The sequence below is a fragment of the Alligator mississippiensis genome, chromosome 4 (assembly GCF_030867095.1).
Source record: "Alligator mississippiensis isolate rAllMis1 chromosome 4, rAllMis1, whole genome shotgun sequence".
Classification (NCBI taxonomy): Eukaryota; Metazoa; Chordata; order Crocodylia; family Alligatoridae; genus Alligator; species Alligator mississippiensis.
In genome coordinates, this window is record NC_081827.1 from 37,737,914 (window position 1) to 37,882,092 (window position 144,179).

Genomic DNA, 144,179 nt, shown 5'->3' on the forward strand with positions numbered 1-144,179 from the left:
ATATTTAGAGTATATATTAGTTTTTATTTCTAATCTAAGTATTCTCCTTTGTGGTGTGAAGGTGTTAACCATATTCCTTTCATTCATCTGTACTACTTACTGTGTCAAAGAAGCAAATCCACTTAGTTTGAAATGATTTGTTACTAACAAAACTATGTTGGCTGTTAGTAATCCCTACTTCTTCCCCTAGGTGTTTACAATGATTTGTTTTTATAATTCACTGTACTAACTTCCCAAGTACTGAATTCAGGCTCATTAGTCAATAATTCTTCTTTTTATCTCTTTTTTAAAATAGGTATTGTCTTGGCCCATCTCCAGTCCTCTAGGACCTCTTTTGTCATTGATGACTGCAAATATTGCTGCTAGTAGCTCTGTGATTTCTTTGAACACTTCTTTCAGCACCTTGGGATGAATTTTATCAGGCTCTACTGAATTAAGTTAATTCAAATTTATCTAAAGCTTTCTGATGCAGCACGATCTGCAGCCTTTTGCTGCCTTTTCTTTTGTTGATTTTATTAGCTGTGCCATCACAAAATGTTTTGTGTGTGTGTTTGGGGAGACTGAGACAAACCAGTCATTGAGCAGTTTTACATCTTCTGGTAATAACTTTCTCTCACCACCGAGCAGTAGAGCTAAAGTTTTTCTGGTCTTTTCTTTTTGTATGACACAATTTTAGTACCCTTTTTTGTTCTCTTACCTTACCATTCCTTACCTGTTGCATCTCATTTTTTGCTTTGTCTTTCTTGATTTTGTTCCTAAATGTTCTTGCTATTCCTACCCGTATTTTCTTAGTCACTTGCCCTTCCTTCCATTATCTGTATGTTCTTTTCATTTTGAGGAGGCTAAGGGTACTCCTTGTGTAGCCACATCAGTTTTTTGCAGTGCTTCTTATATTTCCACTATTTTAGAATAGCTTTTCACTGAACTTTCAATACTCTATCCTTTAGGAACTATTATCTCCCTTGTTTCTTTTATCCTTTAAACTGTACATTCAGTGGCCTTACCCATAGTTTCTTTGATTTGCTGAAACCCACTGTTTTGATATCTAGTGTCCTTGTTTTGCTGTTCTGATTACTTCCTTTTCCTTAAAATTTTGAGTTCTATCACATCATGACCACATCCTCCCAAGTTTCTGATGCATTCACTGGAGGGGTCTCTGACTTCTATCCTCTTCTTTTTCAGCATAGTTGTCATGGAACTCCCAAGCCTATGGCCACAAGACTGCTATCTTCTGGTTGTTTCCCTTGAGGCATTCACACTGATAGTTCCCATGTAGTGAGCCTGAAAGAAGTTGCTGTGATTTCTGAATTTAGGGTATCGTTCTGGAAGCCACATGCTGCTATTTGCCTTCTTTATTCAGGCTTTCTTGCATCATCTCATGACTCCTGTCCAGGAATTTTTTATTTTCTCTGATACTACTTTAGATTGATAGTTGTACGTATAATCCTTGAATCCTGTTTTCCAGTAAGGTCACTAGCTTGCACTTGATATAGATAAAATCATCTTTGCCTTCAGAGAGGGCAAACATAACAAATCCTGAGAAGATCATGACAGCTCTTCATCTTTGATTCCTATTCTCTTTTGAAGGCTGTTGGGGAGAAGAAAGAATCACCTCCCACTGTCATCTGGTTCTCCTTCAAGCAAACTCAGTTAGTTTCTCCTCTGTTCATTGCATATATAGCTTCTGGGAAATGGTCTTTTGGGAAAAGTATCTTTCATACTTTTATTATTTACATTATGGTTCTTTTGCCTTGGGGGGGGGGGGGGAGGAGGAATGCGGGAGCAAGAGACCAAATGTACATAATTTTTAGTTATACTCAACTTTTGATAGTTCAGCCCATGGGCTCAACCTAGGCATCAGATATCTATATGTTATGCTAACTATATATTACACTAAATATATTCTGACTAAGGTAGAGAGGTGGAATGGCTGAGTTGAGGGCTAAGGTCCTAAGTGGAAAATAAAGAGATCACAGCCGAAGTCCAGTTTCCCCCTCACATGTCTACTAGGGCTGTGCGAAATGTCAACGGGTGTTTCATTTTGAAGCTGTTTTGATGCGTTTCGAGTTTGAAACAGTGAAATCTAAATGAAACAAAAGGCTTAGAAACAAAACAAGGGCACTTGAAACATTTCAAAAGTTTCTAAATGTTTTAAGTTTCAAAGCCAGGCTCGCTGCAGCTAAACAGAAACTAAGGAGGGGGAGGGGAAAGAGTGGGGAAGGACTGCTCTGATATTAACATCTAGCTCCCTGTTCAATTCCCCAGCTCTCTGATCATTTCCCCAGCTCTTCCTGGGGGGCATGGGCCCCCGCTTTGCACATGGGGTTTGAGCGGATCCGGGGGCCAGCATGGTGAAATGCAGGGTTTCAGCAGATCTGGGGGCCCATGCACCCTGAGGAGAGCTAGGGAAGTGATCAGATGGCTGGGGAATCGAAGTGGGAACTGGGGAGCAGTTGAACATTCCCCATCTCCTGAACATTCCTCCAGTTCCTGGTTGGATTCCCAGCTCCCTGATCTTTCCCCCAGCTTTTTGATTGCTTCTGCCAACTCTTCCCAGGGGGCTACCAGTGCCAGCTGCAACAGGAGGGCTGCAGGCTGGCTCTATGGAGCTCAGCCTGGTGGTGGGAGAACCAGTTGCTCGGAGCACAGCCCTGGCCAGTGGCTCTCCCCTTCCTCTCACCACCTCCTGCCACCAGGCTCAGCTCCATGGGGCAGGCAGGAGGTGGGGGAGAGCCAGGGCTGCACTCTGAGTGGCTTCACCAGCCCCACGGATCTCAGCCCAGCAGTGGGAGAGCCTGTGGCAGAACCCCTCCAAGTGCAGCCCTGGCTCCAAGTGCAGCCCTGGTGAGCAGAGCCCAGTGGCAGGAGACTCCACATCCCCACAGAGCTGAGCCTGGCGGTGCAAGGAGGCAGACAGCCAGTGGAAGAACCACTCTGAGTGCAGCCCTGGCTCCAAGTGCAACCCTGGCCAGTGGTTCTCCACTACCTCCTGACACTAGGCTGAGCTCCATGGAGCTGGCGGAGCCCTGGCTCTGAGCACAGCCCTGGTGAACACAACCTGGTGGTTGGAGGCTCCGCAGCCCCATGGAGCTCAGCCTAGTGGTGGGAAGTGGTGCAGAGCAAGTGGTGGAGCTGCACAGAGTACAGCCCAGGCCAGTGGCTTTCCCCTGCCTCCCACCACCAGGCTCAGCTTTGTGGGACTGGCAGAGATGCTTGGAGTGTAGCCTGATGGTGGGAGGCAGGGGGAGCCAGGTCTTCACTCCGAGCAGCTCCATCAGCCTCATGGAGCTCAGCCTGCCCTCCTAGCACTGCCATCAAGCACCAGGAAGAGCCCAGTGTCACCCCTGCTGCAGCCCTGAGAGCTGCAGATGCCACCTGCCTGCAGCCACTGGGCTGCATCATGCCCTGATCCTCCTGGCATGGTGCAGCCCAGGGACTGCAGGCAGGTTGCATCCACTGCTCCTGGGGCTGCAGCAGGGGCAGCCCCGGGTTCTCCCTGGTGCTCGGGCCAGGTCGCAGCGATGGAAGGTGGTCTGCTGCTGCCCCAACATTTGCTGTAGCCCCCCACACCTGCCTTTCTAGTGCTGCCACTGAGCGTGGGCCTCCTGAGGGGGGTGAGCCCCCAGATCTGCATATAGGATGCCAAGAGGTTGCCGCAACTGCCTGGGGCCAGTGGCAGCAGCAGTCTTCCTGGCGCTGGGTGTGGGCTACACTGAGCGCCAGTTCCAGGCAGCACCAACAGCCTCCTGTCATCCTGCACACAGATCTGGGGGCCCACACCCTTGGGAGGAGACCAGCACAGCCCTCCCGGGGGTGTGGGCCCCCAGATCTGTGCTCAGGATGACAGCAGGCTGCCGCTGCCAACAAGTCATACGAGTTTTGCTTTCAACTGTTTGAGGTAAAGTTTCACAAAAGCCCCTGCACCTATCTCCTTAAAACATGGCAGGATTCATGCTCTCAAAAGGGGTTGCTATTTCCACAATTTTAATCCAAATCAGGCAAGAAATCATAACGTTATAGGCATTTTCATGATTCCCCATTATAGCCTATGGGCGAAACGTCAAAATGCGTCAAAACGGCAAAATAGTTTTGATGAAACAAAATGGAACAGTGCTTTGAAATTAAATGAAATGATGAAATGAAACACTGTCCCTTTGAAATGGAAGTCAAAATGAAACTGCTGTTTCACACAGCGCTAATGTCTACACCCATACTACTCTTTCCTCAATACTACCTTTCCTACCCAAGTATGTAATCTGTTCCTCAAACTCTGTTCACTTCAGGTCATTAAAATTTGCATCCAGAGTCCCCCCTCAGTGGTTTTGAGAGGGTATACTCTAGATTTTAGGGAGCCCTTGACAGAGTTACTGGAGAACAATTTGAAGCAGTGTGTTTTTAAATGGAGCATGTAGGTAGAAGGTGGTAGCCAAATGGGCAGATAGGCACTAGGTGGGATTTTAAAACTACAATTGTCTTTTGATGGGAACAGGAAAAAAATATTTTAAAATGTAAGGCAGACAGGACAGTGTTAGTGGTTAGTATAAATGAGGTCAAAGAATTGTGGTGGCAGGTTGGGAAGTCAATGCACTCTGGTATCTGTGATAAGTTATAAATAGAGGAGTGTAAATAAAGAAATGAAGAGAAGAGAGGAAAATGAGGGTAATGATTGGTTCTCACAGAGGATTTATTATTATTATTGTTTCTGCCTTTGAAAAAAGGCAATGAGATCTTGAACAACAGTGAAGGAGTGAAAGAAGGGGAATCTTTTCAGAGAGAATCAAAAGTAGCAAATAGACTGTATGTGAATCAATGAAGCCTGAGAGAGAGTGCTATTTGGTAGAAATAAAGCCAGAGAACAACTGTTAGTAAGTCTGCATCTCCAGTAGCTTGAAGGGCAAGACTATTGGTAGTATTGGTCTCTCACTAGGAAGTATTGCTAGGACAGTTACTATGATAATGATAGGATGTAGGTACTTTGATAAGAAGGAGTACAGTGTAGAAAGTAAAACAAAAAGAATTAGCATATGGATCAAGAGAAGAACAGTACAGTAGAAGAAAACTGAGGGTGGAGTTATACCTTTTATAGATCTAACTAGAGAGAGAGTGAGTGTGTGTGTACGTGTAAGGAAGGGTAGACTCACACCTTATAAATATATACACACACAATATATTATATACAGCATGTGATGAAGCCTATGAAAGCTTGTGCTATATATAGCAAGATATATATTGAAGTCCCCCATGAGAACTAGGGCCAGTGGTCAGAAAACTTCTGCTAGCTGTTTGAAGAAAGCCTTACCCCACTTCATCGTCCTGGTCTGGTGGTCTATAGTAGACAACAAGTTGGGGGGGGGAGAACATGAAAGCACCCTCTCTCTCTCTGTCTCATTTTATAATACATATACAGGAAAAGCCTTGTTATCAAGCATGAGTGTGGTAAGCGGGGTGCCGGTTATATAAAAATTCTGGTTACCTGAGGGCAGGGGGTTTTCGGCCAGATGTGGAGTTGGGGGATAGAGGGGTGTGGCGGCGGCTGCATGCGGAGCGGGTGGGGGCATACAGAGCGGTGGTAGCACAGGGTGGTGGGTGGCAGTGGCAGCAAGCTTTCCCCACCACGTGCAAGCTTTCCCCACTATCCCCTTGGTGCGACCAGCTGGCTGGCCGGAAATTCCAGTTAATAGAGTGTTCCGGTTACTTAAATGCCGGTTAACGCACCTTTTACTGTAAAATAGAGCTTTCATATACAACTGGCTAAGCAGCAGCTCTGCAGAAAAAGACCTGGGAGTTACAGTGGACAATAAGCTGAATATGAGTCAACAGTGTGCCCTTGTTGCCAAGAAGGATAATGGCATACTGGGTTGCATTAGTAGAAGTGTTGCCAGCAGATTGAGAGAGATGATTTTTCCCCTCTATTCAGCACTAATGAGACCATATCTGGAGTACTGTGTCCAGTTTTGGGCCCCCCACTACAGAAAGGATGCAGACAAGCTGGAGAGAGTCCAGTGGAAGGCAACAAAAATTATGAGACCACATGACTTATGAGGAAAGGCTGAGGGAACTAGTTTTATTTAGTCTCAAGAAAAGAAGACTGAGCAGGGATTTAATAACAGGCTTCAGCTACCGGAAGGGCGGTTCCAAAGCAGATGGAGCTGGACTGTTCTCAGTAGTGGCAGATGACAGAACAAGGATCAATGGTCTCAAGTTGAAGCAAGGGAAGTTTAGGTTGGATATTAGAAAAACCTATTTAGGAAGGTAGTTAAGGTATGGAACAGGTTACCCAGAGACGTTGCGGAACCTCCACCCTTGGAGATTTTAAGACCTGGCTAGACAAAGCCTTGGCTTGGATGAAATAGTATGGGGATGGTTTTGGTTTGAGATGGGGGTTGGACTAGATGACCCCCTGAGGTCTCTTTCAACCCTAATTTTCTATGCTTCTATGACAATGCTTGCCTAGTTTTCTTCACTAGTACTCTCCTCAAATCAAATTGAATTCTCTTTGTCTTCACTCGTTGTATTTGTCACTTTTTCCATTACTGTTTTTAATTTGTAACAAGCAATTCTTGTGCAGAGACATTCTGCTAGGAAGACAGCTGGGCTATGCCAAACATTGTTCTACTAGCTCAGGCTAGAACTGTAAGAAATATTCCAGTCTGTGCCCTTTTATTTGGCAGTTTATTCGCAAAGCTGTTACTGGTGAAAGAACTTGTTTCAGAGTAACGCTGATTAACTCATACCATTTTTGAACTAGTAATTGTCTAAAAACATAGTTGTATTATATTCCTTCCTCTTGCCCCCCACAGTTGCTTGCAGCCCTCTAGGAATGTATACAGGTTTACATTAAATAAATAATAATGTTACTATGCATAATAACCATTGATTTAAGAGCCTGTTTAATAAACCATGAGATTTATAAACAACATACTCCCCCTTTCCAGAGTTTTGGGTCATGATTTCAAACTCCACACTCAGGATAGTGGGAATTTTGTCCTGAGTAAGGAATGAAGGACTCCTGTGGGATTTGCATAGGGTAGACTCAAAGCCAAAGCTATATGTATAACATACCCTCCTCCAAGCACACATTTTCATTCCATTTTTTTTTTTAATGGCAATATGTTTAAACTACAGCAATGTAGATTTAATTCAAACCTCAGGATAAACTTTATAAATTCAAGAGTAATAGGACAATGGAACAGGCTACCTGGAAGTTGTGGCATCTCTTTCATTGGGGATTTTTAAGAACAGAATGGGAGGGGTGGTTTAGCCATAGCACATGCTGCATCTGTGTAGGGGGTTGGATTATATGTCTCTCTATATCATTTCCAACCTAATGATTCTATGGCAGGGAAAATATAGATGATTTTGGTAGGATAACACTATTTTTCACAATGCATAAAAGACCATTTATAAGTTTTTGATTATCTTAATCCCTATTGATCTGGGATAATTACTTCTGACATTACTATTTCACTAAGAAAAAATGTCTTTATCTCAAAATGGTGAAATCCTTCAGATGAGTTCTTTTCTCCCATACTGGGAGAATTCAGGACTTCCCATGGCATATAATTTCTTTGGCTTACAATATCACTGGAACTCATCTGTAGTGATTCATTTTATGCTGTGAGACAAGTTCTCCACCTTCCTCTTCTTTTGCAGAAGTCAACCATGCCAACATAACAGTCACTTGTGAGGATGCAGAGAAAATAGTACTCTTTGAAAAGTAGCTAATTATAGTTAGTGGTAAATAGGGGTTAAGGTTAAGGGTTAAGGTTGCATACCTTTGAAATGGATTTATTAAACAGCTGTCATCAAAAGCATCTGTAATATTGTTGACTTTGATCTCATAGTTGTGCTTCTTTCTGCAACATTCTTTTTCTTCAGTCTGTGATGTTTTACATATAGATGGCCAATAACTTACACCAGCTATCACGGTGACAGTCACAATTAGAGCTGTGAAAATAATACCAGGATCTTTCCACAGGCATTAAAACTTTTAAATTAATTTGCTTTAGCCATATTAACTCCCCTTTGTGTTCCCTTTCTGAGACTCTTTGAGTGATAAAATTTGGTTGGCAGAAGTTAGTGGAAAGCAGACTTTGGCATTGCCTAGTTGTTCATGGAAACTGGATTTTAAATTGGTGGAAGTGTTGGCATGCTTAGCCAATCAGGGAACAGATTACTTGCTCAATAAAGGAAAAGAAGCAAAGAAAAATGATTTTTCGGATCACTTTAACTAAATAGCATAGTTAAAATTTTGGATATTTACAATCAATCCGCAGAACAAAATTATCTTAAAAGATACTTCAATGGTGTGTAAATCTGAAAAATCAAGACTGGCTCTGAAACATTCCATGAGCAACAAAAAAGGACCATATTCATCCAAAAAACAGTTGTTATTTTATGCACCACTCTAGTCATCACCAAAATGACAGAAGAGTACCGAAAACAAGTTGTCACCATTGCTTGCCCAATTTGATGATTTAAAAAGAGTTCCAATTTCCCCTGCAGCCTCTGGATGAAAACTGTAAGCTCTGAGGTGTAATTAGAGCATTCACAGGAAGAAAGCCAAGGTTAAGAAGAGCCAGAGCCAACAGTGAGGAGGTGGGAAAGCCAGAAACCAGGAGGGAAGAACTGGCAGGTCTGTTGGTCAGAAGAGTGCTCAGTGTTAGCAGCCAGGAGAAATGGCAGTGGCAAGACAGGACAGCTAGCAATGCCAGGAGTTAGTATTATTTCCAACGTACTCTGTAGGAATTTTTACTACATAGAAAGTACATTGTTCAAGACCTTATGCAACCTAAATAAGCCCCACGGCTGGAAGCTCTCAGAGGTTCTACAAGGTTCCTACACTGCGTAGTCTACAAAGCCTTTCTAATTTCAGAGAGGCAAATGCCCACCAAGCAGCAGCCTTAGAAATCTACATTTGGTATTACAAAGATTATGAAGTGTCAGGGTCCTGAGACTGCACCCAGTTCAGTAGCCAAAGCTCAAGAACTTGTATCATGTACCCTGACATGGTAAAACACTTAAAGTGTCTGAAAGGGACAAAGAATGGCTGATCCCCATAGGGAGAGAGCTAAGGATAAGAAGGCCCATCCCACAGAAAAGGCAATCATAAATAAAGAGCCCTTCTAACTGTTGCTGGAGGGATTCCCCCTCTCCCACTGGAAGTAGCAGAGAGCTCCTTAGCTTCCAGATAATGAAAACATTTTAAAACTGAAATCAATTCAGAGGATGTTTTTAAGATGAAGCTACAGATGTGGACCAAGGTTGCAAGATAGCCTCTGGGATCCAAAAGTTGGCATTCAATAAATCACTTGGCATAGTTTTAATGTTTTAAAAAGAAAGATGAAGGATTTGTAAAGTATTTTATGTCTGAAACACAATATTTTGAAGGCATGGCCCTGCTCCAGGGCAGCAAATGCAACCTACTTGTGTTCAGAATGGCTGGAAGATTATACATCCCCTCATCTGCCTTAAGGCAACCTGAGGCTGTATACTGTAAGAACATAAGAAGTGTTATACTGGGTCAAACCAGTGGTCCATCTAGCCCAGGGGTGGGCAAAATGCGTCCCAGGGGCCAGATACGGCCCTCCAGGCCATTCTATCAGGCCCGCAGGGTCCCTAAAGAATTTAGAAAATTAATATTTATCTGCCCTGGGCTGCTTGTTATGCAGCCCTTGACAGCTTGCCAAAACTCAGTAAGCGGCCCTCTGCCCAAAATAATTGCTCACCCCAGATCTAGCCCCATAACCATCTCTGACAGTGGCGGAAGTGCATACTGTATAAGGAGAACGTGTACATGGGATATATATTAACTGATCTATCCCCAGTTCATTACCTTTCCAAGCATCCATCATCTTTGGTTTGGAGATGCCAAAGGATACAACTCTGACTCTTCTGTTTAAGAGTAATTAATAAATCTATCATCATGCATTTGTCTAGTGTCTTTTTCAACTTAGCTATGCTATTTGACTCTACAGTCTCCTGTGGTAATGAGTTCCATGGTTTAACTATGTGCGGCATGAAATAAAATAATACTTTCTCATGTTAGTTTTAAATCTGTCTCCTGTTAATTTTAGTTGGTTCCCCCTAGTTCAAATATTCTGGGAATTAGTGAATAACAATTCCTTAGTCATTTTGTCCACACACTCATAATTTTATAGTCCTCTACCATATCCCCCTCAGGCTTCTTCTCAAACTGAAGAGTCCTAGCATTTTTAGTTTCACCTGGTATACCAGCTGCTCCATACCCCGATCATCATCTTGGTTGCAATTCTCGGTACCTTTTCTAATTCTACTACATCTTTTTTAGATTTGAAGACCATCTCATAGCTAACATTAAGTAGCTATTCTGCTTAAACCTCTCCTACCAAAATAAACTTTGCTTTTTGACTGCTTCAGTAGACTTCAGTTAAAGTTGGGTAGAGCATGAACTATTTTTGTTCTAGTTAAAAAGATAAGATGGAATCTTGTGTTGGAGTGTTGTGTTTTGATGGTATGGACATAGGCAGAGGGAGAAAATATTATTTGGAGGGGATGAGCACATGAATGCTTGTGGGCGTGCATGCACACCCCCTCAGGGGGTAATTCTGCGGACGGGAAGGGGTGGAGGGAGAGGGAAGGGGTGGGGGGCAAATTGTGGTCCCCATAGTGAGGGATGGAGTGGGGCAGGGGCAGGGGCTGGGGTGGGTCATGGGACAGAGCCAGGGCTTGTCCAGGGGCATGGGGGGTCCCACTCCCACTGCTATGCTCACCTCTGGGGAAGGCACAAGGGGGGCAGGTGCCTCCCCCCGCGGATTTGTGCACAGGGTGGAGGCAGGCTGCTGCTGCACGCTGGGCTCTGTGCCTCACTGATGCTGCTTTCGGAGCTGCGCAATATCATGTGCCTGCCATCCCCCAGTCTGTGCTGTGTCCCCTGCCTGCCTGACAGCAGGACACACATGGCATCATGCACTTCCCGCAGCAGTGGCAAAGGCAAAGGGGAACAGAGCCCCAGCTTTCAGTGGCAGCCCACCACTGCCCTGTATACAAATCCAGGGGGCATGTGCCCCACTATGCCTCCCCTGGGGTGCATGCAGCAGCGGGGACCGCCCCATGTCCCTGGATGAAGTGCCTGGAGCTCTGATAGTCCCATGACCCTCCCTGGAGCCCCACTCAGCCCAGCTCTTGCCCCTGCCCTTGCCTCTGCTCCATTCCCTCCCGCACTGTAGGGGGCCTCAATCTCCTCTCCCCCCATCCCCTTCACAGGATGAGATTTTCCTGCCATGCTGGGCAGTGATCCACATGCCGAGCTGTGAGTGTCTGAGTCTGTGCTCATCCTTCCTTCTCTGCTGCAGCATTCTGGAGCCCGTGTGTGGGCTGTCCTGTGGTCCTACCTGCTGCCCCGCATTTGGGGGGCTAAGTCCTGTCAGCTCTGGCCTTCTGCCACCTATGGGCATGGACTACATAATAATGCTGCCATTTAGTTAGTTTGATATGTGCTAGCACCCAAAGATACTCATTCAAGTTTGGGTTAGAGATGCAAATGTATCAGAAGATTTCACCACATGAAACCCCAGTCAAATCAAGGTTTGTGTGTGCTTTAAGCATGAGTAGTCTCCTCTAAGTCAATGGGATTACTTACATGCTTAAGGTTGTGTGTGTGTGTGTGTGTGTGTGTGTGTGTGTGAGAGAGAGAGAGAGAGAGAGAGAGAGAGAGTTCATAAGGCAAGCAGGTGTATATTCATCCCACACTGCCATGAGTATGCATTTGGATCTGAGCTGGATATTTAAATATTTCTGTAGCAGACAGAACATTAAAAGTTCAGAAAACAATGAGTGGTTAATTGGCTTAGGATACTGAGCAGTTTTTCTTTACATGATTGTTAGAGGCCACTGCTGTCACAACAGTCTAGTACAGGACAAGCAATTAGGATACCTAGGTACTATTTCTAGCTCTGCCACTTCTGTGCTGTGCATACCCCACCCACTTTGTGTGTCTTGTTTATTTAGACTATAAACTCTTCAGAATGGAGACGGCCTCTTGCTATGGGTGTATGAACAGCTTCTAACATATGAACCCCTGGTTTTGGTTGGGGTCTCAAGGTGTTAATGCAAATAATAAATAATTGTCCTCTGACATTTTCTTTCTTTTGTCAGTACAATGTTACTTATGCATTTCCTGAGTCAATACGGACACGTGGACAAGATGTGTTTGCTAGAAAAAACTCTAGTCTACAGTTTAAAAATTAGCAACTCTTGTATTAACTACAGGAGAGGCTTACTTAAACAGGAAGGGGAAAATGAAAGCAGTGGGGAAGAGGTAGAGAGAGGAACATATTTGTAAAAAGCATTTTTTTCTTATAACAGCTTCTCAGGGGGAGCTCATGTATTACACATCAATAATGCATGAAGCAGAAGAGGAAACAGTTTCCCCTCTTAAAATAAGGGGTCGTTCTGAGCCTAGAAAAGAGAATGGCAATGACAAACACTGATAGCTCCCATTTCTATGGAAGAAATTTTCAATCACTCCAAATATTTAGCAGCTAAAATTTAAAGAAAAATGCAAATATATTTTCACATTATAATAAACAAAGAAAATGATGCTTATACATAAAGGTAATTCATTTTTTAAATTGTATAAAATGAGGAGAGGCTAGTACACATTACTCCTTTGCTAACATAATTATGAGGTTGCATTATATAGCTGCTTTCAGAATATGGATTAAACTCTACTTATGAGTGAGTCATGTGTCTCCTACATCCTTTCAAAATGTTTCATTCCAGAAAGGCTTTGATTAATTATTTCCATGCTAGTATATAATAGCCTTTTCTGTTTTCTTAGAAGCCTAGATCTCTTTTACAGGAATATATTTTACACAAAACCTCTTTTGTTACAAACATTTCTTAAAGTAACAGAATCATAAAGCCATCAAAATAAGAGATGGGAACAGCTATTACTGTTAAGTAGGTCAAGTGCTCCATCCTATTGGACCCTACTGTACTGTTCCCTGTAACAGAGCATTCTGTATGATCTTCAGCCTGTGTTTAAGGGCTTGATTCAGTTCCTCCAGTGAGTGATATAAAACAATTAATGCTATGGCAAGTCAGGCTATAATATGTTCCCAAAATGCAGGATCTTTTACTGTTTGTTTCCCTGTTGTTCATTCCAATATTCTCTGTTCCTTCTGTCCTACAAATCCTCAAGTGATTCCTTTACCCTCAGACACACAGATTAATGTCATGTCCTTGCTACAATGTTTATTAGACAACTTTTTTTAACCTTCCTTCAAAAACAAGCACCATCAACCCCTCATAGTTGTATCCCTCACTCTCTGCATTGTCAAAAACTTTTTGATAATGTGTGGCCTGGATTGAAGCTGTAGGTGAAGTCACCCAAGAACTATACAGTAAGGACTGCTAAATTTTATCTGCTTCTCTAGATACCTGCATAAATAGAAAATAATGAAAACACTGTTTTTAGTGGCTTACCATTTCCAAAGTTCACTTTGACCACACAAGCAAAATTTTTTCAGGATATTGAAACCACACTGAACTCTGACTTAATGGCTGAATACTTTCATAAGTGGAGACTAGGGGTGTGGAAAACAGGCTGTAATTGATTCGGATTCAGATTCAGCCTGAATCAGGGACAGTGATTCAATTTATTGATTTGGATTAATGTCCTGATTCGATCTGGCCAAATCTGAAGATTTGATGCTGATTCAAAGAGTCAGGTCCACTGCTGAACATACGCCCCCCCCCCCCCCCCCCCCCCCCCGCAGCTTAGTGATCAACCATGGGGGGACCCCAGGTGCTCCCCCAGACCCAGGAGGCACCAGTCACCAAGTTGGGGGGCAGAGCAGGGGGGTCCCTCATGCACTTTTTGGCAGACCCAGAAGTAGACCGGAAGTGCTTCTGGTCCACTTCCGGGTCCACTGCCAAGTGCGCTGAGGACCCCCCCCCCAACACACACAGTCCTGTGGGATGCTCTATCTGCCCTACCATCTCAGCATTCACGAGCCGCCTGGTACCTTGAGGGATGTAGAAAAAACATTTAAAGCTGTGTCTATGTCTGAATCATTGAATCTTTCTCAACCTCTCCGAATTGATTCAGAGGGTTCCAATTTGATTCTGACAGATTAAAGGGTCTCCAGATTCAATTCGGATTTGGAGATTTGGCCATTGAATTGGGCTGCATCTCCAATGAATCGAATCAGTGACCGAAGCTTCACACAGCCCTAGTGGAGACTATGACTAAATCCAATCAAGTCCATCTTCTCCACATTCCACCTTGACAATCGCAAGGCACGTAGCACCCTCAGTGTCACCTTTTGTGGAGAAAAAGTGTGTCACAACCTGACTTCTACCTACCTTGGGGTGACCCTTGACCACTCCCTAACCTACCATTATCACCTCTGAAAGACTGCCGTGAAGCAAAGGCAGGAGTGAACATCATCTGAAAGCTCACCAGTACAAGGTGGGCTGCAAAAGCTGCTGTCCTCCACATTTCTGCCATAGCCCTAGTCTTCTTAACAGCTGAGTACTGTGCACCTGTCTGGGCCTGAAGCTGATGTATTAAAATCATCAACACACAACTCTACTTAGTAATGAGGACTATCTCCGGAACTTTGATATTAACTCCAGTGCAGTGGTTACCAGTACTTTCAAACATTACTTGTTCCTCTATTCAATGGGATGCAACAACATACAAAGAAATAATGCATATCAATAGTAATCTGGACGTTCCCAACCATAGAGACCCTGAAGATCTCCCAACTTGTTACGTGATGTCATGAAAACCTTTTTGGACATGAACCAAGCACCTCCTATACTACAATGCTGAAGAATCTTGCAGGAAAGCTTGGGCAGAAAACACTTTCCCAAATAAACACCTTGTTTCTGACCCAACAATGCAACAACAGGGTTTCAACCTTTCATGGAGCGTGTGGACAACCCTTAATAGGATATGCGCTGGACATGGTCGGTGTGGCCACTTGTTGTATGAGTGACTCCTAAAAACCTCACCTGGCTGCGACTATGGAAATGCTGACCAAACCATAGAACACATAATAATATCCTGCCTCAGGTACAAGTTTGAAGCTAACATCCTGGAGTTACACTCTCTTTCCATCAGGGCATTGGTTTGGTTGGGGAATTTGAAATTAAAACTGTGACGATAGTGCTTGATCCTAAAGTCATATGAAAGAAAGAAAGACAGTTACCAACATAAATTAGTAGGTAACCCTTTTATAATTATTGTTTAATCCTCTCTGTTCCTTTGGATCACTATACAAACTATACAGCTTTATCATGTTTTAAGATACAGTTTTTATAACAAGCTCTTCATTCATGAATTTACATTCCAGATCTTGATTTATGTTGCTGGTGATAATTAGTGTCCTAGGGGTAACTACCGTTGCTCAATTTGTAAGAGGTTAATTTAGGAGTAGCATGGGTTAGGGGTTTATAATAGAGAAGATGGTGGTTCAAATAAGATATAGATTAGCAGTAAGTGAAAACACACACACTATAAAATTGATGAGGGGTGACTTTAGATTATAATATTATTTTAAACACTCCATAAAAACATAATCATAATTAGTGACCGTATTAACAAAGGCCAGAATTTGTGGTATAATAAGGTAAGCTTTAAATTATTTCTTTTTTCTTAATGTTGGCAGCTGCTTGCAAATATTAAAAACAAACAAACAAACAAACAAACAAAAAATAAACCTCTATAACCAGACAACCTCTAAATAAAAACTCCCCTGCACTTTACTGGAAGCAGCAGCGCATTACTTCGACTCGGCTCTGCAGCGTCTGTGAAATATCAGGCACTTCAACAGGGCTTTTCCGTACTTTGCTAAAGTTGATTCAATCAATAAAAGTGCCCCAAAAAAAGCCCCACTAAAGCACCCCATCTTATAGACATTGGGCAAGCCAGGTCCAATTAAGGTTCTGCCTCTTCTGGGCATGTAGCCAAATATATACAAGTGGCTGAGCTGAATCCCTTTACCCATTCCCTTTACTTTGAACTTCAAGGATGTTTGAAGTTCTTAACCTTGTGACTTGCTCCAACTTTCCAGTGCTGTCAGTTCAGCATTTTTTACAAGGAATTAATCCATTTAAGCTTCCTAAATGTAAGTTAGTTGGCCTTTGATGGCATAGCTCATAATGGGAGTGCTGTGCAACCTATGACCTAGTATGACATATTGCAAGTTTAATTTTAAAAGATTTGACAGTTTGGTTAGAACTCCCACATGCACATACACTTTGGGCCAAGTGCTGAAGAGTGGCTAGGATGGGTTGGGCAAAATATGGCCTACGGACCGGATCTGGCCCATGGCAGGTCTTTGTCTGGTCTGCGGTGGATCCTTAGGTTCTGCCTGGCCCAGGAACCATCCAGCCATGGCATGTCCAGCCACTCCCTCGGCACACAGCATGGCTGGGGTGGCTCTGCAGCTGCCAGCCTTTATATACACAACAAAACACACAAAAATTGGGACAAAAATATTTTTTTAAATAAAATTAAAATATGCTAAAATAAAATTAAAATATGCTATTGTCACTGTTTATTTTTAGTATATAATTTGTTTTTTTCCAGTTCCAACATGGCAAACCCCCTTCCCAAAAGGAGTACTTCTGGGGGCAAGGGGAAGGACTTCTGGTGGCAAAGATCAGGGGTTAGCAGGCTGGACTTCTGGTCTCAGGATGGAAACAGGGGGCAGAGAACCTGTTAAGGGGTGGGGCTACCCTTGCAACCCTTGACAGCTTGCCAAAACTTGTTAAGCGGCCCTCCACCCAAAATAATTCCCATCCCTCGGCTAGGAGCAAGCTGTATACACACATATTCAATATTATGTTTTCTCTACAGACATACACAACAGCAGGCAGGAACTGAGCTAGTCATTTATACCTGTTCTTAGGAGTTTCTGGTAACTGTACTGGCCTTTTACAAAATGGATAGATTCAAAGAAAAATAGTCATTTTCAGATTATTTTGGTCTGTAGAACCAGTTGGTAGCCAAATGAATTATCAGCTATCGCTTAGGAAGGCATATATTTGCTGAAGGATGAACAGCAAGTAACTGTAGCACTGGACGCTGGCTACTAAGCCACAGATAAAAACCTAGTTTCACTATGATCATACGGGTAATACAGGTAGCTGGCTTGCACAAGGGAAAAATGGCTGATCCTAGCACTAGATCAGGTACTGCTACTAAAGGGATTTTACAGGTCTACTGATCTTGTGAGCTTCTTTCCTATTCTTTTCACTACAGTCAAGTGGCATGTAGCAGGAAGCTGCAGAATAAGGAACTTTTTATCCTCAATGTAAGGAATGACTCGTTTAGTTCCCAAAGCCAGGAAAGTTGGGGGGGGGGGGGGGTCAAATGGGTGTGTACTAGATTGGAGCCTTTTATACATTACAGATAGAAAATGTAGCTGCCCTTCTCTGCTACAATTGAAGCTCCCTTGGTAAAATAATCAATTCACCTGGTGATGGCTGCTGCAAAGTGCAGGTTTCTGCTAGGTGCCTTAATACAAGAAGCAATGTATTCTTAATGTAGATTTCCTCAATGTACTGCAGTATCTCACAAATCTGTCTCTGTAGAGATTTCCATTTTCAGCAGACAAACTGTTTTCTCCATACTTACATCAAAACTTCCCCCTCTCCCGCCCCCCTGATGCGCTCAAGCACATCAGGAGTGAAATGCAGACAGCTGAACTATTTAATAGGAAAGATGCATGGGACTTTTTTTTTCTTCATTACTCCCAGAATGTAGTGGTTCACTTCAGATCTCAAAATTATCTTTTGTTGTGTCTGAGTTAGATATTGAATTATCTAGAATGAGATGTTACACTACTCGTCTGACACTAGCATTTCCTAACATAGTTGAAATTTGAATTGTATATAGGATAAGACCCAACTATCAGTGTAGATGATTGCAGCGGTCTTATACATTCATCATAAACCAAATATACTCAATGTAAGGCTTTGGATCATTTGGAGTCAACATAGCTGACCTTATTTTATGGCTTTTTTTTTTTTAAATGTGACTGCAGATTAATACTTTTTTATGAGCACTACTGATAGAAAAGGTCAATGAATGAAGATAACTCTGTTGATAACAAATCTGACTCCCCGTGTTGAAAACCATAAATGAAAATGTATATTATTGTAGTCAATGCATAATGTAAGGCCTGTGACACAGTATATTTGGTTTATCACAATTTACTTTCTTTTTTTCCCTTTTTCTCCTGAGCACTTAAAAATTGGGATTGGTCACATCACAGAGAAACCGAAGGATATGCTTTTTTCTTCTTTTTTCCATTTTTCTTTTTGAAGGGCAATTTGTGATTTTATTTTTCCATGCTTTGAGTGGCTTTTAAAAATTGAGAAAAAATTATTTGAAAAGGTAATTCCATGTCATTGTTGAGTGTAATTGGGATTAAATTTTTGTGATGGCAAAAAGGTGATAGTGGTTTGAACAATAGGATTTACTGCTCATTTGCTTTTCTCTCCTAGGACTGCTCCTCTCCCCACTCTCTCCCCTATTTCTCTCTTTCTCTTTCCCCCCTCCCTTGCCTTTTGTAGTCTAATTTCTCTCTTCTTATACTCTGCTTTCTGCACATCTTTTTATAGGATCTGATGACATGAACTTGGGTTCACAGAAGCTTGCACTCTCTCATATATATCTTATTTAGTTAGCTTATGAAGGTGCATATCTACTCTGCCTTCTGACTGAACAATTGGAGTCACTGATTTTTAAGAACCCAAGATCAAACTCCCTATAGCAAGATCTAAAGATGTCTTGTAGCAGCTGTTTCCTGAGAATTAAGGTCTCTATGCAGGTTAAACCACTCTCCTTTATGTCTTTGTAGGATGGAAGTGAAAAGTATATTCTTCTCTTACTTTTAAAGTAACTCGCTGCATCCTTGAGTACTCAAGGAATTGGCAGCAGTACTTGTAAAGTCATTTGCTATTGTCTTTGAGAACTCATGGAAGTCAAGTTAGGCCCCAGAAGACTGGAAATGGAAAAGCCATTTTAAAAAGGAGAAGGCCCATAGATTAACAGACCCGTCAATCTAAGAAACAGTTTGTAAGCACCTAAAGGATTAAAAGAGGATAACTAACAGCCAACATGGATTTGTCAGGACCAAGTCATGCCTAACCAACCTGATTTCTTTCTATGACAAGGTGACAGATGCTTTGTGAATAGGGGGATAGCAATGGATGTGTGATACACCTCAACTTCGGTAAGGCATTTGATACTATCTTACATGTCAGTCACATAATTAAGCAAATTAAGAAATGGTCTAGATGAAACTCTTATGAGATGGGTGAATAAGTGGTTGATTCAGCTGACTGTTGCTTCCACCTGTGGCAGTACATTAGGTTAGTTCAAGAACACAGTCCCCCACATCTGCATCTCCTGAAAACCATGGATGCACTGCACCAGAGCCAGTTCAGGGGTTTGGCATGGTGCTGGGGCTGGGATTGACAGGCACTACAGTAGGGCCAGATGCAACTCCGGTGAGGTCCAGAGACTGGGACTGCCAGTCAGCTGACTGTGGGTCCTAGCCCTGGGACTGCAAATTGCTTTTATTATTTCCATGGAGCAACTGGATGACAGCACGACATCTGGAGATACTCCTGAAAAAGTTCTAACATTGCTATGATACAGTCACTCTTAGCTTGTGTTTTAGTGCTTGCATGTGTAGATGTTCATGGTTTAAGTGCAGTTACATCCAAGTGTAATGTGGAACATCTGTGTTTGCACAAAGTCTAGAAAGGCTCTAGCTGCTGAAGGGAGTACAACAGCCAGCAGAAGCCGCAGGATTGTCTACAGCAGCTGTTTGAAAAGACAGACACCATGACTGACACATCTCTGCCAGCAAAACTCCCAGTGTTGATGCTCTTCTGGCAGAAGATTTCGGCTTCTATTGTTCTGGGGAAATTGGTAGAAATAGTCATTTCAAAATGAAGAAGATCAGTTGTGCCAGGAAGTGTCATTGGGTGAAACCCATGTTGCCCATTGTCCTACCCATTGATCTTGCAGGAAAATGGGCAACATATTCCTCGCTTACAGAGATATGCTCTTGGAATCTTTGAGGGATATCTCTGTAAGTGGAGAAATCTTGGATGCTGGGGTACATCTTTGTAGGTGGGCAAGCCCCAGCTTTCCTCACTTATGTGTCCCAGAGTGTCTGCACCAGACCTCCAATCAGATGACACACTACATAGGAGTGTCAGAAGGTGCCCAGGGAATCAAAAAGGGGGGAACCCAGTCATCACATGCTCCAGAGGCTTCAGGGACCCAATCCTAAATGTCCCAGGAATGGGAACATTGGAAATGGTGCCTGTAGCTGATCTCTAATGACAGTCATCAGGGCTAATACCAGTATAAATAAGGCACTATACTTTAACTCTGACCCTTAGGGTGATGCTTCCTTGGAATCAATTGATATTCTCCTTTGTCTGCTGTGCCTTTGCTGTGTACTTGATTTACTGCAGAGATGACTAATTAGCTTCACAGAAAAGTCTCAGCATCTACACGTGTGGCTTTATTAGACCACAGTAACTAATAAATGCCATTGTAGGGTTGTACTTGTAAACATAAGTACTATTCTATGGTGGCAATATTTAGTGCACCGCAGTGCACATGTAGATGCTGATGGGGCTGGCTGGGGCACAAAAATGCTTCAGTGTGGGGGCTGCTTGCCAGCTAGCCCTGCACTGAAGCACCCTTGTGCCCCAGCCAGCCCCTCTGCAGCATGTTGAGCTGGGTCGGAGCAGCTCCAGGCTGGCAGGCTCCCCCCGGACCCTCTGCCAGCCAGAGCTGCTTCAGCCTGGTTCAACATGCTGTAGTCTTGCACACACCTGTAAACGTGGTACCAGGCAGCAACAAACTAGAGTGTGAACTGTGCCAGAGTTTATTGTATCACACTATTATCACGTGTAGACATGCCCATGTAGAACTTTAATAGTAAGGCAAGTTATCTGCTTACATTGTTAGCTGACAGAAATAACAATCATTTGGTTTGACAGAAAAGCTCTGACAGCTTATTAAGCAGTATGGAAGGGTGAAGAGTAGTGAAGAGGAGATAAACTAATTGCATGCTGCGCAGAACTTGAATAATTTTAATTAAATATTACACCCATTCAGTTAGGTTAGACACAACTTCAGGCAAGGACACTCATACCAAGTTAAGCTGGGCTTAAATTGGTTTTGCCTGGGTGTGCGGCAAGCTATGTTTAAAATAATGTTAGAGTATATACACACACAAGGCTATAGCACACCTATTAAAATTGTGCAGTTGCATAGAGGAGCCAAACCTATATGCTATGAGCTACATTAATACACACCTCTAATGGATTTATATTCAAATATACCCATTCATCAAAATATGATATGATGTCTCACTAAAGATAAGATTTAAGATTCCATGTATGCAATCTGGATGCAGGATCAGAGCAAGTCCCTCTCATACTGAGCTCAGTGTTGTCCATGTGTTCCCCAACATGGACTTAGGCAAGATTAGTGCCATAATTCCTCTACTCCTACAATGGAAAGTGGGATTGGTCAGTTGTAGAAGGGAGCAAACATGTAAGAAGCCCTAGATTCTGTGCTCCCCCTAACCAACTTTCACTAGGGTGGTAATCTTCCAAAAGTGTCTTCAGTATCTCTGAACTGTGGCAAGACCTTCTGGAACTATGTGAAAGGAAGAGCCCTTGTGTGTGTGTGGTAGGGTGTGTGTACCTAATTTCACTCTTAGATCTTCATATACCGTTTCCTTCCCTAACTCTATTACAAATAATGATCCATTATTTTTCTTTGGTGAAGTAGAATCCTGGCCTAGGGCCTAAATGAAAAGCATTTAGAGATGTAAAATGTAGAAATAATATAATTTATTTTGCATTACTGGGAAGTACTTTCCACTTCAAAGAATTTACATTGATTTTTAGAAATGAAACAGAGAGAGAACACCACCCATATGTAGCCAGCTTTGTTTCCCCACTGTACCAGCTTGCTTATGCTGAAAGTCCATGCAAACAGTCCAGTTGATTTTTAGCAGGGTCACTGGCACAGTAATGCATTACTCAGCTAGAACAAGACTGGCAAATTCTTACCTATATAATAAAATATCATGTGGAGAAAAGCAGGGTTTGGCCATGTGTATGTGTTATATCACTGTATATCAGAAGTTTATTACACAGCATACCTGAACCATTAATGGTCAATGCTTTATATTCACTGTAATTTATTTACTGGTAAAGGCTTATATGGCTGTCTGCACATGAGTGAATTTTACTCTGTTATTTTTCAGCTAAATTGTTTGTCAGCTGTAGTGTTGCCCACCCTAACTGCCTAAATGCCTGTTACCAATTCTTTAACCTTGAGCTCCTCTTCTGGCATCTAGAATCTCTAAAACGAGGAAATGCCCTGTTCCACAGGTAGCCAAATGAAGAGTATCATAGACACAGTACAATGAAGAATTGGAGGAGGGTAGTGTCTGATGGCCCTGTCTGGCTAGGCGGGTGATTGTTATTTGTTTGTTTTTGGGGGGTTTTGTATGGTTTTTCTTGTGATAGGCTCTAGAAGAAACTACCGAAAATGCAACTCACCAGCAAGAAGATTGCTGTGGGTTGTAGGTTTTGAGGCAGGGCAATAAGAAAAAAATAGCCCTAGGGTAGAGACTGTTTCTGATGTGGGGTAGGAAATTAAAATTCAGATGGGCCTGCTAGTAATTCTGACAGAGGTCACCCTGAGAAGCTGCAGGGTTCTGGCTATTAAAAGAATTTTTGAGAACAAGGAAGTTGCACTCTTGTAGTGGTAAATAGCATTGTATTCTGAATGCCATTTGCTGACCAGTCATAATTATGGGATATTTAACTGTCAGTTAACATACTTTTAAATGATTTCCTTGTTGAATAGCAGTAGCTGAAAGATGTACCTCTGTCATCTGTATTGTTGCAGTGGTAATGTTGGAGCTTAATACTAACAAGGTTGAAAATGTCAGTTTTCTTGCTTGTAGTAGAAATATTGTGAGGAAGTAATCTGTTTATAATGTTTTAAACCCATCTAAGTAATAAATATGCTTGTTATGACTCAGCTCATAAAAGACAGAATATTTTAATACAATAAAAGAATGCTGATGCCTTTTTCCAAATTTCTTGAGTAACGGTTTTAATGGCAGTAGGCCAGAGTGTTTCTGATTGCCCCTTGTCATCACCCCATCTGGTATAGGGAAAAACAGTGGCTTGGATTGTCAAATGAGTCTAAGAGTTAGGTGCACAAATCCCTTTTAATTTTAGCTGGTGGGGTCAGTTTTATTTAATTCAGACTCAGTCACACTTTTTGGCCCTGATCTTACAATGAGTTTGAAATACGCAAATCTCACTGCACAACTGAAGTTTAATATAGATTTTCACTTCTTCAAAGGCTGTTTTTGTTTACTAATTTCCTATGTCTATTACACACACTAAGCATTGGATTATTCATGGATAATAGCTTGCAAACATTTTTCCACAGGGGAGAGGATCCCCCACTCTAATTCATTCCCTTGTTTTGCAAAAGCTTTGTAAAAAAACAAGAACTAATGTTCTATTAATTCTAGTCTAACTTTTCTCAGGGAAAAAAATCAAGTAACAGAGGCCTTTTAATGTTTTTAACATGACAGCAGTTCATATGTGAAAATGAAAATATCAATTATCTGTTTAGATTTTTAGAATGCACCAAATTAAGTTTTCACTGCGTATTTATAATATGTGGTCACATTGCAACATTAAATAACCAGGAAAACACTTATCACTCTGCCTGTCTGTTTGAGGAGGTCTTCAATGCAGAGTGGGTTCTATCTTCTTCTATGTACCTTTTCATGATCTTCTTTTCCTTAGAAAAGAAGATAGTGCTTATGGCATGACTTATTGGGCCATGTTGTGGAGGGGTGAATTTAAAATTAAAAACCCTCTTGATGCTGACGTTCTGTAAGCAGGTGCCTCTTGATTAAGCTGGCAGAGTAGAAGGAAAATAAGAACTCAATAAGCTTGGTAGATTTCAAATGTCAGTTCCACCTGTGAGAGAGAAAGTCTTCTGGATGGCCAAGATACCAAACATGGAACAGATCCCTTCAAGAATTAAGAAGAATTGAGATGATATATTTATATTTCTGCAGATGGGTAGAGAGTTTTCAGGTCCAACCTATGTGGCATTAGAATGGTGTATCATCTTAATTCTCAATTCTTGCTGATACGGATGTGGTAGGAGAGGCTAAAATGCACCAAAGGTCCTATGGCAAAATTGGCATAAATAATTTCTTTGAGCACCTTGCCAGCCTTAATATTATTGCAGTGAAAATGCATGCTCATTTATGTAACACACTGGATAGAATTAAGAGTTTTATGAATTAGTGCCTTCTTGCAATTTGCTTACTATTAAAGGCAAAAGCAAACTTACTGACATGTTCTCTACCTGTGGTGAGAAGAAGAATGGTCTTGCAGTTGTCCCTATAATGAAGGAGTTATATGGGTTGATGACTAAAGGTAGAAGCTCACCCTAAGCTGAGGAAAAAGAGCAGCCTGTGCTGACTAACAAGTAAACTATTTCAAACCATACCTATCTTGGATTTTCTATGTAATGGGTATATACTGGAAAGTGATACTGAGGCTCTCCTGCTCACTGCCTTTCAACACTATATCCAGAGCATACAATAAATGTGTAAGTTGAAAAGTATGAAAAATGTACAACTATCTATCAACTAACTTGGACAAGAGTTATGAGAGGCTGGTACTAGAGGGGTCAAAGGATAATGAGGAGAATTGGTGGGATGTGATTACTCAGAGAAGAAGGGCCTCCAGAACTAAAGAGGAGCTAATTGAAGTCAGCAACTGCTTTCAAGAGCTCTGCAGTGGAACTGCTGAGGAAGAAGCAGAGGAGAGGACATCTGCAGGCATGAGGCAGAGGAGGTAGCAGCCTAGAGAGCAAGAAGTGTAAGGTCCCAAGGACAGGCACTGCACCAAGAAGGAAGAGAAGAGTGGTGGTGTTTGGTGACTCCCTTCTGTGGGGGACTTGAGTGCGTGTGTGGGGGGGAGAGGCACCAATTTGTTGTCCAGATTTGAGGGCCTGGGAGGTGTGCTGCCTGCCTGCCTGAAGCCTGAATTCAGAATGTCACAGAAAGTCTGTCAAAGCTCACTCATCTTTTTGACCACTACTGATTCCTATTTGTCTGTGTCGGCACCAACGATACTGTCAGGAATTACATCAATCAGATCAGAGGTGACTACAAGGCTCTAGGCGGAAGGATTAAGGAGCTTGGAGCACTAATGTTGTTCTCATCAACCCTTCCTGAGGAAGACAGGCAGACACCACTGTATCCTGGAAGTGAACACATGACTGATACAGTGGTGTTAATGTGAAAGCTTTGGCTTCTCTGACAACGGGCGGATGTTCTTTGGAGGAGGGCTGCTATCAAGAGATGGAATCCATCTGACAAGAATGGGGAAGAGAATTTTTAGGCATTGTCTTGCCAACATAGTAACGAGGGTTTTAAACTAGGTTTCATAGATTCATAGATTTGTAGATTCATAGATGTTAGGGTCGGAAGGGACCTCAATAGATCATCGAGTCCGACCCCCTGTATAAGCAGGAAAGAGTGCTGGGTCTAGATGACCCCAGCTAGATACTCATCTAACCTCCTCTTGAAGACCCCCAGGGTAGGGGAGAGCACCACCTCCCTTGGGAGCCCGTTCCAGACCTTGGCCACTCAAACTGTGAAGAAGTTCTTCCTAACGTCCAATCTAAATCTGCTCTCTGCTAGCTTGTGGCCATTGTTTCTTGTAACCCCCGGGGGCGCCTTGGTGAATAAATACGCACCAACTCCCTTCTGCGCCCCCGTGATGAACTTAAAGGCAGCCACAAGGTCGCCTCTCAACCTTCTCTTGCGGAGGCTGAAAAGGTCCAGTTTCTCTAGTCTCTCCTCGTAGGGCTTGGTCTGCAGGCCCTTGACCATACGAGTGGCCCTTCTCTGGACCCTCTCCAGGTTATCCGCATCCTTCTTGAAGTGTGGCGCCCAGAATTGCATGCAGTACTCCAACTGCGGTCTGACCAGCGCCCTATAGAAGGGAAGTATCACCTCCTTGGACCTATTCGTCATGCATCTGCTGATGCACGATAAAGTGCCATTGGCTTTTCTGATGGCTTCGTCACACTGCCGCCTCATGTTCATCTTGGAGTCCACTAGACTCCAAGATGAACATGAGGATCTTGGAACACAAGGGATCTTGGACTCCAAGATTCCTTTCCACCTCTGTGCCACCCAGCAGGTCATTCCCTAGGCTGTAGGTGTGCTGGACATTTTTCCTCCCTAGGTGCAGCACTTTGCATTTCTCCTTGTTGAACTGCATCCTGTTGTTTTCTGCCCACTTGTCCAACCTATCCAGGTCTGCCTGCAGCTGTTCCCTGCCCTCCGGCGTGTCCACTTCTCCCCATAGCTTTGTGTCATCTGCAGACTTGGACAGAGTACATTTCACTCCCTCGTCGAAGTCACTGATGAAGACATTAAAGAGTATCGGTCCAAGGACCGAGCCCTGCGGGACCCCACTGCCCACACCCTTCCAGGTCGAGACCGACCCATCCACCACAACTCTCTGGGTGCGACCCTCCAGCCAACCCCCCTCATGGGGGGTGGTGGTTAAAACCCTGCACCAACAGAACATACAGTCCAGAGGGGACAAGACTCAGAGATGCAACTCAACTCTGGATAAGGGCCAGATAGCTACAGGACTGCAAAAAGTGGCACAAAAAGTAAACAAGGAGGTAAAAATGTAGAATACATCTAATGCTTGTATACAAATGTGAGAAATATGGAGAATAAACAAGATGAGTTATAAACTGCAGCCTGGGAAAAGAACTATGATCTGATTGGCATTGCCAAGATCTGGTGGGACAGCTCTTGTGACTGGAATGTGACTATTGAGGGTTACACTGTGTTTCAGAAGGCCAGGGTTGAGAGAAAAGGTGGTAATGTTGCCTACTATGTAAAAGAAAAAATACACTTGTTCCTTGGTTCAGGAGGAAGAAGATGGCAAAGCAGAGTGCATTTGCATGAAGATGAAAGGTGAAAGATGTGGCACTGATATAACGGTGGGGATTTATTATAAGCCACCAAATCAGGAAGAGGATATGAATGAGGCACTCTTCAAGCTGGTGACAAATCTATCCAAAAGCTATGAGATGGTACTGATGGGAGAGTTCAATTTTCTGGACATCTGCTGGAAGAACAATACAGTCAAACATAAAATGCCAAGCCTGTTCCTATGTTATGTGGAGGACAATTTTCTGCTCCAGAAAGTGGAGGATACAATTAAGGGATCATCTGTCATGGATCTTGTCCTGATCAACAGGGAAGAACTGGTGGAGGATGTGAAGGTGATGGGTAACTCAGGAGGAAGTGCTGACGATATAATAGAATTCCAGATCCAGAGACAGGGAAAGCATGAGGTCAGCAAAATTAGGATGCTTGATTTAAAAAAGGTGGATTTCATCTGACTCAAGGAGCTAATAGGCATGATGTCAGGATAGATTGAAGGATAAAGGCACCCAGGAGGTCTTGGAGCTTCTAAGGGGCACAGTATTTGAAGCCCAACAAGAAACTATCACAACCATGAAACACAAGAAGAATGGTAAGAGTCCAATGTGGCTGCACAAGGAGCTTCTAAAATGCCTGAAATGCAAAGGAAAGCATACAATCAGTGGAAGAATGGGTAGATAACCAAGAACATGTACCAGGAGATAGCAAGAACCTGCAGGCACAAACTCAGGAAGGCAAAGGTAAAGAATGAGCTGTACCTGGCAAAGGAGGCTAAGGACAACAAGAAGAGGTTGTATAAGTATGTTGGCCAGCAAAAAAGGATCAAGGATGCAGTTTGTCCTCTCTTAACATGCCAAGGGGGACTACTAACTGAAGATACAATGTAGGTGGAGCCACTTAACAGCTACTTTACTTCAGTCTTCACAAAAAAATAGAAAAGCTGCCAGGCATTTAATAGGGATTATCTGGATAAGGAAGGGGCAAGCTGGGGGAGGTGATACCAAAAAAGATGGTCACAGAGCTTTTGCTCGGTCTGAATAAATTCAAATCAGCAGGGCTGGATGAGCTTCACCTCAGGGTCCTGAAGGACCTGGCCAATGAGATCTTGGAGCCCTTGGAAATGATTTTTAACAAGTCATGCGAGACTGGTCATGTACCAGAGGACTAGAAAGGGCCAATGTAGTGTCCCTTCTTAAAAAGGGCAAGGAGGAGGACTCGGAGAACTACTGACCAATTTACCTCACCTCAGTACCTGGGAATTTACTGGAGCATATCCTAAGGAAGACTAGTTACTAGCATCTGGAGGAGGAAAGGCTGATCACAAGCAGCCAGCCTGGATTTATGAAAAACAAACCATGTCAAACAAATCTGATCTCCTTTGACAAAATAACTACTTGGGTTGATGAAAGAAATTCTGTGGCTATAATGGCCACAAGGTGACTGAGAGTAGGTTCAGGCTAGACATCAGGAAGCACTACTTCACAGTCAGGGCAGCTAGGATCTGGAACCAGCTTCCAAGGGAAGTGGTGCTGGCTCCTACCTTAGGGGTCTTTAAAAGGAGGCTTGATAATTACCTAGCTGGGGTCATATGAGCTTAAACTTATGAGGGGTCATATAAGCCCAGTATTCATTCCTGCCCAGGGCAGGGGGTCCGACTTGATAATCTGCTTAGGTCCCTTCTGACCCTACATCTATGAACCGATGAAGATGAAGTTCAATGTGGACAAATGCAAGATGCTACACCGGGGATAGAATAACCAAAAACACAACTATAAAATGGGGGACACCTGACTGAATGGCAGCTCTAAGGAAAAGGACTTGGGAGTTTTGGTAGATTAGAGATACAATATGAGTTTGCAGTGTGATGTAGCTGTGCAAAAAGCCAGTGCAGTTTTGAGTTGCATCAATAGAAGCTTTAGGTGCAAGACATGGGAGGTGATAGTACCTCTCTACTCAGCACTGGTTAGGCCCTATCTGGAGTACTGCATGCAGTTCTGGACTCCACATTTTAAAAAGGACCTGGAGAAGTTAGAGAGGGTTTAGAGGCAGGCAGCAAAGATGATCAACAGCTTGAAAGGCAGAGAGAAGTGAGAAAAGAAAAGAGAAAACAACTTTTCTCTTTTGCTGCAGACAGGAGGATGTGGACCAATGGCTTGAAGTTGCAGCAAAGTAAATTTAAATTGGATATCTGGAAAATTGTCTTTACTGTGGGAATAGTGAGGCAGTGGACTAGACTGCCTAGGGAAGGTGTGGACTCTCCATCCCTAGAGATGTTCCCCCACTGGCTGGGAATGATCTAGGTGTAGCTACACTTATTTTCTTCCATGGGCATTTTCTATGCTTCTAGGCTTTTCTTGTTGCTTCACCCCAGTCCTCTTTTTTCTGCTATGTGTTGGGGTGTTTTTAAGCCTCCCCAGAGACATTGGGTATTATCTACAGCTAAGGCTGGGTGTGCTGATTTTCCTGTCTTGCTTCTCTGCTCAGGGTCAGACTGGTTGCTGTATTTGGGATCAGGAAGAAATTTTACCTCATGGTCAGACTGGTATGGACTGTGGGGGTTTTTGCCTTCCTCTGTAGTGGAGGGCAGTGGGGGACCTGGGACCTCTTGAGCATTTTGTAGAAGGAGGATATTGGCTGCTGAGGTTCCCCTGCTTTACCTGTGGCAGGTTAGGGTGTTAGGTTAGGTTTATGTTGTGTCAGGGTTGAGTGTAGTCTTATACAGAGTTTAGACTATGGTTATTTTGGATCATGTAGACAAGGATGATCCATCCTTAGGCAGGGGGTTGGACTGGATGACCTTGGAGGTCCCTTCCAGCCCTACTTCTCTATGCCTTTATGAATCTATGACTTTACATGGTGTCTAATTTGTTACATTATTTATTTAATAATGTAAAGCTCTCCACTTTCTCCCCCCTCCCCTCCTTCCCATGCACCCTGAAATGGTTTCATGTATAAAGCATGGACACACTTTGAGGTTTTTATGGCATGAGTGACTGGTGCCTCCCAAGACTTGGGGTGTGAGCAGGGACCACTCTCAGCTGCCACCAGCAGTGTCGGTGGTGTATGTGTGTGTGTGGGGGCCAATCGGGGACTGCCCAGAGACACCAGTCGTTGCCAATCTCAGGGGAGGCATGTGCCCCCGACGTTTCCCCCCTACATGTTGCCTATGGTTTATAGTATTATATAAGACTTACAGAAAAAGCATCTTTGAATACTACAATTTAAAAAAAGGGGGAAGTGGAAATGTGAAATAAAGAGAGTGGGAGGGAAAGACTACATAAAATGCCAATAATATCCATGTTAAAAACCTCCCTGAGTAGAGAAATGGTTGATGTGTTGAAGTGAGGTTGGATGAAATGAAAGAGTTATTGGGGGTGTTAGTTTCTGCTCTATCAAGAAATGAAACTCCTAAAGGTCAAATGGTATTTGAGCACAAATGTCTGTTAGGAAGTCCTAATTGCAGCCACGACTGCATATGAAAAATAAAAAGAGAATGTTTTTCAGCCCTTTCTGCCCACCACCAAATGCTAGTAAATTCTGCAAACACTGTGCTAATGTACATCAAATCAGCTGTGAGCTCCTGCGTAGATGCTCACGCTAAAGACACCTCCTGATCCTGGCATCAGTAATCTGAGCAGAAAACAGTATGTGATGGCTGTAGGTTTGGCAAGACCCCTTCTCTCTTCATCACAAAGACCACATTGAAACTCTCAAGACATGTCCTAGAATTCCCTTCCATAGTTCTATAAATAGAGGCCACAGAATGGCTAGTAAAGAGAATATTTACCCTATAGATATTGTGGGAGCCAGAATCAAAGTATTACTATTATATGTATCTCCTATGTCTCTCAGAATAGTAGCTTTTCAGACACACACATCTGAGCAGTCCAATGCCAGAATTCAACCCACAATTTAATATTGGGTCTAGTATACATAAGTCTAAAGGGAAAATGTAAATATTTCCAAGCTAATAAATATTTTAACACAGACCAAAGTTGCCACCTTCTTTGAGAGAGAATGTCAGTATGCCAGAGAAAAGAATTTTTCTGAACTTTGCAAAATTTTATTATTAGAGAAAACAAATGGCCTGAAAGAATTTACAGCCAATTGCTACAAAAATAATGTCCAAGCCTCACACAATATCTTTTACCCTGGATCTGTATTCACTGACTGACTGGCTTATACAAGAACTAGAAAAGTTGCTGTTATTTCTCTAAAGCATTGGCACAAGATGAGCTAAAGTGACATTAACATTCTTCTGAGACTTATAACAATAACCTCCCAAGGATCATTCTGTGATTGTCTCCAAACCTCAAACAATTAATCTGAAAAGTACTCTACTATTCTTTTTGGGTTTTTTACCCTTTTGTTTATGGCTTATTTGATTGATTTTAGTTTGACAGCTTTTTTTTTTTTTAATCTACAGCACTTGATTAAAAAGTAAAAGCCAAAATTTCAAAAATGTTTACATCTTGCATAACATGTGGAAACAAATCATAACTGTAAAATCACATAGATATATTCATATAATAAATACATGATGAACATTGACTCATTATCCTGACTCATACAATCTCATTTTATTAGATTCCCCAGAAGCTAGATGCCTTGAGTAAGCTAAAAGCTTCATTAAGCAAATAGAAAATGACTGTGTGAAACCCAAAGGCTCAAATCCAAGTCCCTTTCAGGCAAGTAAGTAACACTTAGGCAGCGAACTTCAGCCAGATAAATGCCATTTGTGCTACTTATGCAAATTTGGTAGATACCATATGATCAGAAGGGACCTACTCCAGCCAGTTATGCTGTATTGTGAACCTGCTCCTCCAAGAAGGTATATAATCACTATGGAAGTCTCTGAAATGTTAGTAAAAGAAAAATGAGGAGAAGGATGAGAGCACTTCTCCCATGGTTCAAGTGCTCCCTAACCCCAGGTTCTGGTTAGGTCTGTGTGAGTTGGAAGTGATCTGATCCGGCTTCAGATCTGGCTGCTTCAGATGCCAGGGATCCAATCTGGAGCTCCAGACCAGGTTTCTGCTTTGATCCGGCTGAAGTGGCTCTGAAGCCTTGGAGCCGCCTCGGAGATCCGGCCATAGGGTATAATGGGAAATCAGTTAAATATCTCTAACTTTGTTGTTTTTTGTCTGATGTGGATGAAACTTGCAGGGATGATAGCCTCTGCTGGGCGCATGATGTCTGCCAAGTTTCAAGAAGATCGGTGCAGGGGTTTAGGGGAAACTGTACTCCAAATTCTTGAAAGCAAAACTCATGTCATGTCTGTGTGTTACACCACAGGGGGCTGAAAACTGTAGGTATGCTACCCCTGGTGAAGCTACAAAGCCTGTCAAGTTTCAAGAAGATCAGTGCAGGGGTTTGGGGGGAACTGCACCTCAAGCTGTGGACAAGCAAAACTCATGACATGGGTGATACTGTGTGTGTTAAGGTGCAGCAGGGTGAAAACTGCAGGGGTGGTGGCCCCTGCTGCGGCCACAAAGCCTGCCAGCTGTCAAGGAGATCAGTACAGGGGGGTTCTGGGGCCCTGCACCTCTAGCTGCTGACAGACAAAACTTGTGCCATGGGTGCTTGTGCAACTGACTGTCTCTGTCTTGGGGCAGTTGATTGTCTGTATTGATTATTTCCTCTCTTTAGTCTCTGCTTTTGTAGGTGTTAATTGATGGTAATTAACTGGCTACATTAGCTAGCTACTGTGTATTGAGCTGGTCCCTGAGTGAATCTTGATTGATTACTGGTAACACAATAGCTTAGCGGCCAGACCTGCAGTAGTCTCCCCCACACCCCAAGACAGACACAGTTGCACAAGCACCCATGGCACAAGTTTTGTCTGTCAGCAGCTAGGGGTGCAGGGCCCCAGAATCCCCCTGCACCGATCTCTTCAACAGCTGGCAGGCTTCGTGGCCTCAGCAGGGGCTGCCACCCCTGCAGTTTTCACCCTGCTGTGCCTTAACACACACAGTATCACCCATGTCATGAGTTTTGCTTGTCCGCAGCTTGAAGTGCAGTTCCCCCCAAACCCCTGCACCGATCTTCTTGAAACTTGGCAGGCTTCGTGGCCTCACCAGGAGCTACTACTCCTGCACTTTTGACTCCACTGTGGTGTAATACATACACGTGACATGAGTTTTGCTTTCAAGAATTTGGGGTGCAGTTCCCCCCAAGCTCCTGGACCAATCTTCTTGAAACTTTGCAGAATTTGTGGCCTCATCAAGGGCCATCACCCCTACAGCTTTCACCCCCATGTGGTGTAATGCATACACATGACATCAGTTTTGCTTTCAGGAATTTGGGGTGCAGTTCCCCCTGAACCCCTGCACAGATCTCTTTGAAACTTGGCCAACTTCATGCTATCAGCAGAGGGTACAATCCCGGCAAGTTTCATCCAAATCAGACAAAAAACAAAGTTATAGATATTTCATTGTTTCCCCATTATACCCTATAGCCAATACCCAAAGTGGCCCTGAAGATTTTCTGAAGTGCTGCAGAAGCTCTGAACCACTTTGGAAAGCCTAAAGAAGCCAGCAGTTTGACCTGGACATGCTGCTTCAGATGCTGAAGTGTTTGAAGCTTCTCCAGATCCAAAGCTCTGTCCGAAGCCTTGCACAGCACTAGTTCTGGTCTCCTTCCCTGGTACAGGCAGAAGATGCTCAATCTACACGTCCAACTTCCCAGCAAAGTGTCCTAGTCACCAGGCTGCTATTAAACAATTATGAAAAAATAGAGAGTGAAATAGATATTACCAAGCATACCATATATCATCCCAGTTGAATTTGGCCCACTGGGAAGCCAAGAGGGGAAGAAATGTGGGGTCAAAAAGAGAGAAGGCCACAGCAAGTGTGGTTTAGTAAGATGGAGACTGCTACGGAAGAGAGTGGGACCATGGCACTGCTTCCTTCTCCTGTCCACTGATGTCTATCCATTCTATTCAATGGATATTCAATGCAAAACACAGATCTATCATGGGCCCATTCCCTGGGCCTAATGTCCTAACTATTGGGTTACGGGGCTAAAGGTGGGTGCATCACTCCTCTGTTTTATTTTTTGTGACTTATTTGGAGTAGGCTTGGAGTGCTGTAGTGAAGAAGGTCCATGAAATATGCAAGCAGCTAGGTTTTTCTGGTGATGTTTTATTGGACAAACTGCATAATTGGGAAATATGTTAGGAAAAACTTTTGGGTATGTTGGCAGAGGTCATCCTTTTTTTTTAACAGTCTGATGCGCATCCATGATTAAGTTTATCTCCTATCAATAAAATCCTCCATTTTAATGTTACAATTATTACCTTTTCTGGAGTGGCTTAACCTTTTTGTTGGTGAAGTGTGTTATTGCCTTTAGGTAGTTTACTAACTACAATCCCCTTATTCAATATTCTTTTTAGCAATGACCTGGCCATTCTGAATTCTGCTATCCAGGGAATTCAGCCTCGCTGGACTGGGAGGGAGTCAGATTTGTTTTCAAATACCCGGCATATTTGTGGTAGCTTTGTGTCTTCCTGTCCCAAGGATTGGGTGTTTTTTAATATCACCATAAAACCAAGAGGTTTATTGACAGTGGAAGTGAGGTGCACTACATAACTTGTCAAATCTTAAAAAGCAATCAAGTTTCTGCTTTCATTTCCCCTCATGTTTGATTTCTTTCTGCACTATTCAAAGGGGAATAGATTTGTGACAAAACAGTAAATTAAGCAAACTTGCAGATGTCAAACTTTTCTCTCTAGTTGAACTGAACTAAGAGGAGTATTCACAATAATCCCATTTATCTAATGCTTCTGCCTTTCATTCTATAATGTAATAAATAGCATTGTGGTGTCTTTGCAGAACGCAATTCACTTGAAAACAGCTGTCCATAGCATCTGACATTCTGTTACTCAATATAGATCTCACATCTTGATCTTAAACTGAGAATGACTGCTCTACCTAAAAGTCCTAGTCAGGGACTAGGCTGCATTGTGTTAGTTGCTCTGCAAACACTGAAAAAAACCAAACTTTAAAAACTGGTATTCTAGGGTAGGGCAGTCCAACTTGCGGCCCATGGGCCTCATGCAGCCCACAAGGGGTTAATTTGCAGCCCACTGGCTCTTACTTGGCTGCCTCTCCTCACACTGCTTCAGCTGCTGCCCAGGTCTTTGAGCTCACCTTCTCTTCTGCTTCCACTTCCTGCCAAGGTTGCTAAGTCTGCTTATAATAAGCAGAATTGGGCTTGTTGTTTTTTTTCAAAGTCACCTGAACTTTTTGAGTCACAGGCTGCAGTTTTTTGGGTTTGTTTTATTTGGAGGTCGCTTGTTTTATGCTTTTTTGTAATAGATGACTTTTAAAAAGTTATAGTCCAGGGGTGGGCAAAACAGTGGATCCAGCTGGCAGTCAAACTCCATTTCCCAGCAGCCCCTGCCCTTGTGGCTGGGGCTGGTTTCCATGGAAAGCCCAGCAGCAGCTGTGCTGTGACAGTGCAGGGTCGGGGTGTCTGTGCAGACTGACCCCAGCAGTGCTGGCAGGGTGTGTGGCAGGCCATGGAGCTGCTCTGCAGCTGGGCTGGGATCTTGTGGCAGTGACAGCGTGGTCTGGAGCTGGGGCAGAGCCACAATCTGCAGCCTGCACTCCCCTGCCTGAGGTATGCAAGCTGCGGATCATGGCTCTGCCCCAACTCCGGACCACGCTGTCACTGCCAGAATATTCCAGCCCAGCTGGAGCATCTCCATGCCCCGCCACATGCCCTGCCAGCAGGGGCAGCACTAGGAAGGGGCCTGTAGGGGCTATAATCACCCCAAAATTCCCCATATCCCCCTGCGGGCTGGGGGGTTGTTTTGGATTTGTTTGGGGCTTGAATTGTGTTGGACTTATTTTTGGGCTTGTTTTTAAAGGCAGTGCTGTTTTTTTTTGCTTGTGAGACTTGGCAACACTGCTTACTGCCCCTGAGGGAGCAGGAGTCTGCACAGACAGCATTGCAGTCTGTGCAGTTTGTGTGCTTATGGCCCTGCAGCCCACTTTGCAGGTGGTCCCTGTATGCTAAGAGTTTGGATACAACTGTTCTAGGTATGAAACAATGAACATTAGAGCCAAGTTTATTGTATAATATGTAATTAGCAGCATATTGTATAAGAACACGAGTTCCATATGGATCAGACAGGGAGTGTGTGCCTTAAAGGGAATACATTGAACCACGTATATCTAGAGCAGGGGTGGGCAAAATGCGGCCCTCAGGCCGGATGCGACCTGCCAGGCCATTCTATCTGACCCCTGGGGCCTGTAAAAAATTTTAGAAAATTAATATTTATCTGCCCCTGGCTGCCTGTCATGCGGCCATTGGTAGCTTGCTAAAACCCAGTAAGTGGCCTTCTGCCTGAAATAATTGCCCACCCCTGATCTAGAGTGATCTATCCCTGTCATACTGTCTGTGGAATCCACCAACCATCTAATCACAGTTATTTCCTTTTTCTGTTGTTAAGTACATCTTAAACATTTTCAAGAACATAAGGCAAAGTCCTTTTCAATGTATATTTCAGATGTAGTAAGTTAATATTGATTTAAATATAAACATAAAAAATAAGCAATGCTTAACTCTCACTGCTTTTAATCCTCAAAGAATTTTGCAAATATTGGCTTATTAATCCTTATAACACCCTTATGAAGCAGATAAGTATTAATATTTCAGTTCTACTGAAAGAGAAACTGACGTACACAGATCAGGAGCCTGTTCCTGCATCCACCGAAGCCAATGGGAGCAAATCATTGCCTAACACTACTGAATCAGAACTGATGAATTTCTAGCTTATAGTTCTGTACTCAGACCATTCAACAATACTGAAATTGTGGGTCTGAGGAAAGCTTCAAAGGAAGCATTTTATTAGTAATACTGAATGAACTTCCATGATAGATTTTGTTTTCAGCATTTACTCCTTTGATTTTCTTGAACAAAAGCCCATATTTTTGCATAGAGAAAATAGACTCAATTTTAATTTGTATGATATCTTCATTAATAATGATGTTTAAGTAAGACAACCATTACATGTCTGTATAGATCATTTAAAAAGAAACAAATTATAGGAGTTACACTGGAAGTTTTCCATTCAATAAGCAATATGGATTTTTAATGGATCTCTTAATTAGGCATTGCTATTAAAATGAAGAGTGAAATACATTAACATAAAGTGATGCTAAAGTAGGAACATAGTTTGATTAAATTCAGTGTCTTCACATTCACACATTGTCAGTAGAGCAAGCATTACAAAATGCCTCAAATGGGTTTTTCACAGCTTCAATTCCTTTTTTAGATCATTCAAAAAATTAGGCTGTCACACTGTATGCTGTACTGTGGAGTGGCAAATATTACTTCTGTGGTACAATATACAATGCAAGTATGCTTTAATCGCACAATATTATATCAGTGTGTACAAACACTTAATCAAAAATAATTAATGTGTGTGTGTGTATGTGCACACAGATGTGTGTACCACACACACAAACATTAAAAGAAATATGCTTTTGACTAGCTGAATAAATATAGCAGATAAAATCCTAACCCAACTGAAGTTAGGAGTTTGGACACTGAGTTCAATTAATTTACCATTTCACTAAAGCAGTCAATATTTGTCCATCTTTTTTCTTCCAGAATTCACCTGTCAGTAATACCAGAGCTCTGCTCACTGATTGTTGTAATGCTGCTTGTGGCTCAGTCCTGGAACTGAATGCACATGATAGACTTTTGCTGGCATGAAAATGCCACTATTACCAATGAAGGTTTTGAATGGATGTATCACAGGACTGTGAAAGATCAGAATCGTGTTTGTAAGTACATTGTCTCTGAACACTTATGCTAGGTACAGATATTCAAAAAGCCTAAGGTGCAATCTGTCTAAGTTATGCAGTTTTCTGTAAGCAGCATAGTTTAGACTGGTAGGCTAGGGACAAAGGTTCAAAAAACCTGAACTGATTCAAGACCTGAATTGATTCAAGATCCAGTCTTTGCAGATTGGTCTAATCTGGCTAGCCTAAATCAGTTTTGTAACCAGACAGACATCTCAGAAATACAGGCACATGCCTGCAGTAGCTCAGGCTAGAAGCCAGGGGGCACTAGAGCAGCCCTCCTTTCCTTCCATAGAGCTGAGCTGAGGGAAGAGTAGCCACACCAGGGCAGGATGCTCTGATTAGGGAGGGGTTCCCCCACTCTGGAAGAGCCCAGCAGGGAATGTTTATCACCCCTAACTCAATGTTTATCACCTCATTAAGAAAACAACAGAGGGACATTACCAGCTACCTGTTGATTCTGCCTTTGTTTCCTGTGCCACAGCTTGGAGGTAGCTAGCATGTGGTCTGCTATATAATGTTGAGAGGTGTCTGTGAGGGATGGGGAAAGCCTGCTTAAGAGAGAGTAGGAAGGGAATGGGGGGGGAGCAGGCAGATGCTGCTGTGCCTGCAAGTCTCTGCCGAAGCTGCAGCCAGGGAGCAGAGTGGAGGAGCCAGCCCTGCTATGGAGCAGAGAGCTCCACCCAGCCCAGAGAGTATGCCAGGATGCTGGGGGAGTCTGATTTAATGTAAACCAGCAAGGGGTCTGGGACAGACATTGCAAAAACCAGTGTGAGCCAAATCAGTTAAGTCTGATACTACATTCAACTAGGTTTATCTCAAACTGGTTTCAGCCATTCTCAAACTGGTTTATGTGCACTGAACATCTATTCTGTTACAGGTTTCAACCAGTTTCTGATCCCTTAAAATGGTTTATGTGTAATGTCTGTCCCTAGCCATTGTGAACAGAACATATATTTGCCTTTTGGTGGGGGTGGGAGAGGAGTGGACAAATCTTAGCCATTTTTAAACCAGTCTATGGGCACATCTATGTGTGATGCTATGTTGCCGTAGTGATGCATTATAGTGATGTAGTATCCACGGGTGCCTACACATGACCAGCAGCTACTTCACCGTAGTGGTACATTCCCCTTTATAGCACACCACTATGGCAAAGGAGCTGCTAAAAATAACCATGTGCCATATGTACGGTGTAGTACAGGTAGTTACCGTGTTATGCTTTAGTATGTCCAAAAGGTAATACTAAAGCATGGCACAGTAACAACATCACTATAGGGGAACATGTAGACTCCCCCAACAAAAAAATTCTGTTTTGTTATGGGTATAGACTGGTTTTGGATCATTTATACCAGGAAAAGTGTAATGTCTGTACCTGACCTCAGGGTTAAGAGGGAAGGGGAAGAGATGGGTAATGCTGAGACAAGTTGTACACTCTTGGTCTAAACTGTTCAAAGAGGGATAATAAGAACATTTAAAGTTCCAATGAAAAGGACTAAGCTAACTTCTGACTTCGGGATGGAAAGGCGCTTTCTCTCTGGGCAGGTAAGTCTAGAAGTGTAGATTTGCACCTTTCTCTGAAACATCTGCTCCTGGGCAGTGTTACAAAGAACTGACCGAGGTGGACCACTAATTTGATCTGGAATAGTAATTCCTACATTGTTACTTGAGTTTAGCATAGAAATGTTTATAAAGGCTTTCTGTGGGATTATCAATTCACTGGCATAAGTGGAAAAGAAAACAAATGTTGCTAAAGAAAAGAACTCCAGAGACTATTTCAAACCTCTTTTATTTGGGGGGGAAAAAACTTAAATATATTATGAGACAGATTATTAACTGCCATAAATCAGTGCAGCTGTTGATTTCAGCAGAATCATGCCAATTTGCTCCATGTGAGAATCCAGACTGTGCCTTAAATTGACTATAGGAACATCACCTGTACAAACAGACGATTGCTGGTAAAAATTCTTATCCCTTAAGAATAAATAGTTTACAAGTCTCAGAATACTGTATTGCCTTTAAAAAATATGCCTCCTATATATAACACAGGTTCTATGAGTAAGAACACTGCATTTAGTGAGTTGCATATAAACAGCAACATAACTAGTATAGGTTCATAAAATCTGTATAACTTCTGTGTTTTATTTCTGTACCTGCAAGTGCAGTTTGCAACTGCTCTTTGAAAATAATCAAGTTAATAAAGTACTCATCTTCACAGCCTGTCCTTATAGTCTGTGTCTAAATAACTCACCTTGTGTAAACGGATTTCATTTTATTGGCTTTATTTACCCTATCTATCCTTTGATGGATAGCCAGTGATCGCACTGCCACATTTCTGTACAACCTGTGAAAGAAAAGAGGGGCTTGGTTAAATGGGTACTTCACTGTATTACCAAATCACAATGGCAATGAAATAGGAAAATAGGAGGAATCTGTGTCTTCAGGTTATGTGCAAGTCATGTATCTAGCAACAATGGGGAGCAGTTTTCTGCTATCTTAGGAACATAGATCTAGTGTCCAGTCATTGATCCCAGTCTGTTACAATTTCCAGCAGCCACGATAAATGTTTTTCCAAAAAGGTCCATGACAATACCTACTTTAGCCCCTTTCATCCACCACAGTGACAAAGAACCCCAGAACATCTCCTGAAACACTTTAGATTTTTAGTTTAAAAAGAAAACCCCCAAACAACAACAAAAACCCAAATACAGTGGACCACAGGGGGAGAACAGGGGAAACAAAGGCCGTTTATAGATGTTACATTTTTCTAGGATTAATCCGAACTACAGCCGTCACTATGCACATGCGGACATCAATAGTCTGAATTAAAATTGGCTCAGGTCCAAATGAACTAATTCTTATTGAATGAAGATTAAAGGTAATACAGACTAGGGCAGTCCAAATTAGGCAATTTAAACTGTATTCATTAACATTATATACTGCCTTGCTTTTAGGAAAAACTGTCCTTAGGAATGCAGATAAACATTACAATTTAGGGTTTTGCAACAAAACAGAGGCAATCCCTCCTCCCTCCTCCCCCTCCCACAGCCTTTATAAATTCAGATGTGTCAACAACACCTCACAGTGACTAAACATCAGTATACTGACTAATAGGGCAATATGAAATTTCACTGGGTGTTTCATTTTAAAGCCGTTGCAATGCGTTTCAAACTTGAAACAGCAAAATCGAAATGAAACAAATGCCTTCGGAACAGCTTTGAAACATAACAAGGGAACTCAAAACATTTCAAAAGTTCTGCAACATTTCGAGTTTTGAAGCCAGGCTTCCTGGCTTCAGCACCGGCAGCATCCACCTCCTATCATCCAGCAGGCAGATTGGGGGCTCACCTGCACACCTGCAAGGGCTGCGGTGGCTATGCTGGACTTCTCTCAGGGCTGCGGGCCCCCAATCTGCTTGCCAGATGACAGACCGGCACTGGGTACACCTGCATCCAGCACTGGAACAATCGTTGCTGCCTCTGGACCCAGACAGCAGCACCCACATCCAGTCATCCGGCAGGCAGATCAGGGGCCCACACCCCTGGAAGGACTCTGGCACAGCCCCTACAGCCCTTCCGGGGGTGCGGGTGGGCCCCTGATCTGTGCACGGGATTACAGGAAGCAGATGCTGCCACCTGTGGCCAGTGGCAGCACCAATCTTCCCAGCACTGGGTGCAGGCTGCGCCCAGGACTGATCTGAAATCTGGCAGGCAGGTCAGGGGCCTGCACCCCTGGGAGGAGTCTGGCACAGCCCTTCCGGGGGTGCAGCTGAGCCCTTGATCTGCCTGCCGGATGACAGGAGGCAGGTGCTGCTGGTTGGGATTGGTGCCAGGAAGATCGGTGCTGCTGCTGGCCCCAGGCAGCAGCACCCACCTCCTGTAATCCCGTGCGCAGATCGGGGGCCTGCTGGCACCCCCAGGAGGGCTGCGGTGGCTATGCTGGAGTCGTCCCAGTGGTATGGGCCCCCAATTTGCCTGCTGGATGGCCCCAGGCAGGTTCTGCTGCCTGGGGCCAGTGGCAGCACTGATCTTGCTGGTGCTGGGTGTGGGCTGCACCCAGCACTGGTCTGTCATCTGGCAGGCAGCTTGGGGGCCTGCACCACTGGGAGGAGTCCGGAACAGCCGTCCCAGGGGTGCAGGTAAGCCCCTGATGTGCCTACCTGCCACATTTTATGATTCCCCATTATAACCTATGGGAGAAACAGCGAAACAGCATTGAAACAGCAAAACAGTTTTGACGAAATGAAACAGAACAGAGCTTTCAAAATTAAATGAAACTTGAAATGAAACACTGTTCCATTGAAATGTTGAAACAGAAGTTGAAAGGGAAAAGTGCTGTTTCACACAGCCCTACTAACTAAGCCCCCAGTTCTGCCCCAGCACATGGGCTACTGGGCTGTGAAGAAGGGGGCAAATCCCCTTGATCATCTATTAACCCTTAATTCAAATTGAAATTTGATTCAAACTGTGATGCAAATCAGTTAACATGGTTTAGAAAATGGTGGGCACATCTACAGATGGCCAGAGACCATTAATCAGTTGGGCTCAGGGAGCAGTGTGAGATACACAGTTGCAAGCCTATCATGCCCTCGCACCCCGAAACCCCCCAGTGACTCCCAGCAGCCCCAGAAGACCACTGACCCCCAGCACAGCTGGAGGTAAGTGGGGCCCGTGGTGGGAGGGGGCTAGCATAGCTCAGCTGCGGGGAGGTAGCTGAGAGGAGCTGAAGAGGGTCTCACCCTGCCCTGGCTCCTACTTGGCCCAGCCTTGTAGGGAGCCATGCGAGCAGAGCCTTGTGAACAGGACGCACAAACAGGCATGATTCTGGGCCTGTCACATGAGTTTAGCATGGGAGTTTGCACAGGAGGGTAAGCGGGAGGGCCTGAGGCCCTGCCAGTGAGCCCTAGGGAAGGTAGTCCCATTAGTAGCCGGACTCCCAGCAGCACAATGTGGATGGGCACATGCTGCACCCCAAGGGTCCCCTCAGAGTTTGCAACCTCTCCCTTTGGCACTTCAGAGGCCTCCACCCAGGCAGAACCCATGGTTCCAGGCTCCATGCAGACAGAGCCTTTGGCTTTTGGCTGTGGGGGCTGCCTGGCACTTTTCCAGGCACATGGGACTAGGAGCTTGACCACCTCCCCTTGTGAGGTTTGCTTCACTTTGGAGTCTATGGGGTGCCAGATACAGGAGGTCCAGGCTGCAGTCCAGAGACTGCGTGTCATCAGGGATGGCAAGCTGGAGACAGACTACTGCCAGGGCCTTCCACCCCTGCAGGCGGAGGGTAGACCAAGGTCACCTTCAAGGACAAGGGAGGACTCGGGGATCTCCCATACTGTCCAGCCAGGGGGTTGGACCAAGGTGGTCAATGGCCCCAAGGCCTGCTGCACCAAGATCCCTGCCCCTCTGGAGCTTTGCAACAGGTACAAACCTCTTGCAGCCCCAGTAGAGCCTGCAGAGCTGCCAGCTCCTGCAGGCAACGCAGGCTCATCCTTAGCTACCATCCCTGCTCTGCCTAAGGTCACTCGTAGAGCAGTCATCATGGGAGACTCCCTCCTGAGGGGGACTGAGGGTGCAAACTGCCACCCAGACCCCCTAGCCTGGGAGGTCTGCTGCTTCCTGACAGCCCGTATCTAGAATGTGGCCAAGAAGATCCCAAAACTCATCTAGCCCACTGACCACTACCCTATGCTCCTTATCCATGTGGGCACAAATGACATGACTCAGAGCAATCCCAGCTGGGTCATGAGATGCTACAGGGCTTTGGGAGCAGAGCTTAAAGGCTTGGGGGAACAGGTGGTGTTTTTCTCAATCCTCCTGGTTTCAGGCTATGGGCTGAGGAGGGAGAGGAGGATTGAGGTAGTCAACCAAAGACTGTGGCACTGGTGTCATCATGAAGGCTTGGGCTTCCACAATCACAGTCTGCTCTTTGGTGAGACAGGCAGTGGTCTGCTGGGAAGAGGCAGCCTCCATCTCAGTGCGCTGGGGAGGAGGCTCTTCTCAGCCAGACTGGCTGACCTGCTCGACCAGGCTTTAAACTAAGCCCACTGGGGGATGGGGGCACTGCTACCACTGCAAGCCCACTGGACAATTTTGCAAATCCAGCAGGCTAAGGCACTCAAGGGAACCCACCCCTACCCCAGCTCCAGAATGATCCATAGGGAAGGCAAGGTCCCCCAATGGGACACTTATGTGCCTGTACACAAATGCCAGGAGCTTGGAGAATAAACAGAAGGAACTGGTCCTCCCACTAAACAAGAATGATTATGATCTCATAGGGATAATGGAGACCTGGTGGGACTCCACCTAAGACTGAGCAACAGGTATAGATGGCTATACCTTGTACAGGAGAGATCGCGTAGAGAAAAGGGGCGGGGGGGGGAGCACAGCTCTCTCTGTCAAGCACGCTCCTGCTCCATGGTTGTCATGGGAGACTTCAACTACCCAGACATCTCATGTGAAGAGCACTTGGCCACATCCAAATGGTCGCAAAGCTTCCTCATGTGCATGGATGAGCTCTATCTGACTCAAGAAGTCTATGGACTAATGAGAGGCAAAGCAGTGCTTGACCTGCTACTGGCAATGAGGGATGACTTAATCAGTGACCTGACGATTGAAGGGAAGCTGGGAGACAGAGACCATGAGCTTGATCCCCTTCACCATTTGCTGTAAAGCTGGCAAGTCAGTCAGCAATGCAGAAGTCTTCGACTTCAGGAAAGCTGACTTTGACACGCTCAGGAGGCTTGTTGGTGAGGCCCTAAGGGATCACAACCCAAAGGGGAGGGGAGTTCAGGATGAGTTGCTCCTCAAGTGAGCGATCCTGGAAGCACAAGCAATGCCTATCCCATCTTGGAGGAAAGGCAGCAGCCCCCTTGGCTCTGCAGGGAACTAGTGGACCTCCTACATCTAAAAAGAAAGACCTATAAAGGATGGAAGACGGGATCCACCTCAAAGGAGGAGCATTCTGCACTGGTCCGAACCCATAGGGAGTGAACTAGGAAAGCCAAGACTGTGACTGAACTTCAACTGGCTATATGTATCAAGGACTATAAAAAGTCCTTTTTTAGATATGTGGGGAGCCGGAGGAAAAGCAAGGGTAATATTGAACCCCTGCTAAACCATATGGGACAACTGACAACTGATGCCCAGGAAAAAGCCAACCTGCTTAATGGGTAATTTGCATCAATTTTTCACCAGCCCTGCTCAATACAGGATGGGACGGCCCTGCTCAATACAGTATGGGATGGCCAGGTTGAAGGAGAATTGTTACCCTTCATGAATGTTGACTATATGAAGGAATACCTTGAGAGGCTGGACACCTTCAAGTCAGCCGGCCCAGGCAGTTTACACCCCAGGGTTTTTAAGGAGATGGCAAGCATCATAGCTCAGCCACTGGCATGGATCTTTGAGAACTTGTGGTGCTCAGGTGAAGTGCCCGAAGATTGGAAGAAGGCCAATGTGGTGCCTATCTTCAAGAAAGGGAGGAAAGTAGATCCAGGGAACTACAGGCCCATCAGCCTGACCTCTATCCCAGGGAAGATCTTGGAAAAAATTATCAAAGGAACCATTCTTGGCAAACTGACTGATGGCAACATCCTGAGGGATAGCCAGCATAGGTTTGTTGTGGGTAGGTCTTGCCTGACCAATCTCATCTCCTCCTATGACCAGGTGACATATCACCTGGACAATGGAAAAGAGATTAAAGTCATATATCTTGATTTAAAAAAAACCTTTCAATCTGGTATCCCATGATCATCTCATAGAAAAACTGGCCAACTGTGGCCTCGGCTATATCACAGTCCACTGGCTGGGGAATTGGCTCTGAGGTCGGAGCCAGAGAGTGGTAGTTGATGGAAGTCAGTCATCATGGGGCACCATGACCAGTGGGGTCCCCCAAGGCTCGGTCCTTGGGCTTATACTTTTTAACATTTTCATTAAGGATGTGGACGTTGGTGTCAGAAGCAAACTGGCAAAGTTCACCAATGACACTAAACTTTGGGGTAAAGCATCCTCACCCAAGGACAGGATGCTGATCCAGGCTGACCTTGACAGGCTCAGAAAATGGGCGGATGTAAACCTGATGCATTCAACACCGAAAAATGCAAGGTGTACTCCACCTTGGGAAGAAAAATCCACAGCATGCTTATAGGCTCAGCAGTGCTACACTTGCTAGCACCACAGCTGAAAGGGACTTGGGGGTCATGATTGACCACAAGATGCGTATGAGTCACCAATGTGATGTTGCAGCCAGTAAAGCAAGAAAAACTCTGGCTTGCATCCATAGATGCTTCTCTAGCAAATCCCAGGATGTCATCCTCCCACTGTACTCGGCCTTGCTGAGGCCACAGCTGGAGTACTGCATCCAATTCTGGGCTCCACAATTTAAAAAGGATGTGAAGAAGCTTGAGAGAGTCCAGAGGAAAGCCATGTGCATGATCAGAGGGTAGGAAAACAGGACTTATGATGAGAGGCTGAGACCTATGGGACTCTTCAGCTTGGAAAAGTACAGGCTCAGGGAGACCTGGTGGCTTCCTATAAGTATATAAGGGGGGGTGTACATCAGGATCTGGGGGAACGCCTGTTTACTAGAGTGCCCCAAGAGATGACAAGGTCGAACGGTCACAAACTCCTCCTAGACCATTTCAGGCTGGACATAAGAAAGAACTTATTTACTGTATGAGCCCACAAGGCCTGGAACAGACCGCCACCAGAAGTGGTTCAACCACCTACTCTGGACTGGACTCCTTTAAGAGACATTTGGAAGTTTATCTTGCTGGGATCCTTTGACCCCAGCTGACTTTGTGCCCCGGGGGGAAGAGAGCTGGACTTGATGATCTTCTGAGGTCCCTTCCAGCCCTAATGTCTATGAAATCTATGAAATATTGTGTTCTGCCATGATAATTTAGTCAATTTCCAGCTCAGGCATTGTGGTAATATTCCTGTGACCAGAAGATAAAGAAAAGAGAAAAAATATTAAACCTTTTAAGGTGCTGCTCTATAAGACTGGCTGAACTAGCTCACGTAGAGATGTCCTAAATAACTGAAAATAAAATCCTACTATAATCTCTCAATATGATAGGGTTCAAATTCTTCTCTCCTGACTTGGACAGAAAACTCCCACTCAAAACTACAGGAATTATTGTTGCGTAGAAAAGACAAGAATTTGGGAATGTGTATGAATTTTTGCTACAGAAAAATATTGAAAATTTAGAGAAGTTTTAGTCGCAACTCCGTCTCACAAAACAGACTAGAGTCAAGCATAGGCGTGTACAGAAACAAAGAAAATGGAATAAGAAAAGAATCCTATTATCTACTGCCTTTGTGGCTACTCTGGTGGTGGGAACTTGAATAAGAGTATCTAATGCCAGAAGAAACATAAAAAGAGACTGGACACCTGGAAAAAAAAAAAAGAGAGATTAATGAGCTAGAGCATGCATGACCTGATTTGAAGAGCAGCATCTGCAATCTGCAGCATCAAATCAGCAATGACATGAAAGGAAGGGTATATAAGGACACCCAGGTGAATACTGGAGCCTTCTGAAGCTGAGTGAAATAGCCAACCATAAGACTGTTCTTATGGAATAAGTCTTACTCAAAGACAGAACTTATCTCTATCAGGCAGTTGAAGATTTTTAATAGAATTTTCTAACTCGGCAAGATCTTGGGAAGCTTTCCAGGATTTCTCAAGGCCTCAAAAATTAGCAAATGCTCTGCTTTCTTAAAGTTGCATTGCATGGGTTCATCATACAATTATTATGAGCAGTAACAATGTGCAAATCACCAGTAATTGAGACTATAAAAGAATGCACTGGATTCCTGGCTTGCCCCATTGTATGCATCATACTTCCTTTAAAAAAAATATGTAAATACAGATAAATTTACCTCTTCTTTTTAGTGGACTAAAAGCAATAATTTTCAGAAGCAATAAAACATCTCTTCCTCCTCTCAGCCTCTCATTAGGCATTAAACTCAGTAGGACTTCTACCTGCTTACATCAAGGTTAGATTTGACCCATTGTCTCTATTTAAATCTATAGAACAATGTGACATGAATGCCAGATTGTAAAATTCATTCTCTGAATGGTAACTATTTATAGTAGCCATGTTGATATGGCTAAAATAGTCTAATAATAAAGCAGAAATAGTCTTTATTTTGAAATTGAAAGTTAAGGGCTATTTATATCATTATTTACTAGTACTGTAGATACTGTAGATCTTTACTTATACCTAGCTTCTGCTGATGGACTGCCAAAAGGGACCTGATTACAGTTCCCTCACCCTTATGCCTATTCTGTACTAGACTGTATAAGACTCCCAAATGACTTATTGAGCCAGTGGAGATGTCTTTGCACAAAACTTTCTATGGACATATTTGAAGGAGGAAAAATAACTTGATGGCCAATGAGTATGGAGAGAAACTCTTTGCAAAGATATATGTTTTGGATTGTACTCAAGATTGAATAATAAGTGCTTGGACTTGTATGGAAATTAACCTTTGCTATTTTTACCTCAACGGAGAGGGTCAATAGAAAGGATCAATTATGAGATAGAGAAGAGATATCAGAGGCAGACAAGACCAAACTGTACTCAGCATGCTGGTGCAAGCTCAACCGAGTTTTATGTGCAACTTGCTATTCCATATAATAGTCTGCTTAGAGAGCTATTTAATATTAGTCACTGCAGTTTATATTCACACTGGACTTAATCTAAAATAATTGTAGACAAAGCCCCAAGTCCTCTTCATAGCTTCTTAAAGAAGGTGTAAATGTAATTTAATAAACACCCACTTTATAATATCAATTACATCCACTTCCTGGTGTTTTTATACAGCCCTAGCGGTTTAAGAAGCCCTGGTATTGGGTCTGTTTTTTCTATAAATTACCCCAGCTGTTGTAGTTCATGTGTTCTAATCCCCAGCAATATAACACAAGAGTAGGTTCTTCCAATCTGTCCTGGCTTCATTTTAAAAATTGTTAACTAGTATTCTTTTCCAATGGAAGAGGACTTTGCTTGTAGGAATTTTAAGAAGGGGGTGGGCTGGAAAAATCCTTTGCACCTGCAGGTGCTCAAGATTTCTAACTGGGGATCCCTTTTCTAAAACTGCCTGCACAGTTATTACTAACTGTGTGTTACCATAGCAATATGAACTCTATCTGATATGAACGTTGTTCCCGACAATTACTATAGTTGATGAGCACAGTAATTATCATAGCTTCCTGAGGTGCACTTAAAATAGCAAAGACAAGGGAATGCATTCTTGGAATATGTAACACTGTCTTTACCGACTGCCCTGAAAAAATCTCTCAGTGGGAAAGTTCAGCTTGTCTCTTGTAGTTATGGATGAGATGGTTAAAATGTCTCAGAATAAAGGTTATATTGGGACAACATGCAACAGTAGGTTTAGAAGATACTCAGTTACTGCAGCACAGCATGATTTATATTATAGTTGGTTAAATCACCTTATGTTGGTAGTTCCACATTCTACCAGACATGACAGAACAGGCCCAGGAGCGATGTAATAGTGGAATGACATAAGTAGGAGTGATTCAACACTAAAGAAATCATTAGGTGCATTACAGTGACAGCTAGCAACAGTGCAGCTGTACAGGGGACAGGCTGTTAGTGTAGACAGGGCTCAGGTGTTTTTCATGGCATAATATTTAAAAATGTAGAGCACTGCCTGCACCATTGCTACCACTAAGGAATGGCACAATTGATGGCAGCTGGAATAAGAATGATAATTTTTCTAGTGCTGCGAGAGACTAAGAGTCAAATTCTCTGCTGATGTAATTGGTGCATGTGGGGGTGTAACAGGGAACCCTAGCCCTGTTACCAGAAAGCAGGCCGGTCCCTTTAAGACCAGAACTTTTTGGGCACAGCCTGCTGGCAGGGTAGGGGTTAAAAGCTGAGCCTGGCTGGCTAGTCAGGTGACCAGAAGGGGGCAGGCCAGAACTATAAAAACCCTGGGCTTGGCGGAAGTTGGGGGCAGCAGCCAAGGGGGAAGGAGTTTGTGCATAAGAGCTCCATAGAGAGGCGTGGTTGCCTGTCCAGCTGCTGTGGGAGGGGAACTCCTGATGACTCTTGAAGAAGCAGTGGTGTCCCCACAAGGAGGACCGTAACAGATGGAGGGAAGCAGAAGCACAGAGCCCTGGAAAAAATGTAAACTGGCATGCTGCCTTCTTTAATTTTTTTGTTTGCGGTTATAGCCCATGGACTTCCTGTTTATATTTTTGATTGATTGACCGGTGGTTTGTGGTTGAGGCTGTAGGGGAGGAGGAGGCCTCATTAGCACCTTGGGCACAGTCATAAAAGGCCAAAGGGCCTAGGGCACTAGTGTGTGCAGCTGTATAGGACCAGTAGCTCAGAGCTGGTTGTAGGACTTTTAAGCTGGGTCCCAGTGGGAAGATCTTGGCTAGTAGCCCAAGCTAAAAGAAAGGGCACCCTTGGGCAGTGGGAGCTCTGGGCCACTGCCCAGCCTGGAGCTTGCAGCGTTCTGGCTCCATCTCCAGCGTACGGGCCTCTGGGTCACAAAACCTGGGCTCCATATTAAAAGCAAAAGGAGGGCCACAGGCCCAGAGAGGATTAAGGAGGTAGAATCTCGGAGTCAAACCCTATCTGGTATGTTTAAACTGGTAGGCCTAGCTAGAGAAAGAAGGGGGGCAAGGCCCGTGGTAGCTGAGAACCCCAACACAGAAGTACAATAGGCAGTCTCCCACTTGTAAGAACATCTAAATAATATTTACATCAAGACGTGGCAGATGAGTAAAGGCAGGATACGAGATGAAAGATAGAAGTGAAACATTAAGGGATTTCAAGGGTGCCCCTCATAGGCCACAAAAAATACCGCTGTGAAGGCAACCTGCTACATGGGGAATGAACCATTAAAAACAATGGAAAAGCACCCATTTACATTAGCAGATAATTGAGCCTCAGTAATTTAAAGGTAAATCTATATGAGTCAATGCCTTGCACATTTTAAGGCATTGCTGAGGTGAGACATACTGCATCCACTCCATATGCTAGTTTCCAAACTGGAAATAGGGTAGCTATGTTAGGGCCCTTATACATTTGTAGGTAAAGGTGCAGTGAGTTTGTGAAGAGGTGAGAAAATCCCCTTTTGAGCCCACAGTCAAAGATGGAAGAAACTTACCTGCCTTGCTAGAGCCAGCAACAACAACAGATCTGCAGTGGCCCCAGGAACCCTGCTTTACTAGCAGCTGGTCTGTTTGGATTGGCTCTCCCCATGGCTGTGCTGGTATTTCTGGCCCACTGCCAACACTGGAAGGAGGGAAGGACAGATACAGGGAGGGAGCAGAACCCCTGGAGCATCAAGAGACCATATCAAAAACCCTGGGTGACAGGGAGAGGACTGACTCTCAGCCTGGGAGGTCAGAGGAGCTCTGTCAATCCAGAATGCTGCCACCAAGCCTGCAGTGGTGATAGCTGCAAGGAGAGCTGGTAGGAAGCCACACTGGGAGGTTGAGGTTGTCAGAGGAGAGCTAGCAACATACTGAACAAGGTCTTTTTGTTTTAGTGTCTATTTACTTTTGTTTTGGATGATGGGGAGCCTATTAGGCTGACTTCCAGCCACCCATAAAAAGGAAAAGCCAGCAATAGCCCTGTGTTGAAGAGATGCTGGTGGAAGAATCAGACCCCATTACTTGAATGGAACCAAATTTAATAAGGGCTGGTAAAAGGGCTTGTCCCTCATTGGGAACTAACGAATGCTGTAGAAGCATTGGGGACTGACACTGAGGCATCTAAGGCTGGTATAAATGCCCAAGTTTGTAGGTGAAATTGTCCAAGGATTCTCCTACATTTCTTTTTGCTTTCATTTATCTGATGGGGCTGGGCCTGGGGGGAAATAGTCTGCAGCACTCAGGACTACTTTTTCTGTTGCTGGAGGCTGCAGCCAGTGGTCATAATGGCCCTAGGGGCTGAGAGACATACCTGAGTTCCAGTTTCCTTGCTTTGTGTTGTTCTTCATTTCTTTCGTTTACCAGGTTTTGACAGAATGACCTTTGGGGCAAGCTTAGCTGCCATATCCTTGAGCCAAGCACAAGACAATTGCAGGCTAAAGGATCAAAGAAAAGAAGGAGAATGCCCACTGAGAGCCAAGGGCATAACTGATGCTTTAACAGCTGAGTGGCGCTTAGATGGGGTGTAGGGGAGGTAGGAGCCCCAAAGAAGAATCAGACGTGGTGCATCTGGGCCAACATGCAGCAGTTTAGGCCACATCCCAACAAATAAACATTCAACGACAAAACATGGCAGGTGAGAATTGGGTGGCCTTGCTTAGTGTTTGAATTGGGTAAGTCCATTTTCTCACAGCCCAGTCTGGCTGGGCGCAGAGCCACCAGGGCCCATTGCCCTATCCTGTACTGTGCCAACAGGAATCTAATGCATAATCCATGCAATCACACCTTCGGTCATGCTACATGTGCATGGAAGGGGGCATGATTGTGGGATGATGCATTAGATCCCATCATGCCTTATTCCTGGTGGAGGGAAAGCCTTATCCTGTAGGTAGGATCCCCCTCAGTTTTACAACCCCCCAAGGCTGAGTGACTGCAGCAGCCACAATTCCCCAACCCCAAAGGTTTTATGAACCTGAGGCTGAGCTGCCATAATCCCCCTAGTCCTGGCGCTTTCATGTTCCCCCAGGGCAGCCATGTCCCCCAGCTGCTGGGATCCAGAGTGACAACTGCTGGGGCTGAGGGTCCCCTCAGTCACAGGACTCCCAGCCGCATCTGGGTATGTTGCACCCTCCAGCTGGGATTTCCCTCAGCTAACAGGGCTCCCTGCTCCAGGGGAGACTCTGCTGCATATGCAAATTGAAACTCAATAGCAACCTGCTATAAAGTTAGTATGTGGTTTTGAGGCCTAACTTTATACCTGGTTAGAGCTTTTTATTGTATGATAGGTACTTTGAGCATGTAGCTAGTCTCCAAGTAATTGTGCAGTTAACCAGTTAATTTAGCGATTCCTGAAATGTGTAGAGTGAGCCTTAGTGTGACATTTTATGTGCAGCAGTAAGCTATGCTGAGAGATGGAGCTTATTAGCTTGTAATCAACTCCATACTAATGCAGCTACACAACTGATGGTGGAGAGGGTGCAGCATGACAACATTTCTCAGTACCACATAGAAATACCCCCCCACAGAAATAATCTGGGAGTCCACAAAATATCAAGAGGTAATCTGCTAAATATATGTGATTTAAAAATATATATATATTTAATTCATCAACTACAAATGAAGACCACTTCTAATCCTGTCAAAGAGAGTTTTATTTTTTTATTTAACTTTGTTTTAGTTGGATTTGTCCTTATTTTAAGTGAAAGTCTGTTCTCATAAAAGCTGTCAGTTACAGGTTTTGAAGTTGTCTGTCTTCTATTTGCCTACAAAACAAGGATAGCTCAGTTGGAAGCTGCACAATTTCTCCCTTTGTTGTCCCATCAATCAGCAACAAATTTAAAGATAAAGTTCCAGCTTGTAAATGAAAGGGGGGTATCAATGATAGGACATTGCGAAGGCATTTGGATGATTTGTTTTCAGAAATGATGGGGGGCAGCCTTCTTAATATTGTCACTTTAAAATAGCAGTGTCAACCAAATGTGCAAAGGCCAGGCAAGCTGGTTAAGAAGAAAAATTAGTGTTTAGAGGGGTGAATTGCAAGAACCACTGATTTAGCTGGTTATAATTGCTAAAACTTAAATTTCAAGACTCCATCTTCTAAACAGGAAAAGGTTTGTGGTACTGATCTCTAGCATCTAGTGTTTGGCAAGTAATTCTACTGATAAAAGTATTTTCCTATTAAGATTTCAAAACTAAACTAAAAACTGGATAACTGGGTTTTAAATCTAACAGTTAGCCAGTTCTTTCTAAGTTATATATATACTAGCCAATTGCTCATCAAGAATGATGGGGGCCATGGGGGAGGGGGCTGGGATGGAGTGCTGCTACCTAATGCCCCATTCTGCCACTGTTCTGCCTCTTGCAGGGAGCGGGGTGGGGGAGCCAAGGCCAGCAGTGCTCTGTCAGGTCCTTGGCACATCTTCAGAATTATGGTGATGCTTCCCCATGCTTGCAGCACTCTGATTGGCTGTTTCCATCAGCCAATCAGAGCACGAATAAAGTGTTATGGACAGACAGATGTAGGCTTATATATATTCCCTGTATTGAAGTAAAAGTGGTAAATCACAAGACAGTTTATCCAAAGAACAAATCAGTTCTGATCCCTCCACTGAGTGTAAACCAGCAATTAGTGGATATAAGAGAACAAAAGGAAACTGATTTTGTTAGACAACATTACAAATTGTTTTCTAGTAGCTATTTTTATGTGCAATACAGATTTTTCAAATTTAGTTAATTTTCAAATTAACAAATTAGTTTAACATCAAACACTTATCCATATTGATAGTATAAAAATATATTATGATGAGCTTGGGTGGCTGTATTTGGGGTTTGGCAAGAGCTAAAGTCATGCCTTCTTAGTGACAAAACCAGATCACAAAACCAGATCACAGCCAAAGATTATGTTTTCACTGCAAAAAGAGGTATAGGTTCTTTTGTACTGAGATGGCTATCTCAGGTTAGCCATCTCAATGTGACCTCGTTGTGGGGAAAAAGGCACAGTTAGATTTTACATCCAATGTAGGTAGTTTACCTCCAGTGTAGAAAGTAAAAGTCTAGCCTATACTGCCCACTCTTAGGGTCTGCCCCAACCAGAGTGAGATAGAAAATATATTTGAATTTTACATTGAGAAAGATATCTTAAATTAGTTATCTACAACATAAAATTACAGCTTTTTCCAGTAAAGATCAAGCCAGAGAAAAAGGAGAGAGGAGCACTGTGCAAAAGTGTGTCATTGGTCAGTCTCAGGCTCAAGTTTGGGTTAGATTAAGGACTGAAATAAGCACTGAGCCATGAAGCTTCTTACGGTGCATATATCTTGCATCATCAACACTGAGGAGACTGTTGAAGTGCTCAGAACCAGCTATGCAGTGCCCAGGAAAGCTCCGACTTGTAATTTAGTCAGTTTCCAACCAGGATGTTTTTGCACATATTTTTTGCTCTCCTTCCAAGATTCACTCAACATGTGAAAATTATAACAATAATGCTACATAAATGCATGTCAAATATAACAATAAGTAGCTCATTGGAGAATACAGTATACAGTCCCCTCTCATCTACTCACATACAATTATTTTTATAAGCAAGTAATTTTCAGGGATAGTACATGTATGAGAGATAAGAGTTTATTGCATAGTTTTGAGCACTGAACAAGAAAGAAATGACTGCAGGCCAGTGTGCTGTCTGATTTATAGATTTTTACCTAACATAAGCCATGACAAACATATCTCTTTTTCTACCTTACTCCAATCAACCTGCCTTTTCTGATCACCTGGTTCCAGAGATGTGGGATGGAAAATTTTCCAGTGCTTTATTTTTCCGTGCAAAATTTTCAATTTCTAAAAATTCATTGTTTCATAAAATTCATTACCAAAAATGAATGGATGTCAGTACAATATTAGGCAAGCTTGGCAGTTTCAAAGTTGTAATTAATGTTTTTCAGGTGATTATCCCTAGGAAGTGTGTGAGAGAGTACATGTATGTTTTATTGACTTGTAAACAGGAGGGTAAGTACACTCACATAATAATAATGCAAACCAAAAATCAAGTTATGAATTCACCTAATTGGCTGCATGAATGCCACGTGTCCCCGGAGGCTGGGGGAGCACATCAACAACCTGAAGGCAGCGGTGGCAGTGTTGGAGGCTGGGGCAATGCAGTGTGAGTGGGGAGCTCCTATAGGTGGCCACGGCGGTGTCAGCAGCAAAGGGGAGGGAAGGGGGTTGGCGAGCACTTCTGGCAGCTTCGGCAGTGGCCAGTAGTGATCAGGGACCACCTACAGATGCCGCTGGCGGTGTCAGCAGTGAGGCAGGGCGGGTGACAAGCAGCAACCAACTGCAGGTACTGCCAGCCGTGTGAGCAGCACTTTTTGCAGGGGGTGCGTGAGCACCTGCGTGCACCTCCTATGCGTCGCCAATGGTTGGTTGTGCAGTTCAAATCAAAACCAAAGCTAAAATTCTTATTTCATCTCATACTGCAAGTAAAAGCAAAACCAAAACTAAAACCGTGATTAATTTTTGTTTCACTTTCAGTTCAGGAAGCACACAAAGCAAAGTCTCATTTCGTTTCTTGGGTTGGGGAAGTTGGAAGTATTTACGCAAAAGCCGTTAGTTTTTTAGTGTTTTTGGTTTCAAGTAGTCATAATAATGCCTAATCAGAACCCACCCCAAAAAACTAATGTGTGGCATCATTATAGTGAAGTTTAAGCCACTGAAGGAAGGAAGTTGGTAGATGTAAATAATGTGGGCAGGAGTATGCTACCAATGCAACAAGAATGAATAAATATTTAATACCATGTAGAAACTGTCCTCAAAGAGTACAAGCCATATACAGAAAGCTAATACAATGAAGGGGTGGAACAACATCATCTGAGAAAAGTCTACTTCAGGAACCCTACGTAAGTAAACAAATTAATATGTTAAATGACACCCAGTATAAAGTAGCATCTATATTGTTTTAAAACATTATAATTTTAGAAGTTGTTAATGCGACACTGGACTATTATTTACAAATATTTTAAATAAATACATATCTTGCTTTTCTGCTTGCACTAAGCACCCAAAGTGGCTTAGGTTTAACAATATTTTTTTTAATTACATAATAGATAAATAGTTAACTATTTCAACCCAGCAGAGTGAGCTTAGTCCTTTGGCCGATGGCAGAGGCTAGGCTATACTTCCCTTTGGTTCTGCAGTCCCAGGGCAACTGAGCAGCAAGTTGAGCAGCAGAGTGTTCTTTCTGGCAGGAAGACGGGAAGCAAGCTCCCTTGTGTTTCTCCTTCTTCTGATGGATGAAGCCAGACTAAAATAGGGTAAAATAAAAATATTTCCCCCCTTTTGTTGCAGGAACTTGGTAGCTCAAGTGAAACAGTAGATTGCAAAAAATGGAAAACGAAAATGTTGAGCTGCCAGGTCTGGGGGAAGGAACAGCAGGATCCTTGCTTTCAAGATCACTGTCACCAGATATGCGATCCACCATTAGTAGCTGTTCAATACAGTCAAGCTTTGTGGATAAAATGTCAAAAGAAGATCCAGAAAAAGCAGATGAGACATTAGGTCAAGATATATTTGCAAGTGATACACTTCTTTTCATAACTGAAAATCAATACTGGAAGGAATATTACAAACTAATTCGCCCATCATATAAGTTACTGTCACATTATTGCTTATCGCATTCTCTCTTAGATAGAGAGTATGACAGAGTTCAAACAATGGCTATACAAAGGATTGGTCAAGCAGAATCACTGAGTCTGATGTCAGATGTATGGACCGATATACAAGGAAATCCTTTATTGAACATTATGTTAGCAACACCTGAACCAATATTCCTGAAAGCAATTGCTACCAAATCTTCTTGTCATTCAGTGAATACATAGCCAAATTACTGAGTGAAGAGATTGAAAGTGCCGTCCCCTCCAGTGTACAAGCCCTTGTAACTGATAATGCGAGTAACATGAAAACTGCATGGCAAATATTAAAAGCAAAGTATCTTCATTTAATAGTATTTGGCTGTCTGACTCTTGGGTTGAAACTTCTGACAAAGGACATAGTAGGTGTGAATACAATGAAGGCAATATTGGCAAACTGCAAAGTGATTGTGAAGGTATTCAACAATCATCATGTTGCTAATCAGACTTTGAAGAAATTACAGAAAGAGAAGTAGGGAAGGAAAGTGCACTTTTATTGCCAGGAGAAACTAGATGGGGCTTGACTACAAAGTGTTTACATAGTTTGCTGAGCATGAAGAACTGCTTGCAGTGTGCTTCAATAGATGACACAGTATCCCAGATTATTCCCATGAACATTCGGAAGCAGATTCTCGACAACAATGTGTTCTGGTTTCGAGTTCAAGGAGCATACAATTTGCTACTACCAGTTTCAGTGGCTATCAAAAAACTTGAAGGAGATATGCACCAAGTCTTTCAAATATTCCAGAGATATTTAGACAATGTAATGAAAATCTATTTGAGCTTTTGCTTTCTTCATCTCTATCCAAAAAAGAAGTAAAACAAATGTTTACTAAGAGATCAGCGTTTTGCTCTCATCCAGCTCATCTGGCAGCAAACCTTTTGGATCCCCAATACAGAGGACAACGTTTACCAGAAGATGAATTATCTACTGCTCTCAATACAATTATGGAAGTAGCCAAGAATATCTCAACATTGACGAAATAGCCGTGATGACAGACATTGCTGAGTACTGCACAAAAGACAAACTTTGGAGCAAAGATGTCGTTTGGTGGGCAGCAGAGAATATGTCTTCTCTCACATGGTGGAAGGGAGACTGGAACACCTGACTGTTGTCCAGGATTGCTCTAAGGATCCTAAGCATTCCACCAACAGCAGCTTCTTGTGAATGGAACAGGAAGACTTTCAGCTCAATCAAGACAAAAAAGAGGAATAGTTTAATAAATGAATGCACTGCTAAGCTTGTTTCCATTTCTCAAAATCTCTTGCTTCTGGAGAATCAGTCAGAAGCACAATTAGTGAAGAAGATGCAGCGTGATGGTAAGTTGCCCTTACCCATGGACTCATTGGTAAAACCATCCTTTAATGAAAGAGAATGTGGTTCAAGTAGTTCTGAATCCGAGTTGTCTCAATCTGATTCTGAAATGGAACTAATAAGTAGTGCAAGTGATTCTACAGATAGTGACAGTGAAACTGGAGGTGCCACAATGACCTCAGTGGAAGAGAGTTAAGTTCTGTTGAAGTAGATGAGTGGACAACCACAGCATATCATGCACAGTTCTTTGGGCGTGCTAAAATTAGTGTGTCAAGAGTTTTTAGTGCCTTCATTTTTTTTCCTTAAATTTAAACAAACAATATAAGGGAAGAACATGCTATTGTGTATTACCTTTACATTTTTACAGGTATTCCAATGAAAATAATTTCTTTCTACATAAAGCTTTGAATTTGTTTGAATATAATATTTAAACCATATTAAGCGTGCTGTATTTAATTTTTTTTCCTAATCAGATATTTCAGTTCAAATACTTGTGGCTATTGGGACATAAAATTAACATGGGGGTACTTTTTTAGTTTTGTTTACTAAATATAAGTCAAATAAACATGCTAAATCAGATCACGCTCTATTTAAGGCATTGGAAATTTTTCCAGAAAATTTTAGGGAAAATTCAATAGATGACACCGTATCCCACATTATTCCCAGGAAAATGTTCCAGAAATTTTTCCAATTCAAAATTTTCTGGAAAACCCACATCTCTGCCTGGTTCAGGAAGACATTCATGAAGTACTGACAAAAGATCTCTTGGAGGTTCACTGTAGTAAATGTAATTGGATATTTTGTCAAAATCCGTTATAATTTCTTTCTTGCTCTAAAATTTTTATAGTCGCTATCCACTACCGAATGGTTACTCTGTACAACAGGCACAGTTTAAACAAGTATTTTCATGATCCTGTCATCCATTAAAACATACTGACACATGCCAACATCCTTGTTTTATCTTAGTATTGTTCTTTCTTTCTCATCACTTTTTGAGCCGGCATATGTATAATAGCCTTACGATAGTGCTAACTGTCCACGAGGCTTTGATGAGTCACATAACTTCCCATATCAGTTTCCACCTGCTTCCACCTCCCGTCCCAGTTTGATTGCGGATTGCCTAGGTCATCATAAATTCACTGCTTCAGGAGCCCCTCTAATGTGCAGACTATAGAGTTCCATCTGTTGAGAACCTCCTGCTTAGGTTGATGTAATGGCAGGTGACATGTTTTTCCTGCTGCTCTCGTAATTTCCTGAACACTGGCAGAGTGCCTAATTTGCCCACGCTCTTTGAGCTGTGCCCTACATGTAAGCACTCCCTCATTATGGGGGAGTTCATGCATACCCAGATTCAGAAAAGGCATGGAACAAGGTCCTTTTATTATTTTCCACCTCAGAAAAACAGTAATTTGTTGGCTCCTTTATTCAAAAGGACTAAATTATGTAAAAAAGCTCATTTCAGTGACTTGTGTAGCTTTCTGTTTTACAGTTCCCTCAGGACACCTAAAATAAATCCCTTGGAGCCTGTGCTAGAAGGATCAGCCTATCTGTGAAATAATGTTGCAGATAGGAGGAGTCTAGTGCAATATACTCCACTTGCAGATCTCAAAAGTGAACTGTGTCTGTCATACTTAAAGGAGAAACCCCATATCCTGGGTATATTTATTGAATGGACTTTCAAGACACTAAGGTTTATGCAACATTTTAACATAACTACTCATATATGTCAAAGGCATGCCATCTTCTATGAATAAAACCCCCAGACAGTGATATGACCAAGTTCAGTATCCTATCATTGACAGGGGCCAATCTGTACATATGTTAGGTCCAGTGGGTTAATAAGCATTCAGAGATGCAGTGCAATTATTCCATTAGTAGCTTGACTGAATTACTCCTGGTAGGGTTAGTAGTATAACAAGGAGTGGACAAGTGTGGCACTCACTTTGGGTGCTGAGTTAGAAGGGACAGGAGAGTCATCACCCCTCAGGGAGCCTGTGCTTCAGTGAGACTAAACACAGTAGTAGCAGCCAGGGTGAAGGGAGTACATGGGGTCAGGTAAGGCTCTAGTCCTCCCGCCATCTCCCCCACCACCCCTTCAGCATCTCTGCTCTTACACTTCTGGGTAGGATGGTCATTTCCCTCCTTTTCTTAAGAATTAAGTGCTTCATAGCGCTCTGACCTGTGGTATACTTATTAGATGTACTTGGCTATTAGGATTGTTGGAGCCACAGATACTTGCCCTCTGATCATTCTCCTGGCACCAGTGAGGGCCTTTTGCTCTTTAAACAAATGTACCAGGAATGATCCCCACAAGCACAAACGTGCTGTCTGGAACAAAGAAGGCACTGAGGAGTGTGCTCTCAAACTATATAAAAGGATACCACATTACAAAAAGCTACTTTCTATTCATGTGACATCTATAGGAATATTTTGATATCATGCTAAATATATTTATCAGCATCCCTGTGGATAATCCAATTATTTATTTATCCCTGTGGTCTCTTCTTCAGGACTAGTAGTGACCTCCTGTACTTTTCTCATTCTCTTGCAGGTACTCACATGACATGATGGAAGAAAGTGGAAATGCCAAGATCCTTTTTGTGTCTTCCCTGCTCATAGAATTACCCCCCAAATTATGCTGTCTGAATAGTAAAAAATACATAACTTCCATCCTTTGAAAATCCCTAGTGTGACACTGGAGGGAAGGTCTAGGACCAGAATGACCTGAAGAAATGGTCTACATACAATCATATGAGCTTCAACAAGGACAAATGCAAAGTCCTGCACTTAGGACAGAATAGTTGCATGCACAGGCTAGGGAATAACCAGCTAGGCTTTAGTACTGCAGAGAAGCACCAGGGGGTTACAGTGGATGATTAACTGAGTATGCGCCAACACTGTGCTCTTGTTGCAAAAAAAAAAAAAAAAAGCCAGCCGTATTGTGGGTTGTATTAACAGAGGTGTCACCTGCAAATTAAGGGAAGTGATTCTTCTACTGTATTCAGCACTGGTGAGGTCTCACCTGGAGTACTGTGTCCAGTTTTGGGCCCCACATTTCAAGATGGTTGTGGACAGATTGGAAAGAGTTCAGTGCAGAGTGACAAAAATGATTAGGAGCCTAGGAAGCGAAACTTATGAGGAAGGGCTGAAAGAAGTAGGGTTATTTAGTCTGCAGAAGGGAAGATTGACAGTGGATTTGGTAACTGTCTTCTAATACCTGAAAGGAGATTATAGAGAAAGTGAAGTTGATCTTTTCCTTGTGGCTGTAGGGGACAGAACTAGAAGCAATGGCTTCATACTGCAGCAGAGAAAATTTAGGTTGGAGATTAGGAGCAACTTTCTGACTATGAGGGCAGTCAAGCATTGGAACACACTGCCTAGAGAAATAGTGGAATCTCCATCCTTGGAAGTTTTCAAGAGCAAGTTAGACAGACACAATCAGGAATGATTCTGCCTTGAGCAGAAGGCTGGACTTAGATGTCTTTGTGGGTTCCTTTCCATCCCCACTTTCCTGTGATCCTGTGATGACGCTCATTTATAACTGTCACTTGGTGACCCTTTGTGTAATTGGCCTTTTAAATTTAGAACAGCCAATCATGTGCAAACCTAAAATAGTCATTTTGCTGCATTGTCATTGTTGCCGTTTCTGCATTGTCCTTTCATCCAGCCTTCAAATATCTCTGAATCCTGCTATGTGTTCCCAAATGTCTCTCATTTTTATCTCTGAGAGAGCACATTCTCATAACGGAACTGTCTTCTGTGCTTATAAGTTTCCTTATTTTCAATAGCTTAGACAAAAGGTTTAAAGCTACTGTATGTGTATTACAGTAACACTCAGGGACCTTTCCAGAGAAGAGACCCCCACTAAGTACACACCGTATATATCCATGGTAGAAGGTAAGTCCTGTACTGAAAAGCTTACGTGAGGTGAAAGAAAGGAAGTCAATCCATCCCCATCATACAGACAGGGAACTGAAGCACTGAGAAATCAAGTTTTTTGCCAAAACTCTCACAGGAAGGCTAGCAGATCTGTGTTGGAGTGACATCACCATGATAGTGTAGGAATTATGTGAGAGAGAAGGATTTTTGTGGGTGTTACCTTTTATTGGACCAATAAAACTGCATGCTTGGGATAAAGTCAGACAAGCTTTCAAATGCTTATCTTACTTTGTTTGATCAACTGCATGGTTAGGATAAAAGATAGCACTCACAAAAATCCTTGCCTGTAGCAGAGCTGGGAATTTAACCCATGTCTCCTGAAGGAATCTGGTTCCTTAACCACAAACCTGTTCCTTTAAACTTAATTCTTTTTCAAACTAAGATCACTGTGCACTGTGCTTTTTGGCATTTCTCTCATTTTGAGAGAGACTCTCCTAATTGCATGAACAAGTATTTGGAGTCTACTGAAATATTAGCACAGATCTGTGCCACTAGAAACAAGCATTAACTGTTTCTCCTGGCACAGCACAGACATGTTGGGCAACAAGAGACAAGCCACTGTGAGTAGTAATAGCAGTGTTTTTGCATTTTTTCCTACTCTTACTATTTTTGCTGCTTGTCTTACAACACTTTCAGTGTAAAATCTTTAAAACTTCAGCAGTTAAAATGTATTTGGGCTTCAACACACTGTAGAGTCCTAGGAATATTATCCTCCTAGTTCTTTATTATAGTTGCACATTTTCAGAATCATATTGATATAGGGTATGCAGGAAATGCAGGGCCAGAAGAAATGCATGTTCATTCTTCCATAGGTGGACATTTTACCTGTACTGTTAAAAAAAAAAACATCTGCCAGATGAAAAGAAAAACCAACCTGTGTCCTGAGTGAAAGCTGTTGTTATAACTCAGAAACAATAGGCAGCCAAATTCTTGAATGATGGAATATTACTTAAGAAGGAAATAGAGGAAACTTTGCCTTAGACTTGCTCATCGGTTTGGCTTTCACTTACGGTTTTATTTAGGAAAAAATGAATGAATCACTCATTAATAAACAACCAGCAACCACTTGTCGCTATGTATGACATTAACAAGTGATAATTTGTAGCACCTTCAGTAAGTTGCATTCCTTATGAGTGTTGTTTTAAAATGCAGCATATATTCAGGCAACATAAAATATTTTGTGGGTCTTTATTACGTTTACAGGAATTTGTAGTTTTGTTGACTTAACATCTTATAGCATGGGCGAAATAAATATTCTGCATTCCTTTAATTCAAACATAAATAAATGAGCATTGACAATGACTGCCTGGGGAAAATAAGATCTGAACTAGTGCCTCTATACTAACTTTCCTTCTGTATTGTTCTTGTATACCATAATCATAAGTTTCACTCAGCTTTATATTATATTACACACAGTTTTAAAAACAGATTTGCAATAGTTTTCTCTTAATTATATGGCCCAGTCAAATCCCTTTTTGAAGTTGGTTTGACCAAAAGTTTATTTAGGGTTCAAAGTCTGTTTTCAAAAATTGTCTTAGCTGAATGTACATTGGGGTAACAAAATTCTAAAAACTACAGAAGTGGCATTGGTGGCCTGGCACATGGTACAGTACTCCTTCTTCTGATTCAATGCTGCCCCAGTATGTGTTCGAATAATGAGGCTAGAAGTTCTTTTTTCAGATGAGACATTACTGACTGCTTGTGGACTGTACAGAAGTCTTTGTTCACTTTGCAAAGGTAGAATTGTTAACCCTAGAGTCTTAGCGAAATTCTGATTTCAGTGATTTTGTGTATGCTGCATAAAGCCTGAGCTAGACATTTGTGGAGAGTGCAGGATCGAAGTCTAATAAATAAATCTCCAAGCCCCTGTTATTTCAGCTAAAATTATTCTTTCTTCTCACTCTCAGAAAGAATTCCTACTGTATTCCCACCTGCCAGAAGTTAATGTTTTTCTTCTCTTCCACTTTTTTCCAGGCTATGATTGTATTTTACCTGTTTAGATAAACTCTTGAGTAAATTTTGAACCATTTTCAGCCTAATTATTTCAAGGTATCTGACCTTGCATTGGAAGCTGTAAGCAATAATAGTTAGGGACAATGTATAGATTTGCTGAATGATTTTGTTTTTTTTTCCTGTTTGATGCAATTTTAGTCACTTGGACTAACTGTAGTATGGCAGCCATTGCAACAAATATGCAAGATAGCATATCACTATGCTTAACTGAGGCTCTTATATGTTAATGCGAAGCCAAAAAAATTCTTATTGCATTCAGGGCAAGTGCATAATTATACTAGCCTGGAGTCATTTTTAACACATGCACCACTGTTCTCAAGATTGTTCACTAGGAGAGCACATGTGAGTTGCTAAATTTTGTCTGTTCTGCTCATTTTTTGCATTCATCAGCCCTTTTGTAGTATGTTATTATTTGCAAGAGTGAACATTTTCAGCAACAGCCTCAAGCAAAGAGTTGATAGTTTAGGAATGAAAGTAACAAGGAGATCTTAGTAAAACTATTAGTCTCAGTCTTATCAAACTGAATTTCCTGGAATCCGTGATTTACTTTAGCATTGATCCTAAGCTAATAAAAGTTAGAAATCATTATCTAAATTAGTCTCATCCTTTTCAAACCCATCTGTATTTGATTACATGTTCTTATACATTTGTAAATGACTTTCAGATTTGATCTTGGAAATATTTGTTTTCCTTTTCTCTTTATCAATAATTTATTCAAGAATTGAATAGCGTTTAGATCAGGGCTGGGCAATTATTTGGGTGGGAGGGACACTTAAAGTGTTTTGGTGAGCTGTTAAGGGTGGGGAGTAGGGATTGCTGACCCTGCCTTGGCCCCCTCATTCACAGCTATTTACACTGCCTGGTGGGGGGATGGGGAAAGGGGCCAGGGAGATGCCAATTGATCCTATCCAGCTCCAGGCCCATTCACCCTGCACCTACCATTGCATGGTGCTGGTCAGAGCTGGCAGGTGGGCAGGCAGTGTCTCCATGGAGACTAGCTCAGGACCCCCATGGACAGGGCATACTCAGCTGGGTGGATGGGATGGGGCTGTAGGTGGGAGGGGAGCAGTGTCTGGGAGCAGAATGGGTGGCTGGGGCTGAGGATCATGGGGCTGGGGCCCAGGGCAGAGTTGCAATCTCCTCCACGCATGTCCCTGCAATGGGTGCCAGTTCCGCAGGTAGGGGTTGGCCACTGCCTGCAGACTTGGCGCCCATTGCAGGAATGTGCAGGAAGCAGATTGTGACTCTGCCCTGGGTTCTGGCCCTGCACTGTCACTGTCCCGTGACCTTGGCCTCAGCCCCAGCCTTGTCCACCCATCCTGCTGTCCTGGACACTGCTCCCTGCCTGCTGGCAGCTCCATCCCATCAACCTGGCAGAGTGTGCCTAGCCTGTGGGGGTCCCAGGCCAGTCTCCATGAAGACTCTGCTCACATGCTCCATCCGACATCTCTAGTAGTAGGTGGAGGGCAGATGGTCTGGCTGCCTGTTCAGTGGGGCGGGGGCTAGGGCTGGTAGTGGCATAGACAATTGCAGCAGCAGCCAGCAGGTCAAGTCCAGCCTTTGTGCCATCCCCACTGCCACCACAGCACCCGACTCTGTGGACTACAGCTTCCAGTGTGCCTGAGAGCCACACACAAGGATAGGGCAGGCAGCGCTCCACACCAGGCGGCAACTTCACACCCATGGGAGGTGGAACTGGCCACACATCCCACAGTCTAGGCTGCCCCCTGTGCCTGGGCTGGGTGGAGCCGAGGGACCTGCCACAGACTGGATGGAATCACTTGGTGGGCTGGATCTGGACAGTTTTGCCCACTCATCATTTAGATAAACATGACTGGTGACATATATATATATATTTTAACCATGCAGTGCATATAAAGATAAATCATTTGGAAATGTGAATTTAGGAGCCCATTAATAGAAAGTCTTCACAAGTCTGCAGCAACTTTTAATACACTACTGAGTAAGAAAACCTGGAGTTTTGTCATCACTGATTTAAGAAAATTGTATAATGCAAATATATGATAGTTTTGTACAACAGAAGTAGAAACTGCCATAGTGAGGTGTTAAATTTGAAATATAAAGACAGTAGTTTAAATGTCAATATTGTAATTTGTTTCACTAATGTGCTGTAATTTGTTTGCTACTGATCACTTTGGAGAAAAGTCTGAAACCTCCTCCTGCACTTTCTTTTGGTGCCACTAGTCCTATCTACCCAGATCTACCCATCCCAAATCTCCAGCCTCCCTCTGACCACTTCTATAATGCAATTGGGTATTTTCAATTTGGCACATGAAGACAGGCATTTTGGAGTTTATAGATGCTCAGAAGATCCTAGGCAGAGAAATATGTATGGCAATACACAGGAAGGCAAAAAGAAGCCCCAGACCTATTTGGGCAACTGGTTGCTTGGCAATTCTGACCTGGAGGGAAAATTTCTCCTGACCACAAATCTGGTTTGATCTACAGTTCACGAGCAAAACCCACCGGCCCAGTACCTGAGTGATTTTTAAATGCTGGCTGTAGTGCTGATGCCCCCTACCCAAACCTCCTCTGGTAACTGTAGCTGATTTCCAGTGTATCTGAGGGAGGTAGAAAAAAAATCCAGAAATCAGAGAATTCATGGGGAAAAAAACAATTTTTCTCAACACCAACTGAGCATCAAAAGCCCTGAAGAATATCTAGACATTGCCTCTGTAGACACTGAGTTTCCATTTAATGAGTTACTCCTGACAGTTTCTCCAAGAATCCATACTACCCATGTCCATAAACTTGTCAAGCTCCATCTTGAATCAATTCAAGTTTGTTGCTCTCAATATTTTGTTCAGACTGTTCCCAGTCTTCACTCTTCTGAACATTAGAAATAGTCTTGTAGTGAAGATTTGTTCATGACCAGTTAATTTGATTGACAGTTCCTAATGTCAGTTAGAAAACCATTTGATTTTGTGCTGATATTTTTCATTATCTTAAATAGATCTTCTCTCTCCCTGTTATTTGCTTCATGAATGTATTTTATAAAGAGTAATCATATTGCCTGTCAACCTTTGTTTTGCTAAGCTGAACAGGCCAAGCTCTCTTTATTCTTTCTTGTAAGACAGGTTCTCTATTCCCTTAACCATCCCAATAGCCATTTGTTTCTGTGAAGCAGGAGGGGTACTACTGAAATAGATAACCTATCACTAAAGAGATTTATATGGTATTCACTAGGTGCATCTACATGTGTGCCTGGGACCACTGCACATTGAGCCAGGGTGGAGCAGCCCTGGCTGGCAGGGAGCACTGGTGGATCAGCCTGCCAGGCCAGAGCTGTTCCACTCTGGCTCAAGGTGCTGCATCGGCCCTGACTGGGGCATGAAGCTCCTATAGCGCAGACCTAGCCACTAGGCAGCCCCCACACTGTAGCACCCTTGTGTCCCAGCCAGCCCTGGTTACTGTCTGCATGTGCATTTTGGTGCGTGTAACTACTCTGTTGTAGGATAGTATTTGGCCCAGACAGTACTATCCTACAGCACCGTTAATTAATTTACTGCGTCATAATATGGGTGCACATGCAGATGGGGATGCTTAACTGCAGAGCTAATTAGTCAACTCCACAGTAAAGCGCACATGTAGATGCAGCCACAGAGTTTGAATTAACGTATAGGACCCAATTGACACTGTTGTTTTTTAATTTTTTTAATGGTGACTTCAGTCATCTTTAGATCAAGCCTTCAGATATTCTTATGATTGCCCAAAAATAAAGTGAGCAACTTTCAGGAAGCAAACTCTGGGATGCAGTCCCAGGTATTCTACAGACATCTGGAGCGAGAAGCTCTCTATGCTACTTCTAATTCTGGCTAATGTATCCAACTTAGCACAGCACTGAAGTTGATCTAATTAGCCCTCTTGAGAAGCATGAATGTGGTCTATGCCTACCACCCAGCTTGAAGCAATCCAGTCATATTTACAGAGGATAGGTTGTCCTCTCAAAACATGTAGAGGATGGCAGGATGAGAAGGACAGCCAATCCAGGACTGACTTTTTCCAATTCAGGACGTTTCCAGAACCTTTTAGGAATACTAGGACACAGTCCTGGATTTCAGAATTGTCTTGGAGAATTCAGACTGGTTAGTTGCTTTAATCCATAGTGACTTTCCTAGCTTTTGCAGGTCCAGTTATCATCTTTTTCAGTTTTACAAGCATTCAGTATTCAGGTTACACTGGGGAAAAAGTTGGACATGCAAGTGGTAAACATAAATGGGAATCTGTCCAAGTGAGAAGGAACATTCTGTTTTATTAGTATCATTTTTCATACATAATCTCCATATTACCTGAGAAACACAAGATCTGTCGTATTTGTTGTCTTTAAGAGGAAAACACGTAAAAGACTTTCATTTAGACTCAGAAAATTAATGATTGAGCAATGCCTAGTGATTTTTGGCTTCTCTCCCATTATTATGTCCCATAGACAAACATATAAAACATGATTTTATTATTGCATTTGACAATAAGGAAGCCACAGTTTCCTGATTTCAACATATTTTCAACAGCAGAGAATTATACCTTTCTTAGGTTGGCCCTGGTTTTAATGGAATGTAAATGTGCTGTTGCAGAACAAGGAAAACCCATAAAAAATAAACAAGACAAATAGAAAATGGTTATGAAAAAGGCTTTCTTTGTGCTTATTGCTCCTCTTATAGTTTGGCCACAGGACAAGGAAATGAACAAACTCTTACTTCCTAAAACAAAAGATGGGCATCTGATATAGAAAGAGTAATTCACATGCAGGGAAAAATGTTAAGTGATCATTCTATAGAGACAAAAGCTGGGAAATCAGCTTTTAACATTGACCTGTAAAAGAGTTTTTTGGGGGGAAGGGAGGTAAGGAGGGGAGGGAGAAGGAGAGCTTTATAGCCTTTTGCAAGTAATTTACAAAATTGAAGGATTCTGTGGAAGGATTGTTGTTGTTATATAAGAAATGAAAATTATTAATACCCCTGTTTAGCTGAAGGTCCCTGAGAAGGACTAAGGGAAGTGGACGGGGACCTTTCTCAGGGCAGGATCTTGCAAATCTTCATGCACATGTCAGCTTTAAGGCCATAAGTGCTCCATTGACTTTTATGGGTCTATTTGCCTACTTGAAGTGAAGCATAGGCATAAATGTTTATAGCATTGGAGTCTTTAGTTTTGGAAAAAAGGGCTAAGAGTGTTAAAGAGTTTTTACTTCAACTCTTTGAGTTAAAAGGGTGTTAAAAATAGCAAACAAAATCAGCTTTAAACAGTCTGAATAAAGATACTTTCCTTTTTCATCTAGTTTTAATTGCTTGGTATTTGAAATGGCATGAACCTACCAGCTTTTCTCTCTATAGAATCTTTCAGGAAAAAGCAGGATAGAATTGCTAATGTGAAAAACAAGCATGTACAAAAGCAGTTTATGTAGGGTGAGAGTTGAAGAGGAGACCTTTGGAAACTTCTTTATACACCCTAAAAATCAAAAGCAAACATGAAACTAGTCTTTATTTTCCATTGTATGTCCTGAATGTTGTTGCCTCAGAGACCGCTCAAGAGAAGACTGAAGTGGGTGTTGGTACAATTTACAGTTCAAGTTAAATTAAACTGTTTTGTGGCTTTGTGTGGGCTCAACTAACAATGACATTCTCTTCATATGGCAATTGCTCAAATAGACTACATCTCCCATATCAATAAATGTCTTACACCCTTTGAATTAGAGCTGGTGAAATCAGGATAATCTATTAATAATCTATTTAATTTTTTTATTATTTACTCATTTAATATAACTTGGCTGAATATAGTAATGAAACAATTAACTTTATGACTGAATAATGAGTTTTGTCTGGTAATCTCTTTCACTTCTTTTACTTAACCATTTAATTATACATCTAATGGTATTCTGGGACCTTATGCTTAACACCAGTTATAAAAATAGATGTTGTTCTCATAACTTAGATTAAAAGAGGGTCATTAGGGAAATATGCATTCAGTAAAGAGGTCTGAATTGCTCAACTTTGGCCAACATTTCTGGGTTTCTGTGGGTGCATCTACATGTGAAATTAAGGTGATAGAATAAACTCAAGCGTAGTTTGCGCCAGAGTCAATGATTCCTGGCTGCAGCATCTACATGTGTGCCTGGAACAGCAGCACTTTGAGCTGGGGTGGAGCAAGTCCAGGCTGGCAGCAGGCTCATGGGGCCAGCCCCAGGCTCCAGGTAGTGGCATCAGGAGATAGAGGGGCTGGCTGGTAGGGGTGTGCAAAGCAGGCTTTATTCAATTAGGTTTTGGATTCAGTCCAAATCAGGGACAGTAATTCGATTAGTTGATATGGATCACTGTCCTTGATTCGATTCTGATATGGAGAATAAGTGATTCGGACATAGACACAGCTTTAAAGGCTTTTTCTACATGCCTCAAGGTACCAGCTTGGCTTGTGAATGCTGCGATACTGGAACAGATGGAGCATCCCACAGGAGTGCAGGGGGGCCTCCACATGCTTGGCGGTGAACTCAGAAGTATGCGGGCCGGGAGCGGTCTGAGGCCCTCAGGGGCACGCGGAGGGCTGTGGCCAGCAGCCCTGGCACACGGGTCGGGGAATGCAGGCCGGCGGACTAGAATTAGGCACGGACTCGTAGCGGTTGATTAAAGATTATTTTACTTACACCGTAGATGGTCGCGGTGCAGGCAGGAAAACTTGCTTGAGTTGCAGTTACAGACAGGAAAGAAGAAAAGCAGACAAGAGTTCCTTCCACGCGAACTCTAGCCCAATCTGGTTGAAGGCTCTAAAAACGCGAGCCCATTGTGTCAACCGAAGAAAACAACTCGGAGAAGAGCTCTGGATACACACACACATGAAGTTTGCTAGGCTCCGTGGAACTTGCGCGCAGGGAAGGGGTTTGTCGAGGGATCGTTTGGCAACGGGGAGAGGCCAGAGGTTGATCAGAACCCTATAGCCTTCTTAAGGTACATGCTGGGTCCGTTAGGTTCCGCAGCGCTTAGAGTTCTTCACGAGACATGAAGTCCTCCTCCTCCAGATGGTTGTGGAGTCCTCCCTTGCGGGGTTCTTCTTGGAGTTCTCCAACTTGGGCGGAAACCGCTCAAGCCTCTTATACGGCTAACAAGCCAATCACTAGCTGCCACGTGGGAATAATTTAGAACTGGCCAATAGTGGGACACAAATTTGCATGTGGGTGGCGGGAACTCCTTTGCACCGGGGTTTTCTCTTTGCAACTGAGAAATGCACCCTGCAAAGAAATCTCCTCGTGGCGGGAAATAATTTAGCAGTGCCGAAGCGCGCACACACAAAATCACACCCTTGGGTTGTGACAAGAAGTACTTCCAGGTCTACTGGAGAGTGCACTGGGGCCCCCCCCAACAGCACCCTGGTTCAGCAACCAGCCATGGGAGGACCCTGGTGCCCCCCCCCCCCACATTCCCTGGCAGACCTGGAAGTGGACTGGAAGTGCTTCTGGTCCACTTCCAGGTCTGCTGCTGAGTGCTCTGGGGAGCCCCCTGTGCTCTTGTAGGACACTTCATCTGCCCCAGCATTGCAACACTCACGAGCCACCTGGTACCAAGTGGTATGTAAAAAAAAATTTAAAAAATGTAATGCTGTGTCTATGTCCACATCGCTGAATCTTTCTGAATCTCTCCGAATCGATTCAGAGGGTTCTGATTCAATTCAGGGAGATTAACGAGCCCTCTGATTCGATTCAGATTTGGAGATCTGGCCACCAAATCATGCCAAATCTGTGCCGAATTGAATCAGGGACTGAAGCTTTGCACAGCCCTATGGGCTAGGGCATGATAGTGTCCAAAGTACAGAGCCATGTGGCTAGGCAGCAGGCAGGGGTTTGGCCCCCTGCTCCCTGGGCTGACAGAGTGAAATGTATGCCAGTGTCAGCATTTAGACATGTGTTTCACTGCAGTTAATAACTCTGCCCTAAGACAGTACCGTCCTCGACACTCCTGTAGACAGGACTATTTACTGCAGAGCTAATTAGTCAACTGTGCAGTAGAGGGTGTAGATGCACCCTGTTGGGAATACCAGGGGCCAATCCAGGTTCCATCATGATCACTCAGTATAGACAGACTTCCTTAATAGCTCTCAAACAAGAGGATGTCCTTTGCTAGATGCTTAGTAAATATAGTTCTGATGAATTTTTCCTAGGTTTTGATTCTGCTGTTTGTGGCTCTCTTCCTGCCTTTGAAAGACTCATAAAGCATACAGCATAGGGCAGAGCAGAGGAAAGATGATATTGGAAATGGGTAAAAAGAGAAGCAACCGCAGGAGAGGGGTGCAACCCCTGTTACCCAATTGCATATTTGATGACCATACCTGGAGAGAAGGGAAAACCAGTGCTTCCACAGGTTGCTTAGCTCTTCTTCTGTTCCCTGACTGTCCTTGTGTGGGAAGTAGTGACTATGAATAGAAAAAGTGAATGGATGTGAAAGGGATGGGAAAGAAATGAGAAGAAACCATCAGAGTTGGGCAGAGGAGGAAAAAAACAGCACATGATCAAGAATGAGAATTGGCAAGGAAAGGACAATACAAGGCAATCTTCTATTAGGAAAAGAAAAAAGAGAATTTTTTACAGAGACACCTTATAGAAGAGGGCAAAGAATAATAAGAGAGGACAAGGACAAGTGATGAGTCAGATGTTAGTCCCAGTAGGATATGGTACTCATGCTGAAGTGGTGAGGAAAGCTGACAGTGTTCATGAGGGAAGGTGGTAAAGCCGTGGGAACACTAAAAGTAGCTTTAAGCATGTCCTTAAAAAGACACTTGAATGTTTTATGTTGGATCATAATTTGATATGGTTATAGAAACACCCACAGTATCATTTTTAATAATTATAAAAATTACATTTACAATAATTACACATTACATATTCAGTGGATGACAGAGGTTATTCACCTTTAAACTGTTGACTCACCTGCACTTCTGGCTAGAAATATTCAAACTGCTTTTGAAAGTATATTAAATAAACCTGGCAGGTTTAGTAGAAACATTTGCTTTACCTTTGGAGGGAGGAGTTGGGGGAGGGGGAAAAGAAAGCTTCAGCTTCCACTTAACTCCACTTTTGGGCAGTAGTTCCAAATGCCTAGATATATTTGCAAGGTCAGAGTGCTATGTGGTGTTTCAGTTGTAACAAGGCTGACTCCTAAACTTCTGTTTCATTCTCATGGTAGAGACATCCTGTGCTTTATTACATGGCAAATTAACAACTTTTAATGGGAGACATTGTTAGAAGAATGGTAGAATTATTGTTGGATGTTCCAGCATCATGTTTATGAATGTCTCCAGCTCTGTTCCTCTGAGTTTAAAACAATTTTTTTTCATAGTTTTCTGTGTTTGGCTTTCTAGCTAGAGTGCTATAAATCTTGGAAGTCTTGTTTCAAAACGGGTTCACAGGAATCTTTCCACCATTTCATGTAGATTCATATACCCTGAATTTTGCTTTGACTACTGAGTTAAAAAAAACCAAAGATTCAAAGCTAAGCTCAACCCATATCACAGATTTTTTTCCCTGCCTTTTTTTTCTCTGAGTCATAACCAGAATAGCAACTAGTAGCAAATGGTTTTCTTTTGAAACTCTGAAGTGGTTAATTCGTGCTAAGACCAGGTTTTGAATTATAGGGGAGCTCAGGGGGGCTTAGCCTTCCCCCATAAGAGATGAGAGCTCCGCCCCCCCCGTAAGTGACTAAGCAGCTCAGGTGCTGGCTTCTCTTTCTGGCTTCCAGCTACCACCCTGCACACCCCACTAAGCATTGGAGTGTAATTCGAACCCTGGCTAAGACCTGGGCTTTCACTTTCTGGGAGAGTTAATAAATCTTTTTGAATATTTTGGTGAATCTAATTTACATTTTAGCTTTGAATAACAATCCTATTTTGTCATGAGCCTGTTTGTAACCTTTTTATTGTTCTTCTTGTTACCTGGAACAGGTTGGTGTAATGTGTTTACAGAATGTATTTGGTTAGCTTTGATTTCATATTATGTTTCTTTGTAGGGAAGGTGTTTTAGGGAAAGAGTTTCTTATTCCATTTTCTAAATTTTCTTGACTGCACAGTTATATGGGGGAACTCCTTCAGCTGTCTGAATGTAGTGTCTGAATGTAGTGATCTTTAGAGTTTATCGGGAATAGGCCTGTATCACCAACAGAAGTATTTGAAATAGAGGTGCAATGGCAATATAGTTAAGGTTCCAAAAGAGTGAATTTCATCCCTGCTCTAGACTTGCATCCAAGCCTGGCTGACTTTGACCCAGTTGCAAATGGATACCTGGTCATTTGGGCTGAGAAGTTAGAGATGGATGTGATACTTGCTGTCACACACCCTGTGTGCCATTGGCTACAGAAGCTGCTAGACTCAGGAAGATCTCTCCATAAATTGGGACTCTGTAATTCTCCAAAGTCTTAGCAACCCAAAGAGTGACAGATTAGCTGGCACTGGCATCTATATGAGACAAATTTGCAGTACTACTAATTTAGATTTGTTGAAATCCCTAGTATGGACAGGGCTCTGATACTCAAACCACTTTTAATGTAGGCAGGGTGCATACAGCCATTTGCAGCACCCAGTCTATGCCCATGAGGCTTACTTTAAGCCACATGAATGTAGACTAGAAGCAGCGCTTGCAGTCATTTCCTGGTACTGGACGCCCCCTGGGAAACTGGAAAAAGCAATTCAGGGTTGGGGGGAGAGGCAGGCAGGATTGGGTGGGAGGGCTAGAAGGTCTGCGGGGGGAGGGGGATGGCAGGACTGGGGGGTTGGCAGGACTGGGGGAGGAGGCTGGTTGGTCTGCAGGGGCTGGGTGGGTCTTTGCAGGGGAGGTTGTCTATCCAGGGTTTGAATGTTAAAAATAGCCCTGTCAGCATTAGGGGGGAGGAGTAAGAAGAGTGCAACCCGGGGGTTGTGGCTAGTGGCTGGGCTTTTCTAGTCCTGGAACTGCTCTCCAAATATATATAGGTGTTCAATAGATCAGGTTAACCCATTCCCAATTAAATCAGTTAACCTACTCAGGTGAATTAATTTAGATTGGGCCTACCATTTTTTGCCTGATTTATTCCCTTTGAATGCTGCACAGATAGGCGCTTAGATTGAACCAACCCTAGCTAGGACTATCTGAATGTAATGACTGTACATACCCTAAGAGTTAGATATGTTCAAACCAGTTTTAAAATTATACCTGGCTGAACCAGACTGGTGTTAGGACCAGTTTGCCAAAATTCTTTGGTATAGTCAATGTTGCTATTCAGAGTTTAATACACTAGGTATCTCCATCCAAGGTCATCCATCAGCATCCAAAGCCTGTTAAAATCATTAGTAGTAATTTTTCCATTGTCTCAATAGTTCTTGGTCACCATACATTATCATTTACTTTTACATTTGGAAGTCTTTTTCTTTTTTGCATTTTCCCAGGAAGCCTCTTTTTTCTGATCTTCTTTATAATTATACTAAATTATAATATATGTTTTTGGGGTTTTTAGATTTTTTGTTTTTTCAGATATGTCAATTTCTGTAATCTTCCATATTTAGTCTGTTTGCTCGTTTTGTGACATAGTCTTTGACTCATGCAATTAGATTTTAATAATTTAAGATCACTGATTTCTTGGAGACGATCTTCTAGCTTTTCAGTTTGCTTTTGGATTTTGAAATCTTTTGTATGTGCCTGTGTGTATGGGTGAAAGAGAAAGATTAATTGTATGAATTTATTTCTTAATTTCTTAATTTGTTCTCCTGTATACAACAGTTGGTCTTTAAGTTAGGGTAAGATCATGATTAGAATACAGTTTGATTACATTTAAGCAAATGTAACTAACTGAAAATTAGAAGACAAGAGGATAGCTGCCTGGCGATGATGATGTTCACTATGAATAATAATAGTAACAGCAGCAGCAACACCAATAATAACATAGGTATGCATCTATTCTGTGTTTTTTAAATACTTAAAAGTCAACATTGAAAATAATTGATTCCATAAACTGTATGACAATGCCCTGATTTTGCCTGTACTTTCCTTTATGAATTGCAAGTAATCCCATTGACATGAAGGGAAAATGAAAGTGTGACCATAGCATGGGTAGGCATAACCCTGCTAGTTTTTTGTCAAGCACATGTAACACTTGTAATGGTGGTATGGATTTCAGCATGGGCTAGCTATGTGAGCACAAACTTAGGGTCCCTGGACAGTTTATATAACCCATGTTAAAGTGTATACTGTCATGTCTTCATTTTTATTGATTCATAGATTGTAGAGTCTATGACTCCAAGATCCCTTTCAGCCACTGTGCTGCTAAGGAAGTCATCCCCCAACCTACAGGTGTCCCGGGGATTCCTCCTCCCTAGGTGGAGTACCTTGCATTTGTCTTTTGTTAAATTGCATCCTGTGTTCTGCCCATTGATCTAACCTGTCCAGATCAGCCTGTATCCACTTCCTGCCCTCCGGTGTGTTAACTTTGCCCCATAACTTGGTGTCATCTGCGAACCTGGACAAGGTGCTCTCTACACCCTCGTCCAAATAACTGATGAAGATATTAAGGATTGAACCCTGTGGGACACCACTGCCCACCTCCTTCCAGGCCAAAAACAACCCATCCACCACCACTGTCTAGGTGCAGTCCCTAAGCCAGTTGGCCACCCATCTGACTGTAAGCATCCACTCCACGGCTTGCTAGCTTCCTTATGAGAATAGGATGCAAAACTGTGTTGAAGGCCTTCTTAAAGTCCAGGTAGATGACATCTTCCTTGGCTCCTGTGTCTAGGCAGTGTGAGACCTGGTCATAAAAGGCTACAAGGTTTGTCAGGCAGGATCTACCTGTGATGAACCCATGCTGGTTTGCCTTCAGCATCATTTCCCCTGCTGGGCCTGCACAAATGTGTTCTTTAATGATTTTTTCCAGTGTTTTCCTGAGGATAGAGGTAAGACTGACTGGCCTAAAGTTACCCAGCTCATCCCTCCTCCCCTTCTTAAAAATGGGCACCATGTTGGCCCTTTTCCAGTCCTTGGGGACCTGGCCGGAGCACCATGAGTGCCCCAACAGCCATGCCAACGGCTCAGCTATGACACTGGCCAATTTCTTCAGCACCTGTGGATGGAGGTCATCTGGGCTGGCTGATTTATACCCATCCAGCCCCTCCAAGTGCTCCTTCCCTAAGTCAGCACTAACTGTTGGCGGTCTAGCGCCTCCCAAACATCTATTGTTATTTATGCTAGCCAGATTAAAGCTAGAGTGATGTCTATCTGTGCAGATCTTTGCATGATCATAATTCAGAAGAGATAATTCTTTACAAATAAGTGTACCACACAGGATTGTATATCTTTCTTTTTATAGTGCCAGTGTGTGCCAGAATACCAAAGGAAAGAATTGTTGAGGTTTGCAGAAATTTGCTTTTATCCCTTTCTTCCTCTGCTGACTGCTATGTGGACAAAGAAAAACTGATTTGGGGTTTCAGTAGCACTAGGGTTGGAGGAGCAATGCAATCATTTAAAGATATGTCCATCCCTTATCAATATCTTGTGAGTCTTTCAACCCTGGTTTGTAGACTCAACAGGTTTGACTAACTCTCCAAACTTCTGAGTTTGGGTGCTTTTGTGGACCAAACATTAAAAGATATTTGGTTTTAATTACTGAGAATCTGAACCAAAGTTAGTTGAAGTAATCAGGAAGACTTCTGTTGTGGAAGTCTTAATTTTGAAGCAATGACATCTTAAGAATGGACACACATGACTACAACAACATTTCTTACTTAGACAAAATGTGGCATTGAAAACCTTCCCCCCCCCCCCTTTTATTAATGCATTCTTTGTTGCCTTACCACAAAAAATGCCAGTTTTGCAGAAAAGCTGATCTAGTGTACTTTTTGCCCTATGTGTCCCTGCTGTCTAGCAGGTTTGGAAGTTATCATAAATAGGTTAATTTATTGAATGAGTGTCTACTAATTAAAATGTTTTAATGATTAACTGCATTAATATAATTATGCCTCATCTATTAGACATGTAATACATTAAGAAAGCACATGTATGTTTCATAAGGGGCTCTAAGGGTGAACGTTGTAGAATAATGGAGTATAAATTAGATACAAAAATTGAATTTACAATGGAGACTTTCCAACTGGGATTTTTACTCTCTTTAAAGGCTTCAGTAAATGTATTTATTCATTCCATCATTCTCTTGTGATACCAAGGTGTCCTCAATGTTCATAAAGGTTTAATTTGTCTGTAGCTTTATATATCTATGTCTGTGTATGTATGTAGATGTGTGTATATATACATATGTGTGTGTGTGTGTATTTTACAGGTTTCATTTTTAGGTATCCATCCCAATTTCATATTTGAAGTGATGCATATAACAATGCCTAGAGCTGAGGCTGCTCAATCATTTCCAGTATAAAACCCTGTTTTCAGTTTCCCATCATGTTGCCAAGCCTTAGCCATTTGGGCTGAAAAATTCCATGGTGGGTGTCTTCGTAAGCATGACATTTTTTTACAAAGTTTCAGCAAAAATGGTTTGGCTGTTTTGCAGAACTAAGTGAAGGAAAATGCATTGTTATACATACTAAAAAGTTGTTGCAGCCATTTTCTTGAGAAGCTTTGGCACCCCTGCGCTTATATGTAGCAACTTTGTCACTCGTGTCAAGAATGTGTCTTGCTGTTCCTACAAAAATTTGCCAAAATGTGGCTAAATTATGTCTCTTTTATTTTGCACGTGCTCAGTAGAGATTTTTTTTTGGATTTGGCATTTGAGGTCTCTGAAGATTTTGTTTTCACTGAGTATGCTTCAACTCAAGGCTGCAGAGGCAGAGCAGGCGATTCTCTGACTTTACTGCTCCTGAGCTCTTCTCTGATATCACTTCAACTAAGAGCACTTGTGTGTTGACAATGCTCCCTTTGCTGGTGCCCAGAGAAGAAGAGGCAGTGATCCATATAGAAGATATAGTAATGAGAAATTACACACAGGAGAGTAAAGCGTGAGGTGAGTATGAGGCAGTAGAGACCTGGGCAAGATGGACATTTTGCTGAAGTTGAACAGGGAAACTGAGATACTGACATTCATTTCATTGTGCCTCAATTCTGTCTTACCTCACACAGATGCTTTGAAGATAAATTTTAGTTTAATATTAAAGTTCATGAAACACTCAGATACTATGGTGATATGTGCCTCAGAACAGGCCATGAGGAAATTGCCACATCGGTATTTGAAGATTTGTATAGTTTGAAGTCAATAAAGGAGGAGGCCAAATGGTGAATTATGAGGAGAAAACAAAGTGTTGAATAGCTGTCATTTGGGGAATACTGTCCATCCTCCTTGCTGAGTTAAGGCATTGGTCCTGCAAAAAAAAAAAGTATGTGCACACGTAATTAAAAACATAGTTATTCATAGATAATAGACACATAGGCTGCATCCAGATGAGTGTGGGTGCAGATGTGGCACCACAAACACATCTGGGGCACCACATACCGCATATTTAGGTGTTCTCTGTGCTGCAAGGGTGCACTGCCCATGTGTGTGCTGCTCTGCTTTTTTCCCCAGGTTTTTTTTTGAACCAGAGGTAAAAAAAAATATATAGAAAAAAAATGGAACAGTGCATGCACAGGTAGTGCGTGCTGCTCAAAAGTAGAGCCAGACTGTCTGGAGCCATGCTCTGGCTGCCGGCCAGGCTCCATGTGACACAACTGCTGCTTCGGCAGCCCTGGGAGGCCCCCAGGACCGAAAGTAAGGCTGCTGGGGCCAGCCCAATGCTGGCCCCAGCCTCTCCTACCCAACCTGGGTAACTTGCTGCATGTTAAAGCACATGTGGCACAGGATTTCCTGGGGACAAGTAGGTGCAGTGCAAGGTGCACCTCTGCTACTTGTCCCCAGGGAACCAAACATCCATGGCTCATCTGGACACAGCCATGGTTATGAAACATTGACCTCTAAGGTCAAAATCCTCCCAAACCACGGAGGCCCTAGAGCTGTCATGATTGAGGCCTACCAGTTTTCCTTGCCAACAGTACACAAAAGAATGTTATGTCTAACGGTAAGCATAACTAAGGGGGCAACCAGGGCAGTAGCCCTGGGCAGAAATTTTGGTGGGGGGAAGGGTGCAAAACTAGCAACTGCTACAGCTGTGCTGGGTACCATGCTGCCACTACTTCCTGGGTTCTGTGCTGCCGCCATACTGTTGCCCTGTGTGTCACTTCTACCTGGGACAGAGAACTGCCCAGTTATGGTTCTGATGCTAATATCTCATCTGGCAGTCTTTGGCTTCCTAGTTCAAGTGACCATGTGCCTTTCTATTGCTGGGTTGACTGCAGGCAGCCTTTGACATAACTCTGGAGTGAAGATTCACCTCATACCTGTAGAGCCATAGTGAGATACCTTAACTGCCCTGCCACTGACTCAGAAACCACCCTAAAATACCAGTAAGATGTGAAACAAATAATCATACATTACCCCAAAAAAAGTACACATTTTTTTAGGCTTTTACTTGCCACTGTCAGATTTATGAGGGAGAAAACTATAATTAAGCTTTTTACATACTGTTTGGGGTGAGGAACAAGCACAGAAGGTTTTTGTCTTCCTGCTGGCAGAAGTTCAGATGGCATCTGTAACAATGATACATGTCATCGTACGTGGTTTTACAACCATTTTCCATTTGAAGAAAGATGCATATCATTTAAAGAAGCTCTCAATCCACAAACATATTTAGATCAAAATGCAGAATATCTGGAACGCTTTTCCAGCTAAATGGTGCTTTATCACTTCAGTGTGTATATCAGAAAACAAAGTACCAAAAATTGCAAAAGTGTGTATCACTAACAAAAGAAAAGGAACCTAATGTACTTTAGATGTCCTCTGTTGACTGAGTTTCATTTAATTTGTAGCACATTCTATTTACTCTAGTTTGTATGCTTAGATGTGTCCTTATTTGACTTTTGGCTCAAGTCAAATTAACTCCAGAAGTGAAGGCTATGTCTACTGAGATCACTTCCTGCTGAAGTCTGTTTTTTTGGCTGGGAAACTGGCTTCTCTTGTTCCTGCTGGAAAGGATTTACAATGGGGATGTTGTAGTATAGTGGCAATGTTATTCCAGGACATGTACACAAGTATAAATAGACATTTGAATAATATTACACTACAAAATCAGACAAAACCCATGAAACCAAAACCTCCTCATAATTTTACGTATCTAAACTTTGAATGATCGCATTATGATTTCTGTAGGGTATTTGTTATCTCACTAACAGCCATAGGTATTCCAAGCAGGGATACCCACTGTCTGTTTCTGCCCCTGAACTTTGGAAAAGTGCCCGCCTTTTTCTAAACAATCTGTCATGTGAATTAAAGGAAAGTTTACAGTGACACATTACATTTCAAAGTGGCAATAAATGGAGACATTATACCACAATATTCTTCTAAAACCCAATGTTTTGTCAATATTGTCTTTCAAATATTTTAACAGATGTGGTATCATTGTATTGTGTGGTGTGTGTGTAACAGGCATTGCTCCAAAGGCACTGGTGGCTGTTAGACTGTTAGATTCAGAGGCCAGGCCAACAGAATAGAATACAAACACCACCTGCAGGAAGACAATTGGAAAAATGACTTCAAGAGCAGAACCTCGTGGTGCTTTCCACTTGCTTTTTCTGCTACTTAAGAAGAAATTTTTTCAGTCTTCTTGGTCTGTTTTCCATGCATTAAAAATTAGGCAGATGGGTCTTGGATGGCATAGCAGCAGCAAAATTATTGAATGAATCATTAAACAATGTATTATTCGTTCATATAAGAGCCAGCTTGTGGTGGCAAGTTTGGAAAGAGAAAAGCATACAAAGCAAATAAAACAAGGTCCTGCAAACTAGGAGCAGGCCCAGGCTCTGACAGCTGGGGCATTAGGGGTTCCAGCTCTAGAATGGACAAAATAAGAAAAATATCAGCTCTTAGACAACCAGAATGAGGCAACTGTCAATCAGCCAGTGTATCCATGCACTCAGAAAGCAGAGATATTTGTCAGCAAGAAAGAGTATGACAAGGTGAGGAGGATGGAAGTGGTGTCTGCAAACAAATAACAACTGGCATGTCTTAAACACTTGTGAGTGAGTCATGAACTATGGAGGCTATAAAAACTCAGTATGAACAGTTTAGAAACAGGAAAGGAAATAAAAACGTACTTTCAGATTAGCACCATTTAAACTGGATAAAAGAGGTCACCTACAACTGCCTCAGTAGTTTGTTTGTTTGCTTTCTTTTTCCAGGTATAAAATGTGTATGGCCCTCATACTGTCATCTGTTCAAAGAGGGTCACAAGTAGTTTGTGAGAAGGATGTTTCTTTGTTTTGTTCTTAATTACTCTACTTCAACTGCTCAAGCACATTTGTAGTTCTAAATTACATGTGATCAGAAGTCACAGACAGAAGTTATGTTTGGTGTACGATCAGCCCCTTGGAAGCAGTCTATAGCTGTGCCCTGACAGTGCTTTAAAAGTGCCCAGTCATGGGACAAATTAACCCTCATTTAATGAGGTTTCAGATGAAGGTGCTTCAAAACAGAGCACCTTCATTAACTTCTGTTTGTCCCTGTCTGGGAGGAGGGCTGGGCTGCATGAGCCCACCCCTGTTCCCACTGCTATCTTCAGGATGTGGGGAGGGGAAAGGGATGCTTTATCTGGGGCAAGCCCCAGCCTCTGCCTAGGGTGTCTCCCTGAAGTGGGGGGCTCCAGTCTACCCATCCCACCTTCCAGTGCAGGCTGGGCAAACCCCAGACAGAGATCCTTCCCCTCCCTTTCCCCCTCCCATTCTGAAGACAGCACTGCAACTGGGGGAGGTGGGTGTGGGGCTAGGGGAAAAAAAGGCAGACAGGCAACCTCTCTTTGCTGGATCAACTCCAAAGTGAAGCTCGATTGTGACCCTCCCCCCTCCAACTAAACGACAAACATCTGTTGGGTCAGGGGGGTCAGTGTAACTCATGGTGCTTTCTGTGAAGCACTGAGTTACAGCAGGGAATTGCATGTCTGTCACCACCCAGACTGTCATGATAGTGTTAGAGTGATGTTGTAACTGTGATGGCCCAGGAATTATGCAAGAGGCAAGGACTTTTGTCAGGAACATCTTTTATTGGACCAACTGCATGGCTGAGATAAACGTACATAAACTTGAATGCTTGTCTAAGTTTAACCCAACCATGCAGTTGGCCCAATAAAAAAATATCATCTACAACAATCCTTGCCTCTGTCAGATAGTCGTATAATCTCTAGGATAAATGTCTTGTACACTTCTGTGCATCAGAGTGAAGGATTTGCTTAGAGAAGTACTGTACAAGCCACTGTCATTAACTGCAGTAGTCAAAAAAGGAATGGAGAAATATCACCCCAGGGCTGCTTGGGTCCCTTTGTCAATTTAACACAGCATATGAAACACACTTTGTCATGCCACTAGCAATTATTTAGGACAGGCTTCCAACATTACAGTGGCCAGGGACTGTATCCACATGGGTCACAGGCACTTTAAGCTGCACAATGTGTGAGTTCCTTTGTGGTGCACTCCCCTCGCTGCTGTGGTATCTCCCCTATTTCCCTCCTACCAAATGGGATTCCCTGTGCCTCCCCCACAGCTACACACCCCCTCCCTTACTGCACGGGCTTCCCTGTTCCTTTCGCACCTCTGTGTGGTCTCCCCTGCTGCATGCCCCCACAACACATGGTCTTCCTTGCCACATAGCCCCTACCACGTGGGCTTTTCCACACTCCCCTCCCCTCACTCCCCTGCCATGTGAGGCACCTAAAAGTCCTGGTGCCATGCAGGCTCCTCTGCCTCATGGAGCTACCTGGATCAGAGCTCTGGGCTCCCTGAATGTGCAGGGGCAGGAAGCAAAAGCTGGAGGAGGGAGTTGGATTCCAGAGGCTCCATTGGAGGCAGCCCCTGGAGCAATAGTGAGAATAATATCTGGGAGCTTCAGTTCAACCTCTCATGGGCTGCATGCAGTCCATGAGCTGCCAGTTGGACAGTCCTGATTTAGGAACTAGCCACATATGTACAATGTATGTACACACTGTGTGCCTGTGCATGAGTGTGCCAATTTAATATGCATGCATGTGACATATGTATTACATACCTATATCTTTGTACTTGGAAGAGATATTTAAAAGCAGCAAAGGGAAAGTTTAAAATCATAACTGCTATTAAATCCCTTTGGCTGTTTTGAATCTCTCCTCCATGACATACATAACAGAATTCCAGAAAAGAAAGACTCGTTGAGGATAATTAATTATATAACCCTACTCCCCTGCGCCCCAACTCAACAAACTAATCTGAGAACATTGTGGATCCAACATTTCAGAATGAGCCAGATGTACATTTTGGTAGGCACACACAATGCATATATGCGATGCACATAACTTAGGACATATGCCTATTATCATCTGCCATATTTTCCGATGTAAACTAGTTTCCAATCTAATCCCCTGTTTTTTGGATTTCTGGAACTATTAAATTTGAGACTACCCCTTTAGACTGAAATTTCTCAAGGTTTGGTTTGGGAAGATTTTTTATTTATTTGTTTGTTTTTAAGGAGAATTGTATGAGCAAAAGCAATCTGTTATTTCAGAAGGAGAATGGGGAAATTAACTTCCCATTTAGAAAAAAAACCTAACAACAATTCCCCCCCACTGCCTTTCAGTTTTCTTGTATTTCTAACAGGCCTACAGCCAAAACCTCATGTTCATCCCTTGCGGTATCTGACCAGTCAGGTGACTATGAATATATATAAATATTTTAGATTTGAATTTCATTTTTCTAAGTAATGCATTGGTCCTTCCATTTATTTCTTATTTTAAAAATATAACTTTATTTCATTCTTATTTAACTTTAATCGGAGATATGTGGTTACTTTTAAAAGGTTAAAGTTTAAAATAGCAGCTTATACAATCAACAACCCATTTTAGCCTTTTATATGAAGAACTGTGTTGTTAAATTTAACAGCACCTGTTTTGTGTAGTTGACATTCTGTTGGCATATTTACTCATTCACTCACTGGAAAAATGGCAGGAGTTCAATGTGAACTTTTATTCCAAACTCTTACACAGAAATATTAGTGTTAAGAATTGTTTCATCATTACAAGCATTTTCTATGTTCTGGTGGCTGTTCTGACCATTTTAATATTGTATTTAATTAATATTCCTCTCTCATAGTTCTGGCAATTGCCAAATATTTTTAATGTCCAGTGAACAAAAGTAGAACTGTTTAAAAGAAATGACAAAACATGAAAACCATTGTTTTCAATGAACTTTGGCTTCTTCTCCCCCTCCCCCCAAAACAAACAAACAAACAAAGCTTTAAAAATAAACTAAAAGTCAGGTTTGGAGTTATGAGTGAGAACCTAGTCTGTGAAATCTTTTTTTGTGAAAATGAAATATAGATAGAATTATATATTAGGTCCTGTTAATGTTAATGACCAAAACTGAACTTCTGATGTTGCTTGCCACCCTCTCTCCTGGCAGGACCCCATAGTGCCTAGAGAGGCATTTCCCCCACCCCTATTCCCCCAGGATGAATTCCTTCTGTGTGATCAGTTGAAGGAGGCTGTAACAGGGACTTGCTGATTACCTACATTTGATTATTTTGATTTCTGTTGTTACCTCCATATCCCTCAAAGTCAGAAACTGCCTGAAACAGTAGTAGTAGTGGTGGGAATTAGTTGGCAGGATGATCTTCAAGACATAGCGATCAATCAGTTCACAATTCTTAGCAAGGCACTCCCTGAGCCTCAATTCATCATTTATAAGTGCGGGTTCTTTCTGTACCTTGAATGGTGGTTGCAAGGACTAATTTATTTGTGTTCATAAACCACTTACATACTATCATAGGGTGCTTACAGATGCAGAAAACAAAACAAAACAGTGCTTTACTTTCAGTTTGGCATGCCCCTGGGCTGAGTGTAGCACATGCCCAGAAGATGAATCGTGTCAGTTTGACCTATTGGATAAAAGGGCAAACAAAGCTCAGCTGAAGCACGTGAGCTATACAGATGCTTGGGCAAACTGGGTCAAACTGATGCAATTCCTCTTCCGGTAAAGTGCTGGGTTTGGTTTTATTCCCCATGTCTGTCAGCACCCATAATATTTTACAGAAGTCAGCAGCTGTTCCTGCTTGTGTTATAGTACCCACTGCCTTCTTTGCTGTTCAAACATCCTAGGAATACTCTTTCTTTTCTAGCTTTAGGTGCTTATGCAGTGTCCAAATTTCATTGAAATTCTAAGCTCCTGTAACCCTGTGGACATTAATAATAAATAACAATAGTAAATGTAGTACACATTCATTCATCTCAGGTAAGGTGGTATTTTGCAAAAGGGGAAAATGTTTTCCCTGGTCCTTATGGAGAACCTGAAATCAGATAGTTTTCCTATGTCTAAATATGCACATATGTGTATACATCTATGTACAGAATGAGAGCTCTGGGTCAGTAGTAAAGCCAGTTGTGCGGGTGAGGAAGAAAACTCACAATTTCTATATATATATTCAACATTAATAAGCATTTGCTTATAAAAACAAAAAGACCCAGAGGAAAAAAGTGTATTTTCAGCTAGCTAAATTGCTTCTGATAAATTAAATTGACCTTTACTAATGCACAGGTCTAGCTAGCTAGCACTGAAATTAGCTTTCTCTTTTTTTAGTGTGTGTGTGCATGCAGAAAACATTAAGCAGAGTTGTAGTGTTACTGAGCTATTGTTTGTGTTCAAACAAGTGGCTTACAAGGTACATTCTGCATGCATACAAGTGAATGATTGCAAATCCAAGTTACACTCTCTTCCGGATCCAGGATATAATGCATAGTTGTACAATCAGCACAGGTAAAGTGTTTTAGGCATAAACACTTTTTGTCTTTGGAATAGATCCAAAGTATTCTTATAAGTGCCTAAACAGGACTTAGGCAGGATATAAATACTTAAAAGGTATGCTTTCATCACAGTGGCAGTACTTACCAGCATGCCTTGCCTCACTCAGTAGCTCCAAACCAGTGGAGCTCAGCCTTTTAGAGTGGTGGGCTGGGTGCTTGCAACTTGGCCGTATTGTGGGCCAATGGGCCACCACTCCACTGGTGGAAAAGAGATAGGGGAAGGAGGTAGTGCCTAATGTCAGAGGATGGGGAGGAGAGAGGAAGCAAGCCTTACTTTTGTCATGCAGTGCCTACCAAGAGGATAGAGGGGAAGAGGAAGGGAGAGAGTAAAGAGCACTTACTGTAGAGGAATAAAGGGGCAAGAACAGGGAGCACTGAGGAAGTCATCAGTAGCATCATTCAGGGCAGTGAGAGGATGCTAGGCTGAGCCGCTTACTGCCGATCCCTCGTGCCAAGGGCTGGTTCCAGTCACTTTGGGGGCTGCATCTGGCCTGTAGGCCATAGTTTGAGCACCACTGCTCTAAGCTAAAAATATATGAAGGAGGTCACATTGTGAAGTCCCTCTATTGGTCTTGAGCCCTAAATCTTCAGCATGCTTGAGAGCAGCAATTAAAGATGACCTCATAGAAGCCACACCACCTGCATATTTCCAAGTTTGGAGCACACAGTTAGGAGTGAATCAGTCAGATGTGTTTGGGAATGCCTTGGCTAGGATGTACTGCAGCCATGGTGCAAACATACTCTAAGTCATAGAAAAAGATCCTTGACCCTGCTTCAGTAAAAATGGTTACATGCCTTACTTCATTAGGCATCTTCATTTTTGCCTTAAAAGATCACTAGGCATTTAGACCTAGGCTATTTCACACACTCTGGAGCAATCTAGATTAATCAGATAAACTTCACTCTCACCTAAGCTCCATAACAATCCAGATCAATTCTGGGGAGTGCCTGAAGTCCTCCTTAGTCTCTGTTCCTTAGGCAGTAACAATACCTACCAACTGCTTTCTGCCAGAAGCAGGAAGGCCTGAAACCCCGGCCTCCCGCTACCTTGGTGAGTGCTCTAACTAGAAGGCAAATGAGCAAAAGGGTGAACGTTCTCTCCTGTTCAAGAATTAGTGTGGGGTCCTTGTGCTTTATACGAAGCTCATTGCTGCTGCCAGGTAGGTGCCTTCCCTCTGCATGCTCTGGAGATGACAGAGGCCTGTAGCGTGCAGGCCTTAATCAGATGCCTAACCCCTAGACAGAGGTTCTCAAAATTGGCTTTGGGAGGCACCTAAACTTCTCACCGATGCTATTGGGACTCTTGATGTCTGTTCCTATCAAGTAAAATCACCCTCCTGGGATCTGCTATAAAAAAAATTTGGGAGCTACCTCACTCAAATGGGTGAACACACACAGTGAATTTGTACCTTGTTCTTAAAGACTCATTTGAATTGGAAAACTCTACCAGGAGTCCATAATTCTGTGTTATGTCAAATGATAATTCTTTGTGCTTCTGGAAGGTCTTTTGTCTGATTTTCAAATGCTATGATAAGTATATATTATTTAGACTTCCCAACAACCACTGTGGGATAAGTCACACTAAAACCTATTTTATGGATGAGTAAACTAAAGACTGGAGAAGTTACAGGCCAAACTTTCAAAAGAGGAGAGCTTCAAAAGCAAAGCCAGTTTATGAAAAACACTCAGTTCTTACTTTGGCACCAGAATAAGCAGACGTACTTTTAGAGTGCAAGTATAACATCTTGACACAAAGAGAAAGGAGACAAGTCCAACTGTGGAAATTTCAGAGGGATTGCCTTGCTGTCCACCACAGAAAAGATCATTTTGAGAACCCTCCTGAACTGTCTTCTTCCACTTGCTGAAAAGCACCTCCTGGAATCTCAGTATGGGTTTAGGGCATTGAGAGGCACAGCTGACATGATCTTCACTGGTCACCAGCTTCAGGAAAAATGCTGGGAACAACATAAGCCTCTCTACGTGGCCTTTTTTGACCTCACAAGAGCCTTTGATTCTGTTAACAAAGAAGCACTGTGGAGGATGCTTCTGAAGTATGGATGCCCACCACAATTCATCACCATTCTTTGCATTCTCCATCATGGTGTATGAGCAGTGGTTCTCAGTAATGGATCTATCACGGGTCCCTTTGAGGTTAAGACAGGGTTAAGCAAGGCTGCTTTATCACTCCATCACTCTTCTTGATATTTCTTACTGTGATGCTACATCTGACCACCAACAAACTTCCAGCCAGAGTGGAGTTAACTACCAAACGGATGGCAAGCTTTTTAATCTCAGCTGAGCCAAAACCAAAACCACCCCAACCCCACTTATTGAACTCCAGTATACTGATGATACTGTAGTATGTGCTCACTCAGAAGAGATCTTCAGGCAGCCATCAACATCTTTACCAAAGCATACAAGAAAATGGGACTGATGTTTAACATTCAGAAGACTAAGGTTCTCCATCAACAAGCTCTTAATGAGAAGTCCCCAGGTCTAGCGATTCAGATTCATGGTGAGACTCTGGAGAACATTTAGTATTTCCTGTATCTCACCTGAGAAAATGGGTGCTCAAAGGTCATGACATCAGGTCTAAAACCAAGTTCATGGTTTATCAAGCAGTTGTGATCCTTACCTTACTGTATGGAACTGAGACATGAACAGTAGACAGAAAACACCTCAAGTCAGGGAAGTACCATCAACGCTGTCTGTGTAAGATCCTTTGAATCCTGTGGGAGGATAGATGCACCAACATTAGTGTCCTGTCACAAGCAAACATGAGCAAATATGAGTATCAAGGCAATGATCATCCAATATCAGCTTCTCTGGGCTGACCATGCTCCGGATATCTGACTCCAGACTCCTAAAGCAAGTCTTATTTTCCCAGCTCAGTCAAACTGTATGCTGAGGAAAAGGGCAGACAAAGCACTTCAAGGACATTCTCAAGGCCAGCTTGAAAAAATGCAACATTGGCATCAACTCATGGGAAACTATCATCCAGGACCACTTCAAATGGAGGAAGAGTCTGCTAATATCTTAGTACTTTGAAACTTTATGATGACACCAGGAATTGGAAAAGTAGGAGTGGCAGAAACAGCGTGTTGCAGACTGAATCAAGAATCTGGAGCCACCCACCCTGCATGGAAACGTATGCCCAAGTTGCAACAGAGTCTGTTGATCCTGGATCAGCCTCATCAGCCATCTTCAGACCCACAGACAAGACAATCATGGAAGGCAATCATCCTCAACTGTGAGGGATTGCTGAAAAAGAAGAAGATAGCATCTTAACACAAGGAACAGGAACAATGCTAAAAATACAATATACATGAGTACAGTAAGGAGACTTTAATAATGTGAGTGCCTGGGATCTCTGTTTCTTCCTATAGAGTCATATAGTTTCTGTCTATAGTACATGGGGTTGGAAGGGACCCAGTGCTCAAATGCAGGATATGTTACTCTTAAACCATTCCTGACAAATGCTCATCTAGTCTGTCCTTGAAAACCACCAGTGAAGTGGCATAAAGTATATTCCCAGCTGTGTCCTTTAGAAAATTCCCTGGCATGCATTTACTATAAAAGGGCTTGTTTACAGTTTAGTAAATGTAGTATGGTTAAAATATGAACCCTATTTATTCTGTGCTATGAAAGAATGCTTGACCTTCTCATTACTATCATTAGTAACTGTCAGATATACAACAATGTGGTTGGTTAGGAAAAGTCTGAAAGTTGCTTCTAGCTACCGGAAATCTCAATTATAGGAGACAGAGAAGGGAAAAAAGAAAAAGTAAGGCAAAACTTCACTGATTTTGTTGACCTATTCACTGGACAAAGAGGAAAAGTGAAGTTCATCCTAGGAAGTAGTGAATGTATTATATATTTGCTTGAATGGCAAAAGCTTTCAAGACAAGAAAAGATCCTGGAGAGAAAGGTGTTCTCAAATGAGTACTTTCCTAAGCTATATAATAACCTTAAGGGAAAAGAAGTATCTCCAAGTTATAAAGTGGAAAACCAAGTCACAGTACTTGTTTTACCTAATTCAGTAGTAGAGCCAGAGGTAGGCTAAAGGTCCCTTGATTGTCAGTCCCTTGCTCTATCCTCCATCTTGATTTAAAAATCTAATGACATAAGCAAGAGCCCATTAGAAACAGAGAAGGACCTTGACAAATAATTATTATATATTCTCTGAAAATAGAAAGGAGGGATCATGCTGTAAAATCTGAGGGGCAACACAACTCATGATACATGGGAAGTACGGAAAGGCTGTCTAAGCCCTCGTTCCTTAGGCAGTCACAAATGATGCTTCATAAAGCTATTGTTCCTTCCTTGACCAGGTACAGCCTGTGTTACTTCTGCACTGGAAGCTGTAGTTTTTACAACAACTGCCAAATTAAATAACAACAACAATAATGATTGTGCTGTTAACAATAATCGTGCCATTTTAGGTCATGTGAACTAATACCAAACATGTCTCCGCAGCAACATATAAGTATACAAAACCCAACTAAAATATAGTTCTGAGTGGTTTTATTAGAACAGGCAGACAAGGTTCCTTGGGTGAATCTAATATCTTTTATTAGACCAACCCAAATGGTTGGAGAATAGTTATTAAGCAAGCTTTCGGGTTCAAAAACCCTTCGTCAGGCTAAGGAAGTTTCAGCAGTTGGTGTGCGCTCTTCCTGGATGGAATGAAAAGTAAAGAAGCCAGGGGCTGGGCTGGTATGCATATAAGACAGGTAGTCAGTGAAAATGTAGATTGAGGAGTCAATGGGTGAGAGACAGGCGGGGAGGTGGGGAGAGAGAGAAGGGGGATGAAAGTGGAGAGATACCTGGGGAGATACCTGGAGATACACCTCCAGATACCTGACCCAGATGTCAGGCAGGTTACAATGTGTCATAAATCCAATGTCTATATTTAGTCCATGATTTTTAGTATCCAGGAGGTTGATGAAGTGGAGTTCATAGGCTCATCTCTGGGAAGTATTTTATAAGTTTCCTTTGAGGATCAGGACTGACAGATTGGAATGGTTTTCTTGTGAGAAATGTGCCCTCACCGGTAATTGGGTATTTTTGTCTTTGATAGATTTCTGATGTGCATTCATTCTGGTGCGCAGTTGTTGTTTGGTCTCTCCTACGTATTTTCCATCAGGGCATTTGGTGCATTGGGTGAGATATATTACATTTCTGGATGTATAGGTATATACATATATACACATATATAAGTATGTATATGTATATATTTATATATATACGTGTATATATCTATGTATAAGTGTATATATATGTATATAAGTATATACATAGATATATCTTAAGTATAACAAACCCTTGCTATACTTAAGATATATCGATGACATCTTCATCATTTGGACTGAAAACCTACAATCTCTGATTGAGTTCCATCAGAAATTCAACAATCACCATCCCTGCATCCAACTTTCTCTAGAATACTCCAGGACCAACATCTCCTTTTTTAGACATGATGATCAGTATCCAGAATGATAAAATACAGATCACGTTATACAAGAAACCCACAGACGAACATACATATCTGCACAGAACCAGCAATCACCCTAAACACACCAAAAAAGCTGTGATATACAGCCAAGCCCTCAGATACCACCGCATTTGTACTGAAGAGAATACCCGGGATCGCCACCTCACCAATCTTAAAAAGGCTTTCACCCAACAAGGACACTCCTCCAGAGAGAGAGATTGCATGTTTGAAAGAACCACCCCGATACCACATGAAGAATTGCTGCAGTACAGAAGAAAACCCCCCACAAATTGCACACCGCTGGTTATAACATATTACCCCTCCCTTGAACTTGTACGGAAAATCCTCAAACAATTGCAATCCATACTAGAAAGAGACCCTATTCTTAAAAAGATCTTCCCAGAGTCACCCATCCTAGCCTTCAAACAAGCACCGAACCTCGCTAACCTCATCACCAGAAGCAAACTTCCTCAAGCCCAGAACACACCAAAAGGATCCAGACCGTGCCATGACAAGAAATGCAAAACCTGCCAACACATCACCACCACCCCCACTATTACTACACCCCACAACAGAGCCACCAGCATCCATGGATCTTACAGCTGCACCTCCAGAAATGTAATATATCTCATCCAATGCACCAAATGCCCTGATGGAAAATATGTAGGAGAGACCAAACAACAACTGCGCACCAGAATGAACGCACACCGGAAATCTATCAAAGACAGGAATACCCAATTACTGGTGGGGGCACATTTCTCACAGGAGGGCCACTCTCTCTCCAATCTCTCAGTCCTGATCCTCAAAGGAAACTTACAAAACACTTCCCAGAGATAGCCTATGAACTCCATCAACCTCCTGGATACTAAAAATCATGGGCTAAATATAGACATTGGATTTATGACACATTATAACCTGCCTGACATCTGACTCCCTAGGTATCTCTCCCCCCTCCGCCTGTCTCTCGCCCATTGACTCCTCAATCTACATTTTCACTGACTGCCTGTCTTGTATGCATACCAGCCTCTGACTTCTTTACTTTACACTCCATCCAGGAAGGGCACACACCAACTGCTGAAACTTCCTTAGCCTGACGAAGGGTTTTTTAACCCAAAATCTTGCTTAATAACTATTCTCCAACTATTTGGGTTGGTCTAATAAAAGATATCAGATTCATCGAAGGAACCTTATCTGCCTATGTCCTTAGACCAACACGGCTACAACCTACACCCCTATGTTTATTAGAACAGGAATGTTAAACATACTGTGGAACCCTATATTCCAGCCCCTGGTACTGTCTCTGCTGCACCAGACCAGACCCCTGTGCAGTGCCTGGGAAATGCACCACCTGCAGTGCTTGCTGAGGCTGGTCCTAGGCTGTACCACCCATGCCTCAGTAAGCAACATGGGTGGTGCTGCTCAGGATGTGGCCTCAGTGAGAAGTGTTGGTGGTACAGTCCAGGACTGGCCCCAGCTGAGCAGCCTGCCAGGGCCAGGTCCTGGACTGCACCAGGGTCAGTGTCCTAGATCAGTCTGGGCTGCCCGTGCTGGATCAGGCATGTGGGCTGGGGAAATGGGGAGTCCATGGGCTTGATCTGGCCCATGACCTGGCCCCATGCCACATATCTGATCTGCGGGGCCAGATAAATTTGACAGTCCCGTATTAGAAGGATTAAGCCAGTATAGAAATAAATTTGCATTTATATATTGAAAGAATTCCCAAGTTGGCTAGAACACATTCCAGATACATGCTGGTTAAATTACAGTTATGGACAAACTTCCCTTAACATATGTGTTGAAGTGGCCAGCAGACTATGATCATATGTTCTCTCAGTCATGAGGCTCATAAAAAGAAAAAATGCAAATAAAGGCTCTATCCTGCATAGTTGGAGGAATTTATAGCCTGTCTGTTATCCATGGATAAATGGAACCAGGTACTCAACTAGCCAATTTGGATTTGTGCAGAGGAGGGCCAAAAGATGATTTATCCCCAGGAGTGTTCAGTCTTCCTTGGGGTGTGTCCCTTGAAATTTCCTGTGGCCAAGCAAAACAGCCCAGCAAAGTGTTAGAATTGGGGTGCAGTAGCCCAAACAGTGGGGTACAAGGAGGGCATTAACCCCAGGTGCTATGAGGAGGAGCCCCAACTCGCCCACTCTCCCCCCAAGTGTTTGCCATGGTAGGCACAGCCTAGCATATGCCTACCCAGCCATAAGAGACCCAGCCATAAGAGACAGGCAGGTGCAGACCCACACTCAGCAGTGTATTTGGGGGCAAGTGGGGCAAGCAGAATTTCTTTCCCCTCACCCCTGAGAGTCTTTGCCAGGAGAGGTACAGCCTATGTAATGTCTCGGGGGGCAGGGAGCAAACAGGGTATGAAGGACTAGGGATCCCCCACCATGGGGCTGCTGCAGCCCAAGCCAACATTGCTACAGCAAGAGCTGCAGCGGCAGCCACAGGCACAGCACTAGCAGCTGTCTGTCTCCTGTGTGTGGAGAGCCAGGGCAGGTAATTTAGCTAAATCTCTCCCTTATTTGCCCTGTTGCCAGTTGGCATAATCCCTGGCACTGAAGGAGCTCACTATGCCTCTGCACAGGAGAACAGGGCAGGTAGCCTATATATTGCATGACTTTCCAACTGGGCCCATCCACATCTTTTACAGCAACTTTATACCATAAGTGTGGCACAAAATGGCTACAGCAAAGGATACAATCCTACTTGAAGTCTCTTGCCCCTCATGCTTTCACATGGTTATAGGGATGTGTAGTCTGTTTCATAGGCAGCAGCTCCCTTACTTCCCTCCTCCAAAATCATTGCAGAAGTGAGCTCAGTTAAATTAGTGAAATTAGGGATGAATTTGTACTATAAATATGAATTGATCACAGAAATTTGATTTCAACATTCAACCCCAAGGTTTTTTTTCATGGAATATTTAGTTGATATTTGTAAAATGCTTTGAACAGTTAAAATACTGTATAAATACTATGCATTACTCATCATTATTATAGATAATAATATCTATATTATTGTCTTGTTTTAAAAAGCTCCATACAATTATTTAAAAAAATGATTTGTGCAATGACAACTGCATGTTGTATAAAAGCAAGCTCAAAATACTAGGTCAACACAGTGCTCACTTTTTTTCTTAAAAGCAGGCATTGAGATTTAATTTTTGCACATGCATTTTTACTGTGAATTGAAACATCTGTCTGGTATTTCTGAGAATCTGGAGACCAAATGGAAATAAAATACAGCATTCCAAGCTTTAGATCTTTCTTTCATTAATTGCAGATCAGAATGTAATCCAAGAACCAGGTGGATTGTCTCATTTTAGTGTAATTTTTTAGCGCAGGACTGAGCTTGACTTATGTCTGAAAGGTCTAACAGTTGAGGGGGTGTCCCTAATTGTGGTTTTTATTTGGCTCTTATAAAGTGAGGACTCAATTCCAAAGGTCAAATCCAGATCTGGAGCATGACTTCTATACATGTGGGTGTTGAGAAGATCCATGATTTACATTTAGGCCCATTTCTTTTTCTGCAGCTCTCAAGAATATGTTGTGACCTGTTTTTCTATCTAATTTTTTCATCATCAATAACTTTATATGGCTCTAGTGTTACTTACTTGGGCTTTCAGCATATGCTGTGAACTGAGCCCAAAATTGACCTTTTCTAGTATTTTTTTGAGCTGCAAAGTCACGTCTATTTTACTGTCCACTACCAATTTCTCTCAGCAGTACTGGCTTTCAGTTTTGATGACAGAGACAAAGACACTGGCATCCCACAGGATATAGGAAGATGCAGTCCCTGCAAATACATGTGTGCACACTATAGTTGTCATTAGGCCTTATGTGGGTTGCACAAGGTGATAGAAAGCTTATTACATTCATAGATTCATAGATTGTAGTGTCGGAAGGGACCACAATGGATCATCGTGTCCGACCCCCTGCCCCTGGCAGGAAAGAGGACCAAGGTCAGATGACCCCAGCCAGGTGACTATCTAGCCTTTTCTTGAAGACCTCCGAGCTAGGTGATAGCACCACCTCTCTTGGAAGCCCATTCCAGATCCTGGCCACCCTTACTGTGAAAAATTTCTTCCTAATATCTAACCTAAATCCACTCTCAGCTAGTTTACACCCATTATTCCTAGTCACTCCCTGGGGTGCCTTAGTAAACAGCGCTTCCCCTATTCCCCGTTGACCTCCCCTAATAAATTTATAGGTGGCCACAAGATTTCCCCTCAGCCGTGTCTTGTGAAGGCTGAAGAGATTCAGGTCTCTCAACCTCCCCCCCCGTAGGGTCTATCACTAAGGCCACTAATCATGTGAGTGACCCTCCTCTGGACCCTCTCCAGATTCTCCATGTCCCTCTTGAAGTGTGGTGCCCAAAACTGGACATATCCATGCCAGCAATTTTAGTTGTTTGTTTTTTTTCTTAAAAGCAGTTGTCTATATTTTCCAAATGGAATCTTTTCATAATGGCCAAGTTTTTTATATCCCTGGATCTTTATTTATTCTTCACTGTTCCTCAATGCCATTAATGACTCATGCCATCCAGTTAGACTTTTACTATTAACCACCCGCCCTTGTTTATCAGTTCCTCATTCACCCATACACTTGTTACAGATCTTTCCAACACAGTTAATGCTTAAAAAATAGCATTCTTTGAAATATTTAAATCAATTTACTCTCTCTATGCTGTGGTACCTGTTTGTCTTATTTTATGTTTGCTTCCTGTGAATATTCTAGTAAATGCATCAACTTCAGGAATGCTTTCAGAAACAAAAATGGATTTTAGATTCCATGAATGTGAGTGTATGGATTGAAAGCTGCATTCTGAGAAAGATGATCCAGGAAAGCAATGCATCAAGTGATGTATGCAACCAGTCAAGTTCATCTGCACAGCTAAACCTGAATTAGAAAATGAAGTAGTCACAACAAATATTGTTCAGAGATTAAAAAAAAAATATTGTATAGAATAATAAACAAATAAATGGGAAATATTTCTAAGTTTCATGAATTATCTGTGAACAGAAAAAAAGAATCACTCAGCTTTCATCACATAAATTTAATGGTTTCTGTTTTCCTCTACTTTTGCTTCATTATTTGATAGGGATGACTCTTAGATTTATAGAGCAATAATTGTCAGGATGCTTCTTTCCAAATTTATTTGCTTTTCTCCGATCTTTTGTCACCTCTGTTTCCATTACTTCTCAAATCTACTGTTGACAATATAATTTATATTACCTAATAGCCTGAGATGCAGTCCAGAACTTTTATTTTGAAACCTATTATTTTCTAAAGACAGTTTCTAATTTCCAGTTCACTGACAAGGACCCTTGATCTTTCCAAGAAATCCAGAAGGTGAACCTTCACCTTATCTTATGTAAGGCAAATAGGGCCTGATCTATTGACTTCAAAGAATCTTAGACCTAGTTCACAGAGCTGAATAGTTTTGTTACATGTTTGTTTAAATAAGTAAAAGGGGAAAAAATACTTAAGAAGTGTGCTCATGGAAATAACATAGCATTTTCTCTGTAATGGACTGCCAGATATTGTAAGCATCTTGATTAAGCACACCTGCTTCATTATTTTAATATTTGGCAGTTCCTCAGAACAAAGTTTAGTTCTTAGGAAGAGAGACTGTTGATGTCACAGGGATCGTATTAATCTGTTGCTGATGACATAACATTCCAGAGTTCAGTAGGAGTTCAAACAATGTATTTAAAAAGGACTATTATATCAAGCAGACTAATCAAAGCTGAAGGCCCATCCTCCCTACAACAAACATTGGTCACAGAAAAAATTAAGTCTGCAAATGGATAAACAAATCAGTGAATAAATATTTTATTGAATTAGGAATAAAACAAAATAGACCTGACTTTATAGCCAAGTGGTTAGAGCAGTTCCCTGACTCCCACCCCATTCTGCTAGGTCTCTTTATACAATACATTTTATATTAAACAGGTATTGGTTAAAATAGAAACAGCCTTGAAACAGGGACTGGAACCTAGTACTATAACCACTAGGCTATAAATACTTGCTCCTTCTTGCTTGATTTTTTTTCTTTGATCTCATGATTCTTGCATTCTTGGATGCCCAGTGATTCAACAGGAGAGTTGGAGAGTGTTCTCAGCCAAAGGTATTCTATAGTCTGTTGCCTAGGGTACTCTTCTGAGAAGTGGGAAATGTTAAAATCACCTACAGATGATGTCTTCCTGTTACTGATACAGGGCAGGCATGTTCAGATAGGGTCTTTCTTGGGACTTAGTCCTGGAGAGGGGCCAGTCTAGATTGCAGCAGAATTTAGGTGGGATTGTATCTATGTGATCAAACCAGATGGCTTTTAAGCATACTCACAAGCCCAGCTGTAGGTGCCTAGGGAACCTTGCAGCTCAGAATGAAGATGTGCTCCTAAAGTTGATGCCTACTGTGTTACATGGCTTGTGGACCAAGGCAAAGTTGAATAGATTTTCAGAATAGGTGTCTAAACTTTGCTCAGAACCCACTTCAATGTCTCCAAGACCAAACTGGATCCAACCCAATGCTGTTCTTGAGCATAAATTGGTGAAATGACTTGGCAGGGTTAGAAACTCATGGTGCTCGGGCGATGTACCGGAGGACTGGAAAAGGGCCAATGTGGTCCCCATCTTCAAAAAAGGGAGGAAGGAGGACCCAGGAAACTATAGGCCCATGAGTCTTACCTCGGTCCTGGGGAAGCTTTTCGAAAGAATTATCCTGGCACATGTCCAGGAAGGGCCAGCAGGGGAGGTTACGCTCAGGGGCAACCAGCATAGGTTCATTAGGGGCAGGTCTTGTCAAACCAACCTGGTGGTCTTCTATGACCAGGTCACCAAGTCCTTGGATGCAGGTGTCGCAGTGGATATAGTCTTTCTGGACTTCAGGAAGGCCTTTGACATGGTCTCTCACCCCATTCTCAGTAAGAAACTAGGAGACAGTGGTGTTGATGCCTACATGGTCAGATGGGTGACTAACTGGCTGGAGGGCACAGAGGGTGGTGGTGGATGGGTCTTATTCGACCTGGAGGGATGTGGGCAGTGGGGTTCCCCAGGGTTCGGTCCTCGGGCCCGCACTGTTCAACATCTTCATCAGTGACTTGGGTGAGGGGGTAGAAAGCACCCTGTTCAAGTTCGCAGATGACACTAAGATGTGGGGTGAAGTAGGTACGCTAGTAGGAAGGAACAGGCTGCAAGCAGATCTAGACAGGTTACAGTGGTGGGCCAAAGAGAACAGGATGGGGTTCAACACTTACAAGTGCAGGGTAATGCACCTGGGGAGGAAGGACCAGCGGCACATCTACAGGCTGGGGAACTCCCTTCTCGCCAGTGTTGAAACAGAAAAGGATCTTGGAGTCATCATTGATGCCACAATGAACATGGGCCGACAGTGTGGGGACGCGGTCAGGAAGGCCAACCATACCTTGTTGTGCATCCACAGATGCATCTCAAGCAGGTCCAAGGAGGTGATCCTCCCCCTCTATGCGACACTGGTCAGGCCGCAGCTGGAGTACTGTGTCCAGTTCTGGGTGCTGCACTTCAGGAGGGATGTGGCCAATATGGAGAGGGTCCAAAGGAGGGCCACCCACATGATCAGGGGACAGCAGGACAGGCCTTACGAGGAGAGGCTGAGGGACCTGAACCTGTTCAGCCTCCAAAAGAGAAGGCTGAGAGGAGATCTAGTGGCAGTCTACAAACTAGTCAAGGGGGACCAGCAGGCTTTGGGAGAGTCCCTGTTCCCCTGAGCAATCCCGGGAGTTACAAGAAACAACAGACACAAGCTAGCGGAGGGTAGTTTCAGGCTAGACATTAGGAAGCGCTATTTCATTGTCAGGACAGCTAGGACCTGGAACCAACTTCCAAAAGAAGTGGTGCTGGCTCCTACCCTGGGGGTCTTTAAAAGGAGGCTGGACGAACATCTGGCTGGGGTCGTTTGACCCCAGTACTCTTTCCTGCCATGGCAGAGGGTCGGACTAGATGATCTCCTCAGGTCCCTTCTGACCCTACCAACTATGAAACTCTGAAACAGAAGTTTGTACCAATAGAAAGTGGATTTTCCCAGCTTTTCAATGGGCCTTAGAACTCCTTTCTAGCTCTGGAAATTCTTGGTAACATTGGACCTAACAATGTTAATTTTACATGTAGAACAATAATAATTCAGATATCTTTTAGAAGTGTGCATGGCTCTCAGGAGATGAACTCATGTTAAGGCAACTGAACGGAAAAATGAAGGATGCAACATATAGTCCCAATACAAATGTTAACACTTTCAAAGATTTCGGTGGTAGCTTTTATTTAATATACAGGGCACATGTAAAACATAATGGCATGGATAAATGATTTATTGGCAATAACTTGAGACAGATTACAAGGTAATCTGCCTAATGGACTGGTCATTGTGGCTGCCTCCTTTTTTGGGAGATCAGTTGGAGACTATTTAGGGGGATCTGATTTCCAGAATGGATGTGTACTTATAGGAGAGGTAAATCATCTTAATCCTGGATGTAACATAAATGCATTGTATATGGCTTTTAACTCAGAATTATTTGTTGTTTTAAGAGAAAATAGTGTGTTTTCCCTCATATGAGGAAAAGAAGCAATCACAACTTTGTAAGATCTCAGCAGCATTTACCAAAATGTTTTATTCCTAACTCTTCGTGTCTATAGTAACTTGAATTTTATTTAGTTGCCTAAACTAGAATTAGATGAATGGCAGATATGAAACCTTCAGCTATATGGGATTAAAGATATGTGTGTGCTTGGTTCAAGTGTGATAAAACAGTTTCAGAAATGTTATCCCCCACTCTGCCACCAAACAATGATGTTGATAGCAAACAAATGAATAGACACTTGTGGAAAAACCCTGAAAAGTACTGAGTTTTGCTAGCTTGCTGAAAGGCTGCAAAACAAAGACAGTCTGTAGACCATAAGTTGAAAAAAATATTGTGGTTAGTGTGTGTGTGGGTTAGCAGCATGAGTGGCACCTAAGGACATTACAAAGATTACAAAAGTGAAATTGAATATTATATTAAAGCAGGGAAATGTTAGTTCTGGTCTCAGTAATTCTTGTGTAATATTATCAACACTACCTCAACATAAACTTTTGTAATACTGTCAACAACGACAGAGTATGCGAAGTGCCACACCCTAATCTCACTATTTATTGCAATCTCTGAAATTATATATATTTACTTTGTCAGTTAAATTTCATTAATGCTCTTTGCTTGATAGAGCAACCCTTGCAATACTATTTAGTTTGCAACTATGTTTAGTTTTTCCATCCCCTTCTGTATTCTTTCTGACTGAAAAATGAACCTCTCCTACATTTGTTTGGTGGTGTTAGCTACAGTCACCTTCCACAAATACATTGTAGATGTGTTTATGTAGTTGACATACATTGAGAAAGGCATTATATGAACTCTATACAAAGCAAGTCGTAAAAGCAGGGGTTGTAGTGTATGTTATGTTTACAAAAAAAGTTAACCTTCTTTTATGGTAGCAAAGCTACCACTTGTAGTAGAAAACAACTGCCTTGTGCCTGACTAGATACCAGATTATTTTATTTCATAGACCTTAGAGGGCTGGATGGGACCTCATGAGATTGAGTCCAGCCCCTGCCATAGGCAAGAAAAATATCCAGACATTTTTTGAAAGAGTCCAGAGTAGGTGCTTGCACCACCTCTGGGGGAGTCCGTTCCAGTCCCTGGCAAGGTAAAGAACTTTTTTCTTATGTCTAGTCTAAATCAGCCTTCCTGGAGTTTATGGCTGTTAGACCTTGTTATGTCTTGGGGAACTCTGGTGAACAGCTGTTCTCCCAGGTCCTGGTGTATCCCTCCTATATAATTGTAGGTTGCCACCAAGTTACCCCTGAGCCTTTTCTTTTCCAGACTGAAGAGTCCCAAATCCCTCAGCCTCTCCTTGTACGGCCTGCCCTCCAGGCCTTGGATCATATGAGTGGCTCTCCTCTGGACTCTCTCAAGCTTTTCCACATCCCTCTTGAAGTGGAGGGCCCAAAACTGGATGCAGTACTCCAGCTGCGGCCTCACCAAGGCCGAATAAAACTTTATTTGTTTTTTAAAGAATGCTGAAATTAACTCCAAGCAGAAAATCTTCTGGTATCCTGGGCACAAGTAGTAATTCCTGACTTGAGGCCTGGCCTGTGACTTTGCTTGAAGCTTTTTGCAAGGGGGATCTGGGGATATCTTGATAGACTGTTATCCCAGGAACAGCATTTCTGTTTCTCTTTGCTCCCTAGGTAAGGAAATGTTTGCCATTTACCTTTATCAGAAATAAAGTACTACCCTTCAGAATGTGTGCCTACTCAAAGGCTAAGTACAGACAGTCAAAAAGCCCAAGGCTGAATTGATTCAACCTTTGCAGGTTAGTCTAAATTGCATAGATTGAACCAATACGCAGCTTAAAAAATACAGAAAAATGTCTTAGATATCCAAAAGTCTCATCTAAAGCCCACTGAAAGCAATGGAAAGTCTCCTATTGTTGTTGCTGAAGGTTGATTTGGACCCCAGGAGAATTCAGAGACTCTCTGCTGAGAATATTTCAGACTAAATGGCAACCCTTCCTACCCCCCTGCTCCAGGAAAATCTAATATTAAGCCATTTAGATATTTATACTACTCTTTGATGAGTTTGAAAGAACTGGCATATCCTTGATCCAACTAGACAGAATTAGAGTTGCTAGTGTCACAGAGGGTCTTTGAACCAGGACACAAAACTGACAGCAACATTGACTTTCCTATATAGGACAGTACACTACGTTCACTTTTGATTACCACCAATGGTGGAAGTACTGACTTTTTGCATAGTAGCCCACTGATTAGAGCACTTCCCCAGAAAGTAGGGGACCTGGTTTCTATGTCCCGTTATACTAATAGAAGCCAAATCTGTTCCTCCTACATTCCTGGAGAGTGCCCAAACCACCAGGATATAGAGTAGGCTGAGTGGAACCCCCTTTAACTTTCTTTTTGAAGCTGGGCCACTGGGCTTAATTTAAACTGCCTAAACTTGATTCAGATTGTGGTGTGGAGGAGGAGGCACGTGGGCAGCTGGATGCAAGTAAATTGGGGGTGGGATTGAGGTGGGTGCTGCTGCATCTGGGAGGGGGTTCCCAGTCTAGGACTGTGCCAGTCAGGGCAGTGGGAGCAGAAACAGGCTTGTCAGGGTTGGGGGGTGGGGGTAAAAACAGCACAGCCATGGGACTGTGGAGAATGGCTGGGCTTTTCCACCCTGAGTTCTGTGGTAGGTACATGTGTAAGTGTTTGTTAGGTCAGGTTAACTCATGCTGATCTAAAGTTTCTCATCTAAGGAGAACTAACTTGAGAATGGATGTGTCATTTTAAGGCAACCTCAGGACTATGATGCTTGCACACACAGCCATTTAAATTACCTAGGCTCAGCTAGGGTGATCTAAATGTAATGTTTTATATGCACTCTGAGGCCGCATCTAGACAAGAATGGCTTTGCAATACATGGCACGGCAGACATGTCTGCTGCGGCACATATTGTATGTTCAGTTATTCTCCATGGTGTCAGGGAGCAGTGTGGAGGGTTTTTTTGACCTCTGGATATCCCACTGAAAAAAAAAGGGGAGCGGCACATGTGGTGGCAGCGTGCAATGCCCAAAGCCAGAGCCTGGCCAGCTGAAGCCACACACCACTGCCGGCCAGGCTCCGCACAGCAGAAGCAATGGGGCTGCAGCCTCAGGAGGCCCCCAGTGCCCCAAATAAGGCTGCTGGGGCCAGCCCAATGCTAGCTCCAGCCTCCCCTACTCCACTCAGAGTAACTTGCCATGCTCCACAAGTGCACCGCTGCTAGCTGTCCCCGGGGAACCAAATGTCCATACACCTCTGGACACGGCCCAAGAGTGCAAGTTTCAGAAGGGGCAGCAAGCAAGAGCAAATATGACTCCGTAGTTCAGTCAAATGGGCAGTCCCTCCAGCTGCCTGGCTTCCAGGCCTGCTGCCAATGTTATTTCTGTTTTTAACCAATAATGGTATACTAGAAAAAAATACAGATGATCCTGGCAGCATGGACCAGAACCCAGGACTTCTCTGCCCACCCCTTTTCCAGGGGTTTGCCATTCTCATTAAGCTGTACAATCATGTTTATTCCTTTTGGCTTCTAGGACTCTTTTTTTATTTTGTTAGATATTTGCTTTTCTTGATTAAGAAGAATACCTAGAACAAAGATTGTCCCTGTAATCAAATCTCTTACAGTTCTTAAGCTGTAGTAATGTCATTCATAATTCTGAGGTTCCCATTAGCATTCATAGGAATTATTCAGACAAATCCATTATACATTATGAGACGACTAGGTCTCTTTAGAAAGCTCTATGCAATTTGGTTGAAATATATGATCAGTGTATTTAGACAATTGTTTTAAGCCCCAGAACACTTACATGCATCCTTAATGTTGCCTCAGGATATAAAACTGACAGCTTCTTTTATCATTATCCTTCTGGCAAAGGAGCAATCTGTGTCCTCACCTTGACCCATCATTCTGACTTCTTAGCTACAGATCCCTGACCCTGTGGAGGGCTCCGTGATACTCATTTTCAGGAAGGTGAGGTGAGAGAAACAGCATATACATACAAACATGCACATAAAATAAGGATTTCCACATACAAGAGTAATCTTGAGAGAATAGTGTAGCATAATATATTGAAATATAAAGATGCTACTGTACTTGTAGGGCACTTGTACACTTGACGGGGGGTTAGTCTTCTATGCCCCCTAAATTGAAATGGTGGTGGGTTTTTAATTGAAACCCACCGTTTTAGTTTAGGGGTCTTATTTTTCCATCACATTACAGCAAGGGGCCCAATCCATTTTTTTTTTCCCCAGCAGAGCCTGACTGTGGCCGGGGAGCAAACTGCTGGTGGGCCAAGTGGCCCTTGAGCTGCAGGGGGCCCTGGTCCTTCCCTCTGAGGTGGCAGTGCCCCCCCAGGGAAGAGTTGGATTGGGCTGGGTGCTGCTTCCAAGCTGGAGCAGCATGTGGCCCTCTAGCAGTCCACCCGGGTGGCCCTGGGGGACACCACTGCCGCAGAGGAAGTACCAGGGCCCCCTGCAGGTCAGGGGCCTACTGAAGGCAGAAGCAGAGAGGGGCCTGATCCTTTTTTTCTGCAGAGCCTGCCCGCCTCTTCTACGACTGGGGGATGAGCTAATAGCTGCAATGCATCATTGCAAACTAAACTACATCAAGATATAGTTTAGTTTGCAACGATGCAAACTCATCTAAAACTCCCAAAACTGGTGCATGTGTAATGTGTGACACCATTAAGCCACACAGTGACATTTTTGTCATGTGTGCATCATGACATCATCATGTGTACAAGTGCCCCTATAGACTGTTCCATATATAAAAGAACTAAGGAGTTGGTCAAAACCATATATATATTCTCTCATGCCTTATCACTACTTCCTTTGTGAATGTGAAAAACATTAGAGGAAAAAGCCACCCAGAGTACTCAGATCCCCAGAGTACTTGGGTAGTGGGTATTGTTGAAGAATTTTATAATTCTTATTCTTCCTTTATTTAAACTTTTAGTAAAATTCAGTGTAACCCTTTTCCCTGCAATGTTGCCTTTGTGATAACAATTCCAGTTCAGTAGGGGGAAAATGTCATATTGAGAAAATGTGTAGACAGATCCCTCCGATAACAAATAACTGAGTAGAAAGTGAATTGAGAGTGACAGCAGCAGCTCACTGGAGATAACAAGCCAGAAAAGACAGGAAGCCAGTGAGACATGACAAAGAGAGTAAATGAAATTAATCTTCTTCCTGCTGACAACAAATTTTAGGCCTGTCACAACTATCCAGTTCTGCATTACCCACAATTATATTTGGGCTAACTATATTTCCAAATTAATAGAAACTGCTGTAAGCTTCACTATACTGAATTTGTGATGCACAGAACTAAAAATGGATCTTACTTTGAGTAGGCTTATAGACATATTCTTTAAAGAGTGTTATGCTCTTGTCGTACACAATATTTCTATTGATAATTATTTCTGTTATCAGTTATAGTTGACATCAGGAATGAAAAGTATTTGCTGAAAAGACTTGGAACAGTCATAGAGTGTCACAGCTCAAATAACAGATTATGGCTTTGTGAGTAGCCAATTTCTTTTTTGCTTCCCTGAAAGATCTTTGATATAGGTCCTTTGCTCCAATGACTGTTTCTCTATATTAATTCCAGAGAGTGGTCACAACTGTACAGTGGCAAGCAAAACCAAATTTGAACTAAAGGCCTGTTTTAATCCTTCTATTTCCTTATGGTATCATTTTCACATCTACTGTAGAAATTTGCAGGGGATCAGAATCCCAAAACATCACATAGACGGTAAAGGTCTGACTAGACACACACTGATTGAATCTAAACTAGGAATGATTGGAAAATATCCCACTTGCTCTGACAAAAATAATTGCTTATATCAGTGTTGTTCTTCCTCTGCTGACTTTGCTTGACATTTTCTATCAGTCATTCTTGATACAAAATTATTTCAAAGAAGACAAATTAAGTAATGCAGCATATAGTGTTGTCATGTTTACCACTTGTGTTTATAGATGGTTGTGTTAACTTACAAATGAAGGCATTTCATAATCAGATCAGACAGTCATAATATATCAAAGCGTGCTTTTGTTTCTGGGTAGGGAGTGCCAAACATTGAGTCAATATAGCTGTTAACTCCGTTGACCAATGCCCCTTTAAACCAGCTGAGGATCAGGCTACTACATCTAATCACCACTGCTGTCACTCACTGCTTAGAACCCTAGCAGAAGCAGAATCTCTTGTGCCAGCATTGCAGGTGTATTTATATTCAATGCTGATTCTTTTTGCCTTTAGAGGATGGTTTACTCATTTTATTTTCACTCATTAACAGCTTTTCTTATATATAACTATCATTCAGTGCTTTCAACCTTCAACCACACATAGAGAGTAGCCATCTGTTAGAAGTGCATTTTCCAAATTGCTGTTGCTTGAATAAAAAGGATTTGTAAGAATGGACTATTGAATCGCTGTCATATACTAGGAACCTAAAGTCCAGACTTCAACCATTCATAATGGTCATCTTGAGCTCAGTTGCACAGGGAAACAAGGAGTTCCCACAGTTTGACCCTACATGGGGAGAAAACAATTGTCCTGGTCTGCTGCCCCCACCCTCACAGAAATGAGCATAGAGTGGAAAGGCCATGTGAAAAATGTTGGCCCCAATTTTCCCATTTAAAGATAAGTTGAGCAGTATTTATTACCTTTTCTTTTCAAAATAAATAGAGGTGACAAATTAATGTTTATGATTAATTTATCATACTGTACTTGTTTTTGCAACCACAACATATTGGACAAATCAACCATTTCATCCTTAACTACAACAGCTTTACTTTCCTCTGCTACAATACTTCCTCTAAACCATGGGAACAAAGATGGCACCTCAATATGCTAATTCTCTTTCAGGAACCACCTAGAAGAGGAGATTCTAGAAAACTGCAGCACCAAACCTGCACTATACCTACATTATATATATGATATTTTTAACATCTGTATTAAACACCTGGACTTGTTTATAGTCTTCCACTGCAGGTTTATTGTCTTCCACTACCACCCTTCAATCAAATTCTCTCTGGAATACTCCTACACCAACATCAACTTTCTACATACTAAAATCTACATCCAGAAGGGCATCCTACAAACTGCGATATACAAAAAATCCACAGATTACTACACTTACATTTGTAAAATTAGCAATCATTGCAAGCATCCCAAAAAAGCAATGATCTATAGTCAGGCCCTCAGATACCACCACATCTTCTCTGAGGAGATAACTTGCCATCTTGTCAAACTGAAAACGTCCATTACTCAGCAAGGACACTCCAGTAAAGAAAGAGACCATATCTTTGAAGGAGCTCCCCTGCTACCCTGCCACAACCTACTACAATAGAAGAATAAAACTCCACTGACTTTATACACTCTTGCTTTTCACCTACCATCCCACACTTGAACCTATAAGAAGGATCATCAGATAACTGCAGCCTACACTTGAAAAGGACCACACCTAAAAATAATATTCCCAGCACCCCCAGTCTTTAAACAGTCCCCTAACTTTGCCCAGCTCATCATCAGAAGTAAACTCCTTGCTGATCAATAGGCATCTAAGGGGACCGAGCCCTGCCTCAAAAACAAACGTAAAACCTGCTGCCCCACCAATTAACACTCCCCACAACAAAACCATCAGAATCCATGTCATGCACATGTCTATCCCAGAATGTGGTATACCTCATCCAGTGCATCCCATGCCCTCATGGCAACTACATGGGTGAAACCAGACAAAAACTATGCACCAAAATGAATGATCACTGAAAAAAAAAAAAGGACAGTCACTAGAATGCAGGTAGTGAAACATTTTTCACAGGCAAATCACTTTCTCTGAGCGCAGTTCTTGTACTCAAAGGAAATCAGCTTTGTAATATGATCATGGGAACTAAAATTCAGTAGCCTATTGGACAGTAAGTACCATGAGTTTAACATGGACAATGACTTCATGCTTAATTATAAACCACCTGATACTTTTTAATCTCTGTACTTCACTGGTGATAACGACCCTTCTGAACAATCTTGTTCATCCATTATCAGGTTTTTACTTCATCTCTCCTGCCTGTTGGCTACCTGCTAATTTTTTTGTATCCTGCTTTTATTTATATATGGAGTTTTGCAGAAGCTTTTGTTCCATCTGCTACTTAGCTTTGCTGTGTCTGCTTCCCTTCCAGAGGACAGATGAAGGGTGCTTTGATACCTGTAGCTTGCCTATGTCTATCCTAATTATGGAGTTAGCTCAATAAAAGAATTCTTCTCTCTATAACTAATTTAGGAATTTAATAAAAACAAAGTATTTGTTCTGCAAGAAAAGAAATGCATTATTCTGTACAGGTTACATCTTGCTGCCTGACACTGGACATAGTCTGATGTCAAAACTTTTTTGCATTCCTTTTTGGTGTATTTTCAAAATTGTCATTCTTCATGAAAGCAGGGTAAAGTTAGCAATTATCGATGACTTGCCAACACTTCCATTGCTTGAGGATGGAAATGAGAAGCAAATCTATTTGGATCACATACAAGTAATCAATATTTGAAAAATCTATGTGTTTTTCAAAGCATAAAATTAAGAATCTAGAACGTACTCTTTCATGAAGAGAATGTCTAATATATCTGTAATCTCACATTGCCTTTCTATTACTACTGGTTAAGGAAGGATTATGTACATTCTCTGTCCAGTATTTTATTTTTTCCATGTCAGCTGAAACCAACATCACTTTAAAAATGACTGACATTGATGTTTAGCCCTCAAATTGCACTGAATTTTGCACGTGCTTTGCAAACAGTTACCTTAAAAATACTCATATGCTCAAAAACAAGTAACTCAGTGAAGTCACTCTACATTTATATTGGCATAACTGACCTCTGGAACCAAGCTTCAGCTTCTTCTCCATTCCACAGTTCTCTATTACAGGAGCACCTAAAAACTCCCGCAAAGATTAGGGTCACAGCAAACTATGTACTGTACAGGCACATAATAAGAGAGTTTATGTTGTGACCTAATATATAGTCCATGGAACAGGGAATCAGGAGAACTAGTTACTGTTCTTGGCTGCTCTTTCAGGTAACCTGGTGCAAGTCACTTAACCTCTTTTGCTCCACTTGTAAAATGGGGATAGTGATATTGGCTTTCTTTGTAATACACTTTGGAATCTGTTGATTAAAACTGCTACAAAAAGCCCAGTGTTATTGAATCAACAAGACCCTGGGGAGACAGAGGAGGCAGGGAGGTTACCTGAAGTCTGTGCCCATAGAGATTCAGCCAACATTAGAATTCAGATATTTTAGACTCAGGCAATATAACAATGCTATGATTCTACAAGTATAACAGTGTATGGATTGTTACTCTATATGGTTAGACTTTAAAAAATGCCAAGGAGTCTGTATTTTAAGATGAATTAGCATATGACCATATCAGCTGTACCTTAAGGTAGGTAAATGTGGAAAATTATTTTAGGTTTTGAAAATAAGGCTTGACTGGAAGACAGTAAACAGTAAAGGTATGTGAAGCTTCGGTCACCACTTTGATTTGGGGTGGTTTGTAAATTCCCTTTGAGGATCAGGACTGAGAGAGTGGAGATAGAGTGGGTTTTTTTGTGAGAAATGTGCCCCCACAGGGAGTTGGGTATTTTTGTCTTTGATACATTCTGGTGCACAGTTTGTGGGGGTACTGGAGATATGTTGGCAGGTTTTGCATGTCTTGTCATAGCATGGTCTGGATTCATTCAGTGTGTTCTGGGCTGTAGGAAGTTGGCTTCTGGTGATGAGGTTAGTGAGGTTCAGTGCTTATTTGAATTTACAAACCACTTTTCACAGACAGGCCTATGAACTTCACTTCATCAACCTCCTAGATACAGAAACTCATAGATTCAATATAGACATTGAATTTATGACACACTACAACCTGCCTGACATCTGAATCCCCAGGTACCTCTCCACTTTTACCTGCTACATCCCCCTTCCCCCTTACCTCAGTCTGTCTCTCTCATCCCCTGACACCTCCATTTCCATTTCCATGGACTGGCTTTCTTTCCTGCATTGCATGCCAGCCTCTGGCTTCTTTACCATTCCTTCCATCCAGGCAGAGCACACACGCACCAATTAGATGGTTCCTCAGCCTGATGAAGGATTTCAAACCTGAAAGCTTGCAAAGAAGAATTTCTCCAACTATTCCATTGATCTAATAAAAGATGTCAGATTGACCTTAAGAACCTTGTCTGGGCTATGTCCTTAGATCAACATGGCTACGACTTACACCCCTTAACACACACAAATGACGCGAGTTTTGCTTTCAGCAGTTTGAGGTGCAGTTTCTCAGGAACCCCTGCACCATTCTGCCCAAAACCTGGCAGGCCTTCCTCATGCCTGCACGAGGGCCAATCAATGGGGTAGGACAAGGCAGCCACTTAATACCTGGCTCTCAGTGCTGGAAGTAGCAGTTTAGTTTCTCACCAGCCAGCAGGGAAGAACATTTCTCTGCTGAGCTGCCATGCCAGGAAGAACTTGGAGGTATAAGGGCTGGGGCTATATAGGGAAGAGGAGGTCCCACATCATCCTGGGCATGACCTAAAAATGCACTCTTCCAGGGTAGGGAGGTCTGGGTGGGACTGCTGGTGGTGCGGCAGCCCCAGGAAATGCCAGGACCATGCAAACCACCCTGGTGAAAGGCGGGTAGGAGCAGGAGACACCATAACCTCCAGCCACTGCACAGTCCTGGCTGGGGAAAGCCCAGACCTGTAAGATCTTTGAAAGCCCTGAAGCTTACTGGTTGCAGTGGAGTCATAAGGGTGAGAACAGGGGCTACCATCCCTGCAATTTTCATCCTGCTGCGCCTTAACACACACAGTCACACATGTCAAGAGTTTTGCTTGTCAGCAGCCTGAGGTGTAGTTTCCCAGAGACCCCTGTACCTATCTCCTTGAAACTTAGCAGGCCTCATGCCCTCAGAAGGGGCTACCATCCCTGCTGTTTTCATCCAAATCTGCCCCAAAATGACAGTTATAGGTATTTCAGTGATTCCCCATTATAGCCTATGGCTGAATCGCCGAATTTCTCCAAATCAGCACCAAATCTTCTGAACCTGATTCAGCTGAATCGATTCAGGATAGTGATCTGAATCTCTGAATTGAATCACTGTCCTCCAAATCTGCCGAACCTGAATCGAATACTTCCCTATTCGCACAGGTCTAGTAAACAGCATATTAATGACATTCATAAAACCATACCAAATTGAGAAGAGCTTCACACGCAACTAACAACAAATAAATACAACAAAGGGGCCAGGAGAGATTCAAAGTATAGATGAAAACTAAAATAAAGATCTGCTTGGGATAGTGGAAGTTAATTCAGTTGTTGGAAAATCTGAAACACAATAGGGAAGTAGTAACGAGAGTGAACGCATGTGGATAGTGCACAGCAAATGAGAGCTAAGTTTGTAATGGGCTGTGGTGTCAGAAAACATCAGTGCAGTACTGTGCTGATAACAAAGCTGCATTCACATAGGCTTCATATCACAGAACAGGAAGGCAATAATGCTGTTCTCTCAGGCAACCACACCTGGAATATTGCATTCACTGTGAAATATTACATTGCCAGATATACATTGCCTTTGATCCAGAGAATAACAACAAAAAACAGCAGAGGAACTGATCTGTAATAAGTGCAAAATATACTTTTCTTAAGTGAGGGGTAGAAAAGGTGGAAGACATAGGCCTGGTATATAGAGGAGGTGTTATTAACCAGGGGGAGGTCACAAGTATTAGAATGAACAGTAGATAAAATGAAGGAAAAAATTGACAATGAGATCTGTTGGGCTGTGGAAAAGTCTTCATAATAAACCCCCCTCATACAAATTTTGCAACTAGATGGGGAAAGTCTTAGAAAATGTACTTCAGAGAACAATCTCTATACAGGCAGAGACGTACTGAAAATCTGAAAATTCTAATAGGTTATTCCCATATTTGGCTTCTATGATTCTATGTCTCTGCTGGGTGAAAATTAAACAATAACATGTCCACCGGCACAATAAAAACCTGGATAGGAAGCATAAAATATATTTTAGGGACTTTGAGTCAGAATCAGACCTAGCATGCCTCTTTACAACATATCTGAAATTGGTTGACCCCTCATCTTCAGTTGTGAGGCATGCACTGTAACTGAGTCATCAGTGCTAGGCCAATAATCATGTTTAATGGTTTGAGAAATATGTCTAGGCAAAAATGAGAAAGGAGAGAAGGGAAAGAAAATGCCAGGTGTTTATCTTTTATTTTTCCTTTCTTTGTTAGAGGCATACAGTCCAATATTGTAACAGAATTTTTTTTTAATACAAAGCGATATTGAAATATGTTTTGTGCTTTGGGGCAAATACCTCAATTGACTCATAACTAATGAATGTCTGAATTGAAGAACAGGCAGTCCTCGACTTACAACCTTTTGAGTTACAATGTTTCGCACTTATAATGTTTATTAATTGACACCCTGTTTCAACTTTATGACATCAGTTTTGACTTTACAATGCTTGATCTGATGAGATGCCATGCCAGCAAACAAGTTCACTGCATCACTCATCTCCCTGGAGAACATCTGTCCAAACTTCCTTGGACGCTTTCTTTAAGAAAGCAGATGAGACTCCAGAACAATCTACAGCCAAGACTCCTTAGAAGACTCCAGCCAAGAACCCTTCAAAAAGTCCAACCAAGAGCCTTTCAAAAAGTCCAGCAAAGTCACCTCAAAGAAGTCCTTCCAAATCAATATGATTGCTATTTACAATATAAATACATTAATGTAGCTATATTACTCATCTACAGTTGATTGAGTACAAAATTCTGGGGTATTTTTGGTGAAAATAGGGTATCAGACCTTGGTTCAGGAACCAATCCCCCATTTATAATATTGTTTCTTATGAGAAAATTGGTTCCGAGTTACAACGTTTCGACTTAAGATGCAGATTTCAGGAACCAATCGTGTCGTAAGTCTGAGGGCCGCCTGTAATGGAAAAGATTCTAACTGAGGATCAGATTAGTTTCTGTAGAGCAATGTTGGTTGGAGGAAGAATCTATTGCAAGGATCTGAGTACTTTGAAACCTCATGATGACAACAGGAGATGGAAAAGTGGGAGTGGCAGAAACAGTGTGTTGCAGACTGGAACAAGAATCTGGAGTAGCCAACCCTACATGGAAATAGGTGATCAAGTTGTAGTAGAACCTGTTAATCCTGGATTGGTCTTGTCAGCCATCTTTGGGCCCACAGATAAGGCAACCATCATCATGAATGCCATGTACCCCTGGAGGCTGGTGGGGCACGGTGATCGTCTGCAGGCGGTGGTGGTGTTGGTGGCGGGGGCATGGTGGTGATGAGTAGGGTGCTCCCACAGGTGGCCGCAGCAGTGTCAGTGTTGGGTGGGGCCAGAGCGGGGCAGTGAGCAGCGACCAGCAGTCAGCGAACACCTGCAGATGCTGCCAGCAGTGTTGGTGGTGGAGGAGGGGAGAAGGTGGCGAGCGTTGGGGGCGCTTTTTGCAGGGGGTGCACCACCAAGCTTAGGGGGTGCACATGTACCCGCGTGCACCCTTTATGCCAGGGGTGGGCAATTATTTCAGGCAGAGGGCGGCGTACTGAGTTTTGGCAAGCCATAGAGGACCACATGACAGGCAGCCAGGGGCAGATAAATATTAATTTTCTAAATTTTTTAGGGGCCCTGTGGGCCAGATAAAATGGCCTGGTGGGCTGCATCCAGCCTGTGGGCCGTAGTTTGCCCACCCCCGCTCTATGCGTTGCCAGCGGCAACCATGGAAGACAATCATCCTTGACTGCTAGAGATTGCTGCTGCTGATGACAGCAGCTGAACATCCAGAGCTGTATATTTACCGATTATTCAGCAGATTAACATGTACAAGGTCAAGTGCATGCACCCTAGTTAATCTCATCAAGCATAATATAAATCAGATGTAAACAGATTGTACACAATTGTGAATTTCACCCAGTGAAATTTGAAAATACCTGAGAAATCAAGAATTAAATCAGTCCAATGAACAGGAAGCCCTTTACAAAAAATCATGTAAAAATCTTGGTAAGTCACTTACTATATTAATAATATATGAGGAGAAAATCTCTTGGATAACTCCCCTCCCCCCCACATCATACTGCAATATAAATATATAAGTACAGATCGTAAGAGAAGCTTTTATGGATGCACCTCCACATACAAATTGCTTTTTGATTTCTCCCATTCAGCCCACCTACCTGGAACCTTTCCCCCTTGTAGTTCCAACATGGAGGAGGGGTGAGGAGGAAGAGGAGAGAGAGCCACTTTTTTAAAGGGAGAAATTGTGCTTCATTCTTCTTCAGTGGGACAGCTTAGTCAAAACCAGGGTCATGATATGGTAGATCAGATCCTCAGTTGATGTACGTAGGCATAGCTCCGTCCGAGTGAACATTCTGTGACTTTCAGTGAAACTCAACTGAATCACACCAGATGAGGATCTAGCCCAGGCAGTCTTTCTTTTCACTGAGGCATGCTTCATGCCTCAAAAGCCTTACAGTCTGTGTATGTGATTAGCACACAAAGGTGTATGATTAGTGATGGGCAAAAATACAAAAAATTGTCAGTTCATTTTAGTTAAGTTCAGAAGCAAAGAAACTCTTCTGAGTCTTATCTGAACAACACACCACTTATATCAGCAAAAGTGGGCTATAATAAATCTCCCAGTAATTTGGTTTTTCTAGCTCCCATCCAGACCAGAACTAGGAAGGTCAGGAGGTGAATGAAAATGAAAAATAATGGGGTAGCGGTAGGAAGTTATCCAAACTTAACTTTAACAACTAAGAGCTTGATATGGCAATGGTTCAAATTTGGGGCAAAGGGTTAAGCCATTTCCTATTTTTATCAGCATCCGAAATTCATAAGCCCGTGAAATAATGTGACCGTGCAATCTAAAGTTACAATAGTAACTTACTGAGTTACATTTGAATGGCTTAATAAATGAAGATTATTGTTCATATTTCAGCTGTCACGAATGAGAGAAAAAAGCTATCTACAAGGAAGAGTATAATGGTTATTGTGAACAAAGTCTCTAGGAAGTGTCATAAACTCTCTTGATCTATGAGTGCTGGATTTTACTTTTACATTTCTAAGGTAGTTGAAGGAAGGCTATGTAAACTCTAGGGTAGTCAGGGGGATTCTTAATAACTACCTAAGGAGAAGTGTGTATTGTTTATTTTAGCAAGAGCTTTGCTAGAATATATTGGAATTCTCCTGATGTTACAATAAGAATTAATAAATGTATGGGAAGATTTTCAAAGGCACAAACAGCAATAGGCACATAATTATCATTGACTTTTAACATGAGTTAGGTACCTAATTACTGTTTCTGTCTTTGAAAATATTCCCCCAATCTGTACTTGCACTTAAGGAACTCAAAGCTTCTTGCCTCAGGTAGGAATATCTGGGTAATTCTTGTATCAGGCCAAAATATCCAACTTTTGCTAAATCATGTTTTATTTTGTTTTATTTTGCAGTAGCTTCTGTCAGGGGTAAACGTTCATGAATGAAGCAAAGTCCGGTGTCATGACAGCTTTGTTTGGGGCTTCTGCTAGATTCCAGCTGCTAAATTATTTTGTTCCTTAGAGCTATGCAAGTATATATCTATGATGGGAAATTAATCCTGCATGGGACAGTTCTCGTGCATCTCCATAGCTGTTTGGAGTATCAAGGCCTCAGTTCCCATTTATTTCTCACCTCTTCCTGTTTTATTTTTCGTAAAACATATCTTTGTCAAAGACTCAAAACTGAGGCCTTCAGTATAGCCCTGCAATAAAAGGGCAAGTAACAGATTTTGCCTTTTCCAGTCAGCTCAAGTCCCAGAAAAACTGCTAACATTATCCACATTTGTAAATAACCATCATCTTAGCCTCAAGTCTAAGTTCCAAAAAAGCATTGAGAAGAAAGAGGATGCATCCAACTTTTGCATTAATTCTTTTTCGGGGACACCAGCAGAGTAGAATAGGACCACATATATGTGCCTCTCTCTTTCTTTCATATGACATCAGATATCAACTTCCAGCTCTATGAGCCAGTCTGGTATTATCAATCAATGTACAGATTCCATGTGCCCCATCTGGACATTTATAAAGATTGCAGCTTTCAATGAAGTGCTGTGCTGTTTGCTGGATATCACATTTACACGGGGATATCCAAGATGGTCATCTTGTGAAATGTTGTTTTAAAGCATCTGTATCCAGATCTCAGTCTATTCAGCTTGACCCATGCTTCTCTTTCAAGATCTTGCCCAATGGGGGACTTGTTTGGTGTTGGAATAGGTCTAACTTTTCCCAGTGGTTGGCCCACTCCACTGCTGGCCATAGGTTTTGTTCCGCACCCCCAATCTCTCTGATGGTGCCTGTAGATGTACAGGGAGGCTGCTCTGACTAATTGAGTCTGCTGGAGTGTGCTAATTAGGATGCTCCATCAGCCTCCACATCTCATGTATTAGTATCCCCATGCTTCAAAATGGCAGCGGGGGCACATTAACTATAGGTCTCAGAACCACCCTAATTAAAGCACCCACCCCTGGAGTATGTGTAAACATGCCCTGAGAGTACAAGGAATACATCTGTGTGTGTATAAGTTGTGCAGCTGTTATAAGTCTCAGTGCACTGTTAAGTACAGTGCCTAGCTTTTTAGTTCAACAATGTCTGGACCATACAGGAGCACAGTATTCTGGTGGGACATATACCATTGCAAGGGTGGCGATTCTGAGCACTTTGAACTTGGCACCCTATGTTGTGCTGGCTAAACATTTTAAGGCAGCTACCTGTGCAGAGACTTTGCTGCTGACCTCTGAATGTGATGTTTATAGGTGAGGGAACGGTCTAACCTAACTCCTAGGCAGGTTGGGGTATGCTCATAAGCATGAGTATTATATGCCTAATAGGTGGTACAGAACCTGGAGTTGCAATTTGGTTCTTGTTGAAGCATTTGTTGTAGGGGTGACATCATAACTGCTATGCCTTTTTCTAGAAAGATTACTTTAATCTATCCAATACCTTCAGCACTGTAATTCAGGCTAGACTTTTGGGATGGGGTGGAGTCTTAGAATGGAATCTCAATCTCCCTATGTCCCTATTCGTGGATCCTATTCATGGATCCCTGAGGCAGCTGCTTTCAGCTTTGTCTCCTTAGTGCAGCCTCTCGGAACATGGCTAAATATGCCCCTTTCCTCTTCTGTGACTGTACAAAGGATTGGTCATTATTGAGCCCAAATCTAATATTCCTGAAATATTTTCCTCCTAGCAGTGAATAACAGACATCTACAGCTGAGTTACATAAGGTTTGCAAGTGAATGCAGAATATACACTTTTATTGTTTAATTTTAAACATATTCTCTGCCAAATGCTCCAGCTTGACCACCCCACCACAGCATTAAGGCAATGGAAAGCATTTTACTTTTTTTTTTCTTTTAGCAGATGGTAAAGCTGTTCATAAAATCAATTTACACACATTTATGTTGTACTGTAAATAATCCTGAACTAAACTTTTAGTTGGACCACCCTCCAGCCCTCCATATTTAATGCAACCTATTATAAAGCTGTTTTCAGGAAAAGTTTATTTCTGTTGCTGGATTTTCTAAACTTTTGGAGTTATTTGTATCAGGTGTATGAACAGCTTGACAAACATGGAGAAGCCAAAGGGCCCTGAGTTTGTAAGCCTTCAGTATATCCATATTATTGCAGAATATATAATGTTACTGAAAAGCAGAGTTTAAGATAGTGCATGAAGGTTTAGCATTACCATTCTCAAGTTCTGACATAGCATGCTTTGTTGCTAGGTTAAATTGTGAGGTTATATGACAGTTGTTTAATGATTTTCTTTTATATTCATCATCATTAATTTCTGTTTCTGTGAATTGTGAAGTTAAATAGGACTGATATATCAGGTTCTTCTTTCATTTCTATTTAATGTGGTACCAAATTTCAAAGTTGTAGCTGAGTGGGAACATGGCACTTAATGGGCAGGTCCCCACATGTGGGGGCATGCCATTTGTGGTGCTACAAACCTCTTTGTGGAGCCACAAACTGCATGTGGGGAATGTGAAAACATTTGATCTGGATGGCCAGCCCTCCATTTGTATTGGTGCACATTACTGATGCATTCGCTGTGCCAATTTTCCCCAGGAGTTTTTTTTCCCTGACAGTATTTCCCAGTCCAGCCCTCTGATTGTTCCTGGGCACACTGCTGATGCATGCTCTGTGCTGCTTTTTTCTCAGGATTTTTTTCCCTGCCAGTATTTCCCAGTAGCAAATTTTGTCACTGCACTGCACTGTCAAATTTGAAGTGTGGTGGCAAAATTTGCTACTGGGAAATCCTGGCAGGAAAAAAAATCCTGAGAAAAAAGCAGCACAGAGCATGCATCAGCAGTGTGCCCAGGAACAATCAGAGGGCTGGCTGCCCAGAGCAATGCCCCTGCTGTACCAGGACACCAGGTAATACTGCTGGGGCCAGCACAGGCGCTGTCCCCAGCCTCCCCTATCCCTACCCAGGACAAGTTGCTGCGTGCCGAAGCACATGTATGTCACAACCCAAAGCTGTGATTTTTTGTTTGTGTGTGCGCTTCGGCATCGCTAAATTATTTCCCGCAAATTTGTCGCTTTCTTTGACCGGTAGAGTTCTCTGCTGCGAGAGAGAACTCTGGTGCAACGGGGGATTTCCCGCCAGATTATAGCTTCTTTGCAGTGTGCATCTCTTTTGCATCGTAGTGATGCACGCTGTAAAGAAGTTCCCTCCATTTGTATTAGGATTCACGCCACATTATTGGCCCATTCCTAATATAGGCACACGTGGCGGCTAGCGATTGGCTTGCTAGCCGTACAAAAGGCTTGGGTAGTTTCTGCCCAAGCTGGAGGAGGGAGGACGAGAGAGATTCTGTGTGAAGATCTCCAAGCGCTGCGGACCCTCACGGACCTGACGCGCCTCCCCTAAGCAGGCAATAGAGGCAATGGAACCGAGCCTATGGAGCTTTCGCCTCTAGCCTCTCCCTGTCGCCGAGCGCAATCCTAGACGTATCCCTTTCCTGTAACTTCGGACCCGCGGAGCCTAAGTAACTCCAGGGAAACTTTTTGAACCCAACTTAACCGGACCCGCAGATCCTAGCAAACTCAGTGGGAGTAATCGATTTGTCAGAGTCCTCCAATGAGGATTCAAGCGGGAGCTGTGCCTGGAAACCTGTCCAGCCTACACCAATACCATCTTTGGGTGTAAGTAAACAATCTTTTCAATCAACCATTACGCCTCCGTAACTAATTCTAACTCGCGTGCGCTAAACCGCCCCGCGGTTCTCTCCAGCCCCGCATGCCCAGGCTGCTGGCCACAGCCCATGTGCAACGAAGACGGGTCTGGTACGACCCTGGTTCACCCCCGGTTTGCCCATGGCGGCCAGAATGGGATCAGAATCACTGCCGCATATGGCGATGAGGGCGGGATCGGGGCCCGGCCCGCACATGGCGACGAGGATGGGATTGGGATCGGGAGAGAATGCGCACGTAACAACTCAGACGGAATTAAGAGAGAACACGCTAGAGTTAGAATTGGTTAGGAATTGCCCTTGGCGCGATAACCAATGCCAAGTGAAAAGCTTTGAAGAATTAGAGATCCATATCGCTTACCACCAGGCGGGCGGAACGGGTGAAAGATTTGTAAGCAGCTGTTTGTTGCTAAAGGGAGGAGAGGGAATCTCCAAAGACGGAGCCCCAAGAGAAAGGGAAGTGTACTTGCTCCCTGCGGCGTTCGGGTGTATAATGAGAGATGAGCAGGTCCTGTTTAGGTCCCTCGATACTGTGTCCCTCGCCGAACCCAACCCGGCGGGCGAAACAAACCTGACTTTCACCCGGGAGTGTGCCCGATGCCTATGATATGCTCGGGAGAGTGAAGAACCGGAGCCCATCGGCCCGTTCTCTCCATGTATGGTAATGTCTAGATTACGGGGTCGCGAGCTTCCATCCAAGCTCCGCGAAGATCTGGAGACTGAGGAATGCCCCGTGGACGAAAGAATGGCCTTGCGGTACGACAAGGGGGGAGAAGGTAGTGCAACTATTCGTACTATAATGAATCTAATGCAGAGAAATTTAAGTTTGAAAACCCAGCTGCAGATGGCGATCCGATCAGTCAAAGAAGTGGCTGAGAAAAAGGAGCCTGAAACACCAGTCCAAGATGGCGCCGAGCAAGAGGGAGACTGCGTGGAAGAACCGGAAAAGGACGGTGGAGCTTCTAATGAACCCGCCAGAGTTCGGTCAGTGACTCCGCCCATCGACACAGCGTCGTCGCCAGCAACCCCGCCTAGTGACGTAGTAGCGTCTCGGCCGACCACGCCTTTCTGCCGACGAAGGAGAGAGTCAAGCGGAGGAGAGCATCCACCCCTCCCGCCTGAAGCAGCAACAGCAGCAGTAACCCCCACGGCAGCAGTTCAGCCTTTAACAACATCGACTCCCAAAAAAACAACTTGCCCTGCAATCACGGTCAGCCCGGCAACGGATGGCCGAGATGTCGTCACCAGTTGCATTCGTGCTTGGACAGATCTACAACAATGGTATAAAGAATCTGAGATGGAATCTGAAGAAGCTATAATTTCATGGCTAGATCTTATGGCTACGGAATTTAAATGTGATTAAAGAGTAATCTTCTTTGTCAATTGCCGAGACTGCGTATCCTGATGGAGCCAAGATTGTCTTATGATCGGGACTGTCAACACCCGACTAGGCCTCAGGGCACCAGACGACGTGGATCTGATCTCCCACCACTGCCACCGAGAACCCTAGAGGAGCGATACATGTTTGGATTTCTCCTACAGCGTTCCGGACTTAACAAGCGGCAGCTTCGGATTTTAGGGGACGCAGGCCAATGGCAATTAGCTTATGAGTTAGGTTTTCGTTATTTGGAAGAACCAGATGATGAATCGACGATCTTGTCTAATTAAGCCATAAGATTCATTTAAAATTGTTTAAGTTTGTTAAATTAGGTTATTAATCTGTTTTGAGAGTTTTCTGTTTACAGATCCGGAATTCAGAGCGTATGGCAAATAGGAGCCTTAGGAGAGATGACATCACTAAGAAGAGTGAGGAGACGTGTGACCTCGCCACGACGCCCACTGAAGCCCTGATGGTGCAATTTTTGTCATGAATCAGATTATGTGTTTATGTTGGTTATTATTTCTTGATTGTTATGTAACTTGATCCCAGGACAACGAATTTTATGTTTGTGTATTTGCTTGATGGCTTGTTTACTCGTTGGATGATCACAACAAACTTCTAGATTGCTCGAAAGAGTGTGGCATAATTTAGCTATGCTCTCAGCAAGGGGGGATGTCACAACCCAAAGTTGTGATTTTTTGTTTGTGTGTTTGCTTCAGCATTGCTAAATTATTTCCCGCCAATTTGTCGCTTTCTTTGACCGGTAGAGTTCTCTGCTGCTAGAGAGAACTCTGGTGCAATGGGGGATTTCCCGCCAGATCATAGCTTCTTTGCAGTGTGCATCTCTTTTGCATCGTAGTGATGCACGCTGTAAAGAAGTTCCCTCCATTTGTATTAGGATTCGCGCCACATTATTGGCCCATTCCTAATATAGGCACACGTGGCGGCTAGCGATTGGCTTGCTAGCCGTACAAAAGGCTTGGGTAGTTTCCGCCCAAGCCAGAGGAGGGAGGACAAGAGAGATTCTGTGTGAAGATCTCCAAGCGCTGCGGACCCTCGCGGACCCGACGCACCTCCCCTAAGAAGCAGCAACAATAGAGGCAATAGAACTGAACCTACAGAGCTTTCGCTTCTAGCCTCTCCCCATCGCCGAGCGCAATCCTAGACATATCCCTTTCCTGTAACTTCGGACCCGCGGAGCCTAAGTAACTCCAGGGAAACTTTTCGAACCCAACTTAACCGGACCCGCGGAGCCTAGCAAACTCAGTGGGAGTAATCGATTTGTCAGAGTCCTCCAACGAGGATTCAAGCGAGAGCTGTGCCTGGAAACCTGTCCAGCCTACACCAATACCATCTTTGGGTGTAAGTAAACAATCTTTTCAATCAACCATTACGCCTCCGTAACTAATTCTAACTCGCGTGCGCTAAACCGCCCCACGGTTCTCTCCAGCCCCGCGTGCCCGGGCTGCTGGCCACAGCCCGTGTGCAACAAAGACGGGTCCGGTATGACCCTGGTTCACCCCCGGCTCGCCCATGGTGGCCAGAATGGGATCGGAATCACCGCCGCACATGGCAACGAGGGTGGGATCGGGGCCCGGCCCGCACAATGTACAGGGGCATGCAATGGGGCACAAAGCAGCAACACAAATTTTGTTACTGCTATTTGTCCTTCTACAAGCATGCACCCTTGCACTTGGGGGCCTGCCCAATGACAGCTAGTTAGCCATGTTAATCTGAAGTTAGGAAGAAGGCAGAGTAGATATATACCTTATAGACTAACTAAATAAGATACATAAAAAGTATAAGCTGTCACAAACTCAAGCTCACTTCATTAGATACTATCAATTCTCAGTCAGTTAATTTTAAGTTCAGTCAGTTAATGTTACTTTTCAGTCAATCAATGCAAGTGCCTATATCACATAACCCCCCCCCCCACTCTACATAGCAGAACACAGGATTTAGTTCCATAGCTCTTGCAAGTCTAAAAGTTTGTGAACCAGCAGTGGAATTTCATGCTAGAAAACTAACGACACAGTGAAAACTATGGGTGAGTCCCTACAAGCACGAACATGTGTACCCAAGTAGGGTAGGGGTATAGGTGGCAGAAGGCCAGGGCTAACAAGGCTAACACCCACCTCCCCAAATGTGGGGCACCAATAGCAGCACAAAAGGCTGCACCGCAGCCCGGGCATGGGCTCCAGGCAGCTGCAGCAGGGATGAGGTGCGCACACAGACTCAGACACACAGCCACAGCCTGCATGCAGCCAGGACTACAGCCCAGCAGCATGTGGAGCACTGCAGAGCATGGCAGGCAAGTTTGTGAAGGGGAAGGGGGGGAGCAGATCAAGGCCCCCACAGTGAGGGGCTAGTGGGGCAGAGGCAAGGGCAGGGATGAATGAGGCCCCAGGGTGGGTTGTGGGATGGTCTGAGCCTGGGTTGCTTGTCCAGAGGCACTGGGGGGGAAGGGGAGGGAAGGCTCCTGCTGCTGTGCACAGACAGATAGCATTGCATGGCTCCTGAGACAGCAGCAGTGGGTCACAGAGCCCAGCCTGCAGGAGCAGCCTGCTCTTGCCCCGTGCACAAATCCAGGGGGCACATGTTCCCTGTGCCTCCCCTGGGGTGTGCACAGCAACAGGAACCCCCCGGCTCCACTCCCTCCTTCACTGTGGGGGCCTCAATCTCCCCCCTGACCCTTCCCTCTCCCCCACCTGTTCCCCTTCAGAGACTTATTTGCTGGGTGATATGTATGTGTGTGTGTACAGTGAGCTCCCACAAATAATATTTTCTCCCGCTGCCTATGGGTAGGAGTGGCTGGGGACAGCAATTGTGCTGGCCCCAGCAGCCTTACCTGGGATCCTGGAGGCCTCCAGGAGCTGCAGTTGCAGCACTCCTGGAGTGGGAAGCCTGGCTGCAGCCAGAGCTTGGCTCTGGCTGGCCAGGCTCTGGTTTTGGGTGTTGTGCGCTGTCACCACATGAACCACTCCAGTTTTTTTAGGTGTGTGTTTTTTGACCCTGGGCTCTCCTAGGGTCAAAAAAAATCCCAGGCTGAAAAGTAGCAGCATGGGGAATACCTGCAAGTGTAACGTGTGTGGTATGTGGCACCACAAATGGGTCTGCAGCACCACATACTTCACATCTTTTATTAATGAAAATATCCCACAAAATAAGGAGCCAAATTTGGTCTACGGAAAGAAACAACAAATTTAGGAGAGGATTTAGGCTAGAAACAGATGTCACATTTGTCCCAGGAGAAACCATTTTCTCTTGGGACAAAGAACAGTTCTTTAGACATGTCTGTAGTCAGGGAAAAACCTTGAAAAGGTTCACATAATAAAAAAAATGCTAACAGTTTGTCTTGTGACATCACAAAGTGTGTCTGAACAGTTGTCCCAGGATTGCATAATGGAATCAATGTCAGAAAAGCAACAGTACACTTAGCCACTCACTAAACCCTGACTGGAAGGGCGATGTGTGTACACGCCAATCATGCCGATATAAGACTTTTCTGTGTGAGGTCCAATGTGGGCACAACTTGTCCCATGACAAATGCAGCATCTGTTCCTAGCCTTACTAAGATTGTCCTTGTACAAAGGACACATCAAGGCCTTGTGTACTGCTGCTTTTGCCCTCACAGTTGAACCTAAATGATTGGTAGGCCTTGTGCTGGCTCAGGAACAGATTTGGTTGGGTAGTTTTGGGTCAATACATTTCGGTCAGGGACAGATATTGCATAAACTGGTTTGAGCCAAATCAGTTAAATCTGATACTACATTCAACCAGGTTTATCTAAAACCAATTTCAGCTATTTTCAAACTGGTTTATATGCACTGAACATCAGTTCTGTTACAGGTTTAAACCAGTTTCTGATCACTTAAACCGGTTTATGTGTAATGTCTGTTCCTAGCCTTTATGACATTTTATTTAACTCTAAAATATAGCTATGCTCTTTAAAATGGTTTAGTACAACAAAAAGATAAATGTACAAGCCTTGTAGAAGAAACATGCTTAACCAACACCAAGCAGCAAAGAAGAGGGGTTTTTGTAGCCTAAATATCTGTAAACCGGGTGATTATTAAAACAGAATGAATACGATAAAAATAAAAGTAATTAAATTAGCTTTGTTATATCAAAACCCAGTTGACTACCATTTTTCTCCTTAATTAAAAATGCAGATTGCTACCTAATAGAATGATCCTCATCTGTATTCATTGAGCATTCAGATGACAACACAGCAAAACACAGAGAGCTGAGTAACAAAAATAGTTCTGGAAAACAAATATACTATAAAACTTAAGTTTTGACTTTTATGGACTAGATAACAAAAGAAACTTAGCTGCACAACCCTGAACCATGCAAAACTTGCCTTTTGGTGGAATTCTTAACTCTGTATTAGTTGCTTAGGCTCACTGTATAAAGCAGGGGAAGAGTTTGGTCCCCCAGAAAAGGAAAAACAACCAATATACTGAGTAGGAGGAAACCTAGGACTAGTCTGTTCTCATCCAATAAACAATGATAGCAGGAACATGTCAAGTTCCATTCCTGTCTGGAACCCAGATAATTTATTCAGAGGTGCTGGGAGAGGGCTCCATCCTCCTGAGGGTCATAGTTCAACACCTTCCTAGAGGCAACTGGGCTCTGTCTTTCATAAATGGAACAGGAATAGTCTTTATTTTGAAGCTGTTTCACTGTGAGGAAAGAATGGAAGACTGATTGAACCAGAATGACGGAGTTAGTGAGTAAGATTTTGTAGCTTGGTTCTTAAGATGCTCACCTGGGAAGTCATTGTTTTTGTATTTTATCCCATGACTGTTTCAGGTGACAGACAAGCAGTCCTTGGAGCAGGGAGCAAAACCTGGGACTGCCTCCTGTTTCTGGAGGCATGAAATAGACATTTAGCTGCTCAGCTGTGTTCAAAAGGTAAGGCACTGCTGGGCATACCTAGAAGCAAAACTGTAATAACTTGGGTAAGATAAGGTAAAGCAAGGTAAAAGACATAATATCTTATCAAAATTAGGTATGTGCAAGGTCAAGCAGCAAGTAAGTGGGGATTTTTGGCTTCTGACTTCTAAATTCTGCCTAAATACCACTTTAGAAACCACAATCCTTTTTTTTAGAGCCAAAGTCCATTTCATCGTAATACTGAAGTTCCTAGATTTTCTCTGGTCACAACCTACTAACAGTTAGGTAATCTTGTGCAACCCCCTACATATGGTTACTGCTGTTCAGATGCCTGCAGTTAGCAGGGGCTACATCTTTTGCACACACTACCTGTTCCAAATTGACTGTCAATCTGCCCACGATTAGCCTGTGGTAAGTGAAAGATAAACTAGGGGTGTAAACAGAAGTGCAGTTCCCTGCTGTAACTGAGAGCACTTTGCAGGAAGTGTTCTGAGTACCAATGATCCCTGGACCAAACAGAAGTTCATTGTTGGTTCCAGGGGGGAGGGGAATTTAGCTGCTGTCTATTAGTCTTCAGCAAGTTTCCCCTAGCAATAGCTCCTCCCCCTCCCAACCCATCCCTATGTCAGAATGGGAGGGGGAAAAGGGAGGAGAGGGAACTTGTTTTAAAAGTTCCCCAGCCAGTGCTGGAGGCGTGGTGGATGTATTGGAGTCCCCCCCACCTCAGGGTGGGGTTCCAATACACCTGCCCCACCCTTCAGTGGGGGCTGAAAAAATCCCAAACCAAACTCTCTTCACTTCCTTTTCCCCTTCCCATTCTGAAAACATCTTGAAGCTGGGAGGCAGTGCAGACAGACGTTACAGAAGGTGCTCTGTTTTGAAATGTCTTCATCTGATTCTTCATTCAATGAGGTTTCAGATTTTTGCCTGATTGGCCATTTTTGAAGCAGTCTGCAGTCATGCCCTTGTGTTTGGTTATGGCTATGGACTGCTTTCTGTGGCCAGATCAGGTGAAAATTATCACTTCTGTCTGTGCCCTACAGCAATATAACCCTATTTCACTCAGAGACAAACTTTGACTGTAGCTAATCAGGCCTCATGGCTGCCAGGAAAGAGGATGTGTCTATGTTTGTGTTGGGGGGAGGGTGCAACTTGCAGCTCTGGCTCTCCCCCTACTCCCTGTAGCCCCTCTCCCTCCCCTGTCAGAAGACCTGGCACTTGCATTTCCAGCACACTTCATATTAATCTTTCCTGGACTGGTAAATGTGTCTCTGTGTATAACTAACTAATAATATCTCCTTCTTTTCTGATGTATGACTGTCTGACTTCTGTGTTGTGTGTTTAATAAACTCTATCTGACTTCTTCTTCTTCATCTGTTTTGTGTGTTTAATAATCTCTATCTGACTTCTTCTCTGTGCATGTGTGTGAGTGCATGTAATGTATGTGCTTTCCTGCACAGTGTTGGATCACACTGCTAGGGAAAACACAGCTTTCTTTTTAAAAGTGTGGGGGGAAAGGTCCAAGAACAGATATAAGTTGAAAGAAATGGTTTGGATAGGAATAAGTAGAGGGATTCTAGTTAGAAAGCTGTATTCAATCCTTTCCAAGAACAGAAGCTAGCAGGAGACTGACTAGGTAGGAAGCCAAGCCAGTCCAGTACCATTCAGATGCTGTTGCTCAGGCAGAAACAGCTCACAAAAGACACAGAAAGCCTGCAGACTGAGGATTATATTCTGTTTCTATGTCCTTCCCCCAGAGCAGTGTGATTGGAAGGGGACTCAGGAAAAGATCACAGTCACTGGCCAGCTAGAGATGTCAGTCTTTCCCCTTCTGTTCCCCTGAAAGACTGCCTTTCGAATCTCCACATCATTTCCAAATCTATTCCAAACTGATTTAGACCCTCTGAATCGATTCGGGGGGGGGGGGGGTCTCCCAATTTGATTTGGATTTGGTGATTCAGCCTCTGGATTGGGCCAAATGTTCTCTGAATCAGATCATGGACCAAAGCTTCATACACACCTACTCTCCATCATATGAAGATAACTCATAGAGATTATGGTAAAAAAGATGGCGCTTAATATTTTTATCCATTAAAAGATTTTCAGTTAATGTTATTAAGAATGTCACATATTCCCAGTTAGCATGTAAATAGACTGGAATGTTGTCAGAGGATAATGGTCTCCTGCTGTTGCATAAACGCAGAGGTGAAATGAAGACATTTATTTTCAAGGCAGGTGGCATTGATTATGCAACACTTTTAAAAAATGGTTTATTTCCATTATTCCAATTGACTGATGTAGTTATAATCATGCAGTCTTGTGAATATTGATGCATTTAGTTGGCAATTGTTTAGCTGTATATATATTGATGAAGGATTTACTCAAGCAAAAACCCTGCTGACTTTAGAGATTGGAAGTACTGGAATCTCCTGCCCAAAACTGCTTTTAGGGTTAGAGTCTGTGTTGGTCAGCAGTTTTTCTTTTCCTGAACATACCTTTTGTAGTTTTTTTTTATTATTTAGGCATCATGATGCCTGACTACAAGGACACATTCTCCCTTACATTTCACTACTAGAATTCCATTGAATCTTTCTGCATGTCAGTCTGCTTCTTTAGGAAGGGCGTAAATATTTCAGGGTCTGAAGCCAGGCTAGAACACACCTTCTGACACATTGGCATAACTTTTTGCCCAGTACACTAGAGCTTTCATCTTCCCTTTCTATGCTGTCTCCTTACATGTTCAGGTAACTCTCTCTCCCCCAACACTATGAACAGTAGTACAAGTATCTTGGACTTTTCATTTGGAAGATTTTCTATTTGGTTATTCAAGTAGCACTTCCTTGCATCTCTCCTAGTTTAAATTAATATTTTTGGAACATGGATAACCAGAAATTATATGCAATCATCCAGATGAAGTCCTCCCAATATCATAGTAGCGTATGCCACCCTAGCACTGTCTCTGCCTTACACAGCAGTACAAGACAGTAAAAGAAAACTTTTATCAATATTTCAGTTTAAAATTCCAAATTATTAGCCTATATACATCAGTTTATCTCCATGGATTTCTTTGGAGGTGTGCCACTTTACATTACCATTTGATTCTGCTCCCAAAAGTTTAGCAAGGCCATAAAAACACTGGACTATATATATAAGACTAAAAAGGTAATCAAGATAGGATGACTCATTTTGGTAGAAAACTATGTAGTCATAAAAACTGAAACTGCCCATGATTATCTGTTAGTTAAGCTTTTGAGTTTTTCATTTTGTTTAGTCATTGTCAGGGGTTGTCAACCAGGGTTACGTGTACCCTTGGGAAGGCCCTAGGGGGTATACATAGACGAGCAGGAACGGAGCACTGCCAAGCCACGCTGCCGCCTCCCTGGAGCAGGGCCAGGGGACGGGAGGAGGGCAGCGGTGCCCCTCTGTGGCCGGCTGGATGCAGGGGAAGTTTGAATTCAGAAAATGCCACCGCCACCCACCACCCTGTGCTACTGCTACTCTGCATCCGGCCCCCTGCCCCCCCCCCACTGCTTCACATCCAGCTGCCACCCCCCCAACCCCCTTACCCACTCTGTGTCTGGTTGCTGGGAGTACACATATTTCAAAAGGTTGAAAACCCCTGGTCTAAGGTATTTCATTTTTTACTGTCTAGAAGGATTTCTTGGAGTACTGCATTTAAAATTGATGTGCTCCATTATAGAAAACAAAATTCCTTGAATAGAAATAGGTTTTTTTCTATGCCAATTAAACATATTAGAAGGAGGATATATTTTTTAGCATCAACAACAACAACAAAAAATCATTCAAAATTTGAAATTTAAACTAAAGTTCTCACTTGACAAAAGTCTCACTGAGCACCCAGAATAACATAAAAGGTTGCACATGGGACTGGAAGGAGCTACTCGGGTCAATGAGATAGCAACCACATAATATATTCTCCACCATAAACTAATCAATCTTCCACTTAAAAAGAGTTGGCATGTTGTCCATCTTATCTTGCCTCCTGGTGGAAATATTTCAGTAATGTTGTGGACAGACATAAAAACCTGTGCCAACAAAAGGCATCCCCTACCCCATCACAAACACACACTACTCATTTCCAGCATGATTATTTTGTTCAAATCCAATTTATGCTAACATAAATGTGTTTATACTATATAACCTGCTCTGGCTAGTTTATGGCATAAAATGCCTTTTGTTGGCACAGGTTTTTATGTCTGTCCACACCATTACTGAAATATTTCCATCAGGAATATGACTTTGTAGTCACTGCATAAAAGCAATTATCTAGCAGCAATGCCCCAATGTGCATATTTCTCAGTGGCTGCTCCAGTCACAGTTTTGACTGTGGTTTCCTGAGTTCCCAACTACTAGAAGCTTACCTTGACTTGTAAAAATAAAAATATTAAACTCTACATGCTTTTGGGAAGGCCTCTTTTCATAATAGCCCACCTTTGTATGCATACCTACTGGTTCATGTCTGGCAGCAGGCAGAAATTTTTCTGTAAAGACACAGAGTTCCAGCTAAACCTTATGCTGCTGCCTGGAAAAGGAAGGAAGTTCTGGATCTCTTTATCCTGTAAGAAGATGAGAAAATGAAAAGATGGCTTTGGAGGAAATGTGAGAATATAATTTTCTACATGGTCTTTGCAGGAAGATTCAGGAGCTGCTTACAACAGAGGTGAGATGCCTTTGCTCTTTGCTTTAAGCCAAAGATACTGTTGCAATCCTACTAGAAGATAAAGAGAACTGGGGCTGAAAACTCTGGGGCTGTTCCCCTCTCTGCTGCTTCCATAACAAGCTCTGTATGTTATTTTGTTACCATCCTAAGAGCTAAGGGTGTCTATACATGTGCTCTGTGGTGGGTCAGATATGTTTTAATTAGAATGATTCCTGGACAGCCACTCTAAATAAAACACTGCAGTGTCATGTGCATTAAGCATCCCACATTTCAAAACAGCTGTAGGGGTGCTTTAAAGCTCATTCTATGAGTTTTACTTAAAGGACTCCTGCAGCCATTTTGAAATGTGGGACTCTTACTACATGTGATGGTGAGGCATGCTCCAATTAGAATGCTCCAGCAGACTTGATTGAGTCTGCTCTGATGCATTCTAATTAGAATGAGTTAGAAAACAAGTGTCCACTGCCACAGACCCAGAAAAGGAATATCAGTGATAATAAGTTTCTGGAGGAGGAAAATATGGAAACCATACAGGTACCATGGAGACCCAGGAACTCTTCAGTACAAACAAACCCAATCTAGGCCTAGGCAAGCAGAGATAAAGAATCCAGGGAGGAAAGGGAAGGAAAAACAGGTAGTTTTATTAACACCTGATTTGTCCCCCCTCCCCACCATAGGATCCAAAACCACTTCTTATCACAATCCTCCAACCCACTTTCAAAATGGCATCCCTTTGCCTGGCCAAAGAACAAAGGTATTAACTATTAATACTATTAAGTCACTTTACATTTAGAGCATGTCCTGGAAATAAATGGAATCATTTTGCAGGGAACCATTTAGTAGCCACCCTGCTTCGGAAACAAGACAAAATTTCTACAACTTAAATACAATAACATAGTTAAAAAAAACACGTGGAAGTAATTTGGTGACTGGACAATTAACTTATCTGATTTGTCAAAACACATAAATAATACCCCTCCCCCCCAGTACTTTGGTTTTCAAACCTGATAATCCAAGTGTAATATAAAGCAATTTTATTCTATCTTTATCTAAGCATAGAGTCAATAGTGATTGCCCAACAGGCTCTACTTTTCTTCTGCTTGCCAGGCTCAGTTGAGGCAACAAAACTTTTGCAATGTTTTGTTGAACTATATAAGAACCATGTGTCTTCCTGATAACAGTTTTGAAAAGATGCTCATTGATCCTCACAGGCCATTACTAAGAAAAAGTGGATTGCTTCTACCCCGGTGGAAGAAGCACCTCAATACTCAGTATGATAAGTACTGATGGCAGTCACTTTGAATTGCCTACCTACTTATGGGCCATGGCACCCTTGAGCCATTCATGCTTTTGTCATCCACAGGGTTGGCCATATATTTCATAATTGCCATTGCCTATAATAAGGTTTGGCAGTATTTACTGTACTATGCCTGCTCTTAAACTCTGGAATACCCAGGCCCTCTTCCCTCCTGATTGTTACAAATTTTAACTGCTTAACATATTATTCAATGTGCTGGGCACTGTAAAGTTGTCCTGAAACAAGCAGACTTGCAGCAATTCTAACCCTCTGCAGATTGCTAGAAAAGACTTGATTGGGGGAAAATGGGAAATTTTGACAGTATTTTTTCTGTTAATACTGTAAGTCTAAGATTTTTGTTTATTTATGGCCTCAACTGAGTATTATACCTGAGTATCACACCTTGTCCATACCTGATGAAAGATTGACCTTGGCCAGGACAAGAAACAAGCAGACAAAGAAGGATGTTTTCAGAGATTCTTCAGTCCTCAGAGACGGCTGGTAGAGCAAGTTGGGAGTAGGGGATTCCACACTAGAAAAAAGTGGAATAAGCAGGAACAGAAGGACCCACACTGTAAGAAAGTCAAAATGACCAGTAGGTACATTGAAACGTATACCAGGATATTAAGGAGCTCGTCAGGCAACAGGTACAGATGTTGCAGACTTATTATTGTGCAAAGTACCCAAAGACCTCTACTCTATCAGACTTCACATTTCATGGCCAATTCAATATTCATATAACTTTCAATATAAGGTACCATCCTAAACTACACATCCATACGTTTCATTACTTTTGGAAAACAAGAATTGTTTTGGCTGCAAATAGAGTGATGTATGGTTAATACAAGAAATTGGCACCTTGCCCTTTGCTTTTTAATAAGTTTAACTGAGGTTCAATAATAAGGATTTATACATGTTAATTTTTTTTAGTTTATTATTGTTAATGCATTACTTATTCATCTTGAATAAAAATTTGGTTTTTCAAAAATCAAGATACACGTTACTAGGTCCAACCAAACAGAAAAACTGGCAACCTTCCCACCAAAATTATAATAGGCATTTATGAAGGAGAAATGAAAGTACTGAGAACAGTAGTTAGGGAGGCAATACTGGGCACATCTACATAAGACATTTATTGTGGAGCTGCCTAATTAGGTCCTCAATAAAGTCATGTGCAGTCCCATTAGGCTGCAGGAAACCAATTAACTCCACCACAGGTTAGTACTTGTTAATACAGCGGCATTCTTTTAGTGAGCAGCAACTTGCTGATGGAGTGGGCCAGCCCCACACTGGAGCATTCTTGTGCCACAGCCAGCCCCTCTGCAGAACGTTGAGCTGAGTCAGAGCAGCCCTGGGATGGCAGGCTGACCCACTGGGCCTCCTACTGGCTGGGGCTGCTCTGCCGCAGCTCAACATGCATGGGTACACGTGAAGATGTGGCACCTGTGTGCAAACTGCGTTAGAGTTTATTGCTCCATGCTAATAGCACTTGTAAATGTACCCACAGTCAACGAAAGGATTCATGTAGTCAGAAAGAAAGAACTGAAGTGTTTGCACATAAATGGAAGGAGCCTACGAAACAAATGAAGTAATTTAAACTGATGGCATAATGAATATTAGAGGGACAGAAACATGGTGGAATAGCAATCATGACTGGAACACAGGTACTGTGGGTCATGCAGTGTTCAGGAAAGATAAAAATAAATGGACTTGGGCAGCATCATACATTAATTATCTGAAAGGCAATAAAGACATAAGAAGAGAAAGCATGGATGAAGCACAATCTGGATAGAAGGATAAGAAGGAAGTTAATGTGGTTAAAAGTGGAGTAGGTCTGAGAATCTACTATAAAATGCCTGGAGCTGGATTAGGATAAAGATAAGTCTCTGTCATGTCATTCAAGATTAGCAGGAATTGTAGCATTATGGAGGACAGATAAAAATGGAGAATGATATGATGTGGGCCACTTGTTTCTGGATGCAATAGCTGGTGGATTATTTCGCCAAATAGTAAATAAACACGACAATTTTGGTAAGCAGCAAAAAAAATATAGAAGATGTACTGAAACAAAATGAGCTAAGAATGAATGATCTTGAGTAGATTTGGTTTAAATGAAATTCAAGAATGAGCGAAGTAGTTCTAGATTTCAAAAGGGGAAACTATAACAAACTAGACTAGCAGGAGTGTAATATTGAAGGGAAGTACTTGGGTTAACTGGATTTAGAAGGCCAAGTGTTGGATATAGAGGAGGTCTGGTACTTGATTTAAATCAACAATGAAAAAAATGCAAAAAAATTATCTGGGATTTGTATCCTAGGGAAAGAGAAAGCCTCATAGGAAGATCTTTAGACTTAACAGGAAGAATAACCATCGCAAGAGGAATATTAGAGATGTCAAAAAGAGCACCAACAAAGAATGGAACATAAAATGACTGATCAGTGAAGTAAGCTATGCCTTAAAGGTCAAAAAGTGCAGGGATAAAGTGAGAATTGCCTCAAGTCAAGCTGAGTTAGGTCTCACAAAGGAATTTTAAAAAAAATGACAAGAGCTTCACCAGACTTCTAAATAAACTGAGAACAAGGAAAGAAAGGAAGAGTGTGGTGGAAGGCCTCGTTCAGTGTGTAAAATGGAGAAATTAAACATAATTTAGCCATGACCCTACAAGCTAAATAAATATTTTGCATTAGTTTTCAGTGAGATAATGAAGTTTAATGTAGGGGCTAATAACTAATGGGAATAAGAGTATGGAAATTGATATTACAATGAGGTAGAAGCAAAATTCAAATAACTTAATATACACAAATTGGGCCCATTAGTTTAACCTTATAGTATGAAAGTCTTCAGATCACATTTTGAAAGAAGGAATAATTGGAGGTAATTGGAAATTTGAATAAAATACAACATGGGTTTACCAAAGGTTAATCCTACCAGACTATACTAATATTTTCTTTGATAGGATAACTAATCTTCTAGACAAAGCAAAGAGGTAGATCTAATTTATCTGGATTTTAGGAAACCATCTGTTAAAGCAAATATTATAAATTAATAGTTAAACTGCAGAAAGATGGGGTGTGGGCAAGTAAAGAACTTGCTAATGGGGGAATGAAAATGGATAGTGATGAAATAGAAGGTATTCATAAAGGAGATTGCTTCAAGGATCAGTCTTAGTACAGATCTTATTTAATACTCTCATAAATGGCTTTAGCACAAAAGGCGGGAGTGTACTGGTGAAATTTGCTGGTCACAAAAATTGGGTGCCATTATCAATCCAGAGGAGGACTGGAATACCATACAGAAAGAACTGCATGACCTTGAAAACTGGAGTAATAGGAAGAGGATAAAGATGAAATAGTACAAATTGTCAAGTTATGCACATAGGGATGAATAACAATTTCTTTCTGTGAGGTGGAAGCTCATTACTAGAAATAACTGCAGAGGAAAAGGACCCAGCTGTAGTAGTCAGTCAGAATGATCATGAGTCACAAATGTGATCTGGTCATAAGAAAAACCAGTGTAATCCTTGAATGTATTGGGAGAGGAAAAGATAGGGAATGATTTATACCAGTGGTGCTCAACCTTTTCGGCTAGTGGATAGGAAGTGCCCAGGCCATCTGCAGGCTATATCCAACTGGTGGGCTCAATCTGGCATGGGGTGGTCACAGCATGGCTCCACTGGACATGTGGAATGGGGCAGGGGACATCCCAGCTCCAACCTGGCCTGTGAGGGGGAGGAAGGAGGCATGGCCCAGGCCCACAGGGGAAGGGAGGGCATGTCCTAGCCCCAACCCAGGGGGAGAAGGGGTCTTGATGTGGCCCCATGGGAAAGGGGGGTCTTGACCTGGCTCCAACCCATGGGGCAAAGGGGGCATGGCCTAGTCCTATCCAGTGTGGGGGGAGGGGGCATGAACTGACACATCCTGCTGCACAGGGCTTGGGGTTTGGGAATTTGGCAGTAGGGGAGGGTGGCCATATTTATGGCCACTGGTCCCCTGCCACCGAATTTCCTCATCCATAGGGAGTCCCATGGGCTGGATACCTATGGCTCCACAATCCACATTTGGACCACAGCCTGGAGGTTGAGCATCCCTAATTTATACCATTGCACATAGCACAAGTGAGACCTCATCTGGAATAATGTGTACAGTTCTGGTCACTCAAGTTCAAGAAAAAAATATCTCAAATTGGAACAGGGGAAGAATGATAAGAGACTATGAAAGAATTGGAGACTAGTAAACTCAAATTTATTCATCCTACCAAAATGAAGGATGAGTGGAATTATAATTCTCTCTATAAATATATCAGTGAGATAAACACAAAGGAGGAAGAAGTATGAATTCTGATCTTGTCTCAGCACACAGAACTTATTTCACGGATCTGAAGAATTGCTCCATCACAAATGAAGCAGATGGTATTTTAATATAGTGTCTGTAATATTCGGTCTTCCTCCACAGTTGTCTTATCTCATAAAGGTACCACTGACTAGTGGGTTAATTGTTTAATTCCTGCAAATCTCAAAGAATCATATGCCTTTCCCTAAACCAGACAGAAACACCCTCACGCTCTATGTAGGATCCATGATTGTGATGGTGGGGAGATTAAAAATCAGCCCAGGGAAGCATAGATATGTTAAAAATTGAAAGAAAAGTTACGGTGTGGAAGAATCGTAAAATAGTAGAAAGTAAATAGTGGGAACTTGACCTCTCCTGTAATTTGTTTGAGAACAGCACTTCATATATGTCTCACCGAAGAATATACCCAGTATACTGAGATAGGCAAGCACAGCTCACTCTGTCTTTTGACAGCACAACCTCCCATGGGGATGATGCATAGAACCAGCAAAAGCAGCCAATTGTACGTGATTTATCCCACAATAGCAATGTTGAAAGCCATAGGATCGCAAACATTCTGCAAGTAAAACTTTCTAGTTTACATGTGGCATCTGGTATTATAAACAAAATCAATTTAACTAGTCTAAGTGGATCCATACAAGGGCTTTTATAGATATAACTATTTAGTAAAAAGTCATGCCATTGTTCAATATATCTACACACGTATGTCCTTTAGCATAAAGATCATATTTTAGACTGGCTTCCTATAGCAGCCATTGCTGCAGTTTCTAGGTGCTGTCAGAGCAAATTAAAACTCTTATCTATTGCAATGTCCCAGGTAACTCAATAGAATTTTTTGACTGCCTTTATCAGAACTCATATACATACATATATATATATATATATATATATATATATATATATATATATATATATATATGTATGTATGTATGTATGTATGTATGTATACATGTATATCTATGTGCATATATGTATGGATACATATGCATGTGTGTGCGTGTGTGTGTGTATATATATATAGTTATACAGATATAGTGTTATATATATATATATAATATAGATAGACTCATGATTGTTATTATGGTAATGCCTAGAGGTCTTGACAGAGATTGAAATCCCATTGTGCTATGTATTGTCCACATACCATTACACTAGGATTTTGAAGTTTAGTCATGATACACTTAATTAAAATGTGCTGTGTGTATAATATTTTCAGTACAAGGTATATATTTCCCATGCCTATATTTTTGGACTTCTCTTACTTTTAGAGGGAAAAGGCCCAGGTTTTTTAATCAGGTTTTCAAAGCGAAGTACACATACAGACCAAAGCATGACAGCTCATCACTGTTCCTTTCCAGTTTCTATATAATACCCTAGATTAGGAGAATTGATAGCTTGTAATATTTTCCCAAAATATTCATTTCAGTGCAGCGTAAAAGGCTTGAAAACATGACTTGCAAATGACTAACGTAAGATCGAATGTTGGTATTTTTCAAGGAAACTGAAGGGCGAGCAGTTTAGTTGTTATAATGAGAAAAAAAAAGTAAGTCATTAGCTTCTGGAATGATCTCAGCTACCTCTAAAAGTGAACAAATAACCAAATAAGCATTATTGTTTGCAATTTAAGGAAGTGAGCATCCTTATTTTTTTTAAGGGTCTTGTTTAATATAAGAACTAGATATGTTTATATGAAAACCTGACCTAGTCTGTTCACAGAACCTTCATGTTAGTATAATTCTCTGATGTTCCTAAAGAGCCTTGTACTTACACTGCATAGAAATATAAGGCACAGTCTGGAACACAAATAAAGTTTTCTTTTCTTTTTTTTTATATATGAAGTATAAAAAAATCCCTTAAGTTCATTAGCCCTAATGAAGTAGAGTAGGACAGGGTAGGATGCAAGCTCAAATACAGACTGTGAAGGTCAGAAGACCTTCTAAGGCTGTTGCTGGGAGTCTAGAGTTTTAAGTATATATGCTAGTAGGTATGGGCTTGAGGTTAAGGTTGACCCAAACTATCAGAGTAGACATAGCCTTAGTCAGTTATGAGCTGTGAAAAGAATGCCATGACTACTTGACAGCTATTCTGACAAAAGCACCTATACCAGCAAGAAAGACCTTTATTATAATAAGTAGAGGTGCATCGATACATCAGTCTGATATTGGATCAGTACTGACATAAAGAAAATTGGCTGTATTGGAAATCAGCCTGAAGTGGCCGATAATTTGGCCAATAAATGCCCATGTGTGTGTGCAGCTGCAGTGCAGCATGTAGTCAGTGAGAAGCAGAACCCAGCAGTGTGCAACGGGTAAGTCTGTTGTGGTGGAAGGGGAGGGGAGAGGGAAGGGGCATGGGGGCGCATATCATCCCCTTCCACGGTGAGGAAGGAAGGAAGCAGGGGCTGAGGCAGGTACTACCCAGCCTGGGCAAGGCGTGGGATGGAGCCGCAGCTCTTGGGGTGGGAGCAGCTCCCACCAGTATGCGCACTCCTGGAGGGCATGGGGGGGAGCATGTTCCCCCCAGATCTGTGCAGGGGTGGGTGGGATGGGCTGGCTTCAGCTGCGGTCTAGAGCCGGGGCTGTGCCAGGTTGTTCTTGGCAGGGGCTGGGCTCAGGGCAGATGGCAGCAGCACTGGAACGGGGGCTACACAGGGGGTTGCAGCCACCCCAAATATCGCCGTAGCATCCCCAGAGTGCCACTCCAAATGCCTCTGCTGCCCACCTGGCATAGCCCCAGTTCAACCCCTGCCACCACCCACGTGCTGGGAAGCACTGGGGCTGCATTGAGTAGGCTGTGGTGGCACTGGGAGCGGTGCTACATGGGGGTTATGGTGAAATTTGGGGTGGCTGCAGCCCTCTCGGTAGCCCTGCTTCAGCACTGCTGCTGTCCACCGAGCCCAGCTCCCACTGAAAAGAGCTCAGCACAGCCCTGGCTCCAATCCACAGCTGCAGCCTGCCCACCCTGCCCTGTGCAGATCTGGGGGCACATGCCTCCCCCCGCCCTCCCACGGCATGCACAGCAGCAGGAGCTGCTCCCGACCCATGAACCATGGCTCCATTCCATCTCAGCCCCACCCCGGGCTGGGCAGCTCATGCCCCTGCCCCTGCCCCCTCCTCACCTCAGGGGGCATTGATCTGCTCCCCATTCCCCTTCCCTCCCCTTCCATCACAACATACTTACCAGCTGCATGCAGCTGTATTGGAAATTGGATCGGTATCGGCCAATATGCCTCCTTAAATATAGGCTATTGGCATTGGCCCCCAAAATCTCTATCCATGCACCCATAATAATAAGTATAAGTAGAGTTTGTTTCATTCAGGGAATTTATATAATCTGCAGACCAGAGGGTGTGCAAATCGTGGACATCTTTGTGTAATGAAATTTCTTCAGTCTTTTAAAAATGAAAAACACTCTGCTACTTAGTGACTTAAAGAAGGAAAATTTCTTTTGCTCTTTTTCATGAGTGCAATTGTTCTTGCACAGCCCTGTGCACTTTATCTTCCATTTTCTTGTATTCCCATAACAATTTATAGATTCATAACAAGGTTTTGTGAGTGTGCATAGAATCAGGGATTAAGGCCTACCAGGTGCTGTTTCCAACTCTGCCATTGATCTGGAACAAGTTTTAACTTATTGGTGTTTTCTTCTTCCTCCAGTAAAGAGAGATGTTAATATTACCTCTCATGGTTAATATGGGGGTTTAGAAATGAATGTTTTAGAGCACTCTTGAAAATACAAGGTACTATATTTGCATATTAGCAATTAAGTTACAGTGGAGAAGCAACATTTCAGCTACAGTCCTATTCTTGGCAGTTAGGATCTTGGACAAATGTAACTGTCCAGTCCTCTTTTCTAAACTTTATAATTTTGAAATGACAAATGGGAAAGAAAGACAAAAAATTTTTGCATAGAAAAACATAATGCCAAATCCTCGGCTCTTGTTAATTGACTTCGTTTTAAGCACTTGATGCCACTTGAAGTTCTTTCTGCATGCTGGTAAATACAGGCTTGGTTAAGGGTTTCCTTTTTCATAATTAAGATACTGTTTGTCACTCAAGTAAGATGCGACTGCAGGTTCTGTGTTTGATATTTGTTACTTCTTACTAGCACAGAAATTGAAGAACAAAACCTGGGTAAACAGACCATAAGTTCAAACTTCCTTTTTAGACTTTTTTTCCCTGTTTGCTTTTCATAGATAGAGCACTAGAGAAAAACCTGAGTGCTCAGAAAGCTTTGAACTCAATTGGAAGTTTATTTCCTTTCTGAAAGAGAAATACTCCAAAACAGATATAGGATTAATAAATTATCCTATGCACCTTTATTTACAATGGATCAGATTCTCTTTTGGTTTGTAGCAGTTTTAAACTGATTTCACACCATTGATCTAAATGGATTTACTACAGAGTAAGTGAAAAAACAGTCAGGCTTCCTCCCTTTCCTTCTTTTTTTCCCCTCATTTTATTAGAATGGCACCCAGTGATTCCAGCCGGGTTCAGAGCTTCTTGTAGTAGGCCTCATAGAAAAAAGAGAGTAAAAGCCAACCCCTACCTCAGCGAGTTTGGGGCAAAATTCAAAGCAGCCCCTTAGATGCAACCAAATTAGGTGTCATAAAGCCTACAATTAGGACTATTTTTGCATTCTATATTAAACAGGATTAGATAAAAAAAACATCAACAGTACAGGGAGCAGGACGGCCAGCTGAATGACCTAACCAGTAGACTACAGTATTGGGGTTCCCTCCTCCTTGCTTATGTTCTGACCCATGACTCCTCCGTATGTGGCTACACAGAACCCAGATTAATCCTGGGCAAAAAAGTGTGTCCTCTTCCCCCTTCTCCCCCCAGTGCCCATACTGTTGTAACAGCTTGATGGTTGAGACAGTCTTTTGCAAAGTAAGATCTCCCATGGATCTGGATTCCCTCATAGTGAACAGGGCCTATACCCTACTTCACAATTCCCTAGGTGAGAGCTCTAACCACTAAACATTATGTAAAAGTTGAGTACTACTATCATCTCCTCTTCTGGCTGAGTTTTAAAATAACAGTGACTGTGGCTACTATGCTTTGCTAAATTCAGTGTCATTGGCATGTTAGGTATGCTCTAACCATGCCTAAACAATGAGCTTGTTGGGAGCCTTAACAATTTAAGCTGCCACACATTGTATCTAAATTAAAGTGGACCTTACACAGTAGCTAGGTAGCTGGTCATACCAAAGAAGGCTAAGGCTAGGGATATCTGCAGTCGAAAATATAAGCAATGAACGAATGTCATCAGCCGAGGAGTTTTGTGGCTTCTAAGGCTGGGGTATTCTGGGTCACTTTTTGTGACATGTATTTACATTCTGTCTAAATCCTGTTTCGTTTCCTAGTTTATCAAACTGGATTTTGTCCTTAGTGCTTATATATATATATATATTCCCCCCCCACAGGAATGAATTTGATCACTAGGATCAACATTCCTTCCTCTTGGCACAGAGAGTTTCAAAAATATCCCATCTGTTCAGTTTCAGTCTGTTCAAATACTTCTCTTTCCTTCTGTACTTCCCTCCTACTTTACTTGTCTGGTTTGAAAGGTGGCAAGTGGATTATAGCTACAGGTGTCCATAAAACCTCTGTGTCTCAGACTGCTATAAAGTTCAATGACACCTTTTTATTATCTCATTGCTCTTAAAGGCTGTGAATGAATGTCTGCTACCTTTTGCATTTGTGCCAAAATCCTCTGTGGTTCTGAGCACAGATTTTGGAGCAAACACATTCAAAGCATGATCAAGTGAAATGATGATTCTTATGAGTTTCAAAAGTGCAGTTTTACCCACACCAATAACAGGCAATTTTCCCATTTTTAAAATTATTTAGTAGTAAAAATTCAAATGGAAAAAATGGAAAAACATTTATTCATTTCAGTGGGAGCAGACATTGGATTCTAAGTACTCTTGAATATTTGCCAGATAACCCATCTTGTTAATAGTGGGTTTTAGCTTACTAAAACCAGTAGTTTTAACTAGCTTTCTGTTGTATCTGACAGTTTATATTCAAGATTTTTGCAACCAATTGCAAGGAGATTGGTTTGCAATAGTTAATAGGCACAATGCTCCTTCTCATTAGCTAGGAGTTAAAGATTTCTACAAATCTGAAACATTATATGAATCAAGAATAGGCACCAGATAACTTTGCCATCACCTCCTCCAGAAGGAAACTCTTTTCACTTTCTGATATCCTGATAGTATGACTAGTTGGACCACTCTCCATATTTCGGTATACTCCTTTCACCCCCTAAGATACAGAGAGTCTTGAAGAAGGCCTGTCTTCCCCTGACTCCACATACCTTCTAACACTTTGGCAAGCAAGGCTTTTCCCACATCTCTTTATGCTTCCTCGTTGATCCCAGGTCCTGAGATATCCCAGATGACCATTTTCCTAGTGGTCCCAAAGTTTCACCTAAGTTTCAAGGATTTAATAGATTTCATAGACATTAGGGCTGGAAGGGACCTCAGAAGATCAAGTCCAGCCCCCTGTCCAAAGGGCAGGAAGTCAGCTGGGGTCATAGGATCCCAGCAAGATAAGCATCCAATTTACTCTTGAAGGTGTTCAAAGTAGGTGCTTGAACCACCACCAATGGCAGGCTGTTCCAGACCTTGGGGGCTCAGACAGTAAAGAAATTCTTCCTTATGTACAGCCTGAATCAGTTTTGCAGTAGTTTGTAACCGTTTGACCTCATCATCCTTTGGGGAGCTCTGGTGAACAAACGTTCCCTCAGATACTGGTGGTCACCCCAGTAAACTTATAGGTGGCCATTAGATCACCCCTGAGCCTGTGCTTTTCCAGACTAAAGAGCCCCATAGC